The following is a 129,399-nucleotide window of genomic DNA, read 5'->3' on the forward strand; positions in this document are numbered from 1 at the left end:
GGTATCGGGCTATTGACAGCGACACCAGCCTCTCAGAGTGCGCAGCCGCCTGCTGGCCCGCCTCCAGCCTGGCGCGTACATTCGCCAATGGACTCGCGAGCAGGCTGATTGCTAGGTTTCTCTGCCTATTACGAGCAACAGCGCCACGCCCGACTCGCCCGCTAATGAGCGTCCGTCTTTCCTGAGTGGCGTGCGCGCTGCCCTATCGGCGAGCGCGGCGGCCGGCGGGGGGCGGGCGCTGGGCTGCGGGCCCCCTCCGCACAGCCTCCCGAGCGGCGGGCGCGGCGGCGGGCGGGGTCGGTACCGGTGCCATGGCGGAGAGCGACTGGGACACGGTCACGGTGCTGCGCAAGAAGGGCCCCAGCGCGGCCCAGGCCAAGTCCAAACAGGTCAGCGGGGCGCTGGAGGCGGGGAGCGGCCTGGGCCTAGGCTGCGGTTTCGCTCGGGCCTCAGCCGCAGGTTCGGCCTGTGGCCGAGGCCCGAGCGAGCCTGCGGTCGTTGCTGAGGGGGCGACTCCGGGTAGCGAGGCGCTCACCTCGGCCCCTTTTCCCCTCCCCAGGCCATCTTAGCGGCCCAGCGGCGCGGAGAGGACGTGGAGACCTCTAAGAAGTGTAGGTATCCCGCGGACGGGCTCCCCCTCAGCTTGGGGGGGCAGAAGGCAGCACAGCTCCCCCAGCTCAGCTAAAAGCCGTCCTAACTGGGGCTGCGTCGAGCTGAGAATCACTGGGAAGGTGTGGGGGGGTGCTCCCTTGTAGCCAGCTCCGAGTTTCTGGTCGCCCAGAGCTGAATGCTGTCTAGTGTCTGCACCGCTCTTGGAAGAGCTTTCATGATTGCAAAACTTCCAATTTTTACAGCTTATTTCTCGTATTTGTAACATAGGCTTAAAGATTTCAATGACTGTTTATCTTTCTTCTTTAAAAGTTCCCTATTTCCTGTCCAAGGTAAATCCTCAGGCTCTCTCACCATAGGGGTGAGATTGTGATGGTTGGAAGTAAATAAAGAGATGATCCTTGCAGGAGGTTTTAGTCAGTTGCATCAAGAGGCCGAATGTCAGAGACTAATGTGAGAGAAAGGTTTCAAACTATGACTTAAATACTGTAACTAATGCGACTAAACAAATAGCATGTTTTTGAAGCTAAGTAGGGTTAGAGTTTACTTATAAAAGGCATCAGAAAATCGATTAAAAGCCACTTATTCGCACCACCTTATACCTGAGCAAACAAGATACAAGTTCAAATATTAACCCTCACATGCTGTAGCACAAACACGTGTGTCTGGAGTGGTTTGAATATTAAATCCCCAAGCAATAGCAAGGTCTTGTGTATCTGGAGTGAGGTTCAGATGTGAAGTAGCGAAAGGGGAGGACTCTGCATGGCTGTGTTTAGACATAAGCGTTAACAGGATTAAGATAACATATTCTCTGGTGGACAGGGTCTGGTTGAGATTAGTGCTGATGCTAGCATGTTGAAATCTTGAAAGCTCCCTGGGATCCTGGGCAGCTGAGTGCTTAGAAAAAGCGCTCTGATGCTTTTTGGCGCAGCTCTGAGCCTTGTTTTGTTTGTCCTTGGTTGGATTTTTTTTGTTCTTGCTTTGAATGATAGGGGCAGCAGGCCAAAACAAACAACACTTTATTACAAAGAACACGGCCAAGCTCGACCGAGAAACAGAAGAACTGCACCATGACAGAGTTCCACTGGAGGTGGGCAAAGTGATCCAGCAGGGCCGACAGAGCAAGGGCATGACACAGAAGGACTTGGCCACAGTGAGTACGGCCCAGGGCCCACCGGCCTCCGCTCCCGCTCTCCTGAGGCAGGTTTAGGCACCTCAAGGTGAAGGTGGACACTTTTCCTGTCCCCTGGTGAGCAGCTGCAAACAGGAAGCTTGGTGAACGCAACATCTCTGATGTCTAGGCAACATCAATTATCTGGGAGATGTTTTAGGGGTTTATCTGTGCAGTCCTTCAACACCTGCTTGGAGACAGGGTGTTGCTGCATCTGTTGAGCTGGTAGGAGGCTTTTTTTCCTCCCCCCTCTCCTCCTATCAACTCAGCACCGCTGTGAGGTTTTTTGTGCCATCTGGGCCTGACACAGTGTTCGGAAGCTCACTGCTCTCTTAAAGAACAGCGATATGTAGTGCTACTGCTCCTCCTGGGAGGCCGAGGGAGGCAGAAGTCTGTCCAGGATGGATGTCACTATTGCTGTGACAGTCAAATAGTGGAGGGAGGCGATAGTGGTGATGGAGTAAGCCTGGAAGTAGCACTCTGTCCTCCAACCCTGGCATAATTAGAGGCTGTTACTTACCTGTGAGAGATGGGGGTGGGGGGGGCTGGTGCTGAGTGTTTGCTTTGTATGGAGCCAGTGTTTGAGATGTATCCTCTCTTTTTAGAAAATCAATGAAAAACCACAAGTTATTGCTGACTACGAATCAGGAAGAGCAATCCCTAATAACCAAGTTATGGGCAAGATCGAAAGAGCCATTGGTAAGTTAAGAAAGGAGACTTCATAACTAATGACAGCACCCTCAGTGCCTAGGAGGGCTGTTCTAGTTTACCTTACCTACGTTTTCCACATCAGGAGGTTGCTGGCTGTAGGTTATTGTGGGTGTGGTGTCATTAAGCTGTGTTCTGATAAAACTGGGATCTGCTGACTGAAACCAGAGCTCAGAGTTCTTGTTTTCTTTTGTTTTTCATCTTCACATGTGGGGCCGTGCCCTGGGTACCACCCCTGTATGCTTCCCCCCCAAAATCAACAACATAGTGAGACCCACAAAGGCCTGATTATCCTTGGGAAAGGATCTTGCAGCCACTAGTGTTGATGTTACTCTCCTAAGCTGGTTCAGATACCATTTTCTGGGAAGACGGTGCACAAGTGAGAATTTGAGCTTTGTCTGAAACTAGTCTGGTGCTCCTAGAAAGTAAAGCAGGATTCTCCCTAACTCTGGTTCCCCTGCCCTCTTTTTTGGATGTTTTTTTTCCTTATAGCAAAAATTTGAGGAAATGAGGAAATAAAGTTATTTGGTAAATGATTGAGTGCTGATGGAGGTCATCTCCTTTGTTTTATTCCAGGCCTTAAGCTGCGTGGGAAGGATATTGGAAAACCGCTGGAAACTGGCCCCAAAGGGAAATGACAACAAAGCCTCGAAATCAGTTTGTCCAGACTGATCTCGTCTGGCTGGTTCTCCTTAACCACCAGAATCTCTCTTCGTATTGCCACGCTGAACGAGGGGGTTTCAGACTTGCTTTGGGGGGGAAATCTGCTGAATCTGTACCTGCTGTAAAAAGGCAACCTTAAAGAAGCGATTTTCCTGATTTTGTTTTTCCTTCCTCCTTCCCAGAGATCGAGGAACTAAGCCCCAAAAAATACCACATCTGAAAAACATGTGTGTCTTGGTGTTTAGAAGCAGCTAATGTTAAGACACTTGGGGTGGTCTGAAATGCCATCATTTAATTGGAAAAATTTGTGGGAGGGGTGGGATATATTATATATAAATAATTTAGGAGAGTTGGGGGTTGATCAGTGTCTGCATTTGAAATGATGACTCAGTCACTGCATCACAATGACATTTTTGTTTGTTCCTTCCAGCCTGTTTTAAAGAGATCTATAATAAAGTTTGATACCCTTCAGATGCACAGGGTACTCGCTGCGTGGTTACCAGCACTGTTCCGGACTGTGGCTGGAGCTGCAGGACCCTCTTCCTTTGGGAAGCATAATTAGTGGGACTGCCTGGAGTGCCTGGAGCAGGGGCCAGTGCTGTGGCAGCCTTCCTGCCTGCTCTGCCCTCTCCCTGGCGCTGAGCACCACAGCTTTGGCTGGTGGCCCAGGGATGAACTCAGTCCTGTGTTTTTTATCGTGTGCGAAGGTGAGCGGAGCCTGTGGAGTTCTACAGAGTGAGGTGGATGCAGAGACGCTCCCTTGGGCATTTCCATGGAGCCAGAGCCCTCCTTGTCTCTCACCTCCGTCCTTACCTGGCACAGCTCTGCCGGGGGCTGGTTTGGGCAGGCCAGTGCCATGGTGGAGCTGAAGCGATGGTGCTTGGTGACTGTGTGGCGTAATCCAAGTGGGATGGAGCTGAAGGGAGAGTTGTCTGTGGCAGGGTGAGAGGAAAAACAGGCTTCGGTGGCAAACTGGGAAAGCAGGACACCCCGATCCCCTCTGGACCAGCTCCGGGGTTTGAGCTCATCCCTGATGGGGATGTGAACCAGTCTGGCTGCTGTTGTACTTGGGTGGCAGGTTTGGCCGTGGGCTGCTTAGGGCTGTGCAGGACTAAATTAAGTTTTGAAAGCTGGGAGGGGAAGAGAGGAGTCCTGGGCTCAGGGCGGCCAGGGTGCAGTGTGAGCGCCCTGGCCCTGAGCCCAGCCTGCTTCTCGGGAACACCTTTCTTTTTCTCAATGACCTTTAAATGCGAATTATCAAGAGCAAGAGCCTTTGAAAGGCGCAGGGGCAGTCCTGCAGTAGGTGGGCACCTGTACAGTGGGGTCGGGGCTGCACTCTGCCCTCGGTGTGCTGCCTTGTGCTCCCTCCCCGCTCCCTGCCCTCCCCAGATCCCCCTCCAAACCCAGCAGAGCCCTGGGGTTCCTCGCCAGGGCTCTGTGCCTTGCAAGCTCTTGTGCTTAATCCTGGGTGTGGGAAGGGGCCCTGTGCAGCACTCGCTGAGCTCGCCAGCCCTGGAGGGGCCAGGACTGTGCACTTCACCCCCTTCCACGGCCAGGACCCTGCTCGGACAAGGATGGCCACTACACGAAACTTCTGACAGCACCGGTGAAAGCACGGGCACATCACTACATCTTGGTGCAGAAAATTCATGTTACAAAAAACAATGTTTTTCCTGAGCAATGGAGGTAGTGGAGGCAGCGGCACGTCCCTCGGCGGGGCTGGCGCCCTGGGGTGAGCGCCCGCGGCAGCTCCCCAGTGTCAGACGCTGAGAGCTGCAGGCGGCTGCTGGAGTGTGAGGACTTGCTGGAGGGATGCTCTGCCCTGCGTGCGCCTCGCCAGCATGAGTAGGCAATTACTGCTGCTGGCTTATTATTTCAAATGTCATCTCCCTCTTTTGGCTCTGGAGAGATAATGACCTTGTCCTGTGAAGAAAGGTGAACAGGAATTGGTTACAGTAGGCGTAGGTTGTGTCTAATTTGAAATACAAGGACTTCTTCCAGGCTGCAGAACCACCCCTGTGCTGGCCCACCATCACCTCAGCAGAGGAACCAAAGCCTCCAGCACGCCTAGGGGGGCTCCACATTATGCTTGGGGGTCAGTCCCCGGGCGGTGGCTCTGCTGGGGGTTATGTGGCACCAAAACCGTCAAAGGAAACTAGCTTAAACTGCTTCTCACGGTTTTAAGTTGCTGTCTTGAAAAGGGTGAGCAATGTTTGCATGGCCTGCTCCCTGCAGGGCTCTGGGGAGGAGGATCGCAGCCTCAGCTCTTTCTGGAGCAACTGCCTGGTGGCAGCTGCAGCATTTCTGGGTCAGTCCTACAGCTTGGGGTCACTTGTTTGCAGGCAAGCTGATAAGAGGCAGAGCCCTTTGCACCTCCCTGACATGTTGGCAGAGTGTGGGCTCAGGGGGAGCCTGAAGGGATTTGCTGAGCTTTTAGGAAAATGCTGTTTTGGCGCGGTTGGGGGCAAACAGGAGAGCCCTTCACCCCTGTCCTTACATCTCGAAAAGTGATGTTGTCAAAGCCCTGGGGAGCGTTGCTCTCCACCGGTGTCCCACTTGCTGGCCCTCGCGGCTTCAGCCAGTACCAGCCTCCAGTGGCCACCAGCGCCACAATGATGACGGCCAGGAGAAGACCGAGCACCACCTCTGCCACAAAGCTGCCAGAGGATTTCTCTGCAGACAGAAGAGATGCTGCCAGGCTCAACTCACCACCCAGGAGGGCTGGGTCCTGCACCCCTCAGTGCCAGCACCCCGAGCAGTGCCGGGTTGACCTTTCACAGCCAGAACCAGCCCCACACCTTCCACTGGCACCTCTGGGCTGGAATGGCAGCCCTCCCTGGTGCTGTACACGATGTCGTCCAGTGCCACCGTCCCCTCCATTGGCCACCTCCACATGGTGATCTCAAAGATGATCTGCGGGGAGAGATGTAATGTGTGTGGGGGTGATGCCTGGGGAAGGCACCCCACGCCCCTGGAGGGCACCCTGCACCCCATGGCCGCCACACTCACCTGGAACTCACTGGGGCTCTGCACAGGCACCACGCCGCCCTGCCAGCCCTGACTCTGGTGCCCCGCCATGCTCCACACTGTGCGCTGCCCCGCCACGCTCTGCAGCCTCACCCGCAGCTCCCCACGGGCTGCAACACGGAGGGGGACAGGCGCCCTGGCATCCATGGAGCCCCCCCCAAGAGCCACCTGGCCCTGCCATCCTCCCCTGGGATGGCAGCACCCAGCAGGAACAGGCCATGCCCACCACCCAGCTGGAGCTGAACCGCAGTGTCCATGGTCCTGTGGGTGGTGGGGGAGGGGGTTTGCAGCCCCTTAACAAACCTCCCGTTCCTATCATGGGCTCCTGATGCCCTCCCCAGGGACAGCCCCCCTCCCTGTGGTGCTTACAGAGGTGCTCCGGGATGTCCATATGGTACCAGAACCGCAGGCAGGAGTCGGCAGCAGCAGGCAGGTGCTGGCTCTCCAGCCGGGCAGTGGTGCCCCCCGGGCCCAGCACGCTGGTGTCGAAGTGCACGTAGTGACCTGGACAGGTAAGAACAGAGCACAGGGTGTCCCCCAGTCCTGCAGCCCCCTCCCCATGTGTCCTGCTCCCCCGCAAAATGGCCAGAGCAATGCCTGGAGGATTGTACCCCCCAGGCCCATGCCTCACAGCCTTTGGGACCAAGCCATTCCTCTTGGGCGAGGAGGGGAAGCAGATGCTGTGGAGCCAGGCCCCCTGGGACGCACTGTGCTGGGGACATTCATGGGTGACCCCATCCATGCCCAGCTCCTTTTCCTCCCCCCAGCCGTGCCAGGCTGCCCTGGGAGGGACGGGTTTCTCCTACCGTCCCTTGTGCCCAGGGTGTGATCCTGCTCAGGGCCGGGGTACTTGGCAAGGGGGACCCCACTCTTCCAGCCCCAGGCAAAGTTGTGCAGGAGGGGGTCCAAGGGGCTGTTCCAGCCGCACATGTCCCGCTCGAAGTCACAGGATGCTGAGAGGAAAAAGGGGGGCTGTGATGCACCCAGCGCTGCAGGCACCCCCCAGCCCTGCACTGCCTGGTGAGAGATGGGGCATACCAGGGGCAAGCCCCCAGCCCCCTCCCCACTGCCCCCAGCTTTAGGCCAGGCCAAGCTCAGGGCAGGAGAAGGGCGCCCGGCGGCCATGGCAGAGCTGTGATGGATGGGATGGGCTGTCCCCATCCCCACGGCCACGTGCCCCCATGGGGTGCCCCGTCTCCCTGAGACAGTCCGTGGTCCCCGCCGCGGTGTGGGCTCTCACCTGGTTCGGGGCAGGCTCCGTCCAACACATGCAGGTCATCCAGTGCGATGTATCCACGGCTGCCCCCAGCTCCCACCGCCTCGAATATGGCCTGCCGGAGGGGTGGGCAGGGCGGGATGCTGAGGCTGGCACCCACCATGCTCCCCTCTACGCCCCTGACCGGCTCCCTGCCGCGAGGTTCCCAGCATCCTGCCCCATTTCACCTGCCAGTCCCCATCTGGCTGGACAGTGACGTGGCCACGGTGCCAGGCGTCCCCCTCCATTGCGCTCACACTCATCACCTTCCTCCGCACCCCGCTCTGCTCCACGAAGACGCCGAGAGATCCTGCCCAGGGCACCCGCCATGGAGGAGGGGTCTGGGCTGTGCCGTGCAAGACCCCCACCTGTGCAGATTTGTCCCCAGGGGCCTCGCGGGGGGTCATGGCACTCACCTGGGGTCCCGGTGCTCAGCTGGTACCAGAAGGCCAGGCACTGGGTGGGTGCGGAGGGCTGGTAGGGCTGGGAGGTGAGGGCAGCCGCGTGCCCCGCAGGCAGGGAGCCCCTGCCCGTGCTCACCACCATGTAGTGGCCTGGGGGAAGAGAAGCCCCTGCATCATGACCCCTATCCCTGGGGGAGCACCACAGGACTGCTGGGGCTGGCGTGCCCCTCCAGGTTGGGGAGCCCTGGGGCTGGGAAACTCCAGGTTTGGGGACCCCTGGGTTTGGGGAGCCCCATACAGTAGTGCCCTCTGCACATCCTGGGCAGAGCAGGCAGGGAGGGCAGGGAGGACACTCAGGGCAAGTAGGACACAGGGCGTATAGGCAGGGCAGGCAGGGAGAACACTCGGGGCAGGCAGGGAGGGCAAGCAGGGAGGATAGGGAGAGCAGGGAGGATAGGGAGAGCAGGGAGGGAGGGCCTGCAGGGTGGGAGGACAGGGAGGACACTCTGGGCAGGCAGCAGGGCTCCACCAGAGCCACAGGAAGCCGTGACCACAGTACCTGTGGCAGTGCCGGTGGTGTGGTCGGCCGAGGGGCCGGCAGTGGAGCCGGTGCTGTTGCTCTGTCGCAGCCAGGTATGCTGCTCGCTGGCTGCCAGCCCGCAGGCATCCACCTCGAAGGAGCAGGAGAGCTCAGCCCCGCAAGATCCCACTGTCAGTGCCAGGTCGTCCAGCGCCACATCCCCCAGGAACCCGTCCCGCAGGGCCTCAAAGGCCAACTGACACCAAGACAGTGGCGTCAGATGGCACCGTGCCCCACTGTCACCTGGGGGAGCGGGGGAGACCTGGCCCTCACCCGGTACTGTTGCTGGCCCGTGGTGGTCAGTGTCGCCTGTCCCTGGTGCCAGATGCTGCCCTGGGTCCCCCGCCGGGTCCAAAGCACCATCTCCTTCCCTCCCTCCAGCTGCATCTTGAGGTTCAAGGTGCCTAGGCAGAGTGGAGAGTTGGACAGCCGTCCTGCACCTCTCAGGGACCCCACAGTCCCCAGGGGAGCGGAGCCCAGCTGGGGCATCCCTGGGAGGATACCATGAGGCTGCATACCGATCTGCGGGCCAGCCAGGCGGTACCAGAAGGAGAGGCAGCGCGGGGCGGTAGCGGGCTCCTGGTAGTAGGTGACAAGCTGCGCCCGCTGCCCACGGCTCCACGGCACGGAGGGATCCACAGCCAAGAAGTGGCCTGAGTATTGGGGACAGCCAGGGTGGAGGGGACATAAGTGCCCTGAGCTGTGCCTGTGTCACCCGCATGCCAGTCCCAGATCCGGGTGCCTCTGGACTGCCCCGGCCGAGCTCGCCCCACGGGCATGGGGCTGCTTGGGGGGCACAGGAGGCTGCCTGGGGTCCCCAGGAGAGGAGCCAGCCCCTTACCCGAGCCCGTGGTGTGGTCAGAGCCCTGCCCCTGCTCCGTGACGTGCACCCATCTGAAGTCGCTGGACTGATCCTGGTACCAGCCGCACATGCCCCTCTCGAAGTTGCAGGACAACTCTGGCCAGAGAGAGGTGACCATGGTGACAGAGTAAAGATAAGGCACCCCAAAAGCAGACAGGTCCCCAAAAAGTCCCTTTCCCTCTGCTCCCCGATCTGACTCCCTGAGTTGGCCCCATCCAGGTGCTCTGGTGTAGGATGCTTGCTCAGCCCCAGCCCCGGGGCTTCTGCTCTGTGGTCCTGTCCCTGGGCTAGGGACAGAGTGACAGTCTCCAGGCAGTCCCTGTGGAAGCAGTGCCCATCTCTGCGAGCGGGGGCCAGGCCTCCTCCTGCCCACAGCTGCCCTCCCTGCCCATACCCTGCCCTTCCTGGCCGTACCCGTGGCCCCTGGTGGCTTCACGTCAGGGTGGCACTGCACAAACGTCACATTGTCAATGGCGGCGCTGGCCAAGACCTGCAGATCCACTAGCCCCAGCAGCTCGACCTGGAGGTGGCATGGTGGCGGTGAGCCCCAGGGTGCCTGGCAGCACCAGCACTGCCCCACCAGTAGCCAACCAGGCTGGTCCCTGTGCCCCTGGGTGCACCTGGAAGGGCCGTGTCCTCTCCCCCAGTGGGATGTTGACATGTCCCTCAGCCGTGCCACCATGTCCCTGTATGTGCCAGGCCAGGTGGGTGGTGCCAGCGGTGTGATCCGCGATGCTGACAGCAAGGAAGCCTGGGCACAAGAGGTGGTGCAGAGGCTGGGGGGACCAGCAGACCCCTGGCTGCCCCCTGGGAATCCCCCCAGTGCCTCAGCACCCACCGAGCCCATGGCCACAGGGGACAGGGATGGGGAACGCGACACCTCTGCTCCAGGATGGTGTGATGGGGCAGAGTGGGGCTGGGAGAGGCAGCAAAGGCAGGCCTGTGCCAGGCTGGGACAGGGAGCGGGCAGGACACCCCGGGGCTGAGCGGGGGGGTTACCTTGGGGGCCGCTGTGGATGCGGTAGCTCATCTCCATGGCACAGGCGGGGCTGGAGGGGCCCAGCAGAGGCGTGCGTGCCTTGGCAGCAGCCATCACTTGTCCTTCTCCTGCCTGGAGGGCCAGGAAAGCCCCTGGGCACAGAAAAAACCCTGAGAGGTCAGGGCAGGGGCCCCATGTCCCTGGCAGCACCCCCAGCCCAGCACCCTGCCCAGGCATCACCCCCCACTTCCCACGATGGCACCCACCCACCCCGGCTGATTGGGAGCAGGGTGTCCCTGCACCCTGGGAGCCCCTGCAGTGGATGGGGACCAACAGGCATCGTCTCTGTGGTGGGAACAGCCTCACCTGTGAGGATGGTGTTGGTGGCGTTGGTGGTCTTCTGCACGCCCCAGCGCAGCTGCCCCACGCTGATGTCATGCCAGCCCCCAGCCCCCTCCTCAAAGGTTGTTGCTCCTGCAAAAGCCCAGACTCAGCCTCACTGGGCCACTGTGCCTCCCGGGGGCTGCGTGGGCACCCATGTCCCCTGACCATGCCAGCCAAGGGGTGCCCAGATCACCCTGCCCTGGTCCCCTGCCTGACCACCAGGGAGCTGGGTGCCCCCCTGGGGCTCTCACCACAATGCTTCTCGTCGGAGCCGTCGGCACATTTCTCAGTGAAGTCGCAGGCCAGCTCCGCGCTGATGCAGTCCCCGCTGTCACAGGCCACCTCCTCAGCTGTGCAGCGGCTGGCATGTGGCTGGCTTGGCAGTGTTGTCAAAGTCTTGTCTGATGGCAGAACACCCCGGGATGAAGAGCGGTGGTGAGAAGGGACCGTCACCAGTGTCATCCGTTCAAGCCGTGGTCCCCTGTCCCTGATCATCTCCCTGGCCCTCCATGTCCCCCAGCCCCATCCCTGCCTGCCTGCTGCCACCAGATGAAGGAGACAGAGGGGGCTGACAATAGCTGCCCGTGTGACATGGCTCGGGCAACAGGTTTTGGCACAGGGGATGGAGCATTACAGCTAGGGGATGAGGACACCAGGCAACCTGGGCTCCAAGCCCCAGGGCAAGTGCTTGCCATGCTGTGCCCAGCATGGTCACCATGATGAGCAGAGGGATGGGAAGACCCTGCAGTTGGTCCTTTAGAGATGGTGCCATGGGCACAAGACACCTGGGGACCGCTGCCCACATTGGAGCAGGGGTGGGGGATGGCCGCCCTCCAGCTTACCCTGCACACAGCCTGGCGACAGGATCAGGTCATCGATGGCCACAGTCCCCGTGCCACTGGCCACCCCCTCAATCAGCACCTGTGGGGAAGCAGCGTGTCACATCAACATGGGGTCTTGCACAGTATGGAGGGGACGGGCAATGGCGCTGGGCACGGTGGGGCACCAGGGAGCTGCGGGGTGGGGTGAACCCGGCTCCTGTGGTTGGCCAACATGGCTTCCCCCGGGAAGTGTCTCGGTGGGAGCAGGGGTGATGCTGCTCCTGGAAGGGGTGCATGGAGTGGGCTTGGGGTGATGGTGCTGCCCTGGCACATGGCCATGGCCTGCAGCTGCCCTCCAGGCAGAGTGTCTGGCTCTGTGGGAGGCCATGGGGCACAGCAGACAGGACTGTGGGAAGGCGTGGAGTGACATGGGATGGATGAAAAAACCCTCCACCCTCTTCCAGTGGGGTGGTCCCTTGGCTGGAGGGGGCTGATAGGGGGGATTTGTAGGTGTGGGCACAGGGACACAAGGGTGGCATATGCCAGCACCAGGAGGCTCAGCTCTGGCATCTGATTCCCAGTTCAACCCCTACTCCTGGTCCCATCCCACGGGTGCACACCAGGGATGACCCCGTGCCCTGTGTCCCTCGCCCCGCAGGCAGCCCAGCTCACCCCAGTACAGTGCCAGCCCACCTTGAATTTTGCAGCCACATTGAAGTCCACTCTCTCCCGGACCCAGGAGCTTCCCAGGTCCCCCATCCTCTCCGTCACCAGGTGCTTGGTGGAGTTGGTCACGTAGGAGATACTGAGGCTGCTGGTGGCCGAGCCGTGGAGGTGGCAGTACAGCACGAGCTGGGGAGAGGGAGGGGGGTGAGTGAGGCCTGAAACCCTGGGCAGGGGTACACAGCCCCCTGCATCCCATGGCGTGGCTGCCACCCCATGGAATGCTCACAAAAGTGGGGCTGGAGGAGCTCAGAGCTCCCAGCGGGCACTGGAGATGCTGCCAAACCACCCTGAAAAAACTTTTGCCCATCCCCAGCCAAGGGCCAACCGCAGCCCCAGCTCCATGCAGGGGTCCCCACAGCTGGGGACCTGGTTGTCTGCCACCACTGTGCCCACACAGGCTGTGACATGGGGTCCCAGCTGTGACTCACGGAGCAGGAGTTGGTGGCCTGGAAAGTGGGACTGCTGAGCCGTGCCGTGCCACTGGCCCCCGCGGCCGAACTGTTGCCCACGTGGAGGAAAAAACCTGCATGAGATGCCGGGAAGGAGCTGAATGGTGCTGGGCCAGGTGTGCGGGTACAAGGCGCTGTTTTCCCAGCAACAGCCTTAAGCTGAGCCCAGGCACATGTTACCACAGGGGCCGGAGGCCACGTCTACCCATGGGCCAGTGCTGCCCTCGGGACCCTGGGATGTCGGTGCCCGGTGACGTACCTGCTCTGCTGTTATTGCTGTGGTCCCGGGTGGGGATGCTGTACGTGGTCCCCAGGCTCAGGCTCGTGTTCCTCTCCCACTTCGGCTGCCCGTCCTCCACCTCCCAGAGGCAGAGACCTTCCTCAAAGGAGCAACGGGTAAAGTTCTCTGCAGGGAGGGAGGGAGAGCAGAGTGACCCAGGGAGGTCTCTGTGATGGGCTGACACCTCCACAAAACCCTCAGGGTGATTTTGCCCCTTGAGCTGCACAGCCATGGGGCAGAGCTGGGGTGACCTCTGCCAGCCCCACAGCCTGACTTTTCCTCTCCAGGGCAGACCCTCAGCCTGGCCATGCAGTCAGGGGACTGGTGGGCAAGACCCCCTCCCCAGATCCAGGGATGCTCACCACACCGCACTTTGTTCTCGTCCGAGCCATCCCCGCAGTCGTCGGTGCTGTCACAGAAGCGGTGCTTTGCCAGGCAGGAGCCCCGATTGCAGCTGCTCTCCTCCACCCCACAGTCCTGCTGCCCGGGCTCTGGGGTGGTGGGACATGGCATCAGCACCTGGTCAGCCCCATGGGGACCCCAGCACATGCCGGGCTTCCCCCACATCCTTCCCTGAATTGCTCAAGGGACAGGGTTTGTGGCACGCCCCATGCCCTGGCCAGGCAGATGCACTCAAGACACAGCAGGCAGCAGGAGAGCCCCTCCAGCTGCAACGCCCAGATTGATTTCCCTGGGGATCTCGGCTTGTGTCTCATCCCAGCGGATGCGGGACCCACCCTGCAAGCCGCAGTTCCTGAAGATGATGTCGTCGAGTGCCAGCTCTGCGCCACACGCCGGCGGTTGTGTCAGGGAGAAGATGAGCTGCCGACAAGATGCCAGGAATGGCATGAGCTGAGCATCTGCACGAGCTGCCCAGGCATCCTCGTCTCCCAGTGAGGGACATGGGGACAGTGGCCAGTTACCGACATGGCCCTGCCTCACCTGGAACTGCTCTGCAACCCGGCCTGGGTAGGCAACCAGCTGGTGCCAGCCCTCGCCTGTGCGCTCGGGGCTCTGCCACAGCCCCACCACCTCGTCCCCGTACACCATGGCCAGGCGCAGCACCGGCTGCTCTGTCTGGTTGAGCCCTGTGGGGAGACCGAAAACGTGGTCCTCGGCACCAGGCACCCCAGGGTACCCATGGGGACAAACCAAGCCCTGCCACCTCTGAGGACTGGAGCTGAGACCCCTGGGTCCTGCCAGCTCTGCTTGCAAAGCATGGAGAGGTGAGCAGGATGGCAAAGACCCATCTCGAGGTGCCAGTGGCTCTGTCCCTGCCATGGGGGCAGATGGTCCTGTCCCTCCCCACTGCCCCCCATCACTGCTTCCCTGTGCCCAGCTCCCCGAGGCACAGCCGTGCCCACCGTGGGCCCCCTCACCGCATCCTGAGAGGTGGAACCAGGCGCTAATCTCACACGTGGTGGCTGCTTCCTGCATCACTGGTGACCTGAGCCAAGCCGTGGCCGTGGTCTTTGCCGGGGGGGACACGGTCACCATGAACCACCCTGGGGAGGGCAGAAAGCAGAGCCCCATGGGATGGCATCACAGCCATGGCCAGCACTGGTCCTGCCCTGCCATGGGTCTGCTCCTACAGGGAGGATGGGTGTCCTGGCACCCTGGCTTCAAGGCACCCATGGCTCAGGGTGCGGTGCTGCAGGTGCCCGGAGCCTGCTCACCAGACGAGCAGCTCCTGCTTACCCAGGTTGGTGCCCACGGTGTGGTCTGAGTGTGGCCCTGTGTTCCACGTGGCCAGGTTGGCCTGGCCCCGCACCCATCTGTAAGTTGAGGTGCTCACATCCTGCCAGCCGCAATCGCCTTCCTCGAAATCACAGGTGAAGGGGGTGCCCAGCACCGCCGAGCCCCGCAGGTACCCTGAGGGTGGGCAGACATGGTGTCAGGACAGGGCTGGGTCCGCCCTGGGGATCTGGACCAACCCCAGGGACCTGCACCCACCCTGGGGACTCGTGCCCACGGTGCCCCCAGCTCCACTGCCTGCTCTCGCCCCAGGAGCAGGGCCTGGGAGTGGGTTTGGGGTGGGGGGCATGCACTCACCGCACTGGTTCTCATCGGAGCAGTCGCTGCAGTTGCAGACGAAGTCGCAGAGCTGCTTGGCTGCGCTACTGCAGCTGTTGATGACTGTGGACCCACCGGGGAGGACAGTCCTGGCTACAGGAGAGACAACCTGTTTTCAGCCTCCTTCAGGAGGGCTGCAAACCCCATGAGGATCTGGGCATGGTGCCCTCAGCAGGTGACAGAGAGCATGCGTGGCCTGCAGGTCTGGGGTCCATTTGTCTGGGGTCCCCAGTTTGGGACCCTGCTGGGGAGAGTGCTGAGCTCTCAGCAGCATCATCCCTTGGACAGGTGCCCCGCAACCCCACAACCCCCACATCTCCTTTGCCATCTCCCACCACCAGTCCTGCTCCTGCGTGCCCCCAGGGTGCCAGAACCTGCTGGGGCTGGGGCGCTGAGCCTCCAGCCGGGTATATCTCATCCCGGCTCTGAGTCTCAGGCCTCGGAAACAGGAAAATTTGGACATTTACCTCCCCACACCAAGAAAAGCCATTGGCGATCACAGAATCACAGAGTATTTTTGGTTGGATGGGACCTTTGAGATCATCAAGTCCAACCAACAAAAAAAAACCAAAACCCACCACCAAAAATAACAACAACAAAAAAAACCCAACAAAAAACCCCAAAAAATCGCAGAACACCAAACACCAAACCCAAACCAAAACAAACACCCACAACCACACCCCACCCCACCCACAAACAGACACAAACCAACAATCTCGGGCACTAGAGCATGCCCTGAAGTGCCATGTCTACATGTCTCTTAAATACCTCCAGGGATGGCGACTCCACCACCTCCCTGGGCAGGCTGTTCCAGTGCCTGACCACTCTCTCAGTAAAGTAATTCTTCCTAATATCTAATCTAAACCTCTCCTGCCCCAACTTCAGACCATTTCCTCTGGTCCTGTCATTATTCCCTTGGGAGAAGAGGCCAACACCCGCCTCTCTACACCCTCCTTTCAGGGAGTCGTAGAGGGCAATGAGGTCTCCCCTCAGCCTCCTCTTCTCCAAACTAAACATGCCCAGTTCCCTCAGCCTCTCCTCATAGGACTTGTTCTCCAGACCCCTCACCAGCTTGGTGGCTCTCCTCTGGACACGCTCCAGCAGCTCAATGTCCTTCCTGTAGTGAGGGGCCCAGAACTGGACACAGCCCTCGAGGTGAGGCCTCACCAGGGCCGAGTACAGAGGCACCATCACTGCCCTGCTCCTGCTGGCCACTCTATTCCTGATACAGGCCAGGATGCTGTTGGCCTTCTTGGCCACCCGGGCACACTGCTGGCTCATGTTCAGCCGGCTGTCCACCAACACCCCAGGTCCTTTTCTGCTGGGCAGCTCCAGCCACTCTTCCCCAAGCCTGTAGCGTTGCCTGGAGTTGTTGTGACCGAAATGCAGGACCCGGCACTTGGTCTTATTAAACCTCATCCCATTGCCCTTGGCCCGTCGATCCAACCTGTCCAGGTCCCTCTGTAGAGCCTTACGACCCTCAAGCAGATCAACACTCCCACCTAGTTTGGTGTCACCTGCAAACTTACTGAGGGTGCACTCAATCCCCTTATCTAGATCATCAATAAAGATATTAAACAAGACTGGCCCCAAAACTGAGCCCTCAGGGACACCGCTGGTGACCGGCTGCCAACTGGATTTCACCCTGTTAATTACAACTCTCTGGGCACGGCCATCCAGCCAGTTTTTTACCCAATGAAGAGTACACTTGTCTATGCCATGATTCGCCAGCTTCTCCAGGAGAACGCTGTGGGGGACAGTGTCAAAGACATTACCAAAGTCCAGGTAGACAATGTCCACAGCCTTCCCCGCATCCAGAAGGCAGGTCACATGGTCATAGAAAGAGATCAAGTTGGTTAAGCAGGACCTCCCTTTCATAAACCCATGCTGGCTGGCCCTGATCCCTCGGCTGCCCTGCCCTTGCCGTGAGAGCTCACTCAAGATGATCCTCTCCATGATCTTTCCCGGTACCGAGGTCAGGCTGACAGGCCTGTAGTTTCCCAGATCCTCCTTCCGGCCCTTCTTGTAGATGGGCATCACATTGGCCACCTTCCAGTCATCTGGTACCTCTCCTGTTGACCAGGTTTGTTGATAGATAATGGAGAGAGGCTTGGTGAGCTCTCCCACCAGCTCCCTGAGTACCCTTGGGTGAATCCCATCCGGCCCCATGGACTTATGTGTGTCCAGGTGCATAAGCAAATCATTAACTACTTCCTCCTGGATTACGATGGGGTTGTTCTGCTCTCCATCCTTATCTTCCAGCCCAGGAGGCTGAACACCCTGGGGATAGCTGGTCCGACTGTTGAAGACAGAGGCAAAGAAGGCATTAAGTATCTCAGCCTTCTCCTCGTCCTTGGTCGCAATGTTTCCCCCTTCATCCAGGAAGGGATGGAGATTCTCCCTGACTCTCTTTTTGTTGACGTATTTATAAAAACTTTTTTTGTTGTCCCTTATATTAGTGGCCAGGCTGAGTTCCAGCTGGGCTTTTGCCTTCCTAATTTTTTCTCTGTATAACCTAACAAGATCTCTGTACTCCTCCTGAGTTTGTTGTCCCTTCTTCCAAAGGTGATAAACCTTCCTTTTTTTCCTAAATCCCATCAAAAGCTCTTTGTTCATCCAGGCCAGCCATTTTCTCCGCCCTTTAATTTTGCGCCTCATGGGGACAGCCTGCTGCTGGGCCTTTCAGATTTCCTTCGTGAAGAGCATCCAGCCTTCGTGGACCCCTTTCCCCTGCAGGATTATCTCCCAAGGGACCCTCCCAGCCAGGGTTCTGAACAGCCTAAAGTCCGCCCTCCGGAAGGCCAAGGTGGAGGTTTTGCTAACCCCCTTCCTTACCTCACTAAGAATTGAAAACTTGACCATTTGATGATCGCTAAGACCAAGACGGCCTCCGACCTCCACATCTCCCACTAGTCCTTCTTTGTTTGTGAACAGTAGGTCTAGCGAGGCGCCTCCCCTAGTAGGCTCTCCTACCAGTTGTGTCAGGAAGTTATCTTCCATACACTCAAGGAACCTCCTAGCCTGCCTGCTCTCTGCTGTGTTATATTTCCAGCAGATATCCAGTAGGTTGAAGTCCCCAACCAGAACAAGGGCTGGCGATTACGAGACTTCAGCCAGCTGCTTATAGAATACTTCATCAACCTGCTCATACCCAGCCCAGTGCTGGCGCTCGCTTGCCCCAGGGAATACAGGGCTGACCTTTGCCAGCAGAGCCTAAAGGAGGGGTTTGATGAGCTGTATCTGCTGCAGACCCTCCCAGAGCTGGGGGAGCAGCGATCCCCATGGGAACCCATGCCAGGGAAGGACAGAGCAGAGCAACCAGTGCTGCATCCCCTTCCCTCCCTGCAGCACGACCCCCATGTCAGCAGAGCTCACCCAGCAGCAGCAGGAGGGCGAACACCACCTGCCCAGCCATCTCAGCCTCCTGGCCGCAGCGCGGGTAGAACTGAGCCCGGAGAGGTACAGGGTCGACAGGGGAGGCCACGCCGTGAGCCCAGGGCTGGAATCTGCTCCCCGGGACCTGCCCCGCGTTGGACTTCAGCCCCGCTGTTATCAGCTTCTCAGTCCCAGCAGTGGGTTTATGGCAAGGCGGTTTGTTGGGCTGGGACAGGTCACCCGTGGTCCTGCCACCCGGCACCGCTGCCAGCATCACAAGCAGCAAGCTGGCAGCTGTGCATCCCTAGACCTTTGGCTGCTTTTCCCCACCACACCCCACTTCTTCAGCCCCCCTTTTCCAACCACGCTGGGACGCTGGGTGCTGCTCTGATTGGGATGGGGCCAGCTCGCATGGTCCAGAGGCACACGCTGGCTCAGCAAGGGAAAACGCCACTTCTTCCTGCCATGCTGGCAGTCCTGGGGGAGAAGCTGGCACCTCTGCCAGGGCCGTGGGGGCCATGCCATCCCAGCTGGGCTGTATCATGCCTGACCACAGGGAGAAACAGTCCCTGAGTGTAAGGAGCAGTGGGAGAGCCTTGGGGCACAGGCTCTGGGTGCAGGACATGAGCTGGCTGCAGGGAGGGAAGCTGTACTGGGGAGCAGTGGGTGCAAGGAGAGATCCCAAAGCAGGAAAGGTATAAACAGGTCATGATGCACTCAGGCAATGGGGAGCCACAGCAGACAGGGATCCCTAGGACTAGCGGTGTTTAGGCATAAAAATGTTGGGGCTTTGAATTCAGAACAAAACTCTGGCTGCCTGGAGGTTTGGGACAGGCTGGGAGAGGAGGTGGGCACAGGCAGGACATGCAGGAGGAGCAACCTGTCCCAGTGCCCAGCTGAGCTGGCTTTGCCAAAAGCTGGGGCTCCAGCCCAGCCCAGGGACCTGCTGAGGCAGTTCCCAGGGACCCTCTGATGGCAGGCAGGAGGGGGGTCTTGGCCTGCCCGGTCCAGGCAGAGCAGCCTGTTCTCATGCTGCTGTGTGCAGTCTGTGTGGCGACTGCTTTGGGAGGGTGCCCAGGCCAGTGCGGGAGCCTGCACAGCAGGCTGCCTGCAGCGCTCCTTCCCCCGGATCCAGCTGCCTCTCCCCAGCCCGTACCCTCTTCTCCAGCCCCAGCCAGCAGCCCCTAGTCCTGGGGACCCAGAGGTGCCATCAGTGGCGCCAGCCCTCACTCCTCCTGCACCACTCCATCTGGCAGGAGCATCTCAGCACCCAGCTCATGAAGGGGCACATGAGGGGGTGAAGGGGCACAACTCTAGGGCCTCAACCAAGTCGCTCCTGGGCAAAATCATGCACAGCAGAGCCCCAGGAATGGCTGTTCAGCCTGAAAGGAGCATAGCTCAGCAACCAGAGCCCCCGCCCAGCACCACCAGAGCTGCCTGGTGATGGCAATCACTGCCCCTGCTTCAGTTTCCCCACCTGGGCAGGGGGAACTACTGCCCGGGCCCGTGGGGCTGGCACTGCCCCAGGGGATCTCCCCTGCCTCTCCTGCCATAGCCCCTGTGCCCAGAGATGGGCCCCTGCTGCTGAAGGTTGTGCACGGATGTTTCTCCCCTCCTGGCCGGTGGCCTTGGACAGCAGATTGCAGCACGATTGCATCAGACGCAGTAAAACACAGGGTTCAGCTCCTTCCCCCAGCATGAGCGGAGGCCAGCAACCCTGTGCCCTCCCCACCTGGGGCCGGCAGCACCTGCAGGCTGGAGCCCTGCCCTTCCCTGCAAACCTGGCAGGCACCAAGCTGACCAGGAGCCAGCACCACGGCCTCTGGCAAAGCAGCCACCAGCCTCCTGGGCACTGCAGGCAGAGTATCTCCAGCAGGTGTGAGCCCTCCCCTCGGCACTGGGGAGGCACAGGGGAATGCTGGCCCCCCAGTATGAGAGACACGGGCATACTCGAGCAGGTCCAGCTATGGGCTGTGAGGATGATGAAGGGACTGGCCTTCCCACAAGGAGAGGCTGAGCGCGCTGGAGCTGCTCAGCCTGGAGAAGGCACAGGGGGGTGTCGCCCATGTGTATAAAGACCTGACGGGAAGGAGCAAAGGGAAAGATCCAGCCTCTTCTCAGCAGCCAGTGCCCCCTGAGGGACAAGACGATGAGAACAAAGCGAGAACATTAAATGCCACTTTGTCTTAAGAAAAATCTTTTTTCCTGTGAGGGCCATCAAAACCAGAGCAGGTTGCCCAGGCTGCTGTGGGGCCTCCATCTGTGGAGACGCCCAAAGCCCACCCGGCCACAGCCCCAAGCGACCTGATGGAGCTGGCTCTGCTGGGGCAGGAGGATGGACTGGGCATCTCCAAGGTGCCTCCAAGTTCTACAATTCGGTGACTCAAGGTGAAGCCGTGCTCCTCCATGTGACCAATGCAAGACACTCAGCCCCCATACACCCAGGGTTTGTCACATAACAGCCACCAGTGCTCAGTGCACGCATCACCGTTGGGTGACATTCACCCCAGCATAGGAGAGATGGTCACCACCTTGCAGGAGGCAAGCTCTAGGCACAGCAGAGCTATTTTTCTAGAGGTGCAGTGAAATGTCATGCATGTTCAGCGTACCTGGGCTTAGTCCCCAGCTTTCTTCCCCCCTCCACCAACTTGCAAGGCTGGAGATGGCTTTGGGCACTGTCCTCCACTCCAGCCCCGAGCCACAGCCAGGCAGTGGGTCCTGCACCCCCAGCCTGGCCCATGAAGCTCATCCCCATCCATCATGCCTTTGAGTTTGGGGCTGAGCTGTAGCAGGTCATGCTAACCCTGCACGGCTCCGGGCACAGAGACGCTCCTCTCTAGGTAGCCCACATCCCTGACGGTGAGAGGGGAAGGCAGGAAGGCAGCAGCCAGCAAAGATGCCAGGCAGGAGCCAGGAGCACACAGGATCGCAGCCTGACAATGAAACGCGGCTGGGACCAGGCAAGATGAAGTTCCTCCAGCCCCAAACCTTCTATGGGACACCCATTGAGTGATCCACCCAGCCAACCTGACCTGCACGTCTCCCTCGAGCTCTCCAGCCACCAAAGGCAGCTTTTCCCAGACTCCCCACCCAGCTCCTCACTGAAAGTGCAAGTAAAGAGTCTCCCTGGGAAATACTGAGAGGCAGGAGCCAGCCCTGGTCGTTTGGAGGGCTAAAGTCAAGAAGAAGCTCTACCTGAAGGTTTTACCACCTGCTGGTGTGGCAACGGGCATGTTCTTCCAAACCATGCTCCCAGGTAGCTTGACTCCCCCCCAGCAGGAGATGAGGGTGGTCCTCCCTTCCATTAGCCATGGGGACCCATCTCTTTCTCCTCATCTGCCTCAGCCCTTCTCAAGGCAAATCCTGACACACTTTCTGCTGTCCCCACCCCAGATCCTGCCAGCTCCAGGGTCAGGCCCCCAAGAGGAGCTGGAAACCCGGGGGGTAATTCCTGCTATAAGGGGGTGTAACCCAGACCTGGGGGAGTCATGAATGCGTGACAACACAAGCAGCTGTGCTCCCCAACATGTTTAATTCTCACATACATATGTGGGACAAACCCCCCTCACCACCAGAGAGGCTGGGGCAGAGCACCCACTGGCTTCACCAAAGCTTTGCCGCGCTGTGCTGAGGAGGCAGGGAGTACCCACAACGCGTGGGAAGTCCGGTGACGGTGGAGAACAGGTGAGTTCAACACAAACAAAAACCAGGAGAGCCCAGAGCACTGTCAAGCACGGGAAGCCTGCTGCCACCGCCAGATCTGACCACACCAGCTCCAGGCTGGCGCCAATGCTGTTGCCCAGCTGGAGCGACTCAGTAGCCTTCATCCGCCCAGGTGATCTCGTAGTCTGGATACTTGGCTTTCAGCTTCTCCGTAGTCACGGAGTGGTCCGCTCGCCCAAAGCCCTGCAGAGGAGAGAAGGTCCCAAAGGAGAGCTGGTGCAGTTACGACCCACAGGAGAGCTTGGTGATTCCCTGGGGAAGCTCAGCACAAGCCAAGGCTCCGGTGGTGACAGATGCCACTGAGCCCGTGTCTACGAAAGATCACTGGGCCCCAACCCCTCGGTGGCAGTGGCTCAGCCGCAGGCACCTCAGCCTGGCTCCGGCTGCTGCACACCAACGGCACCTGGGCAGGGGGAGAGTGCCACCCCAGAGCTGGGAAACCCGGCACCGGTGTTGGGGTGCACGCAGAGGGATGCCGAGGGGAACCCCAGGTCTGGCTGGCAGCGCTGCTGCCCCCCGGCTCGGCCCTTCTGCTCCCGAGGGATGCGGTGCCGGTTCAGCCATGCATGCAGGGCGACCCGGGCCGCCGTCGGGAGGGAGAAGCCGCGCCCACGGGCGCCCCCCATCCCACCGCCCCCAGCTTACCACCGAGTACCCGTAGACGTGGATCTTCCTCTCCTCGGGGCGGTGGGAGAGGCGGCCGCCCCCCAGGCACTCGCAGCCCAGGCCCTGCTGCGCCAGCTCCTCCGCCGTCCGCTCGAACAGGTCGGCTGCGGGGGGAGGGAGCCGTGGGGCGGGTATCCTGGGGCTGGGACGACGACGACGACGGGGACCCGACGCTAGAGCCACGGCCCACGCACGGTCCCCACCCCAGCGCGGCCCCTCGCCGGCTCCCGGGGCTCGGCCGCTCCCCTCGGTGCCTCCCCGGGGATCCCGCCCGGCGCCCCGCGCCCCTCACCGTGGTACTCGGCCCAGCCGTGGCCGCGCACGACGTCCTTCCCGGGCCCGCCGGCCGCGCCCACGCGCAACAGCACGTACTTGAAGACGCCGCCGTCGTCGATCTCCACGTCCGGCACCCGCGAGAGCGCCGCCGCCGCCGCCATCGCGCCCGCTCCGCCACCGCCGCCACACGCCCCTTCCGCCCCCGCGGCCAACCAGCGCCCGGCACCGCCCCGGGAGCCCGCCCACCTGCGGGGGGCGGAGCCCGGCCCGGAAGCGGGGATGGCGGGGAGGGCGTGCTGGGCTGCGGCGGCCGGGCCCGGCAGCGGGAGCGGGGACTGGCTGGGGCCGGGTCGGCGGCGGCCTGCGGGTGTGGGAGGGTCAGGGCCGAGACGCAGCGCTGGGGCGGCGGAGCGTGGTGCCGGTGTCCCCGGCTCTGCTCCCCCCCCTTCCCTGACACCCCTCGGGCAGCCCCCGCCGCCGTCGCTAGCACCCCGCTGCCCCTCTGCCGCCGTGCCAGCTCCGGGCAGGCCCCGAGCCCGTGGCGCCGTAGCACCATGACCAGGCTCCCCGGTGGCACCTGGCTGTCCACCGCCTCCCGCCCCGAGCTGGGCCTGGCTTGGTGCCCGGCACGGGGCACGGCCCCGCACCCCCGTCAGCATCCAGGGACCCCCAGCCCCTGCCCTGCGTGCAGGGACAGACCCTGTACCCAAGGACCTTACGGGGTCCTGGGGGCACGCAAGGGGGCTTTAAGCCACCCTCACGGGGTCCCCGCTGCACCCAAGGACCGTGCGGTGACGTGCTCAGGACACGACGCTACAGGAATGGAGCAACCAGCTCCCACCCGCGAAGCCTATGGGGCCACTGTGGGGCCACCAGCAGCGCCCACGGGTCCCCTGGAGCCGGGGAGTGCATGGGGAGCTTGGGGGCAGATGGGCAGAGGCTGGGGGTGCCCAGGGTGCCCCCGCCCTGGCCAAGAACTGCTTACCCCCCAAGGGCTCTGTGGGGTCCTGCCAGGGCACTGGCTGGGTTCCCCATGGAACACCTCAGCCCCTGCTCCCGTCACCCCATGGCCTCCCCCAGCTCACTCCCCTGCTGCTCTGGCTGCTGCCCCCCACCAAGGCAACACCAGCCCCCCCAGCCCATTACAGCCTCCTCCCCTCGGTGCCGCATCCGAGAGGGGATCCCTGTCCCTCTGTGCCGACAGGGCAACACCTATCTACAAAGGGGGGTGACCCAGGGGTGCCGAGGGGGGACACCCCACCCCACATTCACATGATGTCATCCAGGAGGTTGGGGCTGGCCACCCAGTCGAGGGTGCGGGGCTCAGAGGCTGCCATGATCATGCACATGAACTGTTTGCCCGTCCTCTTGTCAATGGGGTAGATGGTGGTGGGGGTGAAGCGCTTGTTGCTCTCCACAAAGTCGCAGAGCTGCTCGTAGACGGCGGGGAACTCGTGCCGCAGGAAGACACCACGGATGCGCAGCTCCCGCTGGATGTTGATGAAGCAGACCTCCCGCGCCTTGCGGCCCTCCTCCCCGTCCTTGTCGATGTCCGCTGTGCCGGGCGGCGGTGTCAGGATCAACGTCTCCATGTCCCGCTCCTTCTTCAGGATCTTCTTCTCGGGGCTGGAGGAGGCTAAGGCCACCTTGGCGTATTTCCTGACTGTTGGCACCTGCATCTTTGGCGACGGCCTCTCTGGCACTTTTTGGGTGACAGCTACGGTTACATTCAGGAGGAAACATTCGTCGGGGTCATACTGGTTGCCTGTCTCCCGCAGCTCCCGGGCATACTCCCCCAGGTTGTCCGAGTAGCTTTCCAGCTCCCGCAGAGACAGGTAAGTGGGGGACATCAGCAGGCTCTCCAGCCCGAACTGGAGGAAGTTCTCGGCTGAGCCGGCATTGGGGAAGCCCAGGAAGAGGACGCCGCGGCCACGGGAGAGGTAGCCCACCTTGGCAATGCGCGAGAAGGCCTTGTGTACCTCAGCGTTCTCCCGGCAGAACTGCAGGACGTGGCGGCAGACACTGCCCACGCGCCCATAGACACAGCTCTCCTTGTGCGTGTCCCAGTCCTCGCGGCGGCAGTGCCGGGAGCAGTAGTAGGTGTAGCAGCTGTGGCACGACTTAAAGTAGAGGCAGGCATTGAACATGGTCTCCGTGCGCCGGCACTTGGCATTGGAGCACATCATCATGTCGTCCTCCTCCGCGCTCAGGTCAGGCGAGCAGTTCTCCGGTGACTTCTCAAAGGGGCCAACAGACAGTGGGGCTGGTGGGGGGCGCGGGGCGCTGGCGTGGGAGCTGGGACCTGGCTGCTCCTTTGTGGGTCGGGGTCCTTCAGACATGCCAGGGGGGACCCTCCTGCCCTCGCCCCGCCGGGGGGGCCCTGGGGCGCTGCTGCTCAGGAGCTGCTTGAGCTGCTCAGCAAGGCTGTCCCTGTCCCCAGCGCGGTGGCCTGGTGCTGGCTTGTAGTCAATGACAAGGTCAGTGATGAGCTCATCCAGCTGCTCTAGGCTGCGCTGGTGCCCAGAGCTGCTCTCCCTGGGGACAGGCTGTGGGGTGCAGGGCATGGCATAGGGACCGCGCTCCCGCCCTGCATCCAGCATGTCCCAGCTGGCCGAGCGCCTCTCGCTCCTGCCCAGCCCATCGGCACGGATGTCGTTGTCGGTGATGGTGATCTCTGGCGTGACGTACCAGGAGCGGCCTGGGGGACCACGGCTACCGTCGGCATGCACCCTCTCGAGGATGGAGCTCTCCGAGAGGGACAGGGCAGCGTAGCGCTTGGGCGAGCTTGAGAGGTTGATCACCACCGGCTGCCGGCGCTCCTCGGGGGATAAGGCACGGTGCGGCTCCTGGGCGAGCAGGTTCTCGTAGCTGCGCCCGCGCTGCAGGACCTCCTCCCTGCGTGCCGCCGGCGCCAGGATGTTATCCCAGGATTTGGAGTAGTGCTGGCTCTCTCGGCCCAGCCGCGGGGGGGTTACGCCGTAGCTGGCATGCCAGGAGGAGAGCATGGCCTCGCGCCCGGCCGGCTGCGGGGTGAAGCGCGACACCTGCAAGGTCTGGTAAGGCAGTGCGCCCCGCTCGGGGCTGTACCAGTCACTGAAGTGCAAGGGCTGGGCGCTGCGGGGCGGGGGGCACGTCCGTGACAGCACCTCCCGCTCCCGGTACTTGCCATAGTCCTCGGTGTAGAAGACCCGGGCAGAGGAGCCGAGGGCTGGGTACGTCCGGGTGTCCTCAGTGTAGAGTGCTTTGACGGGGGTGCCGCGGGGGGCGTAGAAGCGGGGCTCATCCCCATAGAAGGCACGGGTGGGCGCCTCCTGCACCGGGTAGCCCCGTGCCTCCTCCACATACAACGTCCGGGGTGGCACCGTGTGGACGGCAGCTTTGGCCGGGTCCTCGGCATAAAAGTGCTGTGGGATGCTGTGGCGGGCAGGGTAGGGGTAGCTGGCGTAGCCGGAGCTGCGGAGGGGCATAGCAGGGCTGGGGCACCGTGCCGGCTCCTCCGCGTAGAAGAACTTGGCAGGGACGCCGGGGGCTGAGAAGGTCATGCAGCCCCTCTCGGGGTACTCCCTGAATTCCCGTGAGGCCGGCACTGGCACTGTCTGGTACGCCAGCACCCGGGGGTCTGCCTCATAGTACTCGCCGGGGTAGGGCAGGAGTGGAGGGTCCCCGCTGTAGGAGTCGCTGGGGGTGGGCGTGCGGGACATGGAGACCTGCCTGCTCCCTGGCACTGCCAGGCTGCGGGCAGCCCCGGGGGCGCGGGGCCAGCGTGGCGGTTCCTGCCGGTTCTGGGCTGCCCGCAGGCTGCGCGCCGTGTGCACCAGCACTGCCTCGTCTGGTTTGATGTCCACCCGGCACTTGACATGGGGGCTGGCACCCACCACCTTGGCACCCAGCCCCTCCTCGAAGCAGTTGTTGCCCAGGCAGAGCGGGGAGATGCGGCTGACGCTGCTGCGCTGCGGCTGCAGCTTGATGGGGTGCACCTCGTTAGCCATCGCCCGCAGGGGAACCTGGCTCTCGCGGCGTGGCGAGGGCTCGGGGCGGGAGGGCTCCCGTGCCACCCGCAGCGCCTCCCGCCCGCGCCGGGCCAGCGGTGGTGACGCTGAGACGGCGATGGGCACCGGGGTGAAGGTGGACTTCACCCGTGGCGCACTCTTGGAGCGGGTGCGCCGTTTCGGCTCGCTCCTTGGCTGGGGGGCTCTGCCACCATAAGGGTCTGGCTTCGGCGGCACCCGCCTGCCTGGCGGCCCTGGCGTGGGCTCAGGGGTTCCGGGGCGCGGGCAGGGGCGCTCCATGGCTGGGGGGGTGCCCAGCTGCTCGTCCAGTGACTCAAGGAAGTCAAAGCTCCTGCAATGGCGCTTGTTGAAGGGCTGCGGCTCGCGGGGCAGGGACGAGGACATGGAGGCATCACATTGTGCCAGGGGCTGGCAGATGATCGAATCCCCGGGGGCTGCGGTGGCCACCTTTATGTCTTGGTACACCGTAGACACCAGGATGTCAGGTGGGTCCGTTCGTGTCATCTTAAAAGTGACTCTTCTCCTGCCAGCTCCCCTTCAGACGGCCTCAGAGGAAGGCAGCCGGCCCTGCAAGAGAACAGATGAGGCGCCTAAATTCCGGGGGGGACCGCAGGGAGCCACAATGGCACTCGATAAATCCTCCCAGCTCAGGAGGTGTTTGGCTACCTCTTCAGAAATGGGGGCTCAGGGGCATCCCAGCCTCTGCTGCTGCTGATAGTTGGATCCCAGCTGGGGGAAGACGCTGGAAAAAGGTTCCAAATCCAGGGTGCAAATAATGGAGTGGATGGCAGGGCACCTGTGGGTGCCCCGAGCACGGTGGGGCAGCCAGGGAGAGGTGCCAGCTCACCACAAGGAAAGGAGGCCACTGACGGCTGTGCCCCTGTTTCTGGGGTGCAGGACATGGGCACCCTCTTGCAGCGTCACGGGAAATGGCAGCTCTGAACTGGGCTGGGGGGACTCGACCCCAGGGTTTTCAATAGCGGATGGGGAACGTGTGCCCAGCCCCCCTACTGTGAGCATCCAAGTGGCTGTGGGGTCTCCTGGGACCATGCATGCCCACGTCCCAGCACCAGCATCGTAGGAAGCACAGGCAGGAGCATGGCTCAGGGGCGGGGACCATGCGCACCCATTGTGGCGGCTGGGAAGCCCACGCAGCTCTAGGGGGGCAGGAGCTGTTCCCCTTCCCTGTGGCAGCTGCACCCACCATGGCCCGTGGACACCCCTGTAAGGTGACAACAGTCCTGGCTGCTTGCAGCCACCTCGCTCCATGGGGCTCCTCTGGACTGGCACAGGTGGCACTTAGGGGCTGGCAGAGGGGTGCTGTGGTGGGTGCCCCAACCCCACGTGTCAGCAGCAACTCCTCCATCTCCCCACGGCTCTGAGCAGGACAGACCAGGGTCCCTCCGCAATAACCTTGTGCCAAAGGGGCTGTGCTGGCTCAGCGCCCGCTGGCTTTGTCCTCTCCCACTTCTTGTGGCTGGGACACATCTCCAGGGCTGAAGAGCAATCAGGACAGCACCTGAAGCTCCCATGGGACACGGGGCTTGGCACCCACTGTGCACCCAGTGCCGTGCACTCCACCTACCCTGGGATGATGCTGGGGTGGGCAGTCCCCAGCCACATGCGTGACACAGCTATGTGACAAGGAGGGGCATCAGCACAACCCCCCCAGAGTGACAGGAGGAGCAGACAAGGTGGTTTGCCCACAGGATCTGGTGGGTTGTGGCACTGATCTTCACTGACAGCCCATCGAGAGCTGGCTCCAGGCTGCTATGTGCTCTGAATGGATGTTCAACTGGCTCTGCCCACAGCAGGGACATCCTGAGCTGGCTTTAATGCTCATCACATCCTGTGAGGTTTTTGGATTTTTGGCCACCTGGCCAAGGGCTCGGGAGCACAGGAGGATGCCAGCTGCTCCGTGGAATACTAAAGGTGCGTGGTAAAGGCCAGCAAAAGGCATTTGGCCTTAAACAGCAGCAGAGGACCACAGGGAATGTGTCGCTGGGAGGAAAGGAACAGACTTTATTTGGCAAGAATCAGTATCGACTATACAGAGATGGGGGCGGGGGGGGGGGAGGAGGCTTGGGTCCCCCCTCATTACCCAGATAAAGCCCTCTCTTGTCCTGAAGCTGGGAAAGATGGATGCCGGAGCTGAGGTGAAGCCAGAAGGTTGGGGGGTGTCTGTCTCTGGCAGGGCTGTGGAGCCCAGCGGCCGGGGAGAGCTTGACAGCAGGAGGAGATGAGGATCCCGGTGCCTCCAGGACGGGGGGGCGGGTTTACACCCCTAGTGGTGGCTCAGCATCACCCCTGCTGTGTTACAGCTTGGGAGCTCGACCAGATCTGGAAGGGCAGCACCCCATGCGACAGCAATGCCGACAGCGGTGTTAGGAAGCCCATCCCTGTGGTGTCGGGGCAGCTGGTGGGCAGGGAACTGTGGCCCAGGGTCCTACCTGGTCCAGCAGCAGCAGGAAGGGGGTGGGTGGACTGAGCTGAGCAAGGGCCCCACCACAGCTCCATCCCAGCGCTGCAAAATAGAAGAGGCATGTGAGGGTCATGGGAACACCCAGCCACGGCAGGGGGGGCGGTGCCAGGGCCACGGGGTACCTTGGGGGGACAGCAAACACCCTGAGGAGCCCCTACAGCTGCAGCCCTGCTGAGCCAAACTGAACTGTAGCTCAGTGAGGCCACCATGCACATCCTCGTGCCCTGGGGACCTGGGCACCGCATCCCATGGGCACCGTCACGTCCCCCACCCATCCTGGCAGCGCCCCACTGCCTGCAGAGCCACGCAAGGCCATGGTGATGGGGGGATCCAGGGACAGCACGATGCTGGCATCCCCACTGCTGCCTGGGGTTGCCATGGTTTCTCCAAATTATTCCTCCTCTGCAAGGACAGCGTGGGTGCGTGGGGAGTCTGCTGGGGTGGCAGTGCTGCGGGGGCCGGGGGAGCTGGGGCTTTGAGGCACCACAGGGAGAGCAGAGCACCCACAAAGCCACTGGCACCCTCTGCCCATCGCGGGGGGGGCAGAGCTGGGATGGCCCCACCAACACTGCCGGTCCCTGGTGCCACCGTGCTCCCACAACCCACATGCCCCCAGCACTGAGTCCCCTCTGCAGGGAGAGGATTTGGCACCCCCTCCGCTCTCCTACCCTCAGCTGGTGGGCACTGGGTGCCCTGCTTCACCCCCAGCCCTGCCTGCTCTTGGTGGGCACGGGTGTCCCTGCCCAGGGTCTCTGTGCTGTGTCACCCTGGGGATGCTGACACCGGCTGGCAGCTCTTTCAGAGCTGCCGATGCCCACTGAGCTCCCTGCACAGCAGCCACCCCCGGGGGCACACGGCCCCTGGAGACACAGCCAGCCCCGTGCTCACATCCCCACCCCAGGGAGGACCCAGGCAGTTTGTCACAGAGCTCCCTGTGCCCCTGCTGCTGGACAGGACACATGGACACCTCTGCCGAGCTGCACAGCAGCTCCCCTCCAGCACACCCATGGTGTTGCCAAGGGGCACCCAGCAGGACTGTCCCCCCGCCAGCTCACAGGCTTGACCTGGCACCACCGCAGATCCTGGTGCCACCCACGCTCCTCCACCCCTCAGCACCCAGACTGCACCTGCCAATGCCCGAGGGACCCTGCCCGCAGCCGGGGGCTGCCCTTTCCCCCAGCCCGGAACCCCGCGCTGCTCTCACCATGCTGCACGTGAGCACCCGGCCTCCGGCAGCTCCGTCCCATGGGAGCAGTAGGAGGGTGCTGGGGGCCAGGAGCGACCCCGGGCTGCCAGAGGGGCTCGCAGGAGGCTGCCAGGAACTGGGTCACTGCCTGCAGAAGACACGTGCAGTCTGTGCAGTGCCCTGCCAGTGCACAATGTGCTGCCCACAGCACCCGACCTGTGTGCTGCCCCCCCTGCCTGCCCCATGCCCACGGAGAGGGCACCGCTTGCCTGCTCTGCACGGAGTGCCCTGCCAGGGTACGGCCCACAGCCTGCCCTCACACACTGCACTGGGCACACTGCCCACACGCTGCACACACTGCGCTGAGCACTGCCCCACATGCTGCCTCATGCACTGCCAGCGTGCTGCCCTCGCACTGCATGTTCACTGCACGGAGCACACTGTCAGGGCACTGCCCCACAGGCTGGCAGCCCCCTGTCCCCGTGCTGCCTGCACACGGCCTCAGGCTGCCTGCACACACTGCCCTGCCAGTGCGCTGCCCCACAGCCTGGCCACACTGCGCTGAGCACTGCCAGGGCACCGCCAGCTTTCTGCCTGCCCCACGCACACAGCAAGGGTGCTGCCTGCACACACAGCACTGCATGCACAGCCAGTGCGCTGCCCCGGGCACGCTGCCCACATGCTGCCTGAGCATTGCTGTGCACCCTGCCTGCATCCTGCCTGCACACATCCCACCAAGCAGACGGGCAGCGTGCTGCCTGCTTGCACGCTGCCTGTGCACGCTGCACAGGGTCCACTGTCAGCACGCTGCCTACACATGCAGTGCGCTGAGCACGCTGCCACTGCACCACGCCGCAGGCAGCCCGAGCACACTGCCAGCGCTGGCTGCGCTGCACTGAGCTCACAGACTGCGCGTGGCCCCATGGGCACTGCCAGCGTGCCAGCAGCACCTGCACTGCCCCGGGCACGCTGGCAGTGCCCGCATCTGGAAACACGGGCAGGGCAGCATCTCACGTGCACTGCGACCACCATGCTCGTGCAGATGACATTGGAGGCACCCCCAGCACACTGCCATGGGTGCAGTGCCTGCACACACTGCACTATGGGCACTGCCAGCCACGGTCCTGCAGAGGCCTGCGTGCTCCATGTGCGCCAGGAGGGAGACACTGCCCGGGCACTGCCCGCACAGGGAGCTGGCACCCGGCACTGCCCACAGGGAAGAAACACATTGCCCTCCCGGCCCCTGCCCTGTATACCTGGCAAATAGACATCTCCTTCTCTGTGCCACCCCCAGGGCACCCTCCAACATACACACTGCCCTGTGCCCCCATGGCATTGCACATCACACTGCCCTTCCACACACTTTCTGTGCCCCCCCAGCCCTGTGCCCCTGCCCATGTCTCCCAGCCTGTGTGCCCCTGGCACCCCCGACATAACCCCCAGCCCCTGCCCTGAGCCCCCAGGCTTCTTGCACAGCCACAGCCCCCCTGGGTGCCCCAGCACGCCCTGCACTGCCTGAACCCCTGGAGGGGCTCATCCTGCCAGGGGGAGCAGCCCCTCCAGCCCCAGCCTAGAAGGGTACCCCTGGTGCTGGCATCCAGGGGCAGCACTGGATGCTCCGACCCCCAGCATCCCTCGCCCCCCACCCTGGAGGGGCACCTGCAAACGGGCAAGGCGGGGGGGCTGGGGCACCCGGGGGAGCCAGGGTGGGTTTGCCGTGCCCGGGCCGGGTGGGGCAGCCCCAGGGAGGCAGCCGGGTGGAGCGGGGCTGTCCCGGGCGCTGCCACCGCCGCGCCCCGCAGACCCCAGGGTGGTGGCCCCGGGCGGGGGGTGCCCGGGGGGGGGCACGCTGCGCACCACGCTGCGCACCGGCACCGGGTGGCACCGGGCCCGCTGGGCCGCGCAGGGCGATGTGCCCGCCCCAGCGCCGGCATCATCGGGAACCGGGGAGAGACGGCCCGGCCCGGGGACTGCGGCGGGATGGGATGGGATCGGGGAGAGACGGGTTGGGGGACACGGGGCGATGGGGATGGGGACACAGAAGGGATGGGGGACACGGGGCGATGGGGTGTGATGGTTTGGGATGACTCGGCCCGGGGGGCACGCGATGGGAATGGCCCCGGGGGGCCTGGAAGGATGGGACGACAGGGCACAGGGGGATGGGATGGGGATAGAGATATGGGGCACGGGGACATGAGATGGGGGATGATGGGGGGAGCATGGAGAGATGGGATGGGATGGGATGGGATGGGATGGGATGGGATGGGATGGCCAGGGAGGGTCTCCGGGGGGATGAGATGGGGGCTCGGGGGGGGAACACGACATGGTGGGAGGTGGGATATGACGCCGGGGGTTCGGTGGGGGGGATGGCCTGGTCTGGGTGCCCCGGGGGTACGACAGGCCCCAGCCCGCTGCCCAGGCCCCCCCTTACCTGCTCTGCGCCCGTCGCCCCGGCGACCCTCCCGCCGCATCCCCGCCGCCGCCGCGTTAGGCTCGGGCTGCCGCCGCCTCGGTGACCATGGCCCGGCCCGGTCCGGCTCCGCCCGATCCGGCACGGCACGGCACGGCACGGCTCAGGCCGACGCTCCGCCGCGGCCGCCCGGCTCCGCCGCCGCTTGTTTTCCCATAAATACGGCAGGCGGAGTTACCGCCGGGGCCGGGACCGGGAGCCTCCCACCGGCGCCGCCCCCGGTCCCGGTCCCCATCACCGGTCCCCGGCCCGGCTGCGCTCGTCCCCGGCCCCCATCCCGCCCCCGCAGCATCCCCCGCCCACTGCGGGACCCCCCGGGCGGGTCTGGGGGACCCCCGGCGCCCCGTGTCCCTCTCCCAGTGCCATCCCTCGGAGGGTCCCCCCGTACCCCGGGTGTGGGCACCCGCGGGACCCCTGGTACTCCTGGATGAGGCACCAGCATCTCCTGCAGAGGTGCCGGGGAGTTTCACGCCACATCATGCACCATGAGCCCACCACCCCGGCAGGGAGTGGTGCCCTCACGGGTCCTTGGCCTCATGCCCAAGTGCCAGCAGCCCTCCAGGCCCACCCTCGCCACCACCACATCCCTCCTGACCTTGGCACATCCGTGGCCAACTGGGCAGCGAAATCCCCGATAAGCTCCTCCGTGGAGTGGCCTGGTTTTCCCAGAAGCACCGGGGCTGTCTCTGCCTGTGGCAGCCAGAGCCATGCGGGGGGATGCTCAGCAACACAATGGGCAAGGTGCCGAGACAGGCAAAGGCGGTATCTGATGCCTCTTGGCACACGATGCCAACACCAGAGCTCTGCCTCAGCTTCCCCATCTCCCACCTCCTCGAGCCAGCCTCCACTGCCCACAGCCCCAAAAGGCACCACCAGTGCGGCCGACGGTCTGGCCACCTGCAAGGTGGCCCAGAAAGGGATTTTGGGCACTGGTGATCCACTGGGAGCTTATGTGGCTCCAAGCCCAGAGCTGAGGTCTGCCACCCTCCCGGCATCTGCTTGGTTTCAAAATCTTCCATAGCCAAGACCCTGCCCTCCCTCCACTGTGGCGCTGGGAGCATCCTTCCACAGCCTCCTGTCTCTGCACCGGGCAGAGTGCCGGGGTGAGCGGCGGGGCTGCAGCACGCTGGTGTTGCCGTGGCTCCTGCAGCAACACAGCCTGGGCTGATGCATTTTGCCCCGAAATGGCCCTTGTGTTCCCAGGGACACTCTGGGCAGAGCTGAGTCCACCGGGGCCAGCAGCACCCGCCCTGCCTGAGACCGGGCTGAGCCCCAGGAACTCATTGCACAGATGAGCGGGATGTGATGGCTGCTGGGGGGGGAGACAGGGAGCAGGGCCCGGCGTGTCTCTGCTGCACAGATGGGGCCGAGTGGCCCCCCGGGGCTCTGGAGCCACACTCAGCCGGGTCCCGCCACCCCCCCCCAGCACTTCCATTTTCCTCCCTGCAGGACGCAGTGCTCGGGCTGCCGGTTCGGCCGCTCCCGCTGCCCCTGGCTTCCTGCCCCCACGGACCCAACGGGGCTGCTCCATCTGCTTCCTGCCTGCTGCCAGCCCCGTGCCAGCCAGCCCCGCATCAGAGCTGAGCACCGACAAGGCTTGTAACATGGTGACTGGTGCATGCCAGAGCACGGGGCAGCCCAGCTCGCTGCCCAGGGGGTGCCAGGGCTCAGCATCACCCAGGGGTGCCATCATCCAAAGGACACAGAAGCCCAGGGAATGCGTGGCGTCCTGGCATGGGGGATGCTGCTGCCAGGTGGGCACAGAGATGCCCGCCCTGAGGGCTTCCCCCGTGGTGCCACGCTCTGTCCATGCAGCTGTGGCCCTGAGTGATACCTGCGTAGAATGAGGTCACCCGTCCAGAGCTCTGTGCTTTGGTGTGGCCACGGAGACTTGGTTGCCCAAGGGCAGGGGATGAGTGGTCTGGACAGTGTCCCCCCAAGCCTCGCGGAGAGGAGCGGTGTGGACCATCTGCTCCCTCCATGTGGCTTCTATTTTAGGCTGGAAAGTGCTGAGGGATCCAACTGGACCATGGGCATGTCTCTGTGCCACCGGAGATGGGACCGCCATGGCATGTGCTGGGGCTCTGGACACTGGGGCTGCAGGCACCTCTTCCTCCTTCTCTTCACAGAATCACAGAATCGTCATGGTTGGAAGGGACCTCTGAGATCATTGAGTCCAACCATACACACACACACAAAAAAAAAATCCCCTACAATCTCGGGCACTAGAGCATGCCCTGAAGTGCCACAGCTACACATTCCTTAAATACCTCCAGGGATGGCGACTCCACCACCTCCCTGGGCAGGCTGTTCCACTGCCTGACCACCCTCTCAGTAAAGTAATTCTTCCTAATATCTAATCTAAACCTCTCCTGCCCCAACTTCAGACCATTTCCTCTGGTCCTGTCATTATTCCCTTGGGAGAAGAGGCCAACACCCGCCTCTCTACACCCTCCTTTCAGGTAGTTGTAGAGGGCAATGAGGTCCCCCCTCAGCCTCCTCTTCGCCAAACTAAACATGCCCAGTTCCCTCAGCCTCTCCTCATATGACTTCTTCTCTAGACCCCTCACCAGCTTGGTGGCTCTCCTCTGGACACGCTCCAGCAGCTCAATGTCCTTCCTGTAGTGAGGGGCCCAGAACTGGACACAGCCCTCGAGGTGAGGCCTCACCAGTGCCCAGTACAGAGGCACCATCACTGCCCTGCTCCTGCTGGCCACTCTATTCCTGATACAGGCCAGGATGCTGTTGGCCTTCTTGGCCACCTGGGCACACTGCTGGCTCATGTTCAGCCGGCTGTCCACCAACACCCCCAGGTCCTTTTCTGCTGGGCAGCTTTCCAGCCACTCTTCCCCAAGCCTGTAGCGTTGCCTGGAGTTGTTGTGACCGAAATGCAGGACCCGGCACTTGGCCTTATTAAACCTCATCCCATTGCCCTTGGCCCGTCGATCCAACCTGTCCAGGTCCCTCTGTAGAGCCTTACGACCCTCAAGCAGATCAACACTCCCACCTAGTTTGGTGTCACCTGCAAACTGACTGAGGGTGCACTCAATCCCCTTATCCAGATCATCAATAAAGATATTAAACAAGACTGGCCCCAAAACTGAGCCCTCAGGGACACTGCTGGTGACCGGCCGCCAACTGGATTTCACCCCATTAATTACAACTCTCTGGGCACGGCCATCCAGCCAGTTTTTTACCCAATGAAGAGTACACTTGTCTATGCCAATACTGTGAGGGACGGTGTCAAAGGCCTTACCAAAGTCCAGGTAGACAACGTCCACAGCCTTCCCCGCATCCAGAAGGCAGGTCACATGGTCATAGAAAGAGATCAAGTTGGTTAAGCAGGACCTCCCTCTCATAAACCCATGCTGGCTGGTGCGGATCCCTTGGCTGCCCTGCACTTGCCGTGAGAGCTCACTCAAGGTGATCCTCTCCGTGATCTTTCCCGGTACCGAGGTCGGGCTGACAGGCCCATAGTTTCCCGGATCCTCCTTCCGGCCCTTCTTGTAGATGGGCGTCACACTGGCCACCCTCCAGTCATCTGATACCTCTCCTGTTGACCAGGATTGTTGATAGATAATGGAGAGAGGCTTGGTGAGCTCTCCCGCCAGCTCCCTGAGTACCCTTGGGTGAATCCCATCCGGCCCCATGGACTTATGTGTGTCCACGTGCATAAGCAAATCATTAACTACTTCCTCCTGGATTACGATGGGGTTGTTCTGCTCTCCATCCTTAGCTTCCAGCCCAGGAGGCTGAACACCCTGGGGATAGCTGGTCCGACTGTTGAAGACAGAGGCAAAGAAGGCATTAAGTATCTCAGCCTTCTCCTTGTCCTTGGTTGCAGTGTTCCCCCCCTCATCCAGGAAGGGATGGAGATTCTCCCTGACTCTCTTTTTATTGTTGATGTATTTATAAAAACTTTTTTTGTTGTCCCTTATGTCAGTGGCCAAGTTGAGCTCCAGCTGGGCTTTTGCCTTCCTAATTTTTTCCTCTGTATACCTAATGAGATCTCTGTACTCTTCCTGAGTTGCCTGTCCCTTCTTCCAAAGGTGGTAAACCCTCCTTTTTTTTCCTAAATCCCATCAAAAGCTCCTTGTTCAACCAGGCCCAGGCCCCACCCTTTAATCTTGTGACACATGGGGACAGCCTGCTTCTGGGCCTTTCAGATTTCCTTCTTGAAGAGCATCCAGCCTTCCTGGACCCCTTTGCACTTCAGGACTATCTCCTCCTCCTTCTCCTTCTCCTTCTCCCTGGGCCAAGGGCAGCCTGAGGGAGAGCAGAAGGGAAAGATCCCTAGGGAGGAGAAGGAGGGAGCCAGAGGCTGTGGCTGCGCTGCTGTTCAGGGCTCACTCAGAGCTGGGCAGAGGGGCCCAACCAGGGCACACTGCTGCTTTGGCACCCCCGGGTACCCAGCCTGAGGCACCCAGGGAGCAGGGACAGCCCCAGCCCAGCCCCATGAACACTGAGGAGCCCTGGGGTGGCCCCTGGGCACGGGTGGGAGGTTGCCCCCTGGCTTTGTGCCTGCTGCAGGGGTGGCAGCACCACGGATGGAGGGGAACCTTTGGCACAGCCCCCACAGCAGGGGTCTGCAGGGACGGACGGGACTGTGCAGAGGACGGTGGTGTTGGGTCCCTGCCACGGCTGTGCAGGTCTGGGCTTGTCCCCAGCCGAGCTGCCGGGGGCCCCTGTCCTGCTGGTGGGGGACATGCAAGCCAGAGGGATGACACAAGCCAGGGCTCATTCCCACAGCCCTGCCAGGAAAACACCAGCCCAGCGCCTGTCCCAAGGCAGGGACAGGTCCCGTCCCAGTGTCCGGGGTGTGTGGCCTGGCTGCCCTGCTGTGGCTTGCCATTGGGGCTAGGAGCAGCCAGGCTGGGCCGGTGTGGGGGCAAACCCCATCCTCTGCCGGGGTTTCTGCCTGCTCCGTGCCGGGTGCCCCCAAGCCCAATGGGGAGTGGGGCTGAGGTGTGCGCTGCAGCCCCGTGACTCAGTTTCCCCACCAGCAGCACACTCTGGCCCCGGTCCCTGCTGATTGCAGCTGAGGAGAGGCCTCCCTGCACCACGCAGGTGGCTGTAGCCATAGCTGTTCACACCAATCACTCACTGACTGATGGTGTGTGTGCTGCCGCGGTGTGCGCAGTATTCCGGTGTGCGATTTCGGGGCGTGTGCGGTGCCGTGGCATGTGCGTTGCTCTGGTGTGTGCAGTGCCAGGGTGTGCGCGGTGCTGTGGCGTGTGCGGTGCTCTGGTGTATGTGGTGCTGCGGGGTACCCTGGCTCTGGCAGGGGAAACAGGGCTGGGCAGCACAGGCTGGGGCGGAGGGCTTGGTTTGTGCATCTCCCTGTCACCATAAAAAGCGTGTCCTCGGTCACCGTGTATGCATGTGACAGCTCTGCTGTGTCCCGGCCAAGGGAGAAACTGAGGCACAGAGGAACAACGTGTCCGCAGGTGACACTGGGTTCTCAGCCAGCCCCAAAGCAGGACAGACCTCAGCTTGTGGGGGACACAGGGGTTCATGTCTGTCCTACACAGCCTGCAAGTCTGAGCTGGGGTGTCTCATCAGGCCTCCCCAAGGACTGGTCCAGCAGCTCAGGGCCCATGGAGCCAGTCCCCCTGTTCCCCTGTTCCATGGGGCCTCCTCCCACTGCCCCATGGGGTCTGTACCTCCCCTCCCTGAGCAGCAGTCATTGAGATGTCCCCTTAACGAGAGAGCGGCTGGAACATGGGTGGTGCAGGGGACGGCTGGCTGACCTGGCCCACCACACTGGGGCCACACAGAGAGCTGGGAAGGCAGGGTCAGAGGATGATGCGCCTGTGCCACCCCTGTCCTTGAAGGCGACCCCATCCGTCCCACCGTGGCTGCAGGGGAATCATAGAATCACAGAATGGGTTGGAAGGGACTTTAAAGCCCATCCAGTGCCACCCCCTGCCCTGGGCAGGGACACCTCCCACCAGACCAGGTTGCTCAAAGCCCCGTCCAGCCTGGCCTTGGAGCTGGGAGCTGGGTGCCTCCTCGCTGCCATCCTGCCGGTCCTGGTGCTGGGGTCACCAAGATCCCTGCTCTGTCCCCAGCTCTCCCACATATCCTCACCGGTGCCTCCCTCTGACCAGCACATCCCCACGGTGCCGGGCAGTGGCTGCGGGGTGAGGCGGCAGAGTCAGCCCAGCACCGCTCAGCAGGAAAATAGGAAAAAAACCCAAAGGTGTTGGGGCTGCGTGGTTTCACCATTCCCTGCCTGGCCCTGAGCCCTGCTCGTGCCCCACTGGTGAGATTCAACACCCACCTGGGTCAGGGTATTGACTCTCCTGAGCACTAGCCCCCTGGGCCCCTTGGTGCAGCTCAGAGCAGGAAGGGGCCACCCAAAGTGGGGTGCCCCCACACATGCCCCAGGGACATTGACCCCCAAACCTGCTGGGCCAAGGGCTCTCCTGGACCCAGCTCTACTGTCACGCTGGGAGTGGGGACTCACCGAGACAGAGAGGTGGCAAGGGACAAGGGAGGCTGGTGGGGACCACGCAGACATGGGAGGAGGGTGACAGCTCTGGCTGTGCCAGTATGGGGCAGTTTTGAAGCTAAAAAGACCTTTCTGGGCATTTGGCAAATGCTGTATCGCTGCCAGGAGAGCCAGAGCCTCGCGGGGAAGCAGGTACAGGCAGGACGAGGCTGGCAGCGAGGGAAGGCTCCAGTAAAGGGTGATTCCCAGGACTCCCTCAGCCCCAGACTGGCAGCAGGACTGGGGACTGGTGTGGTGGTCTCAGGGGAACCCAGCAAGGCCCACTGTGAGGGAGCAAACAGCTGATTCCTCAGAGAAGCTCAGAAAGCAACCGGAGAAAAACTATTTGAAGGATGTTAAACACAAAGAAACAACGTCCACCTCTGCTAGGTGTGCTGGGCTAATTATTGAGAGGGGGTGGGATGGGACATCCTCACGCAGACGGAGTGCCTTGTGCTGAAGCCGCAAACCTGTTTGCCCATCCTGATGGACTGAGGAGCCAGGCCGGTGCTGGTCATGCTCCAGGACCTGCTCAGCAAGAGACAACAGGCTGGCAGGTGCCAAGCAGCTGGTGGGTCCCGAAAACGCCCAGCCTGGGGAGATGAAATGGCAGATCCCTACCGCCAACTCAGGTCCTGCTGCTACCTGGCACGAAGACTCCCACATTTGTTTTGTTGGTGAAGGGCTGGGCAGCTCCGATGGCACTGCAGCGAGTTGAGAGGGGGGCGAGCAGCCCTGTGGCGGGCCGGGCAGCTCAGCACAGGGACGCGATGGGAAGCGACGGCGCGGCGCAGGCAGCCGGCAGCCTGTCCTTGGGGCCACCCGTGAGACAGAGCTTGGCGTCAGGGCAATTGCACCCATGGGGTGACGGCTCAGTGAGAAACGGGGCCGGGGCACGACTCAAGTTGAGCGTGAGCAGCTCTGGTGAGGCAGATGAGGAGACAGCTTCTGGGTCCCGCTCGGCTTCCTGGACTCAGCAGTGACATCTGAGTGACCCCCGTGTCAGCTACAGGAGTGGGATGCGTTTCCATACTGAGAACTGAGAGGCGATGCGGGACCCGTGCTGTGCCACCCTTTACCGGGGGACGGGGCTGCCAGCCCCTGGGCTCAGCGTTTTGCTGGGTGACTCCCTGCGGGTACTGCGGCCACTGAAGCAGTGTTTACCAGGGTGAGGGCTCCAGCCCTAGGGGAATGGAGCGTAGCACCCCAAAACGGGGATGGGGAGGCTGTGGCACCCACCTATGGTCGCCCTATGGGAAATGTGGGTGACAGGGACCCAGTGCCTCACCAAGCTCCCAGGGGCCCAGGGGAGAGCCCATGTGGGGACCTGTGAGTGACATGGATGGCACCGGGAAGGTGTTGGGGATGTCATGATGCCCCACTCCCTCCCATGATGCTGAATTTACAGCAGGGATTAATATTTGATACCTTCCCTTTGCCCCAGGCTCATCATTCCCCGGTTGCTGCCCTCACCGTGTGGGCATCCAAGGCAGGCAGTGCACTGCAGCCCCTTGGGGAACAGAACATCCGCAGGGCCAGTGGAGCGGCTTTGGGGTGGCCCGAGCCGGCGGCTGGCAGCCTTCACACCCTCTCCCCTGTCCCAGGAAAGGGAGGGGGTGGGGAGTGGCACAGGCAGGTCTGGGAGGACAGGGCAGGACAGTGGCACGGGGAAAACCTCTCCCCTCATCACCCCAATGCAGGCAGCACCACTACAAGCTGCTGTGAAATCCCCCGTTTCCAAGGCAACGTGGGGGTCCCTCAGCTGGGAGCAGGCAGGGCTGGGCTGGGCTGGGCTGCTCGCTGCTGCCCTGCCTGCCCACTCGCTTGCCCCTCGCTGCTGCCCGCTGGGCACCCCTCAGCTCCTGTCTGGGGGGGATGCTGATTATTTCCCTGAGTGAGGAGCAGCCGAGCTGGCTGGCGTCCAAGTGATGCCCGGTGGGGTGGAGGGAGGCTCTCCCCTCCTGCCAGCTTCTCTCCTCTTCCCCTCGCATCACCTCCCTTCCCCCAGCTCTGGAACAAGGGACGAGCCAGGCCCTGCTGCCGCTCCAGGGGCTGGGGAGGGAGCTGGACCCTGCCCCACTACCCCCAAGGGCTTTGGTGTCAGAAGAGGGTGAGTGTGAGGTCTGTAAAGCAGCTGCTGGTTGAGGGTCCCTGTCCGTAAACCCCATACTCCTATCTGCCTCCTAGGTTGGTCCCCAAAAGCCAGCAGGCAACGAGTCTTGAGCCTAAGCACAGGGCACCCATCTACTGATCCTCAGCAGTGCTGGAGGCAAGAAGCAGCCCATTTGAGGTGCCATCTTTCTGCACGGTGCCTGTGAGGAGGGGTCTCAGTGACGCCCAGCCAGTGGGATGTGGTGGAGCTGTGCCCCAGCAGCCCAGAAAGAGCAGGCAGGACCAGCGCTGGGCTGCCAGGCACCGCTCCAGCCTGCCTGAGCAGTGCCACACACCAGCACCACTCCCTCATGAACCCCCAAAGCCATCAGCCCCCCACAGTGACACACGAACTCGCCTCCTGGGTGCTGGGCTGCTGACCCCGACACCAGGCAGTGCTCCGGGCAGCGAGGCCAGGGTGGGAGCCCACCACCCCCTGCCACCACCCCCTGCCCTTCCAGGGAGCCGTTCACTGCCAATGCCACGAAAAGGGGTGTTTCTCCTACCAGCTCCAGGGAAAAGCCTGCTCTTTTCCCAGCCTGCTGGCTCCTTCCCACAGCCAGCCTGCAGACACCAGCACGGGCTCCATCTGCAGCTGCCACCCGGGCCAGACCTCAGGTGCAGGCAGAGCTCCCCAGTGCCAACATGCACCGCCCTGGAGCAGGAAAGGCACATGGGAGAGGGGACACCAGCATTTCTCAGGTGTCCCCTGCCACTGGGAGACACAGCACACACCCCCTTCCCTCATCTCACCTCTGCGGGGAGGGAGAGCCCCCCGCCACGCGGCAGAGCTTGCCGTCAATGTGGAGACAACCAGGGGTTCGGCAGGTTGGCAGGTTGGCAGGCCGGGTCCCGCACACAGCCCCGAGCCCAGCACACAGGTAACACCTCCTGCTTTACCTGTCACAGAGCTGCTCCGTGCCCGAACCCGCAGCTTTCACCAGCTATGCATCTCACCGCACCGAGGCCTGCTGAGCCGTGGGGACCCACCGGGCTCAGCCACCATGGCTCTCCGGAGGCGCCAGGGGACCAGGTCCCTTTGTTCTGCCACTTCTCTGCGAAGTGGCTGAAAGATGAAGGCTGGACACTCCCCATGACACCCTAGGGCCAGGAACACAGGTGACATGCCTGAGATGCTGAAGGCTTGTTTTGGAGGCAAACCCATGAGTTAAAAAGGCTTAACCGCTTGCCCTGGTATCTGTAAGCAGCAGACTGAGCCAACGCTGGATTAATTTAATTATGCCATGATTGAGACTGTTGCTAGGTTACAGCAACCGGTCCCTAAGCCCATCCTACTGCAGGATTTCCCCAGAATCGCTCCTTTTCGAGCTCAGGGGCATCCCAGGAAGACAGGGAAGCACCAGGATCTCCCCAAGAAGCATGACCCTTGACTGCGGGGAAGCTGCCGGCAGCACACCCGTCAGACACCCTGCCCCCTGCCCGCTCGCTGCCCTCCCTCCAGCTCTGCCCCGGGCCTGTTGCAGCCCCGGTGTTTGTCTGGCCCCACAGCACCTCATGGAGTCCGTGGCTGCTCGCAGGGCAGGCATCCTCCAAGAGCACCTGCAAGTTCCCACATTGACTTTGTGTCCTGCTAAAACCCGAGTTTCAATGACCTTTTCATGTTCATGGCTGAAGGGAAGGAAGCAAATTCCCACCCTGGGCCTTGGCAAGCCAGGGAAAAGCTTATGACTGCAAGAGCAACAGAAATAGGGTGAAGCTGAATCCCTCAAAGGGCAGGATCGTCGCACTCCTTGCATGTGGCCCTTGTCATAGATCATGGGGAATGACGAAGACCTGGTGCACCAGGGAGCCAGCTGCCAGTGCAATTCCTCAGCGGGGTCCAGTTGTGGAAAAGGCCATCCCCACCGCAGGGCGCAGCAGGAGACAGATTGTCCGGGAATCATAAAGTAGCAGCCCTGGCATGACCTCATCTGGACTGGCACAGCCCAGTGCCAAGAACTCATCAGTGCCTGGCTGCTAGCCCAGCTGGGGGACAAGGACGACTGCTAGCCCAGCCGGGGGACAGTCTGCCCATCAGAACAAAGGAGGAGCAGGGATATGAGCCCCGGCCGCAGAGGGCTAGGAGCGAAGAGCAGTATTTAAACAGTGCTGGCAAAGGAACAAATAAACATAAACTGGCCAGGAATAAATCTGGATGGCGATTGCCAGACCACTCCTGAGGCAGAAGAAACTGAGCTGTACCAGAAACTGAGCTGGCTTGGGGTGGTGGGAGCTGGTGGGCGCTGCAAGGACCAGTCAAGTCCATCCCTGTGCTATTTTTCTACCTGGTGTTTCAGCAACAGGGTGGAAAAAGCCATCAGTTGGGTATCAAGAGACACGGTCCTTTTGGCACAGGCTGCGGTACATGGCGCAGCAGTAGCGCTAAGCAGCTTGAGTCTCTTGCAGGGCTGAGTTTTGTAACAGCCATGAACACAGATTAACATGAGCAAGAGCAAGCAGGGACAGCCACCTGTGCTAAGGAGACATGGGCCATCAGGAGAAGGGTGCTGTGAACACGGTGCCTTTGAACAGGAGGGATCCAGGAGAGGACATGCAAGCCCAGAGGAGGCAGCTCCAGGCCGCTCGGGTGCAGGTTTGCTGGAAGGTCTCCCTGAAACTGGCTCCTGGCTGGGGAGCCAGAGGGACACAGGCACAGAAGGCGTGCTGGGAAGCCTGTGGAGATCAAAATGTCAGTCCACTCTTGGAGTATAACTTCACCCACATCTTGCCACAGCAGCAGCTGCATCAAGTCACACGCCAGGAGTTGCCAAGAGTGACAGGAGCTGCTAACCATCACGCTGGATCATCCCAGTGCAGGGATGGGTACAGCAAGGAACACTCCCCCAGATAAACACCGGGCACACAGCTCCCATTCATGTCTCGGGTTAAAAGCACAGCCCTGGCGGTCCCAGCCAGGATGCTACACACAGAGCAGACACCCAGCCTGCTGCGGAGGAGGGATAAACTCCTCATCCCCTCTCCTGGAGGGTAGACAGACCAGGCCGAGGTTCAGCTGCATCAAGCAGCTCCTGCTCCGCTCCCCGCAGAGGTGGGTCATCAGCTGAGCAATCCCAGCCAGGAACAGGGACCTCAGAGTTGCCTCTCGGGACTTACCGTGTGTGCTCTGGCTTCAGGCCGGCACAGTGGGAGGCGAGATGACACCGTACCACGGCCGCAGATCTCAAGGCAGGGCAGTGAGTGCCCCCAGCAGCAGCCCCCAAGGACGGGGCTCCCTGTGCTGCGCTCAGGACCCAGGCCCAGCTGGTGACAAACAGAGTGATAAATTTGCACTTCTCCATCCTGCTGCTTTAAACCAACCCCAGACAAAAGACCCCAGACTAAAGACCCCGGACAGCATGCAGCTCTGGCCAGCATTAACTGCAAGAAACTGCAGCTCCTCAGCCTCAAGCTCTTGATTTTTTTTTTATGGCTGACTGATAAACCCAAAAGCAAATACACTGCTACCTCCAGAGATGCTCACAGGAACTATTTATATCCATGTGATCCTGCAGAAGCTTCCCCATAATGACAGGCACGTACACACACTTTTTATATTTAGCTTATTCAAAAGACTGGGCATGGGAGAGCCCAGCTCAGGCGAGGTCTATTTCTCTCTCCCCTCACACCCTCATCAGCGCAGGATTATACCTTGCGCTGCAGCCCTAACAGTTCAGCCCTCCCTGAAAAACTGAGAAGTTTAGGTCTAAAAAGTGTCTTTTTCCTGCTATTCCCGTCCATGCTCCTGCCTCACCCACTGGGGGGGATTTCTCTGGCCTTGCTGCCAAAGCCAAGACACGCCACACACCCTCCCGGGGCTCTACTGTGCTTAAAGAGAGCTCCCGCATCTGCTTTTCTCTTTTAAAGGAGCATTTTGGAACACAATGACTCATCTTTGCTTGTTTTTGTCTCAGCTCCTCATACTGACAAGGAACACGAGCCGCAGGAGTGTAAAGGCTCCTACAGTGGTCAAATCTGGCCCAGGTGAAGACAAACCAACGCCAGCATCACTGTTTGCAGGGGACTCGGTGCCCGAACAGCCTTCTGCTACCCAAGGGCTGCGCTCCCGAGGAAGTAGAGCTGAACAAGCACAGTCTCCCTTGCACTACGTGAAACAGCTCTTGGGACACACCACAGTTTTGGGCAAGAACTCATGGTTTTTAGCTGCTTCTTTTTTTTTTTTTTTTTTTTTTTGTGGTTTTTAATTTAGAGCCCCATTCCCTGAAGTGTAAGAACGCAGCAGCATGAGGAAGGGACAAGCCAGGACGATGCCCTTCTGTGAAACAGCCCTGGGGCACACGCAGCTCCCGAGTCCAGGCGGACACGCCTGTGGTGAAGAAGATGTGCAGAGGCAGTTGTACAACAGAGCTTTATAGTCAGAATGGATTGTACCGGGTTTTTTCGATGCAAAATGGAACATGACCCAAAATCTTGGCTGAACAGAAGCACTTTCAGGAAGGCGGCCCACTGAAGCTCAGACACAGGAGAGGCCGCACACCAGTCCCATCCCAATCCACTGTTTCCTCCCCAGACGCGCAAAGTTTGAACTGTCCCATGCAATTTCCCTACAGTCACATGAAATGTAGTAATGCTCCGAGAAGTAGGCAAATGCCAATGGCAAACAGACCTGAACAATATACTGCTCATTCAGCAAAAAACCCCATTTGATTTATAGGGAAACAGTTACAAGTATATTTTGGGGGCTGGAGGAAAGAAAAATGGAGCAGGTAACTGCCTGCTGTTCTAGAGAACTCTGAAATGGATAACGGCTGAAAAGAACACCTTGCTTTATAGCGTTGTAGAAGGAAACCCGTTTGGATTTCATGGTTGACATTTTACAACAAAAAGGAGAAAGGGAGAACAAAACCAAACCTCAAATCAACCTGCAAGCAACAGGGTAATGTAACGCACAGACCCTTGAGGGAGCTTCACCGTCTGAGCTGCAAAAGGGACACCAGAACCAAAACAGAAGGGGATTCAGAGAACTAACAAGCTCCATCAAACACAGGGGCTGAGACACAGGCAAGTGCGAAGGACTGGCCTGTAGTGCCCACCCAACGGCAACTGATGCTACTGAGCAGGCACCAACCCACGGGTCTAAGTTCAAAGCAAAAATTAAAAGGCTTCTCAAACTCCTGGGGCAGGAGGAGGGTCTCCCCCTGGGCAGGGGGATGCAGCACACTGGCTGCTGGGAGGCTTGGCCCAGGAAGCACAGCTGCAGTGTTGGCAGAAGCCGGGCCGGGAAGGATGCTGTCTGAGCTACAGTGGTCCCTCAGAGCAGAGAGGCAGCCCATGTTTTACAGCGTGACCGTAAAATGCCTGAGAAGCAAATGCCTTGCCATGCTAACACTTCCCTGGAGTCAGTTCTGAAGCTCTGGATATCTTCATTTCCACATGAGAATCATGTCCCTGAGAGGTACTGAAGGGAGGGGATTGTAGTATATGCAAATGCAAGGGTGGGAAATGCAGAAAAACACGGATTTTTTCTCTCTTTTTCAGGTTAGCTTTGCACTTTGCATTGTTTTCCCAAACTGCATAGCAGCTTACGTGTAGTGTCCGAGACACTGGGGCCACGGAAATCAATGGGGCTTCATGAATTCCAACAGCAGCACCAGTGAGTGCTAATTAAGCTGCTGTGCAGAAAGGTCCCGTTGAAAGGACTCCAAAATCACACGCACTCTCTCACTCTGGCCCTGCGGCTGCTGTCATAGAGAGCTGCACCACAGCACGATCTGCTCGATTTAAAGCTCATCATCTGCTGGGAGGAGCAATGGCCAATATCACCTTTCTCATTAAAAAAATCGGAAGGATAAAAAGTTAAAGACTTGAGACAGGCGAGCACAATGAGTTCATGCGGCATGTTTTGTTGCACTCCTCTTAACAAGACAGGAATTTCAGGTGTGCAGGAGTGGAATATAGCGGGGGCAGAGCAGGAGGCAGGTCCCCTTCGCCCCCCACACCCTGCCGGCTACCGACAGGGCATCTCTGGAAGGAGAAAAAACAACAGCCTGGAAGCAGGCCTGGGAACCGTGCCCCGAACCTTCCCCTTACTCAAGTACATCTCAGCTGGATTTTCTTTGTGTAACGAATGCACCAGAACAGCACACACAGATGTAAAGCTTTTGTTTTGCCAGCTCTGTTTTGAGAGAATATATGGCAAACGGCCAAAGCTTTACACATCTGCACCTGTCCTGGTGTGACTTGTAAGAAGATGGAGACAGCCACGACAGAGTCTGCTGTGCGCACACGCAGCCAGCCTACAGCTCCTCATAGTCCCCACCTCCTCGCGGCTTGCTCATGCTGGCTCCTCCTCCTCCAAGAAAAGCCTCAAGTTCATCTATCTCATTGTTTTTCTCCTTGCTCTTCTTTTTCTTTTTTTTTTTCTCTTTCTCCTCTTTGCTTTCGTCCTTCTCTTTGCTCTTCTTGTGTTTGCTCTTCTTTTTCACAGACTTATCCTCTTCCTGCAAAACGAGAAAATTCTGATTAGTAAATCCTCTGAGCATGCCAGTAACCCAGCATATATTACCCTGAAACTTGGCTCTGACAGCAACCTGACTAAGGGTGAAGCATCTACTACCAAGGCTGGTTTGGAGTTCATTCCAGAAGACCCTTCTGCGAGCTTGGACAGAAGAGAAGCGGGACCATCTGGTTTATATGTAGCAGTGGTCTGTCAGGCAGTTTGTGCCCAACGATACCACAATATTGGACAGGCAGAAATGTCAAAGACAAAGCCCCCTGCAGACTTCCCTCGCTGCCTCTCAGATTAGGTCTGTCAGGGACATCCCTCTGCTTGGAAAAAGTCATGGTGCTACCAACAGACTCAGCCCAGCAGAGATGCACTGCTCTATTTAATCCTGTATTTTACAAACACACACTGCCTTTATGAAATACAACTGCTCTAAAAGCTTGCTTTTAAGCTGCAGGAGGTTAGTGGTCTGCAGAGCCTGGGAGGCACAGATCCGGCTGTAGGGTGGGAGGATGGAAGGAAGCCCACCAGGCACACAGAATACGCTGTAGAAGGCCACCCCCTCTCCTTGGTTGGTAGATAACATGGCAAGTCAGCTCTGAGGAATTAAATAGTACCTCTTTGCTTTTCTTTTTCTTCTTCTTTTTCTCCTTAGAAGTTTGTTTATCTGTTCAAACAAACAAACAAATAAAAAAATGTTGTTTTTAATCAATTGAAGCTGTAAGAGATGCAATTCTGCCCTGCCCCTATTTCTGAGAACAAAATGCTCCATCCTGGAGCCATGGGTAAAGTCAATCATGACTCCTCCAGAAAAACTGTGCCCCTTTAAAAACCAACTCAGGCCCCCGCAGTCACACCCTCATCTAACCAGATACATCTAGTTTAATTATAAGCACTATATTGTTTATGTTATTCTGTGTTATGAACACTAACCTGGATGTTCACTGTATCACAGCTACTAAAAAACAAATACAGAGACCAGCTCTACAAACTGGTCCAAAGGCCAAAGTGGGGACCAGATTATTATTTCCAGAACTGAGAAAGAGCTTCTGGGAACAATTCCCCTCTGACCACTGAAGATTCAAGGGCAGACAGAAATCCCAGCAGGCACGGTTTGTGCTTCTGTGAGTTGAAGTACTGGAAGGAGCATTCAGGCGGCGGTGCCGGCAGATGGGAGCAGCCCAGCGCTCTCCACTGTCAAACTGTGCACTGAAGTTCTATCACCAAAGCGTCAGTGCTGCAGCCCTGCTCTACTGGGGTGGCTGCTTTCATGGTATCAAATGAGTCCCAGAGTCCATCACTGTAAATCATTTGTCCCAGGTTATTCTGGTTGATGACTTGGCTGTTAATTAGACTGCTGAACGTCCACTGCCTTTGCACAAAAACTCCTTGAATAGAAGAGTATCTACTTGGCTGTTTCACAGGAGGGTTTATAACTGCACCGCATTTCACATGTGGTATTTGGTTGCCAATCTTACCTACGCATTCTTTTCCTTGGTTGATCTGCAAGTACAAGTCAGCCATGGAGAAGTCTAATTGCTGGTCAAGCTCCAACGGACTTGACTACCAAAACACATTTTTATATTTCTTCCAGAAAGAGGAGACAGGAGAAACCCACGTTGAATTATTAAAGATGCTAAACTGAAGATAAGTTACTGACCTGGGCCTCTGCAGATCTATTTCAAGCTGTGCTGTTCAGCAACTCAGAGCGACAAGCTGATGAAGCCCTCGCAGCCTGTGACACCTTGCTTACACTTTTGGAATAGCTATTCAAAGAGATCTCTCTCTGGTGCTGCTTACAGCTTTTTCTCCCCTTAAGTCTTTAACTTCTCATCTTTCGTGGTGACATCAGGGGCAGATCTATAGGAAGTTGCTTTGCAGTAATGCCAAGACAGCAGAAATTATTTGCACAAGTAAGATTTGTTCCCTCAAGGGATGGGGATAAAAAAAACAAGCCTGAGAAATACTTAGGTTGTGATCAGAACCCAAACCCACCTTTCCCAAAAACAACAGAGCACAATGGCAGGATATGTCAGAGCATTTTGCTCCAATTGATCCTAATTCTGGATGGGGTGGACACTGCAATGCCCAGCACCACTTCCCAGGCACACAGCACTAAGCAGGAAGCCTTATACAGAAGCAGCTTGTGAAGGATGTGCTCCTGCTTCCAGCTGGGACAGAAATAATACATGGCTGACGACACAGACGAGCCCAGTTCCCCCCCTTCCCATGGGGAAAAACTTATTTATGCCACGTTAAACCACATTAAAGACTCACACAGGGCACTGCACGAAGTTACAGGGTATTTTATTTAGTGCAAATTGGTTTGCTAACACCCTGGAACCATTTTGGAAAGAACAGATGCCTGACAAACAAAATCAGCAAGAATGGAAACAAGGTGTGACCTTTACCTTCCTCACTGCTCTCCTTGGGACCAGTTTCTTCCAAACCCAAACCGAAGAGATCTGCATCATTTTTCAGTTTAAAGGAGTGGACTGTTGATTTCATAGGCTGGGGTGGCTTTGCCAACGAGGTATCGTCATCAGATATTTCAGAGAGATCTTCCCGGACCGGGAATTCATCCTAGAGACAAGAACAGACAATACAGACAAATCTTTCAACTAAAATCTCTAAGCATTTTGTATACAAAGATGTCAGATGTCAGTGCATGGGGAGGAGGGAAGGCAGTGGTAGCTGAGCTGAGCTGTTACTGCCTGGAAATCAATGCCCTTGATCTTATAAGCTCTATCTATTTCTTGCCTCGGTAAAATGTGTCAGTAGCAATTGTACTGGAAAGCGTGCTCTGATAACATAACTTTCGTTCTACCAAAATAAAATTTCTGATGTAAAGGGATTAAAGAAGACCTTCAACTGTGTTAGCTGGATGGCATCAGCCTCTAACTGCCCTAGAGAGGCACCTCTGTTTTGGGGAAAATAAAATCCAACAGGCTGAAAACTCACCTCCAGACCTGACAGACAAAACCTCTTCCCTGTGTAGCTTAGTGGGGTCTCGTGTATCAGCGGCAACGTGCAGCAGGGACAAGGACGGGGTCTGTGTTCACAGAATAACTCCCTTCATCGAAGTCAAAAGGGAATGCGCTCCCAGGGCAAATTTGCCCCTTCAATGTGGGCTAAGCCCCAGGATGCTGCAAAGACTGGATATCACCCCAAAACCCTCTGTCTCTGCATGACGGGAATGGAAATGAAGGTTAATGATCTTCTGATACCTGCCAACTGATCCTCTTCAGAATTCGTTAACCACCCTTTATGTCCTTCATACTGACCAAACAGCGCCTCGCTCTGCTGCTCACCCAGGTGATGCCCCCTCCTCCTTGCTAACGGCGGTGTTTTTACCGCTTTGCCTGACCCGTAAACCTCAGACTGAAAAGCATTCACAAGTTGCGGGGCAACTCCCTGTCACTGTCGCAATGGCCAACTCCCTCACAAACCGCATTTCTCATCGTTGCATGCTAAGAGAAATAAGCTTGCTGCAAATATTTCTGCTTTCACATTGAAGTGCCAGGAAAAGCAGGTACTGAAACTGCTAAACGAATGGAAAATTCCTTAATAAACAGCATGACACATAGGCAAGGTCAAAGAAACTGGGACAACCATCCTTTCTGCAGGATTCTGGAATGATGCAAACACATGAGACACTCCTGAATGCCAGCTAACCCTGAACAACAACTGCTCTCCCAGACCACAGAGAGCAGCTTCCAGAATTGCAGATCACCGAAATCAGGGATATCTAGAGCCACAGCGCCAAGTTCCTACCAGCCCAGAGAAGATGCTTGTGTTTTCTCCATCTTTATTAGATGATGGGTGCAGAGGGGACCCTGCTGTGCCATGTGTCTGGGCAGATCCCCACAAGCCCAGCGTCACACTAACACTAGGGCTGACTTGTCTGTATGGGAAAGGCCTTCTCCGGCAGAGTTCCCTATTTCAGTAAGGAGCTTGCCAGCGAATTTTGTTATGGCCTTTTGACTGCTGGTTTGATGGTAGAGAGCTCACTTGTTCTCTCTCTTTGGCACACACACACTTCTGCATGTTAAACTTTGGGTGAAAAACCATTAGCTTTGTATTTTATACCTTCCATACTGCTGGACTGACCACACTTTGGACTTATTGAGAATAAATAGCACATTAAAACCCATAACCACAAACCTTTCTGCTGTGTGGCTTAAACAATCAGACCACTAGTGGGTTTGTGCCTATATCAATCTCTCCAGGTTGCTTAGCACCTGATGTGCTGCGACTGCCGCTGCAAGAGGGGAGAGCAGATGAAAGGTCTGCTCAGGGAGATGCCTCAACACTCCAAGCTCAGCTTCACGGCAGTGCACAGCGATTCATGCATGTTATTTACCATTTTCTTCTTCTGGCTGTCAGAATCCTCACTTTCGAAGTCTGGGTCATCCATAACAAATGAGAGCATCTGAGTAGCTATTGGTCCCTCTTGATCACTGTCAGACTCCTCAGGCTTCTCCTCTTTGACCACTTTCTGCTTGAGAGCGTGTCCTTTGCTTTGGGCAGTGATCTTTGGGGCCTGGGCTGCTGCTGGGGTGGTGGGAGCAGCAGCAGGCAGGCTGGTGTTCACCTTGCTGCTGCCGTTTCTTTCGGACCCAGAACGTGGAGGTAAACTGTCAGGAGGCTTCGGGTCAGTTGCTTTGGTCAAAATTGCTTCACTCTGTGGTTTCAGAGAATTTCTGGAAGACCTGAGAAGAAAGAAACAAATTGTCAGAGCCTGTCCGCACTCCCACTCTATGAAGCAAAGCACAAACAGCAATTAATAGCTCAGCCTGCCTGAAGGGCTACAATGTGCATCTCAACAGGAGAGACAGTTCATTCCAGGGGTGTGTATGTTCAAACACAGGCCGCTCTGAAGCTGAAGATGATCCTCATGCTCCTGCGGATGCTGATGCAGAGGTGCCTGTGCCGGCGGGTGACGCCAGACTATCAGCCACAGGATGTGGTGTGTGGAGAACACGATCCAGTTCATCATTCCCCAGCACAGGGTGTGGGGAATGACTTCCACCCCCTTCACCACGAGACTCGACTCCTCCGTGCTCACGTTGCTATGAGCAGATGTTCAGGCGCTCAGTTACAGCTTCTTGTTCAAACTTGAGAAGAAGGCTGAGCCGTTCCCAAACAGGAAGGTACCAGCAACCACGGGAGCGCAGGGCTCAGAGGCACTGCCCAGATATAGCGCAGAAAACACTGCAGAAAGCAGTCACACCTCGAGGTGTGACTCGAGCACCAGCCTGACAGTGACACCAGAATTTCCCAGAGGCAGCACAGAAGTCATCGGCAGGACCGAGAAGAGGCCCAAGTTTGCCAGTATGACCCCATGCTTCAGGTTGTGCTTCATACCTTTTTTTTTCCTGCTCCATGTCAACATCATCATCAAGTATGAGTGAGACCTTCGAGTCCTTCACCTCTTCCTCTTCCTCCTCCTCACTGGAGAGGGTGACATTCTTGCTGGGCACTCGCTCTGATGCCAGCATAGGTCTGCTGGGGATTTTGTCATCCAGATCCAGGTCATCTTGGAAGCCTGCCACCATGGGGTTCCCCCCGGGCACCTCTCCATCACTGCAAAACAGACAATGATCAGACCCAGCACCCCCAGGACATGCCAGGACAGATGTGCCTCCCCCTTGAAAGTAGACTGTCGCTCGCCTGGCTTTTCCAGCCACCTTCAGAGTCCATGTCCCTCAGCCCAGCTGCTGCACTGCCAGCCTCCCCACTCCACGCTGCCCGGCACTGCCCCGTCCAGGCTGGACACGAGCCCTCTACAAAATGGGCCACAAAAAGATGTGTCATATCAGTGGCTGCTACCACTCAAGCTGAAAATAAGTACTGGAAAAGGTGAGCCCCAGTGCTACAGAGCAGCCTGTTCCTTTAGCTCTATCAGAACATCTCTGGTCCAACATGCAAGGACCACAATTAAACCGTGGGAACCACCTGCCTTAATTCCCACATCCTGTAATTAAACCTGATCGGATACTGCCACTGCTATGGGAATTCACTTGCAGCTATTAGCTTCCTGGAATCATTTCTGTTTCTCTGGTGCTCCCTGAAGCAGGCAGCGGCCCAGACACCATAGCCATGCTTTAACATTCCCCAAATTAAATTAACCTAAGGACATGCTTTTTGAGCTAGGATTCTGTCAGCCTCCCTGGATGTAACACAGTTATGTGTTCAGCGACATCTGATAGAGAGCTTCGCAGCTGAATTACCAGCTGAAGATTCTTGTCTGAATGTCCCCAGGCCTCAGTAATTTTAATACTTTCTGAAGGATTTGCTCATGTCAGGAATATAGATATTTTCCCCAGTCTCAGCTCATGAGCCTTTGCATTACCTGTCTTCATTCTATTTGCTTTATCTGCAACAGATACCCAGTTTCTTCCTGATAACCCGCCATGCACAATACTCACTGTCCTTTTAATGACTTGATACAGATAGTACAAACACAGCCTTCATTTTTTTGCAGAGACAAAAAAATATGATTATAGCTTGAAGCAGATTAGATTTTAGAGGCACAAATGGAATCACAAAACCCTAAAATCTTCAATCTGGAAGAAGGTGGTGTTCCCAGCCCCTAGCACACGGCCAGCACTGGAGGAGACAGGGGAGGATGATGTGCTGATGGGATGGGAAATGCCAAGGCCCTAACAGAGTCCGGCCGATTGTACTACTCACCCTGGCTCTTCTCATGGCTAGTTACTGGTTTAAAAGTTAGTTTTAAAGAATTAATACATCTGCCGACAGACAATGGAGTTATTTGTGACATATTGGGACATCACGCTTATCACAATGGGTGCAGCACATTGAGAGCTATTACAATCACAGCTTGTCTGGGTCAGAGAGCTCAGACCAGGGCTAACACCCACCCCCTCCTTCTACTTTTGGTGTGAATCCCTCTGCTTTCAGGACTCCCAGCGCAGCTCCCAGCGAGGCAGAGGCAGGCTGCTGAACAGCCCCTTCTTCATTAACACTGCTGCTCTCATACCGAGCCAGAAAGGAGGCACACAGCCTGCCCCACATAAAGGAGAAGAAAACTGGTGCCCAAAACAGCCTCCAGGGCTGGAGGAGTTACAAGTGAGCGATTTCTGAGATCTGTGAAGCACTGGCAGGGTTTCCTCTTGAAACGAGCTGAAAAGAAAATGGAGTTGCATCCTAAAAATGGCAGGATATTATTCTGAAGTAGTGACACTGCATTTCTTTAACACATCACTGCTCTATTAAGCAAGTGACTCTTCAGAGATTGCTGCCCACTGTCCTTCTACCACACACCATACAAGACCCACAGCCTTTAAAGCATTCCCAGCCCGAACAGACCATCCACGTGTGTACACACACCCGCCAAAGTGGGTCATCTCCCCTTGCAGTGAATACACTGCCTCCACCTATAACTTCCACACAAATCGTTGAGCGACAGCTCAAGAGCAAAGCAACAGAGTGAATCTATGTCAGGAAATCACTGCTGTGGTATAAACAAGGTCTGACAATGCAAAATTAGTATCAGCTTGTGGTCCTGAGGTTCCAGCTGGCAGGAATTCTTGCAAGCACATTGCACCCAAAGCACATGCAAACCCAAGCACATTGCACCACTCTCCAACACTCGAGGCACTGCCAAGCCTGCGTTAGTGTTGAGCCAATGCATCTGCAGGTACCCACCAAAACCACTACGCTCGCCGAGGTCTGCGTCTGAGCTACTGATCAAAGAGCACATCGGGGTTTCCTCTGCACACACAGAATGGCTGCTGGCAATGAAACAAATCCTGCTGCAACCTGGGCACACGGTCTCCAACCCGGACTGACCCTGTTCCACCAGCCCTGCCGTGTGGCCAGTGGAGACAGCCCCCGGGCAGCCAGCAGAATCCTCTTGCCACATCAGTTTTTGGGGCTACAGAAAGAGGAAAAACCCAAACTCTAATCAAGCAGGTAAGCTGACACAGTGTCCTCAGCTTCCCTCACTTGATCTAGCACAGCTGGGTACCACTATACAAGTAACAGATGCTATAAAAGTAAAAGAACCGGTTCAAAGTCCTTCGGATGTAAGGACAAGGAAATCTAAGCAATGTTTAAGATAAATATCTAGTGATGCTGAGAAGACAGACCAGCAATACTGTTAGGTAGAGCCCAGCCATGGACCTTGCCCAGCCTGACCCAGCAGGAGGGAAGAGGGGAGCCTATTAGGAGCCAGCTTAGCTCCTCCGGTGCAGTGATATACACGCTGCTCAGTGTATGAGGCTAAAGAGCAGCGAATTAAATTCCGAAACAGCAAATTGGGAGACTGAACTGCCTTCCTAATTAACTGGTAAAGAAACTGATTTGGGGAGTTCTCTTTATTGCAAGCTAGAGAATCATAACGCACCATTAAACAAAACCCAGGGCTCCATTAATCTCCATCGATCTGTGCTGGAATTCAGCTACAGCAACACCCAGAGACATCAGTAAGTGCCGAAAGTCTCCTCAGTTGTCTGAGCCCTGGGCAGGAACAGCCTTGTTCCATGGGCATGAGCTCATTCCTCACTGAGAGCACACTTAAGAAAAAAAAGTGGTTTTTTCTAACAGTACTGCTGCGTGTCAACTCTTGCTCCATTGTTTAGAGATGTTACGGAGTAGGGAATGGGAGAATTCCCTACGTCAACAAAATGGACAACAAATACCAGACTGTACTGCCTCTTTCTGCAGCTCAGAAAAGCAAACAGGTTCTTACAAATGGTAGCCTACACAGCCCTGAGCTCAGGAAGCAGTTCCATTACACAGCACAACATCCTGCTATCAATGAGAAAAAGACCTTCCTATGAGAGGGAGCAGCTGGAGTGCACAGAGCTCTGCCTGGGGATGGGTGAGGAGCCAAATCAGAGCTTATGGGTGACGATTCAAGAGAGGACAGGTAAAGGTGACACTATGATGGGTGTCTGCTACAGGCTGCCAGACCAGGAAGAACAAGTGGATCAGGCCCTCTCTAAAAAGATAGGAGCAGCCTCATGTTCACAGGCCCTGGTCCTCATGGGCTTCACACACCTCCATATCTGCTGGAGGGACAAGATGTAAGCAATCCAGGAGGTTCCTGGAGTGCATTGATGGTAACTTCCTCCTCCAAGTGACAGAGGAGCCAACAAGGAGAGGTGCTCTCCTGGACCTCATACCCACAAAAAATGAGGCAGCCCCACACTAGGAAGGGGAAGGTCAAAAGCAGCCTTGGTGGAGCTCAGGATCCTGAGGGCAGGGAGGAGGGTAAAAACCAAGCTGGAGTTCAGGAGAGCAGACTTTGGCCTCTTCAAAGATTTGGTTGGAAGAGTTCTGTGAGATAAGGCCCTGAAGGGAAGAAGGTCCCAAGAAAGCTACTTAATATTCAAGGATCACCTCCTCCAAGCTCAACAGCGGTTCATCCCGGCTATGCCGCCATCCGCGTGTCCTGGACAGGCTGGAGAGCTGGGCAGAGAAGAACCTAATGAGGTTCAACAAGGCCAAGTGTAGGGTCCTGCACCCAGGGAGGAAGAACACCAGACACCAGTATAGGTTAGGGGTGGAGCTGCTGGAAAGCACTTCTGAGGAGAAGGATCTGGGGGTCCTGGTGGATAGTAAACTATCCGTGAGCCAGCAATGTGCCCTTGTCGCCAAGAGGGCCAATGGAACCCTGGGCTGCGTAGGGAAGAGTGTGGCCAGTAGGTCGAGGGAAGTCATTCTCCCCCTCTGCTCTGCACTGGTGAGGCCACAATTGGAATACTGTGTCCAGTTCTGGGCTCCCCAGTTCAAGAGAGACAGGGAACTACTGGAGAGAGTCCAGCGTAGGGCAATAAAGATGATGGAGGGATTGGAGCATCTCCCTGATGAGGAAAGGCTGAGAGAGCTGGGACTCTTTAGCCTGGAGAAGAGAAGGTTGAGGAGAGACCTTATTAATGCTTCCAAGCATCTAAAGGGTGGTTTGAAGGAGGATGGAGCCGGACTCTTTCCAGTGGTTCCCAGTGACAGGACAAGGGGCAACGGGCACAAGCTGGAACATGGGAAGTTCCATTCAAATATGAGGAAAAGCTTTTCCAGTGAGGGTGACAGAGCCCTGGAACAGGCTGCCCAGGGAGGGGGTGGAGTCCCTTCCTCTGGAGATCTTCAAGACAGTCCTGAGTAATGTGCTCTGGGCAATCCTGCTTTAGCAGGGGAGTTGGACTAGATGATCTCTAGAGGTCCCTTCCAACTCTGACAATTCCGTGATCCCAATGTATAAGGATTCAGGCAAAAATGCTAGGAGGCCTGCATGAATGAACAAAGAGCTCCTGGACAAGCTCAAACACAAAAAGGTAGCCTACAGGGGATGGACGCAAGGATGGGTAATCTGGGAGGAATAGAGAGACAACGTCTGTGTGTGCGGGGATCAAATCAGGAAAGTGAAAGCCCAAAGGCTTGGGCCCTGGCCAGGGATGTTAAGGACAAGAAGAAGGGCTTCTGTAAGTACACAGGTGACAAAAGGAAGACTAGGAAAAATGTGGTCACATTGTTCAATGAGAAGGGGGACCTGGTTACGGTAGACCATGGAAAAGGCTGAAGGACCAAATGCCTTCTTTGCCTCAGTCTTTACTAGCAAGACCAGTCTTCAGTAATCCCAGGTCCCAGGGGGATAATGCAGAGCAAGATGACACGCCCTTGGTGGAAGAGGATCAGGTCAGGGATCCTAGACAAAGCAAAACTGGACACACCTAAGTCCGTGGGCCCCGATGAGATGCACTCACGAGCGCTGAAGGAGCTGGCAGATGTCATTCCAAGGCCACTCTTGATAAACTTTGATCAATCATGGCGACTGGGAGAAGCGCCTGAAGACTTTCCTGAAGAGGAAAGCAAATGCCACTCAAGAAGGGCAAGAAGAAGAACTCGGAGAATGGCAGACTGGTCAGCGTCTTCTTGATCCCTGAGAAGGTGATGGAGCACCTAATCCTGCAAACTATTTCCAGGCACATGAATGACAAGAAAATCATCAGTAGTCGTCTGCATGGATTTACCAAGAGCAAGTCACACTTGATCAACTGGATAAAAGTCTATGATGCAATAACAGGCTGGTAGGTGAGGGAAGATCAATGGTACCTGGACTTCAGTAAGGTCCTTGACACTGTCTCCCATAAGATCCTCGCAGGGAAGCTGTTGATGTACGGGCTGGATGAGCAGGAAGCGAGGTGGACTGAAAACTGGCTGAATGGAGACAGGCCCAGAGGGTGGTCATCAGTGGCATGAAGTCTAGTTGGAGGTCAGTAACTAGCAGTGTACCCCAGGGATCAATACAGGTCCCAGTCATGTTTATCATCTTCATTAATGATCTGGATGATGGGGCAGGGTGTACCGTCTACAAGTTTGCAGATGACACCAAACTAGGAGGAGTGACTGATGCACCAGAGGGTCCTGCTGCCACCCAGAGGGACCTTGTCAGGCTGGAGCAATAGGCTGACAGGAACCTCCTGCAGTTCAACAAGTGAAGTACAAAGTCCTGCCCCTGGAGAGGAACAACTCCAAGCACCAATATATGCTGGGGGCCACCCAGCTGGAAAGCAGCTTGGCAGAAGAGGGCCTGGGGGTCCTGGTGGACGCCAAGTTGAACATAAGCCAGCAAAGTGGCTCTGCCGCAAGGAAGGCTCACGGTGTCCTGGGCCACGTTAGGCAAAGCATTACCAGTAGCTTGAGGGAGATGATCCTTCCCCTCTGCTCAGCACTGGTGAGGCCACACCTGGAGTGCTGTGTCCAGGTCTAGGTGCTCCTCACTACAAGAGACATGGGTATACTGGAGAGAGGCAACAAAGGGCAATGAAGATGACAAGGCCAGCTTGGCCAGGGCTTTGAGCAATTAGGTCTAGTGGGAGGTGTCCCTGCCCATAGCAGGGGGGTTGGAACGAGATGATTTTTCTAAACCATTTTTTCTAAACCATTCTACCATTCTATGAAGTGACTGGAGCATCTCTCACATGAGGGCTGTGACTGCTTAGCCTAGATGTGGTGGGTCGACCCTGGCTGGACGCCAGGTGCCCACCAAAGGCACCCTATCATCCCTCAGCCACACAGGGGAGAGAAAACATAACAAAAGGCTCATGGGTCGAGATAAAGACAGGGTGAGATCATTCACCAATTACTGTCATGGGCAAAATAGACTTGACTTGGGGAAAATTAATTTAATTTATTGCCAATGAAATAAGAGTAGAATAATGAGAAAATAAAAACTAAATCTTAAGAACCTTTCCCCATTCTTCCCTTCCTCCCAGGCTCAACGTACTCCCAAATTCTATGCCTTCTCCCCGACAGTGGCACAGGGGGACAGGGAATGGGGGTTATGTTCATCACACGTTGTTTCTGCCGCTCCTTCCTCCTCAGGAGGAGGACTCCTCACGCTCTTCCCCTGCTCCAGGGTGGGGTTCCTCCCATGGGAGACAGTCCTCCACAAACTTCTCCAACGTGACTCCTTCCCACAGGCTGCAGTTCTTCACAAACTGCTCCAGCGTGGGTGCGTTCCACGGGGTGCAGTGCTTCAGGAATGGATTGCTCCAGCGTGGGTCTCCTGTGGGAACGCAGGCCCTGCCAGCAAACCTGCTCCAGCGTGGGCTCCTCTCTCCATAGGCCACAGGTCCTGCCAGGAGCCTGCTCCAGTGCTGTTTCCCACAGGGTCACAGCCTCCTTCGGGCATCCCTCTGTTCCAGCATGAGGTCCTCCAGGGGCTGCAGGTGGATATCTGCTCCACCATGGACCTCCACAGCCTATCTCACCATGCTCTTCACCACAGGCTGCAGGGGAGTCTCTGCTCCGGTGCCTGGAGCACCTTCTCCTCTCCTGGGGGTCTGCAGAGTTGTTCCTCTCACATACTCTTACTCCTCCCTTCTGCTGCAGTTGCACAGTTTTTTTCCCTTCTTAAATACATTGGCGCTACTGCTGCTGCTGATGGGCTCAGCCTTGGCCAGCGGTAGGTCCATCTTGGAGCCAGCTGGAATTGGCTCTGTTGACATAGGGGAAACTTCTAGCAGCTTCTCACAGAAGCCCCTGTAGCCCCCTGGCTACCAAAACCTTCCACATAAACCCAATACTCTTGAGAAGAGAAGGCCTGGGGGGGACTTTATCAACGTATTTAAATACCTGAAGGAGAGTGCAAAGAAGATGGAGCCAGGCTCTTCTCAGTGCTGCCCAACGACAGGACAAGAGGCGATGGGCACAAACTGAAACACTGGAGGTTCTCTATGAACATCAGAAAACACTTTTTCCACTGTGCAGGTGACTAAGCACTGGCACAGGTTGTCAGAAAGGCTGTGGAGTCTCAATTCATGGAGATGTTCAAAAGCCATCTGGGATATGGTCCTGGGCAACCGGCTCCGGGTGGCCCTGGCTGAGCAGGGAGGTTGGACCAGATGACCTCCAGAGGTGTCCTCCAACCTCAAGTATTCGATGATTCTGTGAATATAACTCTCTGCATCACACGGGAAATGCACTGTGCACTAAGGCGTTCTCACATGAGCAAACTGCAAGAGCCTTGCTTACGCACAGCCAGGAAATCCCTCTGATTTGGGTAAGAGAAGTAACTTCACAAATTCTCAACACACAGCTCATTCTTCTGCCACATCTTCAATGGCTCTTCAGTTTCGGAACTTATACCAGGTTACAGCACACCCAGAAGAAATGCTGGCAAGCTGCATAAGGGTAACACTCCAATAAAACGTTCAGGAGAGCTGTACACGTTTCTCTAGTACGTTCTCAGGCTTTTTTCAGATGCAAGAGGGAAACAGCTTCCAGTATTTCATTTTTTAAAACCAATAAAATCTCCATTAGGTTTGAGTGGTTTCACAGGATAACTTTTGTGTTCTTTAGGTCAAAAACAAACTTCTGCAGCAGTAGATTTTGTTGTAACTACAACAACCTACTCACTACAGTAGAAGCTGATGATTAGGGACAGTGCTTACAGGAGTCTTATGTTGCTCCTGGGCATCGTGGGATTGTAAATGGCAGCCTGAAGGAAATCAATTATTGCAGGAGATGGTCAGAAACACATCTACATCTCTGAATTTCAGCACATCTGGCTTGTTGGGACAGGTCCTTTTTGGAAAGAAACAGAAGGTAAAATTGCCAGACCACTGAGAAAACTGTGTGAACTACAAAAGAAACCAGTGCGAGACACGGATGCCAAGCTGCAGAGAAATAACGAGCGTCTGAATTCACAGGGATACACTGCAAGGTCTTCTCCTAGGGAAACAGAGCTGTTCTAACTGCAGATGGCTACCACTGCCATCAAAGGATGAAGCTGTGAACAAGCATCCTCTCTGTGCTCTGTGAAAGCCCAAAGGTGTCTCTTTTCCTCTCCCCACCCGCTCACACGCACTGGAAGGCTCCCAAGACCGGGGACAAAGCGCAGAAAGGAAACACAGCAGCTGAGAACATGACAACTCTACAACCAAGGAGCAGGGCTCTTGCACCACTGTGTGAGATGTTTGGCTTTTTGTATGGTTTAATGCCTATTTGCTTCCAATGACTGCGGTCCTGGAGAAGAGTTAAACATCCAGCCTCTTACCCATGGCAAGAACTGTAGCTAAAGAGCACCCCAGGACCCTGGCCAGTCTTGGCTCTCCTGACATTGCCTTGTTAAACACAGAAAGATCCCAGCTCAGCCACAGCCACAAGCAAGACACCCTGCAGGCCAGCTTGCTTCTAGCAATCACCACTTTTTTACTTTTTTTTTTTTTTTTTTTTTTTTAATAAAACATCCCTGTGTTCTGCCATCACAAGGGATGATGATTCAGGCTGACCTGCATCAGACAGGCATCGAGCCTCACACACAGCATTGATTTCAAGTTGTTGTGGTTGAACTGGAGAACGCTGAATCAAGACAAAGATGTCAAAAGATGCAGAATCTACCACATTCACAGATGAGCTGTATCAGCATTTAATTACTCTCTGGTTAATCCAGTGTTGATGACAAGAGCCAGTAGGCAAGGACTATCCTAAGCAGAGGGATGCAGAGCCTGGGAGAATGCTCAGGTCATCTCTTAAGTGACAATCTGCTTTGAGCCAGCTTGCTGCACATCCTCTTGTCTGAGCAGCTCAGTACACATAATCCCTTTTCCTTTTTTTTTGGTTTAAAAACATCAAAGCCAGGAAAAGAAAAAAAAAGAAAAAAAAAATTAAAATTCAGCCTACAGCATCAGCAAAGCTCTCTGCCATTCGGAGGACAGAATCAGAGAATCACAGAACAGTTTGGGTTGGAAGGGACTTTAAAGGCCATCTCGTCCAAGCTTCTGCCATGAGCAGGGACATCTTCAACTAGATCAGTTTGCTCAGAGCCCCATCCAACCTGGCCTGGAATGTTTCCAGGGATAGGGCATCTGCCACCTCTCTGGGCAACCTGGGCCAGGGTTTTCACCCTCATAGTGAAAAATTTCTTCCCTATATCTAGTCTAAATCATCCCTCTTTTAATTTAAAACCATTACTCCTTGTCCTCTCTCAATAGGCCCTGCTGAAAAGTTTGTCCCCATCTTTCTTATAAGCCCCCATTATGTACTGAAAGGCTGCAATAAGGTCTCCATCCCCAGCCTGTGCTGATACCAGAGGTTGCCCCGACCCAGGTGCAGGACCCTGCACTTGACCTTGTTGAACCTCATGAAGTTCAAACAGACCCACTTCTCCAGCCTGTCCAGGTCCCTCTGGATGGCATCCTCTCCCTCAGGCACGTCAACCGCTCCACTCAGCTTGCTGTCATCTGCAAATGTGCTGTGGCCCTTGACCACACAGTCTGCAAATGTGGCTTGACAACATTGATGAAGATATTAAACAGTTCTGGCCCCAGTGTTGACTGCTGAGGGACACCACTCATCACTGATCTCCATCCGGACATTGAGCCATTGACAACTACTCTCTGCATGTGACCATTCAACCAATTCCTTATTCCTTATTCACCAAACAGTCCACCTATCAAATCTGTATCTCTCCAATTTAGAGAGAAAATGCTGGGAAGGAATATTTGAAATGGACAGAGAAAAAGAAAAGCACCCCCTAAGACTTTTGTGGAACCTGCAGGCAAGCGTTCAATGGCACTCCTAAGGCAGCATGACCCTCTCCATCCTTCCTTCCAGAATTCCATCGAGCCATGGAGTGCCCCCAGGTGTCCTCAACAAACACAAACCCCTTTATAATGCCTCAGGAATGGTAGTACCAGGCCACAAAGGACCTTGGCCACGCTCCGGGCCTCTGCAGCGGGAAAGCAGTCATTAGGCAAAACACAGTATCCCTGCAAAGTGCACTGTGTTCCAGAAGGAAAATATCTCAAATGTTTCAGAACATTTGGCCAGAAAGGAAATCCTTCCCTGACCCAAAGCAACCCAGTGGATTAACACTGAGCATGAAAGCAAGATAGCAAAACCAGGAAGGTGATAACTAGCTTTTACCGCTGTTCCTGGCTCCCAGGGAGCAGTGTGTATCGTTACACGGGAGACAGAGAACGCTACGACTGACTCTTCCACAGCCAGAGAGGCTCAGGGGAGCTAACCGCTCTGCCATCACTTTTGGAACAGCTGCAAGAGGTCAGCCAGGCCCAAGTCACCACTCAGACTGCACATCCAGAGATGTCCCTGCCTCACCCTCCCTCCATCCTCCCGTCCCTACCTTTCACTATTGACACGGTGTTTAGTCTGCTGTTTCCCTTTGTCCTTCTGCGGGGCCGAGTCTTCTAGAAAGCTGTGGTCCAGGCTGTCATCAGGAACGAAGTCCTCCACGCTCTGTACTTTTGCAGGGGCTTCAGGGTGGGAAGGTGGAGAGGCAGCAGCAGGATCTGCATTAGCAGCAGTAGTTGTAAAACACAGGGTTCACCACAAGCAAGACAGAAATTTGCTTTTTACAGATCGATCGTGCCCAGGGTGGCAGCAGCCACCAAGCAGGACCTTGGCTGCAGCAAGGGAAGAGGAACGTTATGCCCAGGATACTCAAACCTGCCCAGAATCCTGCAGGAAGGCGTTCACACCACATCGGCCGCTGTGGTTTAAAACACACCAGGCTGACCGGGGCCCTCAAATAGCCTGGGAACTCTCTGGCGTGTAGCTGACGGCTCCACAGTGAACACTGCGACTGACTGTACCACAGCCGGACGTCACACCCACGCTGTGCGCACCCTCCTGTGAGATGTCCCTTCATTATTCGCTTACCTCTTCCCAACTGTTCAGCTCACACACTCACCTCCTCTTCCCTTTTCAACTCTAACTGTCAAAGGCTGGATTTTTAACACTGTGCTTTTAGATGCCCCGTGTAACCAAAAGCTCAAGAGCTACTGCGAATAGAGACTTGCTTTACTATAGCTTACTGTAGAGACACCATTACCCATCCTCAAGGTATCAGGATGAAATCTCATGAAATTAGCATAACTAAGAAGCCTAACGCAATTAGCCTTTTCAGAATTTGCAGTATTCAATCTTTTTCTTCTACCAGGACTGCACTTCACATCTAGGCTCTTTTCTTTTGGCTGAACAAGATCTGTATATATTTTTTCTAGATTTTGCTCTACTAGTACAGCTTTCAGATCATTTTTGCATACAAATAACGCTATTACTAATGCCATAGAATAGCGTCAGTGTAAGAAAAAAAACAGCCAAAAGAATTACTACTGCAAGACTTCAAGGGAAAGCTTAAATAGCAGCTCCCATAAAAAAACAAGTATTACATTGTGACAGTGATTTTTCATCTGCTTTCCAATTAGCTAGTTCCTAGGTACGTTCCAGCAGAGGTGCAGACCCTTGTAACGCTACACAAACTTAATCACACTCATAGATCAGCTTTTTCTAGCCATTTTTTGCAGCCCTCCTAAAAAGCACTCTTGAGAGACCAGGACTGCAGGCCACAAGCCTAAAACAGTTCTCAAGCTAAGTGATAGATTTAAGAAAAAAGAAGAGAAAGAAAAAAAACCCAAAACCCGAAGAGTGTAACACTGGTAGTAGACCATGTCTTTTTTCTACGTACCAATACGACTAAGGGGTTTTTATTGACAAGGGACTTCTAACATTTGCTCCTCTTTGCTTGTGGGTAGGAAGAGCCACCAACAAACTGAAATGGGTGTACTGTGTCATACCTGGCAACAGAATCAGGATGCAGAACATTGTGTGCTGATCTAAAACTGAAAGATTTCAACATCTGAAACTGCAAACCGTGTTCCCAGCACCTCCTCCTTTCTTTCTGTGGGTGTCTCAAAAGCGCTGTGAGCTTCAGGGATTGACAGCTTGAGAGGGAAGGTATTTCCAAAGGGTGATTCAAACCATGTCATGCTAATGATTTTCAGGCAGTGCCAGCTCTGCAGCCCCAGTTAGCTTCGCAAACAGAGCAAACGTGGCAGGCAAATTAAGGTCCAGATCAGCAAAAGTGCATGCAACAAACCGCTCAATGTATCCGCCCTGCCCCTCTGTCCGGCAGGGGTTGGGGCCGAGTGCTGCTCTGTTCCATGTGTACCAGCGCTGAGGAAGAAGCCAAGGCAGGCTGCCTTCCTCCTCCCACCATCTCTGAAGGAGCATATTTCCCTGGAGGGGAATCCGCTGCAGAGCCCGGACTTACGTGATCATTTCTGGCTGAATAACCTTTAAAACCAGCACTCTGCTGTTCTCCTTTAACACACAGGAGCCCTTTTGACCTGCCAGACTCTTGTGAAGACAGAGCTTCAAATAGCTCCTCCAACTATTTTTCTTGCTATTCAAGAGGCATATGTACTCCTGGTAAGAAGGTGACAGATATTTTATTAACGTCCCCTGCACGTTCAGTACCTTCCCCCTGAAGCATGCTGCAGCCACCATCCAGCTGGCTGGGGACAGTCCCCATCCGAGCTCAGCACAGAGACAAACCAAAACGCTGATCAGGAGAAAAATAGAGTGACAGCACAGCTCTCCTTGGGACACACACTGCACACACACAGGGCCTGTCTGCTCAGCCTCTCGCAGGGAAAAAATGGAAGGAAAATACAGAAATGTCCGCGGGTGACAACCAGCACCTACCTGGCTGGGGAGGAGAGGGCTCTGACGCGGGAGCCGTCCCAAAGAGACGTGAGATGATGCTGCGCTTGGGCGGTGGGGCTGCAGCTGGTGGCGCTGGGGGGGCTGCAGCTGGCGGGGGCGCGTGCGGCTGCTGGGCCTCGGGGGCAGGCACTGGTGAGAAGGATGGGGGGGGTTCAGGAGAGACAGCAGAACTGGTAGAAAGCGGCTGCGGTGGCTGTGGGGTGCCGGGGCTGGAGCTGCCCGTCGATGTGGAGCTGGGAGGTACGATGGGTGACTGGGAGCCAGAGGAAGGGCTTTGCCCGTTAGTTGCTAGTGGTGATGCGTGTCCTCGACTTCGGGCTTCCATCATTTCAAGGAAGCTGCAGGGAAGATAAATTGCAAATGTAAGGAATGGAGAAAACGTGCTCAACAGAGCACTAAACATGATGCTGGGCTGCTTTGGCTACGAGGGAGGGCACAGATCTGCTTTTGGTGATGCTGCAACTCCCTGGGCCACAATAAATCTGGTTCACCCCTGTGAGCTAAACTCACCCGATCCGCATCGAGGTGTGGAGAATCCCAACTTGCTGAGCACTGCAGGATGAGACCTGCATTTGCTGGGAACTCCCTGGATAGACTGACTACAACAACGTGCCAGGGCTTGAAACACAACCTCAAGTCAGTTCTTGGACATATGTCTCTAAGGGAGTAAGTGCTACAGGAATGGCGCATTTTTAGATTCTGTAGAAGAGACCAGTGTTCGAGAAAACTCAAATGCTATAAAAACCTCTTCTTTCAGCCAAGAATGGATTTGCAAGGAGAATCCTTGAGCGTCAAAAGAAAAGAGCTACCCAGAGGGCTCAGAGAACGTACTGCAATTATCCTCCTTGCCCAGCGCAGACACAGGCAGTGCCCCCCAACATACCCCCCCCTCTGCGTGGGAGGCAGCAGAGCCAAGCAGCAGAAGCTCTGGAGCGAGTTGTGGTCCTGGCTGGATTCCCGGCTAGAAATAAAGCCTGTACCACTACAGAGGGTGAAATGCTCCAGCTTTTAGAAAAGGAAACCAAGTCTACTGCTGCTGCAGCCTCTCCTGCAGCCTGTTTGGTTATAGCAGTCCTTTCAGAAGCTGCATGCACAGAAACACTGACAGAAAGCCAGGCTTTCGCTAGGAAATGGTCTCAAAATAAGATCTGCTACATGCCACATGTCTGAGAGATATAAAGAGGACACCCACAGTGAAGTATCATGTACAAAATCTAGCACGTCTTGGTCTCGCCTCTTGTTTCATTAAGCCTAATGAACCCAGGGCACAGAGGCTCTGGGTTCAACTGCTTCTGCACAACAGACTCACTGTGCTCCAGGCAATGAGTGTGTCAGAGCAGAGACTCCTCTCCCATCCAGAGCACGACCTCATCCTCCAGGAACTGGAGCCAGACAGACACCTTCATTGGATTGACTGCTAAGCAGAAAGCAAACAGCAGGGGCTAAAAGACTCTAAACCCCTTGGAGACATAATTTACTATTTTAAGGAGCAACCTGATACACTTTTAAGGAACAAACTAATACACTTTGCCACCAGCAGAGTCTGGAGCCCTACAGAACAACATCCCCAGGAAGCTGTTACTAGAATTGGAAAACCAGGAATCCTTCCTAACTAAGGAACTGGCTAAAGTGGAGATATAGTACTAAAAAGCGGTATTAGCTAGGAGAGAACTCCTTATAGAGTTCCTCAAGGATTAGCCTTGAGATATATTTCAGCATTTCAACAAAGCGGCACAGATGGGGGAAATGCTCATGGGGCTGCAAGTTGGGAGGCAGCATCAACAGACAGGAAGACAGGGACAAGATACAGAAAGAACTGGATGATCCCGAGTAACAGAAATGGGAAGAAAATCCACAGTAGAAAGGAAATAGTCCTCTGCTCAAGGGCTAGGAAACACATGTTCTTGCTCCAAGTTCCCCACATGTGAATGGCAATGGCTGGGAAAGAGTCGCCTCATGCATTCCAGAAGATCAGACTAAAGGCTACAACCGTAACGCTGCCTGGCAGGAGCAGAAAAGGAGCCTGGCTGTCACACAGCGTCCACCGCCTCTCCCCCGGGACCGCTGTCAGAGCACCTCAATTAGTGCCGAGCTGTGGTAGCCTCACTGATGCTTCCAGCAGGATGTGGGGCAAGGCTGACGTGCTGCCACCCAGCAGCCTGGCTACAGCAAACAAGCTCCCGGCAGCGCAGAGATCAGAGTGTGCAACAGAGCATCCATTCCAGCATCCTCCCTCCCAGGGGATCAGTAGCTGGGATGAGCTGTATGACAACACATTCCATGGAAAATGATGCACGATCTGTCATGCACCAAAGAGAAAACATAAAGGAGCTTAACTCCTGCACTGAGCTCTGTGGAGGCTGCATCGGGTTTGTTTGGAAGGCACACAATGCATCACACACACTGCAGATATATCACAGTGTATTTTCAACGCATGGCTGTCGCTGTGCTGCAGGGCCGAGCAGTCGCACATCACTGCTTTCTTGAGGAGGGGGTCACCGTCCATGGCACCGAGCATCCCTCAAGGCAGACTACGCACGGCATCTGCACTGAGGGAAAGATAAACCAAGGGCACCTGCAATTCAGCCCTTGTCCAACCAAGCGAATGCTCTGAATCCACACAGCCATGTGAATTGCTATGGCCTGAAAAGCCGTCCACGAGACTTGCCTGCACAGGAAGCGTGGCTCCGCAGATCCATGCCAGCAGCACTGAGTGCTAAATTCTGTCATCCCTCCCCTCTGAGCTTTGACTCAGGGCTCCTGGCGAGCCGAAGGCTGAATGGCTCTGCTTTGTGGCACTCATCCCTCCTCCTCCCAAGCCTGCTCAGGGTTAAAGACTCCTGCCTCCCAACTGTGGAGAGATTAATCCCAGCTGATCCACATGCACCCCCTGCTCCTGTTTATAGCAACAGCGATCTTGGCTGGAAGGGCTGCAAGCTCGGTCACTGCCACATCCAGCATCCCAGACACTGATGCCAGCACTGCTCGCTCTCCTGGCTCCTGAGCTCTCTGGCTGCTTATGTGAGCACCAAAATCACCAACGCAACAGGAAAACAGAACCCCAAACCTCCAAGTCTCTGATCAGGATGCTGGTCCTGCCATCAAGGCAACTGGGTGACTCAGGTAGGGTAAAATGATTGTACAGTGAAGGCTAAGGAACAAGGATCCTCCGTGAGGTACACACAAAGTACACATATAGTCATTTTAGGATACAGATATGAAGCTCAAAGAGTACTTAGAGCTGGACCCAACAAAGCACAGGATACTCTTTACAATATCAGGATATCTGAAGATTTACCATACTTTGTATGGCCAAAGCTGCCTGTTTTGGAAACAACCTGCTTTGTTCTGGGCAAGTAGCCAGCTCCAGAGGGAGGGAGGGCTGCGACTGCCACCTGTTTCTCCTGCAGAAACACATGAATTTTAAGAGCTGGAGGGAAAAAACGCTACATAACTGAAGTATAAAGAGTGTCACCCTTCCCTCCAGCTCAGCCAGCCTGGAGAGTAACACACATGCAAGCATCTCCTGCACCTGCTCCTGTGCCTTGCTCACCTACATTATGTGAAGGGCATAAGAACAAGTTATTTTTAGGAGAAAGACACAATGGTTATTTGGGGACAGCACAACACAGGCTCTTACCCCAGCATAGCACCAGGGAGAGCTGTGGCACGTGTGCTTCATGTCACCTTCCTCATCTCCAGCCAGACACATGGGCCAAGCTGTATGCTGCGTGCCACGACACTGGGGAAATATGGATGGTCTGATACTGGTTTTACACGGGCTGCATAAACCAGCTCTGCTGAGCTTTCATATTCATATCTTCTTCCGTAGAAGAGGTGGGTGGAAGAACAGCATACATGAAAACGCTGCCAGCAAGCTCTCAGTAATTTCCAGGGTGGAGGTGTCTCAGCATCCTCCACACTTCAAAAATACTACATAATGCATGAATGCTGTCTCTGGCTTTACACACGCTCTGCAGAGGCACAAGTGTAGCTGTTTTGGGAATGCACCAGGCCAAACCTGCCACGCGTCTGTTTTTTCTCATCTTCTATACAATCTGGCCACTGTGTTCCTTGTTCTCTCATTTTTCCAGTCCTTTGCAAAAGGACTCACTCAAAATCTTACTGCGGAAGAAACAGCCTCATGCCCACATGAGGTGCAGCAGACCAGGTCCTACTAACGCACAAGCTGAACTCCTGCTGAGACCCGAGTGCGCTGCTTCTGGCTGTTACCTAGAGAAACCAAACGTGCCACACAAGCCCATATGGGCTATCTGCTCTCACCCACCTGGGCTCCTTGTTTGCCTTTCAGTCCTTCCACTTCAGATCAAGTCACAAGTCCTCATCCTCAACCCCCCTGAATAATTCACTCTCAGTTGGACCTGCTTGCAAGAGGAGACTTTTCTGCAATTTTGAAGATGAACATGCTCTGCGGGAACAAAAATTCATCAGGGCCTGAGGTTCCTGTTGCTCTGCTCTCAGAGCAAGCAAAAGAAAGCACAAAAGGACTCGTTAGCCTCACAGTTCACTCATGTTCATTTACTATTGAAGATGGGAGCAGCCTGAAGCTTTTGGGCTTCTGGTTCTAACGTGCTGTGATCAATTTTTCAAATGTATTTCATGTGGCAAGAAATGCTTTGGGTTATTTTACTAATTGTGAAAATGATGATTAATAGGCCGTGTGACATCAGTTTAACTGGGGTTATTAAGGGTTAGATTTCCACGTTTGTTTTGGGCTCGTTAAAGGTACTGAACCTTATTCCCCCTAAGCCCAGGTCCCTGAATGTGCACGCAGACGCCAAGCTGGGTTGAATCCTGCTGCCCAGGCCTTGGACAGTACGGTCCCTCCCCAGAGCTCCTCAGGTTTCCACTTGACACAAAATGGGTGCAGTTATCCCCCCTCCACAACATACTGGACACGCTCCATGTTCTCCACTTCTCTAGCAAAGTCAATGACAATAGGGTTAGCTGTAATTAATTCTTAATGCAGTCCCACACAAAAAAAGTTGACCTAAAGTCCATCACTCTGGCTCCTGATCTGTCTGACAGCAACAGTGATTCACAGCAAGCGGAAACGATAAAGGTGGGGCAAGGGGAAGAGAAAGTAAAAGTGTTTTTACTTTCTTAACTGGTAATTCAGCCTCTAGCTGGTGCGATTCCGGACCTTCACTTCAACAGAGCTGAAGATCTGGGAGAACAGCTTGGGAAGCAGGTCCTCCTGCCAGACACTGCTGGTGGCACTCAGCACCACGGGATTCGTCAACACAGAAAAAACAAACAAGGAAATAACCCCCCAAACCCAATCTATGACTTCATAGTGAATAAAGCTGTCTAATGCAGGGAGCATTTCTCCCAGGAGAGTCCTCCTCAGGAGAGAGCAAATGCCTTTGCACAGTCGCTGGTCCATCGTCTTCCCCACCCAGCCAGAAGTACCTGGCTACCCAGGGTCCCCGGACAAGGCAGGTGACAGTCGTACGGCACTGCTGGGAAAGGACCCCCATCACCAGGCAAACCTGGGACAGGTCCTTCTTCTGCACAAGTTGTAGCTTGGATCATACAGAGTCTCAGAAAATCTGAAGTTCATCTGCTTTGAATATATTTCTATCAAGTCTGACTAACAGTTTGTGTAAGAGCTCTTAAACGCAAGGAGTAAGTGATCTGAAAATTAATTTCTTATGAACAATTCCTGTGAAGAAGTTGGACTTTACAGTCACAAATCAAACAACCACACAGCGGTTCACAGATGACAATTTCCTGAAGCTTCTCAAAACTGAGTATGAAAGAAGATGGGATATCTCATAAAGCATAACTTAAGTATTCCTTTTCACTAACTTATATTAATCCCTAGGATGGGAAAAAAAGTTAATTCAAAGAGAGCTGACTACTTAACCCCTGAAATTAAATTTTGTCTTTTCATATGAAAAAAGAGAGTAATACTAGAAAAAATGCAGCCAAAGGTAAAAGCTCATGAAAACCATACATTAAATCTGCTTCTTATTAACTTTTGCAAACGTTTCCACCAGCAGTGTATTCCTGAAAAAAATTAGTATGCAGAAGGAGTTTTGACAATTTCCCAAAAAGTATTTCTCCATGTGTACCGTTCAATGAGGGATCAGGCTGAACATAAGTTTTCTTTGTGACAGAAGATAAGCTGGGTACAATTAAAGATTGAAAAATTGAGCAAATTAAGTAAAAATTCTAAACAGAGTAAAAAAAAAAAAAGTCATTGCTGTTTGTTTAGTAAGAATTCAGGAACTCCAAAAGAGCTGAAATTTGTCAGCATTAAAAATGTAAAATCAGAGAAACCACGGGGAAAGCAGCAGAGCAGGAGGAGCGGCAGCGGAGGGGAAGAGCTGGGCACCGCGGCAGAGCCCAGGCAGCACTGGCACAGGGCAGAGGCACAGCGTTGTGTGCCACCTCGTGTCTTCTCGGGGAGCCACGTCTGGGAGCAGTGACGGCCTGTCCTCGGCGACCCAGCTGCAGCAGGAGCAAGAGATCTCGTGCTCTTTCTGTTCTCACTGATCCAAATTTAGCATCGGTCATTGTGCCAGAGCAGCTCCTAGACGGGCGCGGGGGTGAATGAAATAACCAAGATGTCCCAGCACTGTCACCTCACCTTGCTCCATGGCCTGATTTTATAGCAGGAGAGCAGGAATTGCCTCGGAGGAGGTGCTGCAGCAGCCACACCACGGCCTGTGGACACCTCCCCTTGCTGCGCTTCATGCTGGCCAACAGCAGAACTCTGTGTCTAAATTGAAGCCATCAAGGTAAGGGCTTCATATCTGCCAGGGGCCATCAGGTCACACTGCACCAACACAGATGCTGTATACACCACGGTGAGCGTCACAGGACAACGCACCAGGTGCTCATTTTGACATCTACAGCAGTAGCATGTTAAACATCCCAAAACGATGGGCACATGACAAGGATGGATGGAAGGACCTTCCCAAGCCCTGACAGAAAGCCCCATTGCAGACCCGCCTCACAACTGCAAGCTCTAATTCCCACCACGCACAGTCGCCATGTGCACAGATTCTCTGTTCTTCAGCCTACACTATTTACTAAGAATCAGAACTTTACCCAAACCTGAGTTCCCTGCCGCATGAGCGTGGTTATTTCTTTAAATAGGGACTTTGGCTAAAGGACTCAAGCCTGAAACGCTCCTGCAGGGATAAAAAATGAATGTATGAAGAGTACGCTTTTCAGCTCTGGGGTTGAAGTAACCCCTTTGCAGCTTATCTGCTTCAGAGAGGTGCTGCTGGAACAGACAGACTCTTTACTTCTACCTGGGGTGCAGAGAAAAGCCTCAAAAATCCTGAAATAGCACTCTATTTTAGTCAGTGTGGTCAAAGTACTCAGACATGACATGGCCTGATCTTTTCTTTTGGGATCAGTGGCTCAAGCCAGGAAGCACTCAGGGATAATTTAAAGACCTTTCTATAAAAAAGTGTTATTTTCTGAAAGCAAAGAGCACTGGTCTCAGTATATAAACGTGCAGCTGCTGAAGCAAAAGCAGAAGTTGGCCAGCTGCATAAAAACATCAGTTCATCATTTACTAAACCAGAATCCTAGGAAAAAGTCTTGCTTTTAACATTTTAGCGACTCCTCTTCAGTCAGGCACCATGGCTAAGGTATTCCTTATGCCGCGTTAAGCCAATTATGCAGCCTAATCGTGCAATTAGCCCCCTGCAATGCCAGCCCTCCCCAGCAGCCGAGCAGCAGCCCTTTCCCACAGTGCAGGAGAAGGGCAGCCACTGCCCAGCCAGAAGATGGGCATCTTCAGCTGCACCCCATCGCCTGCTCCCCCCGTGCTCATGAGCTGCTTTGGAAAACAACAGCCCACTCCCACATGGGCCAAACGTTCATCTGGCTTTGGAGTTTCTGCAGAGGACTCAGAGGCTTCTATTGAGGTGATCCTCGCAACCCATCGACTGGCCCAAAAGGCAAGAACGTGCCTTCGGACCACCCAGAGCAAGGTGAGCAGGCTGGCCCTAGGATTCTGGCTGCTACCACACTGCAAACAATACTCTTTAGTAATCACAGTATTTCTGCAGGAGCATGTACCCAGAAAGGGCACTCTCTGGCAGAGGAAGCACCCCAGTATTATAAAATGGTGTATGGTGGTGTGGTTACACTGGATGGGATGATCCAGTCTAATATCCATATGGTGCTGGAACTAGGAGTTCTTGCCATCCCACCTGGGCCAGCACCATCCTGCTGCTGCTTGCTTTAAGTTCTGGTGGTAGAGCAGATGCTTCTCAGAGCTAGCCCAACTGACATTAACCCAGAAGTAGATATGGCAGAAGGCAGAGCTGAAGTGACACGTGCGAGGGGTCCAGCAAACACTAAAGCTGGTGTAAGGGTGAGAGGTGACAAAGCAGCAAGATCTTCTGGTCTAAGTTTGGAATAGCTCTGCCAACTCTCGGTTCTCTTAAGTATCTTCCCATTACTGATGCAGTATAAACAAAAGCACTGGAAAACAATCTGACAGCCCAGCCCACACAGCCCAGTCCTCTGAGCAGGGACATGAAGAGAATTGCTGCAAGCACAAGGAGACTAACCAGTCCCTAAGTGAATGGATGAGGTGAATGCTCTGGGAACAGCCCTGCTTTGTGTGTACGTGGGCTCTGAAAGGAAAACACACAGACTAAGGTTATAAAGCTTGAAACTTGCTCTGAAAAATGCTTGTTAAAATGGCTGTGCATGAATATTTCATAATCATCGATTCCAACTTCCAAATAAAGCTGCCTGTAAAGAATCTTTTTTTCCAATTCCATCCTGGGGTTGATTTTTCTGCCTTGCACATCACTGCCGTAAAGACCTTGCAATGGGAATTCATGGAACACATTTGTCAACAATGTACAAATCTGAAGAGAGTCCTGTTCTCTGTGCTACAGAGGCTTTGTAGGGCTAAATCTGGCAAACGCTCATTGCAAGCAGCAAGCAAACAGACAGGGCACCGAACAAACACAAGGCAGCAGGAACCAGCCACTATTTCAAACCAGAAATGCACTGAGGAGTCTAGAAATATTCCAGAAGACAACAGCAGAAGACAACAGTAGAAGACAACAGTGTTGTTGCTACTACTTTCTGCCTACCCCAAGGCACACAATACACAGGAATGCAATGGCCAAGAGAAGGGGAACCATCTTGTGTGCTGAGCAGCAGAGATGGAAAATATCCCCTTTCAGCACCAGAGGCTGCAACACACACTTATCTGCAACCCCATCAGCGTGTGCTGCCTCCAGGCACTGCCCAGCTCCACCTCCACCACCCTCCCCAAGATGACGGGCCTGTAGGAACCAGACCCTTTCACAGGGACCCCCAAGTGCATGCTTTATTTCAGGTGATGCCACTTAAAAGTGTCATTTTACAAGATCCAAAGAAACCCTAAATGTCACCCCTGGGACCCTTCAGTCTGGCCACATGCCATAGCTGGGGCTGCCCAATATTCATGTGACACTTAAATTGCAACAAAACAGTTAGAAAAGATGGCTCAATGACATACAGTTCGTAGTTTTGATCTTCTGTCTCTTGCTGCACTGACAGCTCCTCCAAAGTTGCATCAATATCCAGCTGATTCGTCTCCAGCTGCCGTAGCAACGTCTCCCTCTGAGGAAAGCAAAACAAGCTGGGTCTGAGCAGGAAGGGTCATTGTAAGGGATCTCTGCGCTCACAGGGTGCAGCGAGATCTTGTGTCACCACTCTGCCCACAGCAATCAATTAAACAGGAGCTTTGGGCCCTCTCACCGTGTTCAGTTCAAATACAGAAGCACAAAGGGAAGCTGAAGCAGTAGCAAAAGTACGTTAATCCAGAAAGTCTGTGTGTAAGGAAGTAATTTGTTCTGTGAGCTGTGCTCAGCCATCAATCAATAACGAGTGATTTCAGACCCAGCACCAGCAGCTGCACCTGCAGAACTGCACCAGCTCCTGCGGAGAAGAGCGGTGCAGCCCATCCATCCCGAGCTTTTATTTACTCCTCTGCGAGTAGGACCCAGCTGATGCAAAACCTCACAATCATTTCCTTTTTATTGTCGGGGTAGATGAGTGAGCACAACTTGTCAGCTTGGTGAACCTGAGAAGTCACTGTCCCTCTGCCTTCAGGTGCTGCCCCGCAGGTGGGGGACAGACACTCCAGTCCAGTTCGAGTGTGCAATAGAGTGAGTTGGCTTCACTAATGTCACACCGGGCAGCTAAATCCAGTCCTTCCCTTTCCACATTTCCAACAGAATCCAAGCAAAAACCTCAGCTGAGGGGAAGTGCTGGCTTAAAAGGCTCAAAAATCAATTGCAAATGGTCATGGGACACTCCTCCGGATGGCAAGGAGCAGAGATCAATAACTACAGCATTGCTACGACTGTGCGCACAGCCGGCCCCACGGGCTCACCCGGCACCAACCTCCTCAGCCTCTGTCCACCAGCCCCGGCTGCACCACGGCCCCGAGCCACGGGGCTAACACAGCGTCCATCACCACAGAACCAGACTTTGGGACCCCCTGGGCAAAACTAGAGCTGTCTGTGGCCACCGCCGCACAACCACAGCCCCATCGCCTCCACTTGCCCACAGCCGGGCACTGGCCGGGCTCCCACCGCCGGCCTCCAGGGGAGGGTCCAGCTCGGGGCACAGCAGGCACTTCACACACCAAATTCTTAAGTCACAAGTCATGCTGTTGAGCGCCTGCAGGCGTCATCAATCCTCCCTCTCCCACCGCCTGCACGCTCAGTGCCATGGAAAGCAGGGGCAGGTTGTGGTGGGGTGCGTCCAACGGCGCTTGGTGCTGCACAGCAGGGCCACCACCCCTCGGGGGGCCAGGCGGCACCTCCGCCCAGACAGAAACCCCAGGTTTCCTCTAAGCTGAAAAGGTTTTGCTTTTATCACTGTCTCATGCTCAACGTGCATTCAGGTTTTCTACGACGATAACTATTTTTTTGAAATTTAGCATCAATAACTGCAATGATTTTTTAATTCCGTGTTTGAAAACACCCAGGCTCACAGCAAAAAAATCCCGCTGGAGTAAAAAGCACAAAAGGCAATGTGCTACATAATTTACAGACTAAAATCCTTATGGGAAGACAAACATGGAACAGATCCACAGGAGGCTACAGAGATGCTGCACGGGCTGGAGCCCCTCTGCTGTGAGGACAGGCTGAGAGAGTTGGGGGGGTTCAGCCTGGAGAAGAGAAGGCTCCGGGGAGACCTTAGAGCCCCTTCCAGTCCCTAAAGGGGCTCCAGGAAAGATGAGGATAAACTTTTTAGCAGGGCTTGTTGCGATAGGATAACGGGTAATGGCTTAAAACTAAAAGAATTTAGATTCAGACTAGATACAAGGAGGAAATTTTTTATGCTGAGGGTGGTGAGAGCCTGGCCCAGGTTGCCCAGAGAAGCTGTGGCTGCCCCATCCCTGGAGGGGTTCAAGGCCAGGTTGGAGGGGGCTTGGAGCAACCTGGTCTGGTGGGAGGTGTCCCTGCCCAGGGCAGGGGGTTGGAACTCGATGGTCTTTAAGGTCCCTTCCAACCCAAACCATTCTGTGATTCGGATAAAGCAGAGGCATTCAGTATCCATGTGCATGCACTACTGACAACACAGTTTCATAGAGATGACAACTTTGGAGCTACCAAGAAAGCGCACAAATTTAAAAACGAAGTATCTCATCTGCCTTCCATAAAACACACCATACTCCTCTGCCCAGGGGAGCAGTTGGGGCACAGACTGAGCCCTCCACGGAGCAGGTTGATTTATATCAAATTCCACCACGACTTAAATCAGCAAAGAAGATTTAAGTAATTTTGATTTTGTGTATTTATAAGACCAGGTGATTCACAGTAGCTGATAACCTTTACCATGCTAATTTACTGGAAGATACATTCTTGAAATTTAAGGGCTTCTATGATCATTTCAGCTAATTTACTGCTTCTAAGGCATTTAGATTCTTCATTTTTACCTTTGTCATTGTGTAACCAGCTTGGACTGATCCATATTTCCTTTGCTAGGTAATTTTTATTCATCATATTCATTAGCTCTAACCAGATGGAAACTCGACTTCAATTAACATGTATACGAAGAATTATGAAGTCATTAGTTAACTCTAATTGCCTTTATTGTGGTATACAGACAACAAAATTTCAGTAAAACATGCTATACATATTTAGCCTTGCTACACTAAACAGAAAAAGCACTAATCAAGATTTTAGAAGTAATTCTAGCTTTTAGAATTCAAATTCTAGATTTTAGAATTCAAGATTCAAGAAACTCAAAATTTTAGAAGATATTTCATCCTTTCATGTTATTCATACAGGGGAAGCAAAAATGAGAAGAGAGCGCAATTTTTCTGCTTCCTTGTCCTCAGTTTCCTAAGATGAATGAAATAAATGCTGAGCAAATTAGCTGAATAAACATAAGACAGAAGGGCCACTGCTCTCCAGTGCTCACCTTAAGCACTTAGATAATGGCTTTTATTAAACAAATGCTTTGCTGTTTCTCATACTTTGGCAGCAAGACACATACCAGAGTTGTATTTTTTTCAGTTTTCACAGATTAGAGTAAATTAAGAACTTCGATTTAATTACAAGAGAGTTGCATTTAATTTTGTAAAAATTCATCACTAATAATGGACTTCCAAATATTTAAAAAACAAATTCTATTTTACCATGCTGGTATTAAAATATTAAAGAAAGCTTATTTTTAGCAATGACCCAAAAGAAGCGAATCAATCATGTGCTACAGCCCAACGCTTTGGCTGACTGCCACTTCCAAGGGCTTCCTGGGCAGAGGCAGTTTCACTGGCTGCGGAGCTGTGTCTCCTTTCAGCGCAGCAGACAAAGATCCGGGCTCACCAGGTCCCATTTGCACATTTTGTGGGCCACCAGCTCAGCAGGAGCGCACCCTCGGGTCTGACCATCCTTCCCCTGGAAAGGAACCGATAAATAATGGAAGAGCCCGGGCTGCTGGAAGGAACCTGCTCTATACCGGGGGTATGGATTTCAGCCACCACTTTCTTTATGAAAGATGCATGAATGGAAGCTGAAAACAGAAATGTGCAACTTAAAACCACCGCTCCCAGCACCAGCTCCACGAAAGGACAGCGTGAAACCTCGCGTACGGCTGAACAACTGCCCTTCCGTGCGGGGGCTGGCCTGAGGGAGACAGAGAAACCCCAGAGACCGACTGAGAACGATTAAATATGTGTATTTAATACCTGGCGACGTTCTTCTTTAACCCTGCTTTGCATCAAAGTACCAGGGAGATTACTCCTTTCTGGAGCCTGTTACTGGCAACTCTCTCTGAAGGTATTAAGCAGAATCTTTAGAAATTAAGTCTGCCTGTGATTTTCCTACAAAAGTTACCGTCGTACTGCAAGTGGTGAATCAGGCCCAGTGGGGCCCACCTCGGCTCCCCATGTCCCCAAAGGCTCCTCATGGGTCTCTGGGAGCAGAGAATGCCCAGAGCCACCAGCAGCAGCCCCTGCGGAGCAGCACTGAGCTCTTCTAATAAACCTGCGGCATAAATGCAAGTGGCATTGGAAAAACTAAGCGCAGCACATCTCATCTGAAGTTTGACACCAAGTAAAGCCCCAAAACCTGGGTGGAAGCACCCAAAAGCCTCCACATTTGCAGTGTCACCTGCCTCAGCACAGATTGGCAAGGCCAGGGATCTCTTGCACACAAGTAGGAAACGCAAGAAGCCTTCTCCACATTGGGTCCTACACTGTGACTTCTATCAGAAAGCAGAGAGAAGCACCTGCCTGCAATCCCTGCATGAGCACTGAGCTATAGGAATTAGTTTTGGCCTTGCTTTTTTGAAGGAAAAGCCAGGCAGCTACAGTCCGAGCACCCTCTCCTTGAACGACAGGCACAGGACAACCTCCTCCACTGCCACCTTCTGCATCGAGGTCAAGAACAGAGCAAACATTATTTACAAGCACGGTTCACATGTGCCTTTCCAAATCTCACCCTGCGCATTTGGGGAACTACACCACAATGAGAAGTCTTTTTAGGTTTGTTTCTGCAGTTTTGAATTATTGAATTACTTTACATGGAGAACACAGGATTTGGGACTCTGAGCACCTGCACCTTTTGGACTGCTCCCAGCGGCACCCTGAGCCCATCGAGCAGGAGAACAAATGTGGGCTGGTCACCCCATTTCCATCACCTCTCCCAAGCAATCGGCCCAAACATTGGAATTCCAAAACAACTAAAGGTTATATCAGATTTTTTTTCTATTTCCCCGAAAACCAAGATTTGTCCAAGAAGTTCTCCGGCTTTGGGGACAATTACCTTATCTGTATGTCCTAATGGCCTTCATTCTCAGATTAACAGATCACGTTTACTTATACACAGCACATTCAGATGAAAGGTGCCCTAGGACTCGCATCCTAAAGCTGCTTCCAAGCAAACCTGATACTACAAATGCTTCAGTATTTCCTGCTTTATAACCATGGTTAGGGAAGTTACTGTAAATACTGATTATTAACAGTATCATTACAAGCAGCTTCCAGAAACAAATGTGGCAGAAAGGCTGTACTAATGTCCTTGCCTCTTATCAACACCTATTTGAGAAAAAAAGGAGAGATCTACAAAACTGACAAAAGTAACCTAGGAACTAATTATTCTGCATGATTTCCACAAGATATCACTGTACCATAGAGCCGAGGTTATAAAACCAAACATTTAACCAACACCATACTGGTAGAGTTCAATTTTCTCCACTGAGCAGCAAGTTGGGTTTATATCTCAGATTCCTACAATTTCCTCCTCGAAAATTTATTGTTTGACTTGTTTTACTGGGTTTTTATATATTCGATTTTCTTATCCTGGTCCCATCTGCTCCATAGCCTGAGGACATGGAAACATCCACTAATACATCCGAGCTTCTTCCGAACTAGCATTTCAGTGGGAATTATTTGTATAAAAATACACACAGACATTTCAGCTACTGGTGAAAGATAATCAAGATCAACCACCCGTTTTTTTCCATCCAAAAGAGAAGAATGATACAACATCGTATGTACCCCCAAAAAGTGTATGGTGTTGATGCCAAAGGACCCCTGTACGACCACCCCAAAAGGTCCTCTTCTAAAGGAACACAGCTGAGAATTCCACCCTTCTGTGCCCATCCAGCCTTTGCTTGTCCCCTCAGTCCACCCAAGAAACCTCAGTTATGAAGGAAATAGGAGACTTGGATTTATGGGCAGAGGATCCAAGTAGATCAGTTACCAGTAGGGCAAAGACAGTTGTCCCTGGACTGTTTGGTTCATGACCAAATCTCTTCTCATCTGAGTTTTAACTGAACAGAATTTAAACACAAAGTTTAACAAATGTGCGTATGTAACATTTTTGTCTTGGTAACTACACCACGGCATGCAATTTTCTTGCCAGTGTTATTTGTCACCTGGGATCCTCTCTCCAGAGGTAAGCATTTGCCAACAGAGAAGAGTCCTCTCGCAAGCAGAGACATGTTTAAGTCACAGCCACCAATGTACTAACATAATTTTGTTAACAACTTACAAAACCAAAAATCTACTCAGGATCCTTTAAAAACAAAAGAAACCCCAAATACCAAATTCCTGCCTCAGAGACAGTGAAATCTGTCCCACCCAGCACATCAGGGAAATGCCCTCCCTCTTACCTGCAGCTGCAAGAAGGGGATGTTGAAGAACTTGTGCAAGTACTTGAGGCCAAAGCTGTTCTTCATGGAAGACTCAGCATAGCGAAAATACGAGGAGCCGGGAGGCCTGTCTCAACCAAAGAGAGAGAGAGAAGAAAACTGAGCAAAGGCCAGGGACTGCATAGACACAGGAGCGGCACTTGCTGAACTACACACCATGAGCAGCCCTCATTTACAAGCCAACCCCTCAGCCCCCAAATGTAGGCCAGCAGGTCACTCTGCGAGGGACTCGCTGTTTTGTTTACAGACCAAATTCACACTTTGTTCCAGAAAAATCCTGCACTTTGTTGCAGAACCCAGCTGTTGTTGTATTGCAACGTCATGGGGCTGCCAGACTAAGAAATCCTATGTCAGGACACAGGGCCACAGGTTCACTAAACCGGGGGTTTCACAGCTGCACAAACCGTTCAGTTCTCAGTGAAGGTTTTGTTTTAAAAGCACAAACAGAGCTACATTAAATTACAAGCATCAGCAGTTGGCATGAAAGTCAGTTAAGTCACATTCAGAGATGAACTTGTAAAGAAATGATGACATTACAGAATGAGGCCTTAAAACTGATACCATCTCTGTGTGCCTGATGCAGGTACAAACAAGTAAGAGACTAGGAAAATGAAAAAATGCCTTAAAACCACACAAAAAGGTACAATCTATTGAATCCTGAACAACAATTAACATTTTATATTAAATAACAGAGAGCCTCACATCTCTGCATAAGGGAAAATCTTGCCTGGCTGGCCAGGGAGGTGCCAGGCTTGGCTGGGCCCAGTAAATGCTGTGGGAATGCTCTTGGAGGAAGAGCACGGAAGGCAGCAGCACTACCTGCTTCTCTTCTAGCAGAATTATTCGGAGAACATTGTGCTGCAGGAAGAGGATAATTTCACAAGAGAAGGACAATCCAGAAAAAAACAACTTATTGGGAAAAGCACTTCTGAAAGGCAGATGCCGACAGGCACTCACTGTTTCCAGGAATATTGCTAACAACGTGCCCGGTACAGACTCCTCATGCAAAATGAAGCTGCTGTACAAGACACTCAGAGCTCTGAAGGCCAAAAAGCTAGGCACAGGGTCAGAGGATGAACATGACGTGCATCTCAAACATGGCAGCAATATGGTTACCTACGGCTGATGAGAGAAGCCGAGGTCTGCTCCCCTCCTGGTGACCGTGGTGCCACCCTACCTGTTTAGATTGTCGATAAGGTCCCGCACATCGCCAGGCAGAATGACCCGGTGCTCCCCCATATCTCGGTAATTCCCAAGCACGCACACTGGAACGTGGGTCGGCACTTTAGGAAGCTCCCTCAGAATATAGTTAAAAGTCCTTCACCATAGGAGAGAGAGAGAAAGGCAGGTGAGTGGGAAACACCATTCTGTGAGCAGTTTCATGCACAAATTACAAGGGGAAAAAAACAAAACAAGAATTTTTTTTCCAAAATCCTTCCAAGACTGTGGCTCCTTTGCCCCCCCACAGGGAAATACATTAACTGTAAATATGTTTGTATCATTCTTTATTCAAAAAAAAATTGACAAGTCCAATAATCCACTTCCACCAGCAACCTCACGTCTCCTACAGCAATATTGCCCTCAGTTCTACAAAACTCACAGGGGTCAGCAGAAGAAAAGGATTCCCTCCCTCCAGCTGTCACAGACTCACTGACACACACCAAACCTGTAAAATACAGGCTGAAATACAAAGCAGGAACTCTTACCACCTCCTCTTCCCACTCTGGCTTCCATATGTCTCTCACCCTCCTCAGCAGATGTGCAAAGTGAACAGTTCATTATTTCTTTACATTACTGCAGCTCAGGGCCTCTGAATAATCCTTACTAATACCAACCTTCCTGGGAACTTCTCAGGAGCATTCCCCTTTCCCTTGTGCTCTGGAGAGCAGGGTTTTGTAACATGCCCAGCGTACTCTGCACCGGTGACAGCACTAATTACCAAGCCTCAGACAGCCCTGTATCAGAAACTGCAGCACACAAGGCCCCGGGGACACTGCTTGTTTGAAACAAGCCCAGGAGAGGAGCGTATTAGAAGCCATGTCAGAAGATAAAGCTATTATTTTAAGGGATACAAGCTTGCTTCAACTCATTAGGCTGGTTGTCAGCTCCAGAGTCCATCTGGGAATTGAGAGGCCTAGAAGTCATTTGTTTTCACCAAACCCACAAGAATGCCATGGTGCGTGCTGCTGGAGATGTCTCACCACTGCTTGGTGATGTCGAACATCATCACTACCCCGTTGCAGTTTTTATAGACGTCCAGGAACTCTGCATCCAGAGCCATTTCTGACTCTGCCTGAGGAAATCAAGGCAAAAGACACAGTAAATAACTTGATTTAACTTCAGGCTTGTACAGAACACAGCTGATACAGCGCTGAACAGGCAAACTTTCTAACGCGACAGTCACTGTAAGAAGTGTCTATGGATTTCCCATCGTCATCATTTAAGCAAGACACCTGGTAGTTCACAGCTTCCACTGCCCACGGGAGCAGGACCAGAAGCACCTGACAGTCTCTGAAAAAAGCACGTCTGACGGCAAATGCTAAAACCCAGCCCCCCTCTTTCCCCTGTGTCCCCAAATCCTGTGTTGACAAGATAACTCCATATGAGCTACAGGATGGAGGACAGAGGACACAGCTTGCATTCCATCTCTTTGTGACCAAAATATTGACTGTGCTTCTAACGCTTCTGCTGTATAAAGCCAGGGTGTTGTTTCTACTGAGTTTCTCCGTTGCAGGGCTGAAAGTACTTATTACTACCTGATTTTTCATCATTTGGACTCTGCACAATGTAAAGTCCAGCACTGGTATTGCACTCAGTCTCCAAGGCTCCTGCTGGAATTTGGTGCCTATGGAATAATTCTCACTCATTTCCCAGGATGGAAAACACACTGACGTTTGTGAAGGAAGAAGCAGCTGCAATAGCTGTTCTCATAAAGGATTTTTCTCCACAGGAGAAAATGTTTAAAGAAAATTCCCCTAATCTGACCACACAGATTGAGTAGGACTGGCACCCTGGGGAAAGAGGCCACAGGCCTCTGATCAGTCACAGCCCTGACTCACCCCCAGACCTCAGCTCTCTGCGCATCGGTGATGCTGCCCTTCCCATCAACTTCAACAAAGCCGTTATTGAGCGAGTACCAGGACACTGTCCATGCACTGAGCACCAAAGGGCACTGACACAGAACCAGGAGTAATAAAGCTCTTTTAAGAGCTGCAGCAGAGATCATGGGATCAAGGGCCTTTAAACTGATTTTTTCCTGAGGATAAAATCGTATGTATTTTGAAAGAGGTGCCATGGAAGTGCACTTGGAAAGCGGCAGTGTGGTCTCCCACAGGGCACTTGGATCTTCTGCTGTAGAACAAAAGGACACACGTTTGTGCAAGGGCCTTAAGGAAGCCACTCTGTTTATTTTTACACACCAGGTAGCACTTCCACTGCCCCCTCCTCCACTGCATTTCAAAGGGTGTTAAAAGGTAATTGTTAGCCGAGCTTTAAGGAGCAGCCAGGGAGCATGGCACCAAGTGACCTCTTCGGGTCCCACAAGAAGTCCATTACAAAAGGACTTCCTGCCACTGAGGATGTGCAGACAGGTACAAAGCTACCGACTAAACATCCGGGGCACAGTCACTCCCCAAAGACAGAAGGGAAAACAGCAGGAAAGTTGTGGTGAGGGCATGGACAAGGATCAAATACACAAGCAAAAGAGTGAAGAGCATCAGGGATCACACTACCCATCATCTGCAGCCAGGCCAGCGGAAACAAATATAGAACTTACTCTGCATGGACCAAAGGTGGACCAGAGGCCTCCTGCTAAGAGGCAGACATCTGCGCTAAAGGTGACTCACCTCCTGAGGGTCATTTTCCAGTTTCAAACCGTCTCCTCGTTTTTTGCATTTTCCTTTAAAAGAATTATAAAAAAAAAAAAAAAAAAAAAAAAGGCATTACACGGGGCAGAGAACTCCAGGATGGATCTGGGCAGGACCACAGCATTTTGAATATGACCTTAAAGCAGATCCAACTTCTAGTAGAAGCATGGGGAACGAGGAGGGGTGGGACAGGCATGCCTTGCTGAAAAATACCAGCTACCCTGTTGAAGAATACCAGCTAGAATAACTCAAAGATGAATAGGAAGAAAGTCTGGGGCAGCTTAAACCAGGCTCTTCACAGCATAAAGTCACTATAACTGAGTAACACATGGTTTGGTGCACACCCTGATCACAAAGGGAAGCCGCTCTGTTGCACTTTCTGTTGCATTATTGTTAAGAAGCAGATAATGGTGGGGCTGCTGTGACTGACCAGCGTGACCCCATACACAGCCTTTCTGAAGGTCACCAACCTGAAGCCAGCAGTTTTGTCAATAAACGTCATCTCAGAGCCCAGTGGGTGCTTTGGGCTGACTTGTGACCAAAAAAAAAAAGGGGTGGCAAGAGACTATGAGAATTTAACAGCCAAAAGACAGACAGAACTTACACAAGAGGAAATCTAAGCAAAAGCAAATAAACTATGGTGAGGGGGCGGTGGAGAAGTGGAGGAGAGAGAGCCTACACATTGGTGAGAGGCCAGAGCCAGAGGATCAGGTCTGGTCATCACCAGCAACGGTGCAGAAAGGAAATCTCCAGAGGCATCATCCAAAGCTACACACCAGAGAAACGCACAGAAATAAGCTAGAGGACAGGTACAACGCTGATGAAGTTCATAGGGAAGTACAAGAGGCACGAGCTAATCACCTGGAAAAGACACTAGAAACCCACTATAGAGACTTGCCCTGCGGTGCCATGGCCACCATCCCATTGGGAGGAACCCACAGGTTTCTCTCCCAATCATCTGCTTCCGCTAAGGCATATGCTAAAATACAGCCCTTATACACAAAGGGCAGGTCTCCTGAGACTTCTCCCTTTTCTTACAGCTTCAATAAGTACTGGATAAGTTCACTAACTGACATTTTACAGCACCGCTGGCATTTCACTCAGCAGCCCTAGAAAAGGAGTTGGTGTTTTTGAACCTCAGGCTCCCTGAAAATTTTGCCTTACACCACTTACACTGCCATCCTGTTTTCCAAATCTTAAAGCCTGCAACCACAGCAGCCCGCAAGGACGACACCACGTACCCGTACCTCGGATTAGCAGGGGGCATAAGCTAACGTGATTTTCTGGTGTAGACACTCAGCACTAAGAATTGCTGGGACGTCTTTTGCCTTGTGCTGAAGAAGCTCAGTGTGGACACGCCATGAAAAATCTGTCCTTTCCCCGGGTATAGACTTTAAACTCTATGTACAGCAGTTTCCAGAGTTTTACCAAATGATGAGCCCTGCATAATGCATAACCCTGCAAGATCTGGAATTATGTTTTATAGACACCAAATATCTTCCAGATGTTACTGACAGCAATTAACAACTGCACTTCTGAATTAACCTTGTTCCATATTTTCCTAGCCTACATGACAAGTTGACTAAATTATAACAGCAGAGACTTGGAATTCCTTCTCATACGTTCTAGAAATTCCCCATGTCACTGACAACAGAACGTGTTGGCAGCTCAGACGCACCCACAAAAACCCCTCCCATTGACTCTTTCACAGACTGCAACACGGCAACCAAAATAGCCTCTGCCAACCATTCAACATGGAGCCACGACTTGTCAAATTTATGGTTCTGCCACATGCTGCATGTGAAATGGTGTTTCATTCTTTTTGCACGCAGGTCAAGGATAAACAGTTATGAAATACAGAGTTATTCATGCAAGTTTTAATGCTGCAGGATACAGCAGGAGATTTGAGTCCCTCCTCCCTGACAGTGTCTGGTGGGTGCTTCTGTGCAGCACTGCAAAATGTTCGCCACCCTCGTGTCACCTTACTGTTGATATCTGAAAGCGGCAGAGAGATTAATCCTGATCCTTCCCCATTCGTGCAATGTGTTTCCCTGGAGGATCCAAGCATGGGCTCTGATTTTTCCCAGCGCAGCGGAAGGTGTGGGATGTCTAGGACGTGTATGCCTTTTCCCACTTCAATTGAATTCATTTCGAGCCAGTGGCATTCGTGTGGCTTCTCTGAATGTCAACCCATCACTATTTCTGCAGCTACTGCTAAATTATGCTTGGCATGACCTGAATTTCTAGGTATTAAAACAGAATCCCAAGCAACCACAAATACTCCTCATAGGTCCTGAGCCATCGAGGTGTCTTTCTAACCTGGACACGCGACCAATGCTTTGAGACCGAATGTGACTCACACGCCTCTCCTTGCTTATGGGAGTATCAAGAGGAATGAGTAATATTCTTATATTCTTACACGATGCTCATCACTGCTGTAAAGGAGGTCATCTACAAAGGAGTAAGAGAGCTGAAAAGCGCATGTGTGTACATATTCATGCACAGTGTCTATTTTTGGAACCAAAACTGCAGGATGAGCCAGATAAAGACAAGATGTAGTGAAAAGATGTGATTCAGCCTGTAAAGACAAGTTGACAATGAAGATGGCATTGTTACATGAACGAGGTCCTATCTTTAAGGTTGTACTGATGTGTGGTCTAGGAGCCTCAATTAGAAAGCGAGGGTCTTCCTGTTGCGATTGCTCAGCTTCTCTACCTGGAATAACTGCTCCTTACTTACAGGCACAATAGCAACACTCTAACCAAACAACCTCCCAGCAGTGCCCTCAAGTCTACACAACAGTTCTTCCTGAACACCAGAAGATGGTGTTCACGGCCAGCACCTGAGAGCCTCTGCCCCATTATGTACCACCAGTTTTGTTGCAGGATAGCAAGGATTCAGCACAGTTTGCCAACAAACAGTGTCCATGGCGTGAGAGAGATGCTTCTGTTCACCATTTGAAAATACATGTCTAGAATATTTGCACCCCCAGTGTTACCTAACTTATGACACCTGAAAATAACAGAAACATTGTGATCTTTCCTCCTCCTTGCAGCACACCTCTGGGAGGGAGAGGGGTGAAGGGGCAGGGAAAGGAATCTCCAATATGGGGGAAAGAGTTTATGTTATTTTGGGGGCCATAGAAAAAAATACCATTTGATCCCTTCAGTTTAGTGCATGGAAAAAGATGCAGGAACCAAAGTAGCAGGAGTTCCAAGGCAGGAGATCAGAACTGCTCTTGAATCATCTGCATTCAAGCAGCTTCTTTGCATTCAGGATCTGTTACAGCTTTATGACCTGCAGTAGTTACACAACTTGCTGCACAGCCAGAAGGATGAGTCAGGATGGGGACTTTTGCTGAGAGATACCTTTCTTGCGTTCTGTTAGTTCCAAGGGCAGCAAAGGAGATGGTATTTACTACACACACCGCACAAACTTCAATGCAATCCATAGCTGGGGGCAAGCTCTATTTGTTAAGATTTTAACAAATGGCATCGTTACACAGATGAACCCTGCTCTCTGAGCAGGCCCCAGGAGAACCCAGCAGGCTCCGGTGAGGCTGCATGTTAAAAATAAGAAATCCCAGAGAGTCACGGAGAAGGTAAGAGGAGCAGCACAGTGCTGTGGCTGCCATCTCCCCCTGCTTCAGCACACTAACCAGCCGCACAGGCTTTAAGCTTCCACAACAAATCTCCCCACGCTTCCAAATTAACATCTATCCACTAAATAGATGACACCAAGGCACCAGCCAGGCAGGGCCCAGAGAGCTGCCTCCTGCAGTCCTAGAATGGCCTGGAGGGAAAAATCAGAGCACGCTGCTGAACTAAGGACGGGGAGGCCTACTGCTGGTAAACCACATTAACTTCAGTGCAAAAATGCACACGAACTTTTTCAGGGTGCAACTTACGAAGTTTCCCCAAATCCTTCTGCACACGTTCACCTCAGGACACGAAGAATGGCAGCAAGGCATAGCAGAGAAGAGGCTGAAGCTGCTTTACAAGACTAAAGTTGGAAACTGCAGTTCGTTGATACATCTTTTAGACAGTGTAGTTACATCAGGCTTTCAATACATTTTCAAACATCTTAATTTAAAATAAAGGACTCTTAATTTTTTTCTAATAAGGAACAATTCTTTCAAAAATGGGGAAACACTAGCAAAAAAATTTAGCCTGGAAAACAACATATGCTGAAATGCACATTCAGAATGTGGATTTTTCGGCAGTTTCAAATCCAGCCTGATAAATGCAGCATTCTGCACAATGCACATTAGCCAGGATCTGGTAGGCAAGGGAAAAAAGGAGGATCAGGTCTGCACTTGCTGCAGCAGCACTGGATACTCCACTACTAAAAGTCTACAGTCTAGATCAGTGTCACTCTCACCAAAAGCATCACGCAGGAGGATTTTTTGTCCTAAGCACACGGAAGGAAGAACAAAAATGTCATGAGATAACATTAAGATGAAAGTTAGACATGAGCAAGTTCTTAAAGGTTAATATGCACATTTTCCTAAAGTTGTACTTTTCAAGAACCTGCAATGCTATGGCAATAGGAAAGGATTTGACTTTGTTACATCATAGAATTACAGAATTGTCTAGGTTGGGAGGGACCTTTCAGATCATCGAGTCTAACCATCGTGAGGATGAATTTTTACTCTGCGTTGATTAAGTATGTTTGATTACATACAAATACGTATCTGTGGTCCATAAGGAGGGATCTTAACAGAATGGGTTATATTTTAAAAGAATATAAAGGGGAGAGAAGAGAGTCCCTAGAGATTTCTGACACATGCTCTGCTGTCAGAAATGAAAGCAGTACCAGAAGAGCTATTATCAACATCTGCACATATCAAATCCGATTCTTTTTGCCAAAAAAATGACAAGTCTCCAGTTAAGATGACGACTCTGCTCAGAGAAGCTATTCACAGAAATAAATGCTGGAACCACATGAGTCCCAAATTAACTGTCTATCTATTCATACCAAAGTTGCAAGGCAGCGAGAAAGCAGATGTTTTGCTCAGACTCCAGCCCTGCATATGTCATCCTGGGATCCGAAAGCCAAACTGCAATCAGACTGACTTCAGCTGTAACTCTGACCTAAGAAGGTTTTGTCTACACTGTCAAAACTGGCATTTAAGAGAATAAAAAGATAAGTCACCCACGATTTTAATTTAAAGTTCCTGGCTCAAGTTTAACCTAAAGGCTCCATTATGCACCTGAACTAGAGCTGTTATCTTCAATTACCTTTTCTTTTGTATTATTTTAAATACAATTTAGCTAACATGAAAAATTAAATTTCTCCCCTTCCCACTCCCTGTTGTACTTATCTTCTTATGTACCTATCGCGTGTGCAAGCTGCAGAGGCGGTAGAGGGGAGGCAGTGCCCCCCAGAACGTGTGCCAGCACAGGTTCTAGCGAAGGCTGCGGGGAAGGCAGCAGCAGCCAAACCGTAGGAGTTTGAGTTTCAATGACTGTGGTCAACAGACCTGATCAACAGGAACACCCAACAAGGAGCACAACCCACAGAGCAAGAGATGCTCACTTGTAGAGCTGCTTTCCTGACCATACTCGCACTTTACAGCGCGAGTCTGGCTGGTACAAAACGCCTCTTAAAAGCTACACAATATTTGCATTCAGGGCTGCAGAGCGGGCTGTTAAGATTTACATCTAATCCCCAACTCCTTCTAGCAACAGATTCCACTGCATCCAGATTGTGCCTTCACATATGTTTTGGGGATTTGTTTTTATTTTTTATAAAATAGAACTTTATACTCTGACAAAAATTGGAAACCAATGAAAAAATGTATTTATACACCATAATACTTTCCTTGGCTAAGCATTTAGAAAAGATTTTGGATTAAATATATTGCATTTTCTGTCCCAAGTAATTGGCTTCTCTTTTATCCTTCCCTCCTGCATACATTATTCACTGCAGATAACATTTTATCAATTTAACAATAGCGTTCCTTTACAAAAACAGCTCAAGACCAACTTTTATAAACAGAACAGAGAGCTCAGTAGCTGCCTAAACATACTTAAAACTATAAAGGAGAAAAAGTGAAGTTTATTATAAAGTTACGTGGATCTGAATACACTAAGCAGCAGTCACGGAGCACATGAAACAACTGCTTCCTAATACTGGGTTTGAGCTGAAGTTCAGATTGTTCATAATGGGCTCTAGCACTGGAGACTCCTCTCTCCAGAGTTTTTTTCAGGAAGTAGCATCCGTGCACATGAAAAAAGTACGTACAGGTGTTTTTCTAGAATAGAAGTAAGTAGGTATTTCTGAATTCCATGTAAGTTTTCAATTAAAATTGAAAAAGAACAACGAATCTCCATTAGAAAGGAAGTTACAATTCTTACCTTTGTCAACTACATCCCAGACTTCGACTTTAACAATATCGTCAGTGGCTGAAAGCACAAGAAGAACACAAAGGCTTAGAAGGGGTTTCAGTAAAATGACCAACAGTCAACGCTCCCCACGAGAGCCGAACCCAAAGCCAGCACTGGCAAAGCAGGAGGTGAACAGCAGAAGAAAAGTCATTCTTGAGTCAGTTCAAAGAAAACCCAAATGAAACAAGAAGGCCTGCTGTTGAAGGTCCAAGTTGTACACCAAAACCATGCTATCTAAAGAACTTCTTAAAGACCGTAAGTCACATAAGCGATAGCCAGATTTCCTTGATGCTTTATCACAGATTTGAAGCACGTTATAAGCATTTTGTCTAGATTCTTTTCATAACATGCAGAGGTTTCCATATTCTTTTAAAAAAAGATATAAATTTAATTTGGACAATAAAGTCTGGTCTGTAAGCAAGGCACACAATGGGAAAAAAAGGAATATACACATTTAAGAAAGACCAATTTTACTAATAGCATCTTCATGTGAACATGACAGTGTGGACAGTCCTGCGGCTCCAGAAATCCATTCTGTAAATTTCAAGTAGCATTTTGTGAAAAATAAGATATTACTAGCAATTTCACCTCTTACCAAGCTGCAGCACCAGTAAATTGTAAGCAGCAATATATATTTGAGTTGCTAAAATCTGAAGCAAGACAACCAAAATTCTAACTCCAGACACCCCTGTCACTCGGCACTCGGCAGCAAAGCTTCCAGCTGGCAGGAGGCACGGGCAGCTATGCTTAGATGTTTCTAATGAATCCAAATAAGCAGCCCCATCTTCAAGAATTTGTTACAAGAAACGGTTGCTTTTTGGAAATGCTACAGGCTACAAAGCAAAAGCTTGTACTTGAAGCAGCTCTGAACATAAAGCAATGGAATAGGAGGATAATGTCCCAGAGTAGAAAATAATCTCATAGGATGGCAGGAGAGTTCAGCGAAACCTCATTGTCAAGCCAGGGAACGTATCCCCTACAGAATTCACTGCTGGCTAAACTTCAGTGTTTCAAAATATTGTAAAGACAGATTACGAGTAAAGGAAACCTTTGATCCTCTGCTTCTGGAGAAAGATCCTATTTTACATTTATGCATGAAGCAAAATCAGCCTCTATTTTTTCCTCCTGCTTACCTTCCACTTTGCCAGCAGGGCCGTGGGGCACAGGCGGAACAGGAGACCTGCCCAGGCTCCGATGGGACTGAAAACACAGCGGGTGCACAGCAGTCTGTGGTCCTGAGACCTCTGCTCAAACCACTGCACTCTCCAAATTAGTATCATAGAATTTCCTGGGCTGGAAGGGATCTTTCAAACCATGGAGTCCAACCATCAACTTAACACTAACAAACCCAGCACTAACCCACGTCCCTCAGCACCACGTCTGCCTGGCTTTTAAATACCTCCAGGGACGGTGACTCAGCCACTTCCCTGGGCAGCCTCTTCCAAGGCTTGACAACCCTTTCAGTGTAGAAATTTTTCTTAATATCCATCCTAAACCTGCCCTTGCGCAAATTACTTCTGTCCCTGAATATTTCTACAGACCATCAGGGCAGGCACTGCTGAAGTCCAACCATTCCCCATCACTCACTCCCCTGGCACCCAGCTGTAGGGCTGGCTACTCACACCCAGGCACTGGCAGCCGCTGTGCAGGGGCTGCTGAGTCCGTGGCCCACTCGGGGTGCACCATGACCCTGCAGGTGCTGGGACACAGAGCAGCTAGTTGAGGTCTGTCCCCAAAGTCACACCCTGCAGCTGCAACTGGCAATGCTGCTGCTGCCCCTGAAGGACAAGGGGATGGATGGACCGGCAAAGTCAACCTTGGCAACAGTCAAGACTTTCTGCAAAAGGCCAGGAGATGTTTTCCTCTCAGACAGCAAACTTTGCAGGGGCACAGGCAGAGGCCAGTGTCGCTTGTTCTTTCCAGCAGCGTCATGTGAAGCAGGACCTAAACACTAACAAGGGGCTTCCGTGGAGAAGCTGGAACCCCATTCCAGCCCGTAGGGTGATGTGCAGGAGGTGACCCAGTACCCGAGACTTTGCTCCCAAGCTCCAGAGATCTCCACCTCCTCACCCTAAAGCCAGACACACCCTCAGTCAAGATTTGTTCTGCTGCCAAGTGATTTCTGCAGCACTGATGTCCTGCCGAGCAGCAGCACCCCCAGAATCTGAGGAGTTGAATCGTTTGACCCAGGAAGACCTGCTCTATACCCTTTTATCTGAGGGGAAGCACAGAATTTCACACAGGACCCAACTGCACAAGATCCAAGAAAACCATTTTTCCATGTGGGTTTTTTTCCTGTTAGCACCAGTGCTCCCATAACTTCTTCCTTTTCATCACCAGCTTCGTTCCTGATTATCCTGAGTAATTACAAGAGGGTAATTACTTTAGTGCTGCTGTGTTGGCTTTGGATGACTCACACACAGCAGCATTTCACCTTAATGGCTTTGGAAGGCACGTCGCAGCAAAAAACACGTCGCAGTGCCAATTCACCCTTTTAACTCGCATTAGCAGAAACCACGGATCAAACCAGTCAAAAGATCCGTACTCAGCTGCAATTTGGCTAAGGACTCTGTAGCCGGTGACATTGCTTCCCCAAAAAACGGTGGAGAGATGTGAAAGACTCCAACTGCAAGAAAGCTCATTTAAAAATGCGAATCATTGCTTTATGGGTGGGTTCATCACCAGGAATTCACAGGCCCTCGGACATATTTACTTTCATGCAATTACATGATTCACTTCATATGCTTTGGATCATAAACCCTGCGGAGCAGAGCAGCTCTGCCCTTCCTCTCACACAATCATAAACCATTCAAAGTATCTGAAGAAAAGCATTTGCCAATTTTTTTTTCAGACTCCCTTCCTGAGACTGCCAAACAGAGAATAAAATTAGTGACTAGTGGAATCTAAACAAGCATTCATTAGAGTCAGGAATGGCGACTCCTTACTTGGACACAAAAATGACAAATATCCATTGCAGAGACAATTGGAACAGAAAAGTAATTTTGTTCATTCCGAGTAGGAAGAAATAAATTATTCTACCTTTATTAATTCCTCCAGTATAAAATTTCTGAAGATCTGACAAGGTGGTACATTCCACATCTAAAATGTAAATCTTCTAATACCAGACAATGTAAGAATCCTTCAATATTTGACAGCAATTTAATTAACATCCGTAAATATTTGCTGCCAGCTACCTCATAATGTTTATTCAGGGTAGCTTGAGAGCATGATCACAGGAAAAACAAACTTTATTCTTCCTCTACAGATTAACTCAGCCAATAGGGCGGTAATTAGATCTGAGCCAATTTCTCAGAGTGCCCACATCACCCACCTCGGACGGAAAGTTTTCACGGCAGGAAACATACCTTACAACGTTTTTTAAAAAGGGGGTTATTTTTTAAAACAAGTTTTAAGAAGCTCAATGGAGAATTTCCCATACTGCTGGAAATTATTACTAAGAAAATAATACAGTGTTTTACAATGTAAAAGAAACACAAATGCAAAGCACAATTTCATGTATAGCCTTCCAGATATTCAGACTAGCTCCGCAACACTTCACCTTGAAAAATATGTACACATTGCAGTCAACGCTAACCAGCAAACTCTACAGAAACATACCACATAAGCACTAGAAATAACACATACACCTGTGGTTACCAACATACAGCAAAACCAGCCACACGAGTAGCTGTTCTCTACCCCAGGATTGCATCCACGTTGAAAAAGCCAGTGCCTAAGCCTCAGCTCAGTAACAGAGCACACAGTCCCCGAAATACGCAGAAACACGTGAGACAACTGGATCTCTACATGGAACAGTCTCTAAACACCTTTTTGCATGTACACAAAAACCCGTATAGGTGCAGTTTGTATACCTGTTCATGTACAAAAAAACAATTAGGAATGAATAAGGCTCTTCGAAATCAAATGCCAGACTCCCAGGCTGCATTTACAGACAGCACTTGTATGACCTGTGCTGATCAGAGAGGAAACCGAACTCTGAAGTTTCTACCTACGATAATGCAGAAAACCACAATTAACATTCAGTGCACTCTTTAGATATGGATACTTAAGAAAGAGGTATTTCATTTCTTACTCTGATCTAAGTCCATTTAGGCTGAAGCATTCAAGTTTGGTTTTGGAGATAGTTTCCATCATCCAGACAACTCGTAAGCTCTATGCTCCCACACCAATAACCGCTTCCCCTAAGAGAGGAAGAGGAGTGTGGGGGAAGGAAGCCACAGCTAAAATACATCATGGCAGAGGTTTTGCTGCAGATGGGGAACACCACTGCAAGAGCCCTGCAGATCCATCAGCGCCTTGGGCCAGCTCATAGGCAGAACATCAGGAAGATGGTACCCAAAATAAAGATACTTTATGAAGAAATGTAGAAGCCAACAGGCACAACTCTACATCACTGTCACATGGAGAGTCCCCATGAAAGAATCTGAAAACCTGTGACATCAGGTTTAGCTCAACATCAGATCCTGAACGAGAGAAAACTGCTAGTTGCACTGAGCAGGGATGACCTCTTTATCTCCCACATCCAAGGCAAATTACAACCATCCATCCTTATAAACCTTTTCAACCTTTCCCAAGAGAGAGCTGCCTCACGTGGAAGTCTGTCTCCGTAAGGGCACGAGGGTATTCAGAACGCTGGTTACCAGCTCCCCCTGAGCGAACACCCGCAGTGTCTGCTCGCCCTCCTCGTGCAGAAGCCTGCGGAGCCAACAGAGACCGAGAGGGCACTGTCCCCAGGCTTGCTGCTGGTGAACACTCCTTGTGGCTCTGTGGTCATTATCACAAGACTTGGGCATCACGATCCCATCCAGCATTACAAATTTGATTGGTAAATTAGCCAAAGCACCCAATTTGGTGTTTACCCAAACTGCATGGGTTTTTTCCCCATCTGTGAGGAGAGACAGAGTACCTGATTCAACCAAAGGTCAGAGCGGTGCAGACGGACAATGTTTGATAATGACAAACTGCTGACCTTTTTTTTTTTTAAAGCAAAATCGGTCTTACAGAACAAGTTCATCTTGAAACAGTAGTTCACCCTACAACACCAGCATTTTTGATCAGGAACCTGAAAGCTGGACTTAATGCACTATTGGATCAATTTCAATGCCTGCAGTTCTTCTCCAGGCAAGATCCAGGGCTGTCAAAGCCCCTTTATACCATCAGAGCGGATAGGGAAAATAAAAAAACCTCACACCTCATCTCAGACTCAAAAAATGCTTCAAAAAAGCTACTGATAAGATATATCTGTGCTTCAGTAAGTCACCTTGAGTTATTTGTACTACTACTGTTTTTAAAACATCACCTTCACCAGTTACAGGATGCTCTTTATATTTTAATCAGTAAAAAACTACTTTGCACCATGCTATGCACTTCTGTGCAACAGTAACACTAAGAGCAGGGTTAGCCTCAGATTCCCATAATAAACCTGTTTTCATTAACAAGTCAAGCACATCACAAATATTTTGAATCTTTTGGATCACCTATTAAACACTTTCCTTGAATTGCAGCTTCCAAAGACCTATCCTTTAGCACTTATAACATAGTTTCTGAGTAAACTTTTTAAAAACATGACCGAGAAACTGTGAATAATAAATTAAAATAACAAGAGTGATGAGAGACCATTTTATCTCCCAAGCAGACATAGAAGAAAGAAGCAAAGGAGGCTGCAGTGGAATTTCTACCCCGAAGGCACTGTCCCACAACCCTCGCTCCCTCCACCCTCTTCCATCTTACTTTTATAATTCCAGTGGATGCTGGTGACTTGGATCTCCTGAGTTGGAATATATTCCTCAATAAATTTCTTTCCCTGCAGTCGGTGCCAGAGTGTGGTTTTCCCAGTGTTCCTGTCCCCTCGGATGACAATTTTCACTGGGGAAAAGAGCAAGCAGACAAATAAAGTTGATTAAAAACAAATCAAAGAATGCTGTGAAAAGCATGTTAATTTTTTGCAAGCATTATTCAGACATAATTAATTCTCCCATATTACACAGGCGTAGATGGGGTTTGTTAAAACACATGAGCCTCAGTCATTAAAATCAGTGTTTATTGAGCTGCTCACACTAGCTCAGCAGAAAGAACCAACATCAAGATTGAATCTTCAAACTCTGCACAACTTCAGCCAGCTGAGTCTCCGCTCCTTCCATCTTCCTGCCTTCTCTACCTCCACCCAGTCCTAACTCCCGCTCAGCCACACTCCAGCCTTTGCCAGCTTTACCTCCTCTGTCATTTCCACTTCTCCTTGAACACTTCTCTTTCCTTGAGAAAATACTCACTTCCTAGACCCAGTTGCCCCAAGTCCCTGAAAGCTCAAGGACGGGTTCTCAGGGTCCTGCGTTCAGAGGTGCTGCTCCCCACATCCCGCAGGGGTGCAACTCCGAAACCCGGCACCGGTGAAACCGGTTCTTCTGGGATGGTGCTGGAGAGCTGAGGCAGCTTCTGGTGAACATCACCGCAGAGTTAAGCTGTCATCGCTCTCAGCTGTCCCCAGCTTTCTTGCACTGGGGCAGCATCCCCTTTTCAAGGGGAAGCGGAACAAGGCTGTGTATTGCTCACAGCCCGGATGGTCTCAGACGAGGGCACAATCCCTGGCAGGGACAGGGGGCAAGGCAGTGAACGTGTCTATCTTAAACTGCCCCCGATAAATTCACCAAACTGCCTCTGTTGATGGCCACAGTTTGATTCAAATTAAATCAAAATCACTCTACCTTACATGCATTAGAAAGAAGCTAAACTGAACCAAAACAAGCATGCCCTGTTGGGGACATAAACTGACTTAAACAACAGGGAAATTAACCCAAGAGAAACTGCATCTCTGAGGGTCCTCTGCGTGTCGGAGGGACAGTGTCCACCACAGGAGCCAGCCCTTGGCTGGTTTCAGGTGCAGGAGTACTGATGGCACTCGGTATTCTCAGAATCTGCACCCTTGGGTAAAGGCACAACAGCCCCAGTTCCCAGTTCCACCGACCAGCCTCGCACCCAGCTCATCTCCCACCACATTCACGTCTCTGCTTCTGCACGTACCCACCACGGGGAACGTCAGTCCATGGAAAAATCCATTCAGACCCTCCCAAAGAAGGTCCAATGTATCACCAAGTGTACACAACCCAGCAAAGTAACCTCTGTAGCAATTAATATAATGAACTTTCCAGAGTCTACCCTAGTGTTACCGTGCTCTTTCTGAAAACAGTATGTGTCATTTTCCAAATTCTCTGATACATTATACGATTTTTTTTTTTAAATGCTATCCTTGTTGTAAGTGGCAACCACAAGGCTATCAGGAAAGGCAAGCTGACTTGAACAGAATTTTTATGCTTGCGTTTTGAATAGGAGCTATTATCTACTAGAAAATGGGCCATTCAGAGACATCTAATGGCAGATTCAGGTGATTTGCATTAGGTTGTGCATCATCATTTGGGCACAGAAACCTCAGGCTGAAGGCTGCCTTCTGTTGTAACTCAGGAGCTACTGCAGCCATTGCAGAGAAAAGTTTAAGAGGTAAACTTTAAACTATGTGCTGGATTTGGCTGAGATAGAGGTAATTTTCTTCACAGTGGCTCACATGGGGCTATGGTTTAGATTTGGGCTTGAAACAGCGTTGATAACACAGGGATGGTTTAGTTATTACTGAGCAGCGCTGGCACAGAGTCAAGGCCTTTTCTGCCTCTCACCCCACCAGCGAGGGCCACACGGGATCATGCTCGGCACACAGAGCTGGGGGAAGGAGAAGGAAGGGGGACGTTCAGAGTGATGGTGTTTGTCTCCCCAAGTCACCGTTACGCTGATGCAGCCTGGCTGTCCTGGGGACGGCTCAACACCCGCCTGTGATGGGGAGCAGGGAATGAATTCCTTGGTTTGCTTTGCTTGTGCACGGCTGTTGCTTACCCTGTTAAACTGTCTTTACCTCAAGCCATGAGCGTTCTTACTTTAACCCTTCTGATTCTCTCCCGCATCCTGTGGGGGGGTGAGTGAGCGGCTGCGTGGGGCTTGGTTCCCGGCTGGGGTTAAACCTGACAAGGTAAAACAGCCAACACTACAAAGCCTGTGGAAGAGTTCTGTCTGGTGAAATCTTGTGCTGCATTTTCACTGTGCTTTTTTTGCTGTACACTGAGACATATTGCTGTTTATTCTGTTACAAAGTTACTTATTAAAATAGCAAAAGGATAATAAAGGCAAAAATGAACACAGTATTTACAGGTTGACTTCACTTACAGGTCTCAGCAAATCTCTGCAGAGACAACAAACCATTTCCTGCATTTCCTGTTGCTCTGTGTGTGATTCTCTCTGCTACTTACAGATGGTGAAACAATCAATGCAGGGTCCCTTTGATTTTTCTGAATCAATGCAGCAAGTCCATGGCATAGGCAGAATGAGATTCCATTTGTCTCCTTTAAAAGCCAAGATTTTCTAAATGCTCCCCGCCTACCTTAGAGAGCCATTTTAAAATTCATATTCCCCTACAAACTGCAGCATGAGATACCAAAACAGTGAGTTTTAAGGGACAAACAGACCTTTCCTTAAATAGTTACGCTGCTCTCAAGGTGCCCTCTCAGGATCGCTGCCAGACGACTTGCCTGTGAACTCTCCCTAGAAGGGGCAATTTTACCTCAGCCGGGACTGTCCTAGTGCCAACAGCGCTATTTACACAGCTACACATTGAGTTGGATCAAGGAACTGACCGGCTGAAGACTAACCCCAAAATTATTCCTTTTCAGCTTTCTGAAAACTGTTTCTTGTGCAGGAGCAGCACATGGGAGGCACAGCTGGAAGGGCGAGGAGACCAACCCCGCCCCAAGCAGCTCCCATTTACACCAACATAGGGTGCTCGTGGCACCACATGCTCAGTTTGAACAGGTCCAACGGCCCTTTTCAGCTGCAGCACTCTCCGTGTTAGGATCTCTTTCCTCTACACAGTGCACGAGTTTTCACTGACTTTTCTCCTGAAGAAAGAAAAAGTCTTTAAAAACAGAACAGGAAGAAGGCAGGTGTTTAGCAACACAAACTCTGTAGTTGGGACTTTGTCTGGGGCACGTCTATTCAATGACAGGCATCTGCAAGACAAGAAAAGCCACGTGAGCTTCAGGGCCAGGCCAGGCAGGTCCATCACAGGCCTGGGCTGTGTCTGAATGTGGAAAGAGAGCCAGTAATTACAGGTGAGGTAAGTTCTGTTACCTATGGACAGGAACAATCACTGCCTTATTTTAAGTTAAATCAGTACTTACTGCAACAGCCATAGGTTTGAGCAAAGACAGGAGAATTACCTGTGGGAAGAACAGTAGGGATGGGGAGTAGATCAAGACGTGAGGAAAAAGCTAAACAAGTCACTTCATTCATATTGTCACTGCATCAGGAAAAATAGAGGGATTTCCACTCTCCAGATGTGGAAATGGAAGCAGAGCAGTGAAGATAACAGGCCCAGAGAACAGGTCTCAGACCAGTTAAGTTCCAGTGAGGAACTCCCAGCTCTGCCCATACTCCTCCAGGTCACGGCAGCAACTAAGGATCTCACACCCCACAGCAGATCCCCAAACTTCTCTGCCAACAATCCCCATACGGAGGGTCATAACCTTGCCCCCATCTTTGGGACTGCAACCGCAAGGCTGCAATTCAAATGCTTTAAGCTGGTTCTGCTGCCGAAAGCAGCACACCCGATCTGCTGTCACCCCCCAGGGACGCTTCCCGGGGGGCACAGCCCAGGCAGCAGCCAGAGCAGGTCTGTCACAGGGTGCACGAACACCCACATCAACAGGAGCAGAAAACGTGAGAAGGTGGGAAGCAACAGGATGAGGGGAAGCCTTTCTTTTGGGAATAGTGCTGCATGAAAACACTTAAAACTACAATCAACTACTACTCTCAAACAACACAAAAGAAGGATTATAATGATTACCCAAAGGATACATGGATTAATTAAGTTTTGTCTTTTAAAGCATGTTTTAGGCAGAGAAGTAACAAGGGGAGGGACTGGGGGGAATTCTTGGAGGTACTGACTTTGGTATTTCAGCACAGGTGACTGTCGAGGTGACTGGTGACTGTGACATGCTTCAGGCACACAGAGCAGGGGGAATTTGTCGGGTGCTAAGCACTGGGTGCAGCATTAAGAATAACGCCCAGAGCAGGCAGCGTGCCGAGTCCTGGCAACAGGATGGATGGATCTGAACCTTTAGCACTGCCGCATGTTTTGCTCCTGTCACTGATGATCCATGGATAACTCCCAGGGAATCCTCCTGCCAGTGCAACCCAGCCAGAGCCCTTCATTTCACCCTTGTTTGCCCATCATTGCCTTACATACATTTTCATGTTTGAGTACCCTGGTGCTGGTACTTCCTTCTGTAATTTGTCTCATAATTTCTTTAAACAAGCACCGCTGCCAAAGGAACGAGATCCACCTCATACACTCTCCAGCAAGCCCACTCGCTCTGGCCTGTGCCACCCTCCCTGGGCCAGCAGCGCTACGCAAATGGCAATCAGCAGACCTGACCCAAGTTCAGGCTATCCCGAGCAGGAAAAAAAGAGCAAGTTTCTACAAAGATTGGTTCTCTGTACTCAGAACCCACTTGATCTCCAATAAACATCTGAGCCATTACATATGTGGTACTGACCCACATCATTTTCATCTCTGTACCTTCCACAGCGCTCAGGGAACTCTGGTGTTATTTGGACCACAGTATGTAAAACACGGGCGCTCTGTGCAGATGATAAAGAGAGCAAACAAGGAGTGTGTGTGCTGGGAATGAAATATGAAAATGCTTTTGCTTTGAAATAGGATGTCCCATGCAGAGGACGTGACTGCTGCCAAGGGCTAATACTGGCCTTTGCTCTCATTATGTCATTAGAAATCTAAACCTACCCACCCTGCAACACTATTCCTTTTGAAAACTTTGCTGAGTGGGAGAGAGACCATCCAAACCAATCATTTTGGTTCAACTTTGAGGTGCACACTATCCAGTGCTTGTAATCCTCAGTGCCACTAACACACCACACCATCTTCAGTATCACCTCAAACTGGGGGGCTGTCTGGTTACAAACTGTACTTGTACTGTGCTTGTACAGCACATCCTGTTCCGAGCCCTGCAGTGAGGCACTGAGAGCCAGGTGATAAGGCCCACGTCTCAGCAATTTGCTCCCCATTTTATCAGGGAGCAACTCAAGGCGTTCTCAGCACACTAAGTATATTTCCAAGCGGGAAAGAGGCTTCAGTTCACAACCAGTAATGGTCTATGAAAGCAAGGAAACGTTTCTGTAAAACCAGTCATCACAGTGCTCTTTGGTTTAGGTTCTGGCAGCTCCAGGGGAACGGGGGACTTTCAAAGATCTTTTCAAAGATCATTTGTTAACGGTGGCTACAAAACGCCTTTTGCATCCTGTGCTTAATATCATGCATTTGCTAAGAAAGCAGCCCTGGCAATGCACAGGATTTGCAGCTCTGCCCTTCCTCAGCAATGGCCCTTGCAACGACATTCCTTCACAGCCCACCTTCACCCGAGACCACAACCTCACCATGCTGGAACCGGACCCTCTCCCCCGTGCCGTGGCTTTGTAGGTACTTCGAAGCCCTTTTGTAATCCTGTCTGTGTCTCCTGTAAATATTATATAAGAGTGATCCTGCAAGAGTTACTATGGAGATTGGAAAGCTTCCCTTCAGGCAGTGACTGAAAGCTGCAGTTTTATTCCAGATATGAAGGCAGTAACTAGAACACAAATCCTGATAAAGCAGGGCACAAATGAAAAAGCTTTCCTGAGGCTTTCAGGAACACGACAAAAAGCAGCCAAGCTACAGCTGGCAGCTCAGCTGTTGGCATTTTTGGCCTTGCTGCATTAATGGCAAGCAGGTACACAGCCACGCAGGTCCATCCACACTGCAGACAGTCAACACATCCCCGTCGGCCGCTGTGCCAGCAGGATGCAGCTGATCCGGACTGTCCGTAGCACAAACATTCACTCTCTGAAAAGTCAACTCCTTTCTCCTACATAATTCACACGCTGGTAAGAGCTACCTGATCTCCACACGCACCAGTGAGGCACGTGGACGTGTTCTGGTCTGTGGCTGCACGAAGCCTCTGCACAGATCAATGCTCTTTAACCAGCAGAGCTCCAAGTACGTGTTTAACCCTGCAGTGCTGTATTCCAAAGCACCACAGTTTCATCCTCATCCCCTGCCTTTCACTGGAAATCAAGTCTCTTAACACTGTGCATCTGTTCACATTCCTGACTGCTTGCTAAGACACTAATTTTCTAAATAAAGGCACCAAATGCTCTCCCTAGTAAAGCAGAGAGCTTCAAAACATATCAGTCCAAAGGCACAGTCAATAGTGATAATACTAAAAAAAGCAAAAAACCCCCAACCTCAAACCCCAAAGTGCAAACTTCTCCCTTCATGTTCTCTTTCAAGTTAAGATCCAATGTAACCTCTATTCCTCCAATACGGGTGCCTTTGCAGAATTTATTCAGTGCCACGTTTACAAATCGGTCTCTTTCCAAACCGCCAGTCTCGGCCTTCTGCAGCCTGACTCCCCTGCCTGGATCCACACTGAGGAGCTGATACTCACAGCGCTCTCTGGTACCATCTCTATTTTCAGCAAGAATGACATAACTACCGTCCCCGTCTCACAATTGTTATTTTGGGATGTATTTCACATACTTGCAGTGCCCTCTTGAAACACTGTATTAGAAATAACCTTTACAGAGCATCAAGGCAAAAACATAATCCTAAGCCTCAACACCGAAAGGAAAAATATTCTGAAGATGTTCCCTGAGAGAACAGGAAACATATCAGTTGCAGAAACAGATAGTCAGAATGAAATTATGTACCAAGGGCACATAAAGGCATACAACACTCCCCTTTTATTGAAGCCTGGCAGGGCAGAGCTTTTCAATAGACCCTTATCACATAACCACTACAGCTTAATTATAAACATCATTATCCTGGGCTGTGGGGAAGGTCACCCACACACTCAGGGGAGTTACTCTCTTGATGCTTTAACTGACAAAAATTGATTTACAAGGAATTCTCTCTTGTGCCACAGTCAGCAGAACGCAGGCAGCCGTTCAGGACATCTGCTGACTGAGGACACCGCTGCACCACAGGTTCCCAAGTCCCGCACAGAAAGAGAAAAGTTTCCCATCCCTCACTCCTCCCACACTTCTGCAAGCTCTAACATCTCACTGCAAACTTGGCTTTGGGCGAATATTGGCAAAAGTACCGCCATGCACAACCAAAGCATATGCATGTCACAGTCGCACCACACTCTGGGACACCAAACGGGTCGGACCGACGCGGCTCGCCTCCTGCCCGGGGCCGGCTGTGCCCCCCGCCAGACCCCCCGAGCCTGGGCTCCGACTCACTGTTATACTGGACTCCCTTGGCAAACCTCCTCTGCAGAGCCTGGTTCATGGACTGCAGCCCCGCAGGGATATTCTTGTCTCTGACCGGAGTCTGGTCCGAGCCCACCAGCTTCTTCAGGGCCGAGAACATCTTTCTGGTCCCACACCTGCGCCACCACCTGCGGGAAAAGTGCCGCTGCGCCGGGGCTCAGGGGCAGGGCGGCCCCGGGACGGGGGGCATCGGGGGGTGGGGGTGGTGTCACGGCGGCGCGGGGAAATCAGGGCTGGAGCAGGGCTGGGCCGGCCATGAGGGGCCTCTCGGGCTCGGCAGGGCGGAGGTGTGCGGGCTCGGCCCGGTCCGGCCCGCCGCGGCGGGGAAGGGGTTCAGCCGGGGCCCCTCCTTGTGCCGGGGTGGGGGGCGCTAACCGGGCATGGCCCGGAGCCGGGGCGGCGCGGGGAGACGGAGAGCTCCTGCCAGCGGCGGTGGGGCCGGGACGGCGGCTCAACCACGCCGGGCGCCGCCGCCGGGGGCCGGGCGCGGGGAGCGGAGGCGGCAGGGGGCTCCCGCCACCGCCGCCATCTTGCCTCTTCCGCTCCGCCGCCGGGGGACGGGGCGCGCGCGGCGCCGGGTACGGCGGCCGGCAGGGGCCAGCAAGGCGCGGAGCGCGGCCGGCAGCGGGGGCCCGCGCCTGTCCTCGGCCCGCCGTGGGTGCGACTCCCAGGACCCTCTGTGACCCTCCACGGCCCCTCTACCCCTTCCCGGACCCCCATAACCCCAGTCATCCTCTGTCCCCTCCTGGGGCCCCCACAGTCCCCAAGACCCTTGCAATCCCCTCCTGTCAGCTTCACGGCCTGTCTGCCCGTGACCCCCGTGAACCCGACAACCCCCTTCTGGGACCTCCATAGCTGCCCCGTGACCCCCATAACCCCGATAATCCCCTCTTGGCCCCCCCATCACCATCCCCTGACCCCCTCCCCAAACCACTTCTAATCCCCTACTGGGACCCCCTTAGCTCACCTGTGAACCCCATAATCCTTGTAACCCCCTCCTGGGACCCCTATAGCCCCTCCCAAAGCCCCATAGTCCTCTCCTGGGACACCTATAGCCCCCTGTGTTCCCCACAACCCCCATAACCCTCTCCTGTGACACCCCCATTTTCCCCCGTGACTCTCATAACCCCATAATTCCCTCATGTGACCCCAAATAATCACCCTGTGACCCACTGTAATTCCCTGCTGTGACCAACCACAGACCCCTATGACCCCCAAACTCTGCTGTCTCCTCCTGTGACCCCTCAGGGTCTCCTCTGATACCCTTGCTGTAACCACCCCCGTGATCCCCATCCTTCCCCATGATCCCTGCCCTGGCCCACGACTGGCCCCCCTGGTCCCACCGTGCCCTTCCTGGTATGACCTCCATGCAGCAGCAATTATTCCCCTTTGCTGCCCCCTTCCTGCTGCCGGCCACTGGCCCCTGGGAAATGGGGGCCTGAACCCCACCCAGCAGGACGCCTTGGGCCCCCTGGTGTCCTGTTGGCCACCCCAGCAAGGCATGGGCAGAGAGCAGCTGAGGCAGGGACAGAGACTCCATGGGCAGAACCCAGCAGCCCCGCAAAACTGGGGGACACCCCACAGGGGAAGCCAGTGAGGACGCTGCAGTGTCCCCTGGCCCTCCTGGACCACCCACCCTGCTCCCCACCAGCTCAAGGATGGACACTGGGCTCGTTGGTCACATGAGAGACATTTACTGCTGGAGGCATCTCCTGTGCCGCCGCCGGCAGCTCCTGGCACCTCCTACTGGGCCCCCATGCTGGGTGCCAGCAGCTTGTCCTCCACTCTCATCAGTTTGACAGACGCAGAAACTCCTCATCCTCTGCAAGTGGAGAGACACATGGAGTGACAGACAGACCCACAGACACCCTCCTTGCCCCATGGATAGACAGCGATGGCTGATGCTTTCCACTTTGTCCCTGCTGACAGTGATGGGGGGAAGTGGTCCGGACCCTCCATGCACCCCGTGCTGTCCTGGGATGTTACTTTGTGTCCCATCACCCACCATGATTGATGACATGGATAATAAAAGATGGACTCTACCCTAAGACACGTTATTCTGGCCCCATCTCCCATCTGTGGGGGCACGGTGCACCCCCAGCTCCTGCCCCTCTGGGAACAGGCTTGCCCAGGACTGGCTATGGTTGAAGACCCCTGAGCTTCTCTGTGGGAAGATTTCCCCCACCACGACCCTGAAAACCTGCTTGTTCATCCATCCCAAGGGCTGAGCAGGGCCTGTTGTGCCTTCCAAGGAGGTTCAATATGGAAACCCCTGTGCTGGCTAGAGCTAGAGGGTCTGTCATGGAGGGTACACCCACAGCGGGGACCCTGGTTTGGTCCTTATTTGATGTCAGGTTCCCTACATCCCCCCAAATCTTTCAGCCACTCTTCCCCCAGTGGCATCCCCTGCCTGGGGGCTGTCACCTTCACTGCTCCCCACTGCACCCCAGCCTGCTCGGGGCCATTCTCCCTTTTATGAAGACCATTTTGAGGTTCATTCATGGCCTCAGGACATCTGCAGGCTATACAGTCCCCCTGTGTGATACTGCCTGTAGATTAATGACCATATTCCTCAGTGTGTCAGAGTCCCCAATCCCAGGCACAGCACAAACCCACCCCAGACCCACCCTGGAGCCATAACAAACCCATCCCATGCTTATCCCAGGTCCAGGATAGACCTGTCCTTGACCCATCCAGACTCAGGGCAACCCCATCCTAAAGCCATCCCAGACCCAGGACAGCCTCATCCCAGACTTATCCAGATCTAGGACAGACCTGTCCCAACCCCAGGCAGATACAGCACACCCAGACCCAGCCTGGTGCAGGACAGGAGGCTGCTGCCCTGGCTCCCCTGGCACAGCAGGGTGCAGTGCGGGCAGGGTGCGGGTACCTGCCAGCGGAGGAGCCCCGCAGTACTCCTTGCACTCCTTCTCCGAGTAGAACTGGTTCCCGTTGCCCTTGCAGCCTCCGTAGTTGAACGTGATGCACTTTCCCTGAGCGGCGTCAAAGGCCCAGCGTGTCACAGGCTTCTGGCAGGGACCCTGGACGATGGGCAGCCTGCAGGCAGCTGTGGGGACAGGGGGCTGCTCAGAGGGTAGGAGGCTCAGGGTCTCCACACCTCTCATGTGGATGACGGACACGTGGGGTTCGAGGCCATTCTCAGGCCCCCTCTGATGCCTCAGCAAAGGCACTTTCCATGCCTGTGCCCCACCGGGATGTCTCCTGGTGGCTCCACTCACCCTCTGTCCGGCATGCCTGCAGGCACTCCTTCTCTGAGTAGAAGTTGTTGCCGTTGCCCAGACAGCCACCATAGAGGAAGGCTTCACAGGCCATGGAGGAGGAGTTGTAGAAGAAGCGGGAGAGCATCCCGCTGCAGGGCCCGGGGTCCCGGCTCAGCCGGCATGAGTCTGTGGATGAGCATGGCATGGGCTGTCACAGGAAAACGGGGATGCAAGGCAGGGGGGCACCCGATGCAGCCCCTCTCCCCTGAGACATACCTTCCTTATTGCCCATGTAAGGAGGCAGGGGTCCTGCAGCCGAGCCCTCCTCGGGGGGCAGGACTGCTCGCCGCGCCCTCTGCACAGGGAAGGAAGCACAGAGCTGCCATCAGCCCCTGTCCGTGGGACCTGCTTCCCACCCCATCACCCCTGGACCCCCATTGCCCCCAGGATGGGCAATGTCGGGGGCAGCTCTGCTGGGTGCCGCAGCCCATACAGGCTCCAATCCTCCTCAGTGCTCCCAGCACATCTCCAGTCATTGATCTTGGGTCAACAGGCTGCGATCTGTCCCACCTCATGATCTTCCCAGCCCTGTGCTCATCCTGGGTGGGCATCAGGATCATGTGTTTTGAATAAAGACACCCAAGTCCCCAGTCATGACCTGTGCTGGGGACATGTCTCTACTCTCACCGATGCAAGGTGGTGTGTTACCTGCCCTGTAGTCAACTGGGCTGTTTCTCCTATGAAAGCCCCATTTCCTCTTGAAAATCCTTCTAAACTCAACGCTGTTGGGTGACTGTAGCTGAAGGATCAGTGAGGCACCGAGCTGCCTCCCCATCCATGGAGGGGGCACCCACAGCCAGGCAAGGAGACACCAGACTCCAGTTTCACCCCATGAAAAAAACAGAGTAGGAAAGGACTGTTGCCTTCCACTTGGAAACGAACACACCTGGTACCCACCTGGCCCCCAGGACCCTCACCCTGCAGCCTGTGCCTGCCTGTGCCCCTGTCCTCACAAAACGAAAAAGCAAAGCCCATCAGCAGAGATGAAAGAGCATCTCCCAGGGCAGTCAGCAGAGCTGCTGCCCGAACAACATGTCCTGCCCACAGACCCTGGTCCTCGGACACCAGGTGTCCAGTAGGTTTGGCTTGGAGAGGATGTCACCAGCCTTGATCCATCTCAGGAGGTCCTGAGCTGGACCACTCACCTGGGAGGCAGTTGCAGTCTCCTGAGGAACGCATTCACCTGGCCCAGATGACAGGAGAGAAGATCAGCAGCATGAGAGGGGAGGTGTCCTGACAAACTCATCTCACCGTGGTCCCGCACCGTTCACACACAGGACCCCGGGGAAAGGGATGCCCTCCCAGTTTTACCCCAACATTCTTCCCCTCTTGCTGCTTTACACCTCCCACTTGTAGGAGCATCACCCTACAATCCCCACACCCACCTGCATCATGCTAGCACCTTCTGAACCCCAGGCTGAGCAAGGAGCTCCTCAGGTCCTGGCAGCACCCAGTCATGAGGTCTTGAGTGTCCCTGGGTGTCCTACGCCCTCATCGCACTACAGCATTGTGGGGTGCATTGACCTGACAGCCCAGCAAGGACTCCACCGACTGGAAGCTGGTGGAAGCCTAACTGATACATGGCATTGTCTCCTTCCCATGCCATCCTACCAAAGCCCTCCATCCTGACCATCCCCACTTCTCCCCAGCCTTGCACACCAAGAAGGAGCAGCCCCAGTGCTCCGGCATGCCAGAGGATGGCAGTGGGGGAGGCACGTGCCTTGTGCTGGGTTACCTCTCTTGGCCAGGATGAAGATGGAGTCTGCAGGGATGCCTGTCTCTAGAGCCAGTTGGCGGAAAGACTCGATGAGGTCCTCCCGCAGCTCCGGGTTCCTCCCTGGGCAAGGGAACAGGCTGTGAGCAGGGTTAGCATGGGAGGGGGTCTGCATGCAGTCCCCCAACCACCCACCGACCTGCAGAGCTCAGGCAGCTACAGGCAAGCCCAGTATCAGCCTCCTGGTCCTACCCAACCTCTCCTCTGTTGTTCTTGATCAGCCTTGACCAAGAGCTTGGACAAAGTTGTGTTAATGTTTCTCAATCATGAAAGACAGCATCTCATGTCACTTCAGGACCTAGGTTTCTTCCAAGCAGATATTGCCACCTTCATCCCAAACAATGGGCTGGTTTGGAAATTCATTGTGTGATGTGGCTCTAAGCTGAGCCATAAGACCTCTGCAGTGCCAAAGATGAGCTGGTCCAAGGCACTACTTCCAAAGACATGGTCAGTCCCTCAAGGCCAAAGGACCTCAGGGACCCTTGGGTGGCATTTCTGAGCTGCACTGGTCTCCTCTAGAGCCTGCTTGCCCACAAGTGCCATAGCCAGACGTACCATACAGCTTCAGGGTGGTGCTTGGCCCAAAACTACTTTTCTTCTTCATCAGAATGACAGCATATTCTTCATAATTGGTGCGGAGCACGTAGGACCAGATAGACACATCCCATTCTGGTGAGACAGAAACACAGGGGACATCATTCCTGCTCCTCAAGGACAAACAGGGCAGTGTAAGATAATCCCAGAGCTGGGGGCTGAAATCAGGCAGCTAATTGAAGAAAATAGCTGATTTTGGGGAAACAGACAAACCTGAGTCCCTTCAGGCTCACCAGCCTCTTCTCAGTCAACGAGATAGGAAATCAAGGGTTGCGGACAACTGAGATACTACCAACACCCCTGAAATATGGCTGGGGGGAACCTGCCCCAGTTTGGGCCCTTGGGGACAGGAAATATCTGCTGGAATGTCTCATAGTCCCATGCCTATGCAGGGACAGTGGTGAGACAGCCCCTTTCCCCAAACTTCACTCCGTACTTTGGCTGGAAATGACCCAAATTGTGGAGTGGTTTCTGAGCGCTACTCTCCTTAGCCCTGGCACTGGTTCCCATCACCCAGCCACACTGCAGCTCTCGGGGCTGAGCAGATCAGCAGCAAGCCCAACTTACTGGGGTTATAGTAGGTATATTTTCCGGGAGTACTGGTTTTCTGGTACTCTCCTGAGATTCGCGTGCAGTCACCTTGCCTGGAGGGAGGAGGAAAACAAGCAGCTGCTTGGAGTGATCGTTTTTCCTGGTTATTGCACAAAAATCATATCTGGGTCACCAAGGCCATGGCATGGCACCCCTGAAATCCCTCTACCCAAGTCATTGGGTATCTGAACCCAATCCAGCCCCTCCTCAGGGCTCTGATTCCAGCCAGAGCAAGCAACTCCCGTGTCTTGTCCCAGCCCCTGGGAGACAGCGTACACTGCGGTGGGGTGGCTTTGGAAGAGGCTCAAGCACCCATGGCAGTGCCCCGTACCGCAGCCTGGTGCTGGTGGTGCTGATCTGGTCGGGGCTGGGGCCAGGGCCCAGCACCAGCGTGCCCATGCTGAATTTCTCCTTGTAGTTCTTCATCCATGTGCAAGTCGTGCCAATGGCAATGTCGTACCACTTCCCATACATCTGCAGGGAGAAGAAAGGGACATCTTCACCACGAGTCCTCTCCACTGAGGTGGGGCATCTCTTAGTTTTCTGCAGAGCTGAAATACTCCTGGCCCAGGGAGCAACTGGGGGGTGATGGTGCAGGGTGTTGAGGCCAGAGCTGCCACAGGATTTGGGAAGTGGTTCAGCACTGAGCAGGATTTTCCTGGGTCCCCTGACAGGAGGCAGGGCTGGAGGCATCAGGCTGGCATTGCCCCATGTGTACCGGGGGAGCCCAGACCCAGGCACACGTGTGGGGCTGTGCAGAGCCTGGCAGGGGACAGGGCTGCCTGTGGGACATCTCCCAGGCACACTGCATCCTGCATGAATCCTGCGCACTGGGGCTGCCTGCGCACTGGGGCTGCCTGCGCTTCTCAGGCTGGGCAGATCAACAGAGGTCTCATGAAATTCACCTACCCCAGCTGCCCCGCGAGGTGTTTGCCGGGGTGAGGCCATCCCGAGGGTGGCACCCTCTGACCAGCACCCAGGGAGGGCCACAGTACCAATGCCTGTCCCACACAGCCTGACGCGGGCATGGGTAAATATCTCCCTCATGGGTAAATATCTCCCTCCTTCCTGGAGGAGAAGGAAATAAAGCTTTCCCCTATCCCCAGAATTAATGGACCGCAAGCCGCCGTTACCCGCTCAGCCTCAAAATTCTCCTGCACTTGGACATCCTCATCCTGGTTGCCGATGGGGGTGCCTCTGGCCGCAGCAAAGAGAAGGAGGGAAAGGAGACCCCAAAACATCATGGCTGGTGGCTTCGGAGTGCTGCTGAGCCCCAGCACACCCGCGGGATCCCGGACTCTGCTGTCCCCACTGCGCAGCAGTGTGACCTTCAGACTGTGGCCAGCAGGGCCGGCCAGCTCGGCAGGGGGGGGGCCTGCTGGGGGAGCGTGGGGCAGCTGGTGGCCCTGCACGGTCCCAGCCATGTGGCCCCAGGGCTCACTGTTGCCCTTGGCAGTGGTGGGGATTTGCAGAGAGCTGATGTGGTGTGCAGGATGGGAGACGAGCACCCTCCTGCTGCACCAGGCGGAGCTTCTTACCCTCGCCTGTTCCTACACCACCATTTGGCCCAGATGTGGGGCCAGGACCTGCCCGTCTCCTTTACTCTACCTTGGGATTCATATTCCTGCTCTGACATCCTGCAAAGAGCCCTGATGGTGCGCCCAGCCCTGGCAGCCCAGCCCAGCCCTGCAGAGCGGAGAGGACTGAGGCATCCCCAGCGCTCACCCCAGGCCGCCTAACCCTAACCAGTGTCCACAGGGAGCACAGCCCACGCTGCCTGCCCCCCTTCTGGACCCCCTTCTCCGGGAGTCCCACAAGCCGGTGGCCAATGCCTGGGTGTCACCCACCCACAGCTGAGGGTCCCCAGGCCCGGCAGGTGTGGGATGTGCTGGGCATGCCGTCCCTCCCCACCACTGTTTGCCTTTGCAGGATGATTAACTGAAACCAAACAGTCCGAGGGAAACAGCAAACAGAGCAAAGGGCAGCAGCCCCTCTCCGGGTTGGCCCCCAGCCCAATATTTGCAGAGAAGGGCCAGAGCCAGAGACACCCTTGCAGGAGCCGGCCGGACTTTCACCCCTCCTCTCCGCTGTGGGCCACCAACAGGCCCTTTGCGCAGGACTGATGCGTGTGCTGCCCAGCCAGCATGGGCTGCTGGGGAGGCAGTGGTCCAGGCTGGGACAGTCCTGGCATCTCATCACTCACATTTCTTCATGTCACATCTGCGGTGTCCTCAAGAGCCAGGATGTGGGGCAGAGACCCCTTTAATGAGCCCACCTCATTAACCTGCCCTGTGCTTCTCTCTCTCTGGGAGAGCCCACCGCGGTCCAGAACCAGCCCTGGGCTCCAGCCCCCCGAGCTGGGGCTGCGGGACGCAGGGGCTGGCCTGGGGGTCCCTCCCTGCGCAGGGGTCCCCGCTGCCCCCCGGCCTCTCCAGCGCTAGGTGGCAGCCGGCGGTAAGGAATGACAGCCCGGCCCCGCTCCCGGTCCTCGGCCCCGCTGCAGCCCCGGCGGGCGGGGGGACCCCGCTCTGCCCCCCGGCACGGCCCTTCCTCCGGCGACGCGGCCGGGGCAGGGCCCCGCACAAGGGGGGCGGTGGAGGCTGCAGCGATGGGCAGTGGGGACCGGTCCTGGGAGCTTTGCAAAGCAGGAGGGGGTGCTGAGTGCCGGCAGCGCGGCCCGAGCCCCGTGCGGCCCCGGGGCAGCCGCAGGCACCGGTCGGTGGGGCAGCACCGGTCAGTGGGGCAGCACCGGTCGGTGGGGCAGCACCGGTCAGTGGGGCAGCACCGGCTGCCCCTGCGGGGAACGGGCCTTCCCACGGCGCTCGTGCACAGAAACACCCTGTGGGGGCAAACGCGCCCGCACGGCGACGGTCCCAAGTGTGAACAACGCAGGACACGCTCTTAAATAACGCTCTTTTGGGACCAGCCTGCTTTACCGGGAGCACACGTGCCCCGTGTTGGGACCTGGCAGGGGAGGTAGGAGGATGCGTGACCCTGGCATCGGCTGTCCTTCCTGCGGCTGCTGGTTGGCTCCTCTCCTCCCGCTGCTGGTGCTGGGGGGAGGCAGGGGAGTTGCTCCCTCCCAAAGGACAAAGCTGCAGGCCTGGGGTACGCTCAGCCTGGTCCTCTCCTCTTCTGTACACGTGAACACAGAGCGTGGCTGCGACCACGGGCCCGTGGGCACCATCCTCACTGGGAAAGCTGGGCAGCAGCCGGACTGGCTGCAAAACTCGGCTCGTTCACGTGTCCTGTGCTGAGAAAGGCCAGGGAAGTGCTGCAGCCCCCCCATCCCCTTGTTCACTTCTGAAAATGCGCTCACTGTCCCCATCCCTGTCCCCGAGGCTGCAGCCGCGTTTGTGCCAGGATCACTTAATGGCTGTTTTGGAAGGGACTGGGATGGACAAACCCCCCACGCTGCCAGAGTGCAGGGCTGAGATGGAGCCTCTGCAAGGCACGGCTCTCCAGGGAGGGGGCTGCCGGGGTCCCATGCAGGGCAGCCCTGGGGAGCAGCCGCTGGGACAGGTGGCTCTGGGTGCTCAGGAAGGGATGTTCCTGCAGATTGCTCTGGCTGGGAGATGGGGCAACAGCAGTCCTGCAGGAGCTGCGGGGCGCGGGCAGCTGCCAACTTGTAGGAAGTTTAGAAAATGCTTTGGTTTCAGACCAGTTTGGACAGAAACCAAATGTAGGGAGAAACCAGCAGAAAATTCCCACAGACCAAATTCCCCCAGCCCCACCGGCACTGAGAGGCCCCAGCCCCCAGAACCCCCCATGCAGGGGCATGGTGGGGCAGGCACAGGGGCAGGAGGCATGACAGAACCTGGGGGACCATCAGGCACTGCAAGCAGTGCCCCAGAGCCTCATTCCCTGACCTGGTGGTTGGTGGCACATCAGGCAGAGCCCTGCAGCGGTGAGGGCCACCAGGACTCAGTGTCCAACAGTGGAAAAAGAAGATGCTATTTATTTACCTGAGCTTGGCTCTCTTCCTCTCCCACTCCCCCCTGGCTGTATTACAGGTTAGAGGAGACATTCCTGCCTAGTCCTTTCAATGTCCCTTTAAGAACCTGTTGTCCACAAGCTTGTCCAGTCCCTTTCTGAACCTGCCAGTGTTGCCTGGCTCCTTTTCCCCAGTGGTAGCAAGCTCTAGACGTTCAAACCCGCTATGTAAAGAAGTTTTAGCTTCTCTGTTTTAAACTCATCACCTGCTGGGACTCCTTACTCCGAGGACTGCTGGAGTACTACAGTTTCATGCTCACCTTGTCTACCTCCTTCATGGTTTTGCAAGCCTCAGTCATATCCTCCCTTGATCTTCTCCTTTCCAAACAGGGGAGCCTCAGCCTTTCCAGTCCCCTCCCATACAACAGGCGCATCATCTCCTTGGTTATTACAGAGCAAGTCCAGAGAAAGGCGACTCCTCTATCTCCTTCTTGAGCTGTGAAACCAGAGCTCAAGCACACAGGACTCAAGGTGAGGGCTCACCAAGGTTTTCTACAGTTTCTACAAAACACCTCCCACATTGTTCCAAACACTATTCTTGCCTGCTGCTGCCAGTTAACAGTTCTCTGAAATCACCAAGTCAGTGATGGCTCCCAGCTGTCTCCTGAGTTTAACCACTTGTCCTGAGCTCCATGCTGATGCCACACTCCTTCTTCCTTCAAGCATCACCTTCATTTCTCTACACCAAAGCTCTCCACCTACCTCTATGCCCCTCAGTCTTGTGAGGTCCTTCTGAAACTCTGCCATCAACACAGCCTTTGGCCGTCCAGAAGAGCTCGGTGTCATCTGTGAACTTGAAGATTTCCTTGTTCACTCCCTTTTTCTGGGGATGGATGAACATGTCAAATATAACACCTCTCCCAGGGCTGGTCCCTGGGGAACCTCACTGCTGACTGTGCTCCATACTGAAGAGTGACTGTTCGGCCCTGTATGTTGCTTCTGATCCTTCAACCACCTTTCAGTTCATGGAAGAGTCTTTCTTCTACTCCCACAGCAAGTTTGTTTCTTTGATAACTTTTGGTGTGATACCTCATCAGAAACTTCCTGACAACCCAGATGGATAATGTTCTCTGGATCCTCTGTATCTGAGACAGGGTCCGCCCTCGCATGTGCTCTACCAGCTTCTCTCCAGCTCCATGCTCAGCCACAAGCTCCACAATCCTGCCCTTCTGTACAGGCTCTGCTGTCTCACTGGTGCTACAGCAAGGAGAATCTCCATTTTCTAGCTCCCAGCACCCCATTTCCATAGCTGAAAGTTTCCCTGTCCACCAGCCTGCTGCCCGGTTATAAGGAGAGGTACCACACTGCAACCTCTATGGTTTATCATGTAAGTTCTCCCCAGTCATGAGCAACACCATCTGTCCTGGGGACATGCTCATGGCTAGCTCATCCCGTCAGTCTGGGCTTCTTCTAGATTTACTTCAAATTGGTCTGGCTTCCCTGAGCGACCTGCTGCAGCATGTGTGCTAGGCCTGGGGATCTCCCCACCATTGTTGGCCAACAGGGGAAAACACTGAGCTTCTTCGTGGGGCCTCATCATCCTGAAGGTCCCATTACACCCTGGGCACCCCCTCAGCCCTTAGTTGGCTTTCTGCCTTTTGATGGTTTAAGGGCATGTTCTTTAACCAGCTGTAGCATTTTTTTCAGGGTGCTTTGCATATCCATTTTTAGCTTTTTAGTCTCCTGTTTTCAGAAGAACTGCCATTTTTTGTGGACTTTCCTGTTCTCTCCTAGGCAAGATTTCTGTTTCCTAAACATCAAGGTTTTCCATAGTACCTCCAATTAACTCTCCATCAAACCAGGAGGGGGCTGTTGAACCACCTGAATTTCTTTTTGAATTGTAGCACACATTTTACCCAAGCTTCTCATGCCCTATTTAACACCCTTCAGGTTACGTTTAGGATCTTGGGGTTTGGTGTATTTTTTGATAGTATGCCCCATTTCTACATAGTTCCCTTTCCTGAACTAGTTATGGGATATACCTGGCCCTCTCTGTCCCACTGCACTGTTAAACTTAGTAATGTGCTTTTCAGTATGGGGCAGTTCCCCCAGTACCTCTTTAGCCCGGTCCCAAGCACTCGAGGTCCAGCCCAGAACAGCATCTTTGCTTGTAGATTATAGACCTCATCCCTCTGAGAGGCTTCATTTACTGCACCCACAAGTTGTATTTCTACATCTTGTCATTGCAAAGCTGGTCTGCACGCGGGGGAAGTGATCTCCCACCTCTACTGTCTGAGCTTGTACATTCTCTAGTCTCAATATTTCCAGATGGCTTGCTGGTCTCATCATGTGCAATCTGAATTTTACATTTTTATTATTAGAGCCTGGGATTTTCACCCACAAAGATTTCTTCACGCACTTTTTCGTGTACTGTTTCACTTTATATAACTCCCCTCCTAACCATACCCCTCCTCTGTCACACCTATGAAGCTGGTAGCCAAGGCATCACTGCACCTCGGTGGTTACCCTGCTTCCCCCAGGTCTCTTTGTCCTGGTGCACAATGCCATCACGTGCTGCCAAGCTTTCCATTTCCCCTTGTGCTCCCAGCACCGGTGTGAAAGCATTACCAGCTCTGCCCTTGCTCCTGGGCCAGCTGCTGGGCAGCGTCAGAGCTCAGCACCTTTCACTTCTGCTTCTTGTCCTCCAAACGCTCTGAACATCCAGAGCCTGGTTTGTCTCCCAAACACCTTCTTGTCCCAGGGCTGTGGTTATGCTCCCGTCTGAGTCTGCCCAGGCTGTGGCCTGGGGAAGGTCTCTGCATTTGATCAGGGCTGGTCAAGTTATGGTTTTAAAATAGCTAGTTAGGGCTTTAAAATAACAGCTGCCAGGAAGGGAGCTGAGGCTGCAGGCACACGGGCTGGGTTTTGGGGGGGTGGTGTGTCCTACAGCCCCTCTGCCCAGGAACAGCATGGGATGCTTGTGCTCTGCAGCAGGTTTCCTTTCTATGCTCCACATACCTGCCTCTCCTCCTTCCTCACCCTCTCCTTCTCCTCCTCCTCCTCCTCCTTACTCACTGGGTGCTCCTTAGCTTGGGGGCTCTGCTCCTACCCTGAGGTTTTTGAGGTCCCTCATCCCAGCCCTGGCAGAAGGGAGTCTCTGGGCCTTGTATTGAAAGTGAACACCCCACAGCATTTGTGAGGCTGGTCAGGAGACCTGCTGGAGCCTTGGGCCATGCTCAGCAGACATCTCCCCTGCTTCAGAGACTGGCTAGTATGCCAGGTGCTGCCTGCGTCTCCTTGCACTGGGCTTGCCAGACCCATGCCAGCCAAGAGGGTAGGCAGAGGTGGTGGTCCAGGGTGGGTGAGGTGAGGACTTGCAAGGGGGCACAGGTATCATGGAAACCTCAGAGGATGCTGCCTTGTGTCCTATGGGTCACAGACTGCTTTGGAGCACGTTGTGGGATGAGGACAAGCTGCAGGAAAAGACCAGGCAGGAGTACCAGCATGGCCAGCACAACTCTGATGGCTCTTCAGAAATAACAGTTGAGTGTTCAGCAAAGGGTAGAGCAAAGAGGGGCAAAGGCTGAACCGGGGAGGGAGGTGCAACCCAAACCTGGGGACTGCGACAGACACAAATCACCCCAGGCTCACAGAGTTGTCCCTAATGGACACAGGCTGGGACTGGCTCCATCTGTGGCCCAGGCACTCGTGTTCTGCTCCCAGAGTGTCCCTGGGCACCCACCACCCATCAAAGCTGGATGGCAGCTGGGGACCTGCCAGAGCAGATCTGCTGGGCTGCTGATCGGTGGCACATGACCCATTGTGGCCTGTGTCTCTAGGCTGAAGCTCAGCCACATCTGGGTACATGGATCAGCAAGAGGGGTGGATGGTAGAGCAAGGGAGCTGCTGGGATAGCTGGTTCTCTAGAGCCCTGAGGCTGCACAGGTGCCCTTTGGGACATCCCTGAGGCTGGCTGCATGGGTGCAGAAGGACAGAAGCTCCACCTTAGGTGGAACCGTCCAGCTGAGTGGGGTCGCACTTGGAGCAGGGTCTGGGTGTGAAGGTGGCATGGCTGTGTGTCTCTCTGGGAGGTCTGTTGACATCCTTGGGTTGGGGTGGGATGTGCTGCTGGGTGCCCCTATGTGGTGTGTGTGCTTTGAGCTGCCCAGTCACCTCCATGGTGACTGGGCCAGAAGGATCAGCCCAGGCACCTCCATGCCCAGAGATGTGGGGACACCTGCCCATCCGCCCACAGGTGTCTGCATAGGTCCTTCCTCTGCCCGGCCACTGGCCCTGAGGCTGCCCTCTCCTCCCAAAACCCCAGGAGACCCTTCCCATGCGTGCCTGGGGGATGAAGCCACTGTGTCCCCATCCCAGCTCCCCGTCCCTGAGCCACCGGCTGCTCCGGCTGCCCAGCCGTACAGATGGCTCCTCCGCCGCGCCGGGTCACAGCCTCCACCCTCACGTGCGGCTGCTTTTTGTGTCTCTTCTCTCTGCGCGTTGGCCTCACCCCGTCCCTCCCGCCCCTCCGCCGCCCGCGCCCCCCAGCGCAGCCCCCACCGGAGCCAGCCACACACACAAGTGAACTTTTCTGCGTTTTCCAGCAATTAAAAAGAATAAAGCAACAGTTGTCTCCAGGCAGGGCATGGATCCTGGTGACCCTGATTTTCTGTGTGGCTGGGCAGGGTGAATGGGGCTATTGAGACCCCGATGACTGGCATCTCCACTCCAGGATTGTCTCCCCTTCCAAGTCCCCCTCCCCGCGTTCTCCTCCTCCCTACCCTCCTCCCCGCTTTTAATTTCCTTCCTGGAGAGAGCTGCTCATCCCCTTCCCATTGGCCAAAGGCCTGAAAGGGAATGGAGGAGACAAGGGAAGGATTAAAGACGCTCTGCTTAGGAGCAGGCAGCCTGAATACAAGATGCACCGGCTGGGAAAGAATGGGGGCTTAGTGGGGCACCAGATCAGACCCGCCTCCACTCCATTCAGCTCGACCTGCATTCCTGCATTGCTAAGCAGGGACCTTTCTCCCTGGCCGGCTCATCAGAGGGACACCCTGGACCACTGTCCCACCTGCTGCTGCAGGTAGACCTTCCCGGGATGGTCCCACCACGCTGCAGTCCCCTTGGGGTGCAGCCACACTGGGGGACAGCAGCACTAGGGTGCTTGCAGGTCCCTTGAGTCAGGCCCGTGAGGATAAGGAGGCAGCTGGGGCGTCCCTTGGGCCAGCATGGGGGTAATGTGGGGCAATTCGGGTCTCTGGGAGGTTCACATCCCTCACCCAAGCAGAGCTATGGGCCTCATCCTGCAGGGTTGGAGTTTACCGCTTTGGTGCTCAGAGGAAGGCTGGAGCCTGCAGCAGGGTTAGACGTGTGCTTGCCCTCCTAGAGAGGGGCTGGGGTACTTCCAGCCACAGCCTTGGTGTCAGAGATGGTGGTGCCCCACTGCTTGTTAACCCTGTCCTCTTGGGCACAAAAGACCCTTCAAAAAATCCATGGGTGTTCATTGCCCTTCTCAGCCTCTCCCGTAGCCTTCAGGGTGCAGATGGGGCGTGGATTCATCCCTCCCACTGATCCCATTTACCCCATTCCACAGTGTGTGCATGACGAAGGACTTGCCATGCTTTGGTCTTTGGGCTGCTCCAAGGGCAGATGTGGGGCAGGGTGGATTTTGCTGCTGAGGCTGGTCCTTGGGAGGGGCTGGAGCAGAGCAGGGTTCTGTAGCAAGAGCTTGGGGTCCCATTGGGAGTGATGGGTCCCCAAGGGCAATGGTGGGCAATGGCCACCTATCACTGACAAACCCATGGCGGGGACACTGTGGTGTCAGCAGCATCTGGGTCTTTCCATGCCTCTTGCACCCTCCGTGTCAAGTTGACCATCCATGTCTTATCTCAGGTGAGGAGCAGGTAGGAGTAAGTCCCCTGGTCAGGGTAGTGCAGGATCAGTGCCCACTGTCTCTACCCAAGGACACCCCCCTTGCCAAGGCAAGGCCAGTCCACCAGAGGTGGGACAGCACAGCCTGCCCCACGTTACCAGCATGCTGGGTTGATCCTTAGTGCTTGCACATGAGTCCCCCCAGCTGAGAAGGAAATAACCCCCTTCTCTGTGAATTGAGAATCTGAGGCTGAGAGTCGTGGCTTGAGCTGGTTTCCTCCACAGGATGGGTTGTTCTTGGAAACGTCTCTGGGTCCCTGCTGACATTCACCCCAGACAGCTCTGTTATCTGGGGGAACATGTCCCTGGTGGAGCCCAACAAGGCCCCAAAGTGAGCAAGACATTTCCAGGCTGAGAAGCTGGTGGTCTGCAGTGGGGAGCAAGGACGGAGTGGGGCTACAAAGTCCTACAGTCCCAAAAAATCAGCTGTGAAGGCACCCCAGGGTTCCCATAGTGTCAGGAGCATCCCAGGGAGCCCAGGTTCCCCCACAGAGACACATCTCGGGGCACTACACACACACCTTTGGGGCCCTGCACTGCAGGGACAGGGGTCTGAGCTCCCATGTCCCGTGTCCCATGTAGTGGTCAATGTCATTTTAGGTTTCCTGAGGGTTGTCCCACCTCTTCCCATCTTCTGATCTTAGATCTCTTGCTGGCCTGATCCCTCATTCACCCCAAAGCCATGCAGCACCTGCAATTGACAGGACGGAGCCCTGGTGACCTGCAGGAGCCCAGGGTGGGATGTGGCCGAGCACGTGGAGGTGGCCTGACAGCGTAGCCTCCATCACCCTTCAGACTCTTGATTTTATTGATACAGAGCAGGATTCAAGCACTGAAAGATTCAGGCACCTTGTGCTAGCTGAGATGTTCCAGGATGCCCAGGACATATGTGCAGATGTAGGAGATGGAGTGGCCTCCAGATCCTGGGGCAGAGGCCGGGCAGGTCATGCAAGGACACCTCAAGCAGCAGAAGCTTAGATGAAAGTGCTGCCATCCCTCCTTGGCTTCCACAGGCTGTGAAGGAGCCCAGACACCACCTTGGATGGACACTCCAGGGTCAGAGCTGAATCCCACCCCACTGACCAAGCTGCACAGGCAGTGTCGCCCCAGTTACTGCTGCCTCCTGAGCACCACGTGTGACCATCACAGTCTCCATGGTCCAGCTGACATCACTCAGACAGCTTCAATCCTCACATGCTAAAATCCATGATTTTAAAACATTTTTCAATATTTGGTACTAAAACCACCATCTCCTGGAGTCCTGTGACTCCAGCAGAAACTCGGTACCAGAAAAGAGCATGAAATCCTTCCTGGAGGTGCATCTCCATTTCTATCCCAGAAGGCAGAAGAAAATGCCTATCTACTCCTCCTCCAGAGAAGTCACATCTCTTCAAGCATTTTGCCACCTGCCACCAGCCTCAACAGTTGACATGGAGCCCACCTACACGTCCACCTCCATCACTGCATCCTCTCACTCAGGGAACAAGGTCTGAGGTCTTTGCATCAGAAAGCTGCTGTGACTCTAAGGGCAAAATAGGCAAAATGGGTAGGAAATCATCAATTTTGGTGTAAGGGACCTCTTTTATCAGCACGAGGCATCTGCCCATCTGGGTAAGCACCAGCCGTGGCGAGGCAGAGGTGGCTGGTCCTCGCTCAGGGGCTGGTGGGCACACCGCAGTGGCCTCAGCTGTGCCTGGCCCTGCTGGAGCCCTCTCCCTTCTCACCCTTCACCAAGACCAGGAACCCTGCCCTTGAGGAAGATCTCTGTGGGAGATCTTCACCACCCTAAGATTTAGGTGTCCCTATTGCTCCGTCACTCCCATAACACTCCCCAGCACTGCCAATGGGCAGGAAACATGGGGCGTCCCCACCTTGTTGTGCCCCCAGACTCTCCCATCCCGTCTGGTTCCCACCCAGCCCCCGGCAGCTGCCCACGCTGCCTGCAGAAACCAGAAGCTCCATCCCAATGGAGGACCCCAAGGTGCCAGGTGGGGAAAAAAGCTGAAACACAGGTGAAAGGCAACTCATCTCCCTGTGCAGTGGCCGGGGGGCTTTTGTCCGTCTTCCGCTGTGCTGAGGGACCGGAGCCTGGCATTTCCCAGCCCGTGGCAGACGCAGACCCTGGGCAGCCTGACGGCGATGGAGATCCTGGGATGGAGAGGGACCACGGGGCTTTCTCTTTAATGCAATGCTATGAATACTCCGGGTCTTTCTGCTCACTGTTTAATGGATTTGAATGTGAAAAGGTGGTGGAATTGGGAAGAGGGGAAGAGAGGGGGGAGGCCAGGCCTCTTTGTTCGGGGGTGCTGCTCCAGCCTTGGATTTATTTAGCATTTGGAGGGCTCTGGGGTCTTTCTCTCCTCCCCAGCCACTGCAAAGGCTTGCTCCCTTTTTTGCCTCATGCTTATTAGCATAGCAGCTGCTCGGGAGAGGGGCTAGGCAAGAGAAAAGGATAGAGGCGTCCGGGAAATGAATAGGAGGGGAAAAAAAATCGCTTAAAAGGACACAGGCTTTGAATGAGGGGGAGTCATGAGTGGAAAAGGGGACGGGGGGCAGCTCGGAGTTGTCACCGTAGCTGTGAATGTGAGCAGGGTGAAATGCAAGGACCCACTGGGGATGGTTGCCGCGGCCGGCTGCTGCGCTGGGGGACAAGGGCCTGATCCTGGCACTGCAGAGCGAGGCCAGTGCTGCCCCCTGCCCCCCAGCTCACGGGGACACGCAGGGCGGTGGGTGCTGAGCTGCCACTGTCCTGCACCCCCAGCCCTGCTGCCTTCGGCCACCCTGCGCCCCTCTTCCTGCAGGGACTCAGGGTGCCCCAGCCCCCTGTGGCCATTGTTGGGGATCCCCCAGCTGTGACCTCCAAACTGGAACATCCAGGGAGAGATTCCCATAAGTGTCACAGCTACTGGCGGTTCCCAAAGGTGTTGGGCTGCTGCAGGACCTGACCCCTCTCCATGGGGCAGGGATGGGGCAGCAACCAAGTGCATGCAACCAGTGCCTCTGGCTCCTCCACCCGCCCCTGGCAGAGCTCTCCAGCCACCAGAGGAGTGTTTTATGCATAGTTAAAGGACATCAGGTGTCCAGGGGCTGCCACACCACTCACAGAGGGATGACCACACTGAGACACGCCAGTGAGAGCTCCCAAGCAAGTAGGGGTGTGCGGGCAGAGGTCTGGTGTGGGCAGAAAACCTCAAAGAGGTCTGGGCACATTCGGAGTCTGTCTGTGCGATGGCATCACATGTAATAACATTGCTGTTGACTGGGCATAGGTGAGAGGTGTCTTTTCGGCCAGAGAAAACAGGAAAAGAGGTGTCGGTGCACTGCCAGGGGTGAGAGGAGGCTGCAGAGGTGCTGATCCAGGCAGAATTCTCCTTGTTTTTATAATCCATTCGGAGTCAGGAGTGTGCTCGTCGTGCCCTCGCCTTTGAAGGGCAGAAACCACCAGCCCCAGGGTGCTGCTCGGGGCCCGTGCCAAAGCCCAGCCTTGCACTGCCCAGTGCCCACCGGTGCATTGCTGATCAGAGCCGGCAGCCGCTGCTCAGCAGATGTCCCCTCCAGCCAGAGCCGCACGTGGCTGTGCTCGCTGGGTCAGCCCTGCCTCTGCTCCTTACCACTGTGAGCATCTGCCTGCACCCCCGTGTCAGGCTCCCTGGGGTCCTCCATGCCTGTGGCAGGGCTGGCACCACAGGGCGGGGGGGTCAGCAGAGCCAGCCACACCACCGGCATGGCCATCCTGCCCGGGATCAGTGTGATGCTGGTCGGTGCTGGGCTGGACCAGAGACGAGGAGGAATGGGTCTGTCAGTGCTGGCCATGGCCAAGGACAGCCCGATGTGCTCTGCCCCACCAGAGGGGCCGAAGCGAAGAGCCGATGCTCATAGCTGGGTTTCTGTGCCCCTCTAGGCTGCTCCGGGGCTGCCAGGGCTGCTGCCCAGATCACAAGGGGAAAGGGACGGTGCCTTTTCCTAATAAGCAGCAGAAGGACATCTCCAGCTCAGCCAGACCAAGGTCTACCACCTCGCGAGGGTGCTGCTGGAGGTGGTGGACTCCTTGGTCCAGAGACCGCTCCCAACCACAGAATGGTGTTGGATTCAGGGTGAACAAGGAGTTTCCGATTAAAACACTTGTCCCAAACATCCTCCAGTCTGTCATCCATCCAGCTGTCCAGCTTTGCCTCTGTCCCTTCTTCTACCCATCTCTATGCTCATCCCTAGCTATGCTGCTATTCCCCCAGCCACCCCCATCCAAACAGCTTTCCAGCCTCCAGACCTAAGCCCCATCCACTGTCCTCCCAAAAACAAGCCAAATCAGGATGTTCCCCTCCTTGGCCATTTCTTTAGGGTCAAGAAGAGAAACCTGCTAACATGAAGGAGCCAAAAACTACACTGCATCTGAAGGTCTATGTCCCACCTGGTGTGAGATCCAGAGGTCACCTCTTCCTGGGCACCCTGTGCTGGGCAGCCCAAGAGATGGGTGCCAATGGTCACACTGGGACACGGCAGCTGAAGAGTTTCTGGGAAGAGAAGACATTTCTCCTGCCCACAGGATGGAGCGGTGTCATTCCCTGTGACGCTTGCTGCCACCAAGGAGAAGCAGGAGCTGCCTGTGTTCCCCATGCTGACACAGCCTAGGCCTGGGAGCATCCCTGGGGTGACACAGCCCACCGAGCATGGAGGCCTGCAGAGAAACAGTGATTTTAGGGGATGGGGGGTTGGCACTGAAAACCCCCGCACACACCTTGCAGCAGGGCGTGAAGGTCACAGCCTGCAGGAAGACCCCAAAACAGCTCCACGCCACAGGAAGGGGGTGGCCAGCTCCAGCTCCAGCGTGGGAATGATACTGGGGGCTGGGGCCTTTGCACCGAGTCCTGGCACCACCAGCAGCATTGGGTCAGCAGTGAAATGGGTTGAAACCATGAGCCGTCCCATCCTGCATGACACGCTGTGGAGCTCTGGTGCTGCCAACCCCAGCCTGCCCGGCCACCATCCCACCCTCTCCCACCCACCCACACCAAGGTGCTCACCCTGATGGTGGGGATGGAGCCCAGAAAGCATCAAGAAGGGGCAAACTATGAAGGCTGGAGAAGAGGCGAGGCTGGCCAGCCAGATCGAGCTGCCGGCTCCTCCCCGGCACCGAACAGTAGTCGATTGTGATCTTTTTTTCAAAAAAAAGGTAACTCCTATTCGGATCTGCAGGCTGCGGCATTATCATAGTCATACAAGTGCCCAACAAAGCATCTATTTAAAATGTACTGAATTTTGATTACAGCCCGTCCCCTCTCACTCGCCTGCTCACCGTCTTTCTTTCTCATTCATTACTTACTGTGTTAAGCTCCCTGAAATTCAAATAAAATCCCACCTCCTCCCCCCCATCCATATGCGTTGGTCGATTCAGCTCCGATGGCTGGGCTTGACGGATGAAGGGCAATAGAAGGGAAGACAAAGCTGTCAAACCTCGCCGGGCTGTGTTGACTTCCCATCACCCCTGTGGCCGGAGGGGAGCCCAATCCATCTGGTTTGGAGTCAGTAGCACAAACAAAAGCAAAAGACAATGGCAGGAAGCACTTGAAAGTTCAAATTCTTGCTTTGGTTTCTCTTGGAACAACAGCATCTACGTAATGCAGCTGGCGGGCAGTAACGCACAGCCAGGGACACGCAAAAATGCCAGAAGAATGTGCTTATGCCACCAAATGATCCAATATTTTTGTTTTATTAGAACAGAAATAGAAAAGGGGAAAAAAAAAAAAAAAAAAAAAAAGAAAGGAAAGGAAAAAACCCCCAGTCTTTAGAGTTCCTAGATTTCTCGGACAGGGTTTCTGTAGAGAGGAGAGCTGTGACATGGGGTGGCCATGGGCTGTGCAGGGCTCAGCCCTGGGGGGGTCGGGGTTCAGCTACACCCTTGTTGTGTCCCATCGCACAGGGGAGCCTGGGGACACAGGGTGGCACTGCGGGCACTGGGCTCGGTGATGGGGGTGGCATTTGTATTCACCACCCAGCCCAAATTCCCTGCAAAAGGGGGTGCCGCAGGCCCCAGCCCACCCCATCTGCCGCAGGGTGAGAGGAGCCATGTGCCAAAATGCTGCGTTTCCTTGGAATAACCCATCCTTGAGGTTGTGGCTGGCCCGGCCCAGCTGGCTGAAGCCCTGGGACAAGGTGAATAGGGAGAAGCCATGGGGCAGAGGCGAGTGGGGCTGAGCCCAGCCCTGTGGCAACCCAAAGCAAGCACCTGGATGGGTTTTTTGCAGCCCCCCAAGCCCGGGGAGACAGGCAAGGGTGAGCTGCACCCGCAGGGGTGACCCCACAGCACTCCGGCCCCGGGGAGCACCGTGATGGCAGGACGCTTGGTGGCACTCACCGGTGGGTCGGTGTCACTCAGTGTCACAAGTAGGTAAAATCATACCACAGCAGGAGAAGGGAGTGGTGCTCGCCCTGCACACGTCCCACAGATTTGGCCACAGTCAGCGGCTGCCGTGAGACCCCGAGTGACAAACCTGCAGGACCACCAGTGTTTGCACTAATGGTTTTGGCATCACCTTTTTTTTTCCTGCTAAAAACCGGCTGGGACACTGGGATCCCCTTGTCTTCCATGCTGGGCTGCTGCCTGGGCGGGCTGCATGTCCCCAGGGCACCCAGGGGCAACCGGCTGTGTCCGTCCCACCCTGGCACCGGGTGGCACAGGGCTTGGCACAGCGGAGCAGAGGTTGGC

The 129,399-nt window shown here is 54.3% G+C and overlaps 6 protein-coding genes across 9 annotated transcripts; 1 reads left to right on the plus strand and 5 right to left on the minus strand.

The window, feature by feature from the left end:
- The first annotated feature begins 236 nt into the window (after positions 1-236).
- On the plus strand, positions 237-3,652 carry EDF1 (endothelial differentiation related factor 1). Of its 3 annotated transcripts, none has more exons than XM_074161073.1 (5): positions 237-389; positions 560-611; positions 1,602-1,762; positions 2,386-2,479; positions 3,065-3,652. In XM_074161073.1, the coding sequence occupies exons 1-5, from the start codon at positions 312-314 to the stop codon at positions 3,124-3,126; spliced, it is 447 nt and encodes a 148-aa protein (XP_074017174.1). In that variant the 5' UTR covers positions 237-311; the 3' UTR covers positions 3,127-3,652. The 3 variants fall into 3 exon arrangements, with proteins under 3 accessions (XP_074017174.1, XP_074017175.1, XP_074017176.1); XM_074161074.1 differs by having other exon boundaries at positions 284-389; positions 1,602-1,708; positions 3,065-3,627; XM_074161075.1 differs by having other exon boundaries at positions 284-389; positions 1,602-1,699; positions 3,065-3,627.
- A 1,374-nt stretch (positions 3,653-5,026) lies between these two features.
- Positions 5,027-18,891, minus strand: MAMDC4 (MAM domain containing 4). Its single transcript, XM_074161164.1, is given in 30 exon segments — positions 5,027-5,074; positions 5,649-5,824; positions 5,950-6,064; positions 6,161-6,288; positions 6,548-6,682; positions 6,985-7,131; positions 7,419-7,509; positions 7,622-7,743; positions 7,850-7,987; positions 8,397-8,613; positions 8,691-8,821; positions 8,936-9,070; positions 9,259-9,375; positions 9,694-9,799; positions 9,900-10,030; positions 10,279-10,410; positions 10,625-10,732; positions 10,894-11,051; positions 11,466-11,563; positions 12,157-12,315; positions 12,618-12,712; positions 12,898-13,044; positions 13,281-13,409; positions 13,656-13,740; positions 13,861-14,006; positions 14,298-14,423; positions 14,617-14,790; positions 14,971-15,084; positions 18,367-18,646; positions 18,649-18,891. Coding segments are annotated over 30 exon segments (4,131 nt in total).
- Positions 18,892-21,876: 2,985 nt separating this feature from the next.
- PHPT1 (phosphohistidine phosphatase 1) lies at positions 21,877-23,212 on the minus strand. Of its 2 annotated transcripts, none has more exons than XM_074161234.1 (3): positions 23,128-23,212; positions 22,735-22,859; positions 21,877-22,272 (listed from the first exon to the last, which is right to left on the minus strand). In XM_074161234.1, the coding sequence occupies exons 1-3, from the start codon at positions 23,190-23,192 to the stop codon at positions 22,190-22,192; spliced, it is 273 nt and encodes a 90-aa protein (XP_074017335.1). In that variant the 5' UTR covers positions 23,193-23,212; the 3' UTR covers positions 21,877-22,189. The 2 variants fall into 2 exon arrangements, with proteins under 2 accessions (XP_074017335.1, XP_074017334.1); XM_074161233.1 differs by having other exon boundaries at positions 21,881-22,272; positions 23,048-23,212.
- Positions 23,213-24,299: 1,087 nt separating this feature from the next.
- AJM1 (apical junction component 1 homolog) lies at positions 24,300-27,545 on the minus strand. The gene has a single exon (XM_074161310.1). It carries the CDS (start codon positions 27,543-27,545, stop codon positions 24,300-24,302), a length of 3,246 nt encoding a protein of 1,081 aa, XP_074017411.1.
- Positions 27,546-46,029: 18,484 nt separating this feature from the next.
- RABL6 (RAB, member RAS oncogene family like 6) lies at positions 46,030-107,144 on the minus strand. Its single transcript, XM_074161276.1, has 15 exons — positions 106,563-107,144; positions 98,958-99,092; positions 93,177-93,224; positions 86,797-86,849; positions 85,153-85,244; positions 84,129-84,269; positions 82,913-83,018; positions 76,797-76,900; positions 67,268-67,626; positions 64,905-65,070; positions 53,654-53,872; positions 52,650-52,998; positions 50,698-50,869; positions 48,904-48,953; positions 46,030-48,281 (listed from the first exon to the last, which is right to left on the minus strand). Exons 1-15 carry the CDS (start codon positions 106,690-106,692, stop codon positions 48,078-48,080), a joined length of 2,328 nt encoding a protein of 775 aa, XP_074017377.1. The 5' UTR covers positions 106,693-107,144; the 3' UTR covers positions 46,030-48,077.
- A 1,124-nt stretch (positions 107,145-108,268) lies between these two features.
- On the minus strand, positions 108,269-114,163 carry LOC141473679 (protein AMBP-like). Its single transcript, XM_074161261.1, has 10 exons — positions 113,966-114,163; positions 113,164-113,306; positions 112,809-112,885; positions 112,203-112,316; positions 111,609-111,710; positions 111,019-111,056; positions 110,090-110,168; positions 109,832-109,999; positions 109,483-109,659; positions 108,269-108,414 (listed from the first exon to the last, which is right to left on the minus strand). The coding sequence occupies exons 1-10, from the start codon at positions 114,074-114,076 to the stop codon at positions 108,383-108,385; spliced, it is 1,041 nt and encodes a 346-aa protein (XP_074017362.1). The 5' UTR covers positions 114,077-114,163; the 3' UTR covers positions 108,269-108,382.
- Between the last annotated feature and the right edge of the window lie 15,236 nt (positions 114,164-129,399).

Source organism: Numenius arquata, chromosome 19, assembly GCF_964106895.1.
Source record: "Numenius arquata chromosome 19, bNumArq3.hap1.1, whole genome shotgun sequence".
Taxonomy (NCBI): domain Eukaryota; kingdom Metazoa; phylum Chordata; class Aves; order Charadriiformes; family Scolopacidae; genus Numenius; species Numenius arquata.

What these genes read in the sequence shown, in the direction of transcription:
- EDF1 (XM_074161073.1), top strand. Translation starts at nt 312, where the DNA reads ATGGCGGAGAGCGACTGGGACACGGTCACGGTGCTGCGCAAGAAGGGC. An exon ending in CCCAGGCCAAGTCCAAACAG is followed by an intron (nt 390 to 559) that starts GTCAGCGGGGCG and finishes TCCCCTCCCCAG; the next exon opens with GCCATCTTAGCGGCCCAGCG. An exon ending in CAAGATCGAAAGAGCCATTG is followed by an intron (nt 2,480 to 3,064) that starts GTAAGTTAAGAA and finishes GTTTTATTCCAG; the next exon opens with GCCTTAAGCTGCGTGGGAAG.
- PHPT1 (XM_074161233.1), bottom strand. Translation starts at nt 23,192, where the DNA reads ATGGCGGCGGCGGCGGCGCTCTCGCGGGTGCCGGACGTGGAGATCGAC. An exon ending in CGGCTGGGCCGAGTACCACG is followed by an intron (nt 22,860 to 23,047) that starts GTGAGGGGCGCG and finishes CTCCCCCCGCAG; the next exon opens with CCGACCTGTTCGAGCGGACG. An exon ending in ACGTCTACGGGTACTCGGTG is followed by an intron (nt 22,273 to 22,734) that starts GTAAGCTGGGGG and finishes TCTCCTCTGCAG; the next exon opens with GGCTTTGGGCGAGCGGACCA.
- AJM1 (XM_074161310.1), bottom strand. Translation starts at nt 27,545, where the DNA reads ATGACACGAACGGACCCACCTGACATCCTGGTGTCTACGGTGTACCAA.
- RABL6 (XM_074161276.1), bottom strand. Translation starts at nt 106,692, where the DNA reads ATGTTCTCGGCCCTGAAGAAGCTGGTGGGCTCGGACCAGACTCCGGTC. An exon ending in TTCGACATCACCAAGCAGTG is followed by an intron (nt 84,270 to 85,152) that starts GTGAGACATCTC and finishes CCTATGGTGAAG; the next exon opens with GACTTTTAACTATATTCTGA. An exon ending in GAAGATCAAAACTACGAACT is followed by an intron (nt 67,627 to 76,796) that starts GTATGTCATTGA and finishes TCTTCCCTGCAG; the next exon opens with CTTCCTTGAAATGATGGAAG.
- LOC141473679 (XM_074161261.1), bottom strand. Translation starts at nt 114,076, where the DNA reads ATGATGTTTTGGGGTCTCCTTTCCCTCCTTCTCTTTGCTGCGGCCAGA. An exon ending in AGAATTTTGAGGCTGAGCGG is followed by an intron (nt 113,307 to 113,965) that starts GTAACGGCGGCT and finishes TTCTCCCTGCAG; the next exon opens with ATGTATGGGAAGTGGTACGA. An exon ending in AGACTGCAACTGCCTCCCAG is followed by an intron (nt 110,169 to 111,018) that starts GTGAGTGGTCCA and finishes TTCCCTGTGCAG; the next exon opens with AGGGCGCGGCGAGCAGTCCT.